Genomic DNA, 144179 nt, shown 5'->3' with positions numbered 1-144179 from the left:
GAAGAGACTTTTGTGAGAAGTGTACTCCCTCTCGCTCTCACTTTATCAGTCATGGCAGATGTCACACTGATCTGAGTGATAAATGTTGCCATGCCACCCACTCGAAAGGATGACATGGTAGAGGAGTAATTTCTCAGAAAGAGCTCTTACTATGAGGAAGTTGGAGAGGACGCTCAAAGATGTATACAACATATATCATATTATATGGATTGGCCTGAAATGGTTCTACATTTCTCAGGAATGTACAGGTTTGTAAGGATTTTATCCATGGACCATGTTTAGTAACAGATAACTTTGTCATGAGACCAGGAACTATCTGTACATGTCACAGCCACAGATTACAGAGATAATATATAATGTGAGGAATGGATCAGAGACCGAACCATCTGTTTACATTTACATTTTAGTCATTTAGCAGACCCTCTTATCCAGAGCGACTTACAGTAGAGTGCATACATTTTATTACATTTTTTTTTTTACATACTGAGACAAGGATATCCCTACCGGCCAAACCCTCCCTAACCCGGACGACGCTATGCCAATTGTGCGTAGCCCCACGGACCTCCCGTTTGCGGCCGGCTGCGACAGAGCCTGGGCGCGAACCCAGAGACTCTGGTGGCGCAGCTAGCACTGCGATGCAGTGCCCTAGACCACTGCGCCACCCGGTTTCTATCAGGTTTATCAGTATCACTGACCTGATGTTTCAGTGTAAATGCATTTCCCTTTTATGTCCCTAACAGTGCCGCAGGTTATCTATATTTTTGTAGCCTTTGAATCTTGATTTTAGATGTCTAGGCCTATATAATTTAGCGTGTTGTATGTTAGATTCAGACAGTGGTGTAAAGTACTTAAGTAAGAATACTTTACAGTACTCTATACTTTACTTTACTATTGGTATTTTTGACAACTTCTACTTTTGCTCCACTACGTTCCGAAATAAATAATGTACTTCTTACTCCATACATTTTCCCTGACACCCAAAAGTACTTGTTACATTTCTAATGCTCAGGCAGGACAGCAAATGGTCAAATTAAAATGTACTTTTACTCAAGTATGACAATGTAATACTTTTTACACAACTATACTTAAGTACATTTAAAACCTGTTACTTTTAGACTTTTTCTCAAGTAGTATTTTACTGGGTGACTTTCACTTTTACTATGTTTTCTATTAAGGAATCTTTACTTTCACTCAAGTATGACCATTGAATAGAATACATTAGTTGCTGGGGTTAATGCAACATGGCAAGATACAGGATCTAGAGGAAAAACACGAGTAGGGTTTGGGTTCTGGGAGACAACTTCACGCAGCCAAGTGTGAAAAAATGAGCCTTTCAAGTGTTCTGATTGGATAACATGGCCTGTGTCTCCAACTGGCTGCCCTAAATAGAACTCATGAAGCGGGCCACTTGATTCAATTACAGTGGATGATGATTCACTGGTCTGTGCCAATCTCACATTTTTAGAGGCTGCAGGCAGTATTCAAGGCAGACCCAACTAGATTATATTAGCATACAATCACTTTCACCATCTTTGACTCATGTGTCTGTCCATGTTGCATTTATACATCATCAATCACATCACAAAGGTCAATCTTCATACTGTCATACAGTTTATCCAACATGCTCTTTGAAAACTACAGACCAGGACATTTTTTCTATTGAAAGTACAGGTGATTACCACAGTGCAAGCAGGAATCAGTGATTAAAAGGTAGAAACGTCACTGATTTTCTTTTTAAAACACTCCAAAGATAGAAGTTCCTACAATGAGAAAGTACTGTAGAGCGATAGGTCGGCAAGCGCTCCAGCTCAACTGTGAGGCTGGGTTAGGCCCTTTAACGACGAGCAAATTGTCCATCCCTAGAAAACACTTTTGTCCACTTTGGTTGTTCACACATCTTTTGACTAAACTGCTGTAGGTAAATAATGAAAGTGTACAAGATAGCACCTCTAAGGAATTGCCTTTATTATTGATCGTGACTTTTTCTGCTTTGTCTGAGTGACCCACTATTTTTTATTTTTTTATTTCACCTTTATTTCACCAGGTAGGCTAGTTGAGAACAAGTTCTCATTTGCAACTGCGACCTGGCCAAGATAAAGTGTGTGAACAGACAACAACACAGAGTTACACATGGAGTAAACAATAAACAAGTCAATAACATGGTAGAAAAAAGAGAATCTATATACAATGTGTGCAAAAGGCATGAGGTAGGCAATAAATCGAATAATTACAATTTAGCAGATTAACACTGGAGTGATAAATCATCAGATGATCATGTGCAAGAAGAGATACTGGTGTGCAAAAGAGCAGAAAAGTAAATAAATAAAAGCAGTATGGGGGTGAGGTAGGTAAATTGGGTGGGTAGTTTACAGATGGACTATGTACAGCTGCAGCGATCGGTTAGCTGCTCGGATAGCAGATTTTTTAAGTTGTTGAGGGAGATAAAAGTCTCCAACTTCAGAGATTTTTGCAATTCGTTCCAGTCGCAGGCAGCAGAGAACTGGAAGGAAAGGCGTCCAAATGAGGTTTTGGCTTTAGGGATGATCAGTGAGATACACCTGCTGGAGCGCGTGCTACGGGTGGGTGTAGCCATCGTGACCAGTGAACTGAGATAAGGCGGCACTTTACCTAGCATAGCCTTGTAGATGACCTGGAGCCAGTGGGTCTGACGACGAACATGTAGCGAGGGCCAGCCGACTAGGGCATACAGGTCGCAGTGGTGGGTCGTATAAGGTGCTTTAGTAACAAAACGGATGGCACTGTGATAAACTGCATCCAGTTTGCTGAGTAGAGTATTGGAAGCTATTTTGTAGATGACATCGCTGAAGTCGAGGATCGGTAGGATAGTCAGTTTTACTAGGGTAAGTTTGGCGGCGTGAGTGAAGGAGGCTTTGTTGCGGAATAGAAAGCCGACTCTAGATTTGATTTTGGATTGGAGATGTTTGATATGAGTCTGGAAGGAGAGTTTGCAGTCTAGCCAGACACCTAGGTACTTATAGATGTCCACATATTCTAGGTCGGAACCGTCCAGGGTGGTGATGCTAGTCGTGGTGCAGGCAGCGAACGGTTGAAAAGCATGCATTTGGTTTTACTAGCGTTTAAGAGCAGTTGGAGGCCACGGAAGGAGTGTTGTATGGCATTGAAGCTCGTTTGGAGGTTAGATAGCACAGTGTCCAGGGAAGGGCCGGAAGTATACAGAATGGTGTCGTCTGCGTAGAGGTGGATCAGGGAATCGCCCGCAGCAAGAGCAACATCATTGATGTATACAGAGAAAAGAGTCGGCCCGAGAATTGAACCCTGTGGTACCCCCATAGAGACTGCCAGAGGACCGGACAGCATGCCCTCCGATTTGACACACTGAACTCTGTCTGCAAAGTAGTTGGTGAACCAGGCAAGGCAGTCATTAGAAAAACCGAGGCTATTGAGTCTGCCGATAAGAATATGGTGATTGACAGAGTCGAAAGCCTTGGCCAGGTCGATGAAGACGGCTGCACAGTAATGTCTTTTATCGATGGCGGTTATGATATCGTTTAGTACCTTGAGCGTGGCTGAGGTGCACCCGTGACCGGCTCGAAACCGGATTGCACAGCGGAGAAGGTACGGTGGGATTCGAGATGGTCAGTGATCTGTTTGTTGACTTGGCTTTCGAAAGACCTTAGCTAGGCAGGGCAGGATGGATATAGGTCTGTAACAGTTTGGGGGGGCTGTTGGCCAAGGTTGGAGTCGCCAGGAGGAAGGCATGGCCAGCCATTGAGAAATGTTTGTTGAAGTTTTCGATTATCACGGACGTGTCAGTGGTGACCGTGTTACCTAGCCTCAGTGCAGTGGGCAGCTGGGAGGAGGTGCTCTTGTTTTCCATGGACTTTACAGTATCCCAGAACTTTTTGGAGTTAGAGCTACAGGATGCAAATTTCTGCTTGAAAAAGCTGGCCTTTGCTTTCTTGACTGACTGCGTGTATTGGTTCCTGACTTCCCTGAACAGTTGCATATCGCGGGGGCTTTTCGATGCTATTGCAGTTCGCCACAGGATGTTTTTGTGCTGGTCGAGGGCGGTCAGGTCTGGAGTGAACCAAGGGTTATATCTGTTCTTGGTTCTGCATTTTTTGAACGGAGCATGCTTGTCTAATATGGTGAGGAAGTAACTTTTAAAGAATGACCAGGCATCCTCAACTGACGGGATGAGGTCAATATCCTTCCAGGGTACCCGGGCCAGGTCGATTAGAAAGGCCTGCTCGCAGAAGTGTTTTAGGGAGCGTTTGACAGTGATGAGGGGTGGTCGTTTGACCGCGGACCCGTGGCGGATACAGGCAATGAGGCAGTGATCGCTGAGATCTTGATTGAAGACAGCGGAGGTGTATTTGGAGGGCAAGTTGGTCAGGATAATGTCTATTAGGGTGCCCATGTTTACGGATTTAGGGTTGTACCTGGTGGGTTCCTTGATGATTTGTGTGAGATTGAGGGCATCAAGCTTAGATTGTAGGACTGCCGGGGTGTTAAGCATATCCCAGTTTAGGTCACCTAACAGGACAAGTTGTTCAACACTGGCAAGTGGCAACATTGAGTTAACTAGTTGCTTCATTATGAAATCTCTGCATTGATAAATTGATGTAGGTCATGCCAGGCAAGGGAACATCCAGACCTTAACTTAATTGTCACGTCAAAGTTTGCTGCTTATTTACAAGGCCACTGTTCGTTGTGATCACCTATACACTCTTTTGATATTCTAAGCGCAGAGTGATTCTTTCAAACTCAGTTGGTCACAGAGATAACACTTAAAGCTAGAAAGGGTGTATTAAATCACTGCTCCACTGTGGTGAATTATTCAAGACGGTGGATTTATGTGACTTCTGAACAACAATAAATATGTTTCCCCAAGTTGGGTCTGTGAGAGTGCATGGACAAACTTGCTATTATTTCACCTCACAGTTATCCTGTTTGGGCTGCAAGCCCGACGTCGGAACGAAAATGACAACAGCTGCAGGGCGCGAAATTCAAAATCTATTTTTTAAAAATATTTAACTTTCACAGATTAACAAGTCCAATACAGCATTTGAAAGATAAACATCTTGTCAATCCAGCCAACATGTCCGATTTTTTAAATGTTTTACAGAGAAAACACCACATATATTTATGTTAGCTCACCACCAAATACAAAAGTGGACAGACACGTATGATTATGATTATGATGTATGAATTATGATTCAAGTAGCATGCACAAGCCAACCGAAATAACCTAAAACCAACCTAAAGAACCCAGAAAAAACTACCTCAGATGACAGTCATATAACATGTTACACAATAAATCTATGTTTTGTTCATAAAATGTGCATATTTTAGCTATAAATCAGTTTTACATTGATGCTACCATAAATGCTATCCCATAGCTACAGTCTGAAATCAGACGGGAGTAGCCAGAGAAAATACAGACATCAACGTCAACTACTAATTACACCTCATAAAACATTTCAGAAAAACATATGGTGGATAGCTAATGAAAGACAGATATCGCGTGAATAGAGCCAATATTTCCGATTTTTGAAGTGTTTTACAGCAAAAACACAATATATCGTTATATTAGCTAACAACATAAGCTAGCATAAGGCAGCATTGATTCTAGTCAAGCGCTAGCCTAGCACAGTTAGCACAGTTAGCATAGAACAGTTCGACAGATATATGAAAAAGCATCCCAAATTGGGTCCTTATCTTTGTTGATATTCCATCAGAATGTTGTAACGGGGTCCAATGTCCAGTACAGTCTTTAGTTGGGTTCCAGAACGAAATATTTCCCTCTTTGGTTAGCAAGCACCACGGCTGTGCGGCGCTAATCTTTCTGTCTTCAAAAAATTCTTCCAAAACATCACGTCTAAAGTCCAGAATAAATTGCAATAATATAATTAAAGTATATTGAAAAAACATACTTTAGGATGATTTTGTGACATGTATCAAATAATATCGAAGTCAGAGATCATATTCACCTTTATCGACCTTCTTCCAGTAGCCGAGTCCAAATTCTGCCTGTCGCCCGGAATTTTTTTTTAACTGCGCAGGTCTCACAAGAAGGTGTGGTATTCAGTCCATGGACGAGATATTCGACTCCTTTCAATTCTCACTTCCGCATTACACCCTGATGAAGGCGTATGACGTGTTTCTACGGTCCTAAGTGTAATGACCTTTTATAGACAAGGTCTTAAAGAGACACATCGCATTTTGGAAATCTCAATTCGGCTGGGAAAATGGCTGTAAAAATAGTTCTGTTCGACTTAGAGAAATAATTCAAACCTTTTTAGAAACTATAGACTGTTATCTATCCAACAGTAGTAAATATATGCATATTGTAAAATCAAAAATTTCTTAAGAGGCCGTTTGAAAATGTGCACATATTTTCCAGTTTTTTCAATATTCACCCTGCAGCCTGAAGAAGATAACTGAGTGAGTACAGGTAGAAAACACTTTCCCCAGTGATTAATTCTGAAATATGCATTTGTCTAGAAAGGGAACTAACTTTTAAGCTTATTTTCTGTGGTCTGTCTTAAAGGATCAGTGCAGTTGTTTTTATCTCAATATCAAATCCTTTGTGGGTAACAATTAAGTAACTGACTGTAATATTTTTCCATTAAAATGGTCGAAAAGAATCAAAGAAGTGCATTAACCATAGTTAATCACCGGAGTGAAGGGGCACAATGGTGTCACGTTCCTGACCTGTTTTCTCTTGTTTTGTATTTATTTAGTATGGTCAGGGCGTGAGTTGGGTGGGTTATCTATGTGTTGTTTTCTATGTTGGGGTTTTGTGCGTTCGGCCTGGTATGATTCTCAGTCAGAGGCAGCTGTCAATCGTTGTCCCTGATTGAGAATCATGCTTAGGCAGCCGGGGTTCACGTGTGTGTTTGTGGGTGTTTGTCTTTTGTGTTCGTATTCGTGCCACACGGGACTGTTTTCGGTTGGATTCTATTTGTTAATTTGTTTCATTGTAGTGTTCGGTTATTTTATAATAAATTATGGACACTTTCCCCTCTGCATCTTGGTCCGATCCCTACACCTCCTCTTCAGACGAAGAGGAGGAAATCTGCCGTTACAAATGGGAGGTATATGTAACCTGAAAACTAGCTGTTTATTGGCAGTTAGGTTTGGAACTCTCTTTGTTATTGGTCTATTAACTTATACAGCCCGGTGATGTCATCAGGCAAGCCAAAAGTCCACCCATGCAAAATCTGCTGATTAGAAGGACAAGATGACACCGGAGAACAAGGCTGACGTTTTACGTATTCCTAACCAATTGTGTTTTTGTTTGTTCTTTGCGTTGTTTGTAACAAATGTTTTTACTTATTTTATACATAATGTTGCTGCTACCGTCTCTTATGACCGAAAATAACTTCTGGACATCAGAACTGCGATTACTCACCACGGACTGGCAGAATCCTTTTTTTCCTTTAACGAGTCCCACGAGTCCAACGTGAATTATATACTGCTTTCCTGGGAACAGGCCCAGATCCCCGTAATTTGCCTGAAGAGAAGGTGGAAAAAGGGGCCAGAGGGTGGGCTGCCTTCTGAAAACTCGCAGGTGATCGAATAAACCCCACTTCCTTCCAATCTGCTAGCAATCGTGCAATCTTTGGAAAATAAAATCTATGAGAAGATTAAACTACCAATGGGACATTCAAAACTGTAATATCTTATGCTGCACGGAATCGTGGCTGAACGACGACTTTATCAACATACAACTGGCTGGTTATACGCTGCATTGGCAGGATTGAACAGCGGCGTCTGGTAAGACAAGGGGCGGCGGACTATGTATTTTTGTAAATAACAGCTAGTGCACGATATCTAAGGAAGTCTCAAGGTTTTGCTCGCCTGAGGTAGAGTATCTCATGATAAGCTGCAGAACACACTATCTACCTAGAGAGTTTTCATCTGTATTTTTCATAGCTGTCTACCTACCACCACAGACTGATGCCAATTTGGTCCTGGACTTCCTGACGAGCCGCCCCCCAGGTGGTGAAGGTAGGAATCAACATCTCCACTTCGCTGACCCTCAACACTGGGGCTCCACAAAGGTGCGTGCTTAGCCCTCTCCTGTACTCTCTGTTCACCCATGACTGCGTGGCCATGCACACCTCCAACTCAATCATCAAGTTTGCGTATGACACAACAGCAGTGGGCTTGATTACCAACAACGACGAGAAATCCTACAGGGAGGAGGTGAGGGCACTCAGAGTGTGGTGTCAGGAGCAACCCCCTATCCACATCGAAGGGACAGCAGTGGAGAAGGTGGAAAGTTTCCAGTTCCTTGGCATACACATCACAGACAAATTTAAATGGTCCACCCACACAGACAATGATACAGTCCAAACTCAGGAGGCTAAAGAAATTTGTCTTGTTCCTGAAAACCCTGACAAACCTTTACAGACGCGCAATCGAGAGCATCCTGTCTGGCTGTATCACAGCCTGGTACAGAAACCGCACCGCCTGCAACCACAAGGCTCTCCAGAGGGTGGTGTGGTCTGCACAATGCATCACCGGGGGCAAACTACCTGCCCTCCTGGACACCTACAGCACCCGTAGTCACAGGAAGGCCAAAAATATCATCAAGGACAACAACCACTGCCTGTTCACACCGCTAACATCCAGATGGCGAGGTCACTACAGGTGCATCAAAGCTAGTCCCGAGAGATTGAAAAAGCAGCTTCTATATCAAGACCCATTAGACTGCTAAACAGCAATCACTAACTCAGAGAGGCTGCTGCCTACATTGAGACCAAATCACTGGCCACTTTAAGAAATGGATCACTAGTCACTTTAAACAATGCAACTTTAAATAATGCCCCGTTAATAATGTTTACATATCTTAAATTACTCATAGCACATGTATATACTGTATTTTATACCGTCTACTGCACCTTGCCTATGCCGCTCGGCCAGCTCTCATCCATATACTTGTATGTATATATTCTCATTCACCCTTTTAGAAATGTGTGTATTAGGTAGTTGTTGGGGAATTGTTAGATTACTTTTAGATACTTTTGGATATTACTGCACTGTCGGAACTAGAAGCACAAGCATTTCGCTACACTCGCATTAACATCTACTAAACATTAGTACGTGACCAAAAAACTCTGGACCACCTTTACTCCACACACAGAGATGCATACAGAGATGCATCCCTCGCCTTCCATTTGGCAAATCTGACCATAATTATATCCTCCTGATTCCTGCTTAGAAGCAAAAATGAAAGCAGGAAGCACCAGTGACTCGATCAATAAAATGTGGTCAGATTGAGCAGATGCTAAGCTACAGGACTGTTTTGCTAGCACAGACTGGAATATGTTCCGGGATTCCTCTGATGGCATTGAGCAGTACACCAAATCAGTCATTGGCTTCATCAATAAATGCATCGATGATGTCGTTACCACAGTGACCGTATGTACATCCACTACTGGTCAAGTTTTAGAACACCTACTCATTCAAGGATTTTTCTTAATTTTTTTGTATTTTATACATTGTGTAAAAATAGTGAAGACATCAAAACTATGAAATAACACATATGGAATCATGTAGTTACCAAAAACACTATAGTGCTCTCAAACATCATCAATAAGCTAAGGACCCTGGGACTAAACACCTCCCTCTGCAACTGGATCCTGGACTTCCTGACCCCAGGTGGTAAGGGTAGATAACAACACATCCGCAACACTGATCCTCAACACAGGGGCCCCTTATGGATACATGCTCAGTCCCCTCCTGTAATCCCTGTTCACTCATGACTGTACGGCCAGGCACGACTCCAACACCATCATTAAGTTTGCCGATGACACAACAGTGGTAGGCCTGATCACCAACAATGACGAGACAGCCTATAGGGAGGAGGTCAGCGACCTGGCTGTGTGGTGCCAGGACAACAACCCCTCGCTCAATGTGATCAAGACAAAGGAGATGATTGTTGCCTGCAGGAAAAAGAGGACCGAGCACGCCTCCATTCTCATCGACAGGGCTGTAGTGGAGCAGGTTGAGAGCTTCAAGTTCCTTGGTGTCCACATCAACAACAAACTAGAATGGTCCAAGAACACCAAGACAGTCGTAAAGAGGGCACGGCAAAACCTATTCCCCCAGGAGAAAGAAAATATTTGGCATGGGTCCTCAGAACCTCAAAAGTTTCTGCAGCTGCACCATCGAGTGCATCCTGTCTGGTTGCATCACTGACTGGTATGGCAACTGCTTGGCCTCCGACCGCAAGGCAGAGGGCAAGGCAGAGGTAGTGTGTGCGGCCCAGTACATCATGGGGCCAAGTTTCCTGCCATCCAGGACCTCTATACCAGGCGTTGTCAGAGGAAGGCCCTAAAAATTATTGAAGACTCCAGCCACCCTAGTCATAGACTGTTCTCTCTACTACTGCACGGCAAGTGGTACCAGAGTGCCAAGTCTAGGTCCAAGAGGCTTCTAAACAGCTTCTACCCCCAAGCCATAAGACTCCTGAACATCTTTTACATCGCTGCTACTCTCTGTTGTTATCATCTATGTATAGTCACTTTAATAACTCTACCTACATGTACATGTTACCTCTACAAACCGGTGCCCCCGCACATTGACTCTGTACCGGTACACCACTGTATATATTCTCGCTACTGTTATTTTACTGCTGCTCTTTAAATACCTGTTACTTTTATTTCTTATTCAGATTTTTTTTTAAACTGCATTGGTGGTTAGGGCCCCCTAAATAAGCATTTCACTGTAAGGTTGTATTCTGTTGTATTCTGCGCGTGTGACTTATAACATTTGATTTCATTTGTGTAGCTTGTATTTTCAACACGCAACTAAGAAAGAAAATGAATAAAGATTGTACCATACATCGCAACGATATCTCTTGCAGGTTATTGTTGTGTCATTACACAGCATGGCATTGAATAACAACTGGATGAAAAAGGGAGCCATTCATATCCTATTGAAAAGCAACGAATCTACTCAGAATACAATGACTACTGTGTTGAACAATGATCAATGATCAATGTTGTATGTTATATTATTGGCCGTGTCTGAAATCTGGCTTGCATACTACCTACTTACAGTATTAAACTGCATACTGTGTACTTATCGTACTACATACTTTTTAGAAACTAGTGTTTAGTAAAAACGAAAGCAGTAACCAACAAATATCAGCATACTGGGTCCATCCTACTGAGAATGCGTCATATAATGCACAACTAAGTTGATTCCCCCCATTCATTCATTTTGGTACAGTGCGTCCAAACACACAAGGTTCTCGAAAGATTATTCTCTTCCTCATTAGTCTATACCGAATTCTACTAGATGAAAACCTGAAATGAGTACGATATCTTGGCATTTAAAACATACTACATTTCAAATACTATAAAACATATTTTTCTCCGCATAGCCATTGCCTTTTGTGAGTGGTCTACAAACAGATGATTAATTCAACACTGTATACGTGACATATGCATCGTATCAGATTTCACCATGCATTTTTTATACACCAGAATAAAATGGCAAGACGATTCCTCTTCCTATCTGGACACGAGGGAGCCTGTGGTCCATTAAATCTGATCCTTTAAAAGTGATATTTGCTTTCATAGTGGAAGACCAACAAGAGAAGATGAGTGCAGAATAAGTCCACCTCCTTCTATCTCTGTTTATTTTTCCAAGTGTGCACAGCAATTCGTGGACAAGGCTGCAGAAGGAGCAGCATGGGGCAGTTGAAAGGAAGCCTTCCCTTGGTAGACATCTTCCGATTATACGCTTGTTTTGATTTTTATGCCCCTAGAGCTCATTCCTCTCTCTCTCTTTGCCAAAGGCCTGGCTACATGATGAAACGTATTTCAATCATGGCACACTAATTGTTGAAATTGCGTGGCGAGGTCCTCCCTCCGAAGCTTGACAGCCTCATAAAAAGGATCCCATTTCAAACGATGAAGCTGTTGTTAGGCAGCATACGTTACAGCGGGAATTTAACAGATTGCTGTTAAATGACCATGGCAAAACAATCCGTTTTGGACACATTTCCACCGCCTACAAAATCACAATTTCACTCTTGACAATAACATATTTGTAAACTAGTATCTTGCCATGGATTCTTCTGTCTTACAAAAAAGATATGTGGACATCCTACAGTAGCTACAATTTCGACCGTCGACGATAGCCAGCCAGCCCCTGCAGGTAAAAGCAAATGGCTCTACTTCATTGTGTTTCAAAACTGCTTAAGTTCCCAAGTGCATAGCCCTTCATCCCTCTTTTTCTATCCCTTCTTGCTCTGGGGCTGTAGATTATGTATATTTTATTTCAGTTAAGATTAAAGGCAAATGGCAATAGAGCCCAAGGGACTTCAGGGTGTTAGGATTGCATGGTCAAGACCATTCCTATACTCAAGTGTGTTCCTATCTAAAACACTCAACCTCAAGTGGAGAAAAAAAATGACACTGGACAATAACTTACTGCAACAATGACGTCAGTTAAATACTGTTCTTCTGATACGTGTTTGATTAAGGACATGTACGATGGACATGTATAACATATCACCTACCTGTTACATAACTAATAACTATTATATCACTTCTTATGGGTCATAAACTTTACTTACACTACCGTCATGTCATTTCAATACAGTCAGTTTTTCCCTATGCAATTACCCAAAGCTCATTTTGCTGTTTTCTTTCATGACATTGAGACATGAACACGTGGCACAGAATGTGACAAACACAGTAGGTAAATATGTTTCACTTCTAAACGTTGTCTTTGTCTCAGGCTCTTAGTATTCCAGTCGTGATTGCCTTGGCATCACTGGTGAATCTTTCGAGCGTGGCCATTGATCACCTCGCGGTAGTTCCACCTGGGCACCTCTCCATTTGTCTCCTGTCCCCTGCTGCTGATCCCCTGAGCCCAGGAGGGATATGCTGCTCTGCTCTACCCCTGGCCTGCTAGCCTGCTGCTGTGCTTCATGACATCTCTGTCTGCCTCTCATCACTTACCCCTACACCCCTCACCCATGGTCATGCACCCACCACGAAAGGCAGAGTGGGTGTGATGGCTAGTGGTGTTAGCACCCTGATCTTCTTCTCAAAGAGATTATTTGAATGCACAAGTAGGTGTGCTGTGTTACATAGGGCAGTAACCGTGTCCAGACTATAAATTATTAAATATCCTTATGCACAGGTTTCAAATGCAAAGCCTGAGACCATCGCAAAGGTAGGCAATAGTGGGTGAGATTACGGAGTGTTTTCTTAGCCTCAGCAGAATAGGCTTCAAACATGGTTGATGGTTCCCTATAGATGTAATTCATATAGGACACCAGCGCCTAGGTTTCAATACCAGACATAGTGAATCAAAACTGTGACCCATGGTCAACCCACTGGTTCCCTTTACATTGGAGAACTTAAATCGATAGATGAGCCCAAGATTACTCAGCCACAGGGCCCCATTGGTAGGGTGAGGAGTGGGAAGAGGACATGTACATTTAAAAGGAGAATTGGTGATTCTGATCACTGATGGATTATGGTATTGGTAGAATGGTTGGATTACTTTAACAATAACAGTAATCACAAGATACATTACATGACCAAAAGTATGCGGACACCTGCTTGTCGAATATTTCATTCCAAAATCATGGGCATTAATATGAAGTTGGTCCCCCCTTTGCTGTTAGAACAGCCTCCACTCTTCTGGGAAGGCTTTTAGGCCTGGCTCGCAGTCAGCGTTCCAATTCATCCCAAAGGTGATCAATAGGGTTAAGGTCAGGGCTCTGTGCAGGCCAGTCAAGTTCTTCCACACCGATTTCAACAAACCATTTCTGTATGGACCTCGCTTTGTGCACGGGGCATTGTCATGCTGAAACAGGAAAGGGCCTTCCCCAAACTGTTGCCACAAAATTGTGAGCACAAAATTGTCTAGAATGTCATTGAAAGCTGTAGCGTTAAGATTTCCCTTCGCTGGAACTAAGGGGTCTATCCCGAACCATGTGCGGCTGCTCGGCCATGGAAACCCATTTCATGAAGCTCCCGACAAACATTTATTGTGCTGACATTGCTTCCAGAAGCAGTTTGGAACTAAGTAGTGAGTGTTGCAACGAACAATTTTTTGGAGTCGCAATTCAACGGCTCAGACACGAGACGTATGTGGCAGGGACTACAGACAATCACGGACAACCAAAGGAAAACCAGCCACGTCGCCGAGAACCGATGTCTTACTTCCGGACAGGCTAAACCCATTCTTTGCACGCTTTGAGGATAAAACAATGCCACCGACGGGACCCTCTACCACGGACTGTGGGCTCTCCCTCTCCGTGGCCGACGAGAGTAAAACATTTAAACGTGTCAACCCAAGCGGTATCCCTAGCTGCGTCCTCAGAGCATGCGCAGACCAGCTGGCCGGTGTGTGTTTAGGGGCATATTCAATCTCTCCCTATCCCAGTCTGCTGTCCCCACATGCTTCAAGATGGCCAGCATTGTTCCTGTACCCAAGAAAGTAAAGGTAACTGAACTTAATGACTATCTCCCGTAGCACTCACCTCGGTCATCATGAAGTGCTTTGAGAGACTAGTCAAGGATCATATCACCTCTACCTTACCTGCCAACCTAGACCCACTTCAATTTGTTTACCGCCCAATAGATCCACAGACGATGCAATCGCCATCACTCTGCACACTGCCCTATCCCATCTGGACTAAAGGAATACCTATGTAACAATACTGTTTATTGACTATAGCTCAGCATTCAACATATGCTAATACCCTCCAAGCTCATCATTAAGCTCGAGGCCCTGGGTCTTGGACTTCCTGCCGGGCTGCCCCCAGGTGGTGAAGGTAGGAAACATCACCTCCACTCCACTGATCCTCAACACTGGGGCCCCACAAGGGTGCGTGCTCAGCCCCCTCCTGTACTCCCTGTTCACCCATGACTGCATGGCCAAGCACGCCTCCAACTCAATCATCATGTTTGCAGACGACAAAACAATAGTAGGCTTGATTACCATCGATGCGGAGACAGCCTACAGGGAGGAGGTGAGGGCTCTGGGAGTGTGGTACCTGGAAAACAACCTCTCACCTAACATCAACAAAACAAAGGAGATGATGGTGGACTTCAGGGAACAGCAGAGGGAGCAACCCCCTATCTACATCGATGGGACCGCAGTTGAGAAGATGGAAAGCTTCCAGTTCCTTGGTGTACACATCACGGACAAACTGAAATGGACCACCCACACAGACAGTGTGGTGAAGAAGGCGCAACATAGCCTCTTCAACCTCAGGAGGCTAAAGAAATTTGGCTTGTCACTGAAAACCCTCACAAACTTTTACAGATGGACAATTGAAAGCATCCTGTTAGGCTGTATCACAGCCTGTTACTGCGACTGCACCACCCGCAACAGCAAGGCTCTCCAGAGGGTGGTGCGGTCTGCCCAGCGCATTACCGGAGGCAAACTATTTGCCCTCCATGACACCTACAGCACCGAATGTCACAGGAAGGCCAAACACATCATCAAGGACATCAACCACCCGAGCCACTGCCTGTTCACCCCACTATAATCCAGAAGGCCAGGTCAGTACAGGTGCATCAAAGCTGGAACCGAGAGACTGAAAAACAGCTTCTATCTCAAGGCCATCAGACTGTTACACAGCCATCACTAGCACATTAGAGGTTGCTGCCTATAGGCATAGACAAGAAATCTCTGTTCACTTTAAGGAATGGTACACTAGTAACTTCAATAATGTTTACATGTCTGCCATTACTCATCTCATATGTATATACTGTATTCTATACTATTCTACGTTATCTTAGTCACTTAATAATGTTTACATATCTTGCATTACTCATCTCAAATGTATATACTGTATATACTCTATACTAATCTACTGTATCTTAGTCCGTTCCGCTCTGACATCGCTCATCCATATGTATATGGTCTTAATTCATTCCTACTTTGATTTGTATGTATTGGGTATATGTTGTGTAAGTAGTTAGATATTACTTGTTAAATATTACCGCACTGTCGGAGCTAGAAGCACAAGCATTTTACTACACCCGCAATAACATCTGCTAATCACGTGTATGTGACCAATAAAATTTTATTTGAATTTGACTTGAAAAACAGCCCCAGACCATTATTCCTCCTCACACCAAACTTTACAGTTGGCACTATGGATTGGGGCAGGTAGCATTCTCCTGGCATCCGCCAAACCCAGATTTGTCCGTAGGACTGCCAGATGGTGAAGTGTGATTCATCACTCCAGAGAACGCGTGTCCACTGCTCCAGTGTCCAAGGGCGGTGAGCTTGACACCAATCCAGCTGACGCTTGGCATTGCGCATGGTGATCTTAGGCTTGTGTGAGGCTGCTCGGCCATGGAAACCAATTTATGAATCTCCCGACGAACAGTTCTTGTGCTGATGTTGGAGGCAGTTTGGAACTAAACTCAGAAAAAAAAGAAACGTCCTCTCACTGTCAACTGCATTTATTTTCAGCAAACTTAACATGTGTAAATATTTGTATGAACATAACAAGATTCAACAATTGAGACATAAACTGAACAAGTCGCACAGACATATGACGAACAAAAATGTAATAATGTGTCCCTGAACAAAAGGGGGTCAAAATCAAAAGTAACAGTCAGTATCTGGTGTGGCCACCAGCTGCATTAAGTACTGCAGTGCATCCTCCTCCTCATGGACTGTACCATACTTGCCAGTTCTTGCTGTGAGATGTTACCCCACTCTTCCACCAAAGCGCCTGCAAATTCCTGGACATTTATGGGGGGAATGGCCCTAGCCCTCACCCTCTGATCCAACAGGTCCCAGGCGTGCTCAATGGGATTGAGATCCAGGCTCTTCGCTGGCCAAGGCAGGACACTGACATTCCTGTCTTGCAGGAAATCACGCACAGAACGAGCAGTATGGCTGGTGCCATTGTCATGCTGGAGGGTCATGTCAGGATGAGCCTGCAGGAAGGGTACCACATGAGGGAGGAGGATGTCTTCCCTGTAACGCACAGCATTGAGATTGCCTGCAATGACAAGCTCAGTCCGATGATGCTGTGACACACCGCCCCAGATCATGACAGACCATCCACATCCAAATCGATCCCGCAACAGAGTACAGGCCTCGGTGTAACGCTCATTCCTTTGACGATATACGTGAATCCAACCATCACCCCTGTTGAGACAAAACCGTGACTCGTCAGTGAAGAGCCATTTTTGCCAGTCCTGTCTGATCCAGCGACGGTGGGTTTGTGCCCATAGGAGACGTTGACGCCGGTGATGTTTGGTGAGGCCTAAAAGCCCTCTGTCCAGCTTCTCTCAGTCTGAGCACTGATGGAGGGATTGTGTGTTTCTGGTGTAACTCGGGCAGTTGTTGTTGCCATCCTGTACCTGTCCAGCAGGTGTGATGTTCGGATGTACCAATCCTGTGCAGGTGTTGTTACAGGTGGTCTGCCACTGCGAGGATGATCAGTTGTCCGTCATGTCTCCCTGTAGCGCTGTCTTAGGCATCTCACAGTACGGACATTGCAATTTATTTCTCTGGCCACATCAGTCCTCATGCCTCCTTGCAGCATGCCTAAGGCACGTTCATGCAGATGAGCAGGGACCCCGAACATCTTTCTTTTGGTGTTTTTCAGAGTCAGTAGAAAGACCTCTTTAGTGTCCTAAGTTTTCATAACTTTGACCTAATTGCCTACTGTCTGTAAGCTGTTAGTGTCTTCACGACCGTTCCACAGGAGCATGTTCATTAATTGTTTATGGTTCATTGAACAAGCATGGGAAACAGTGTTTAAACCCTTTACAATAAAGATCTGTGAAGTTATTTGGATTTTTACGAATTATCTTTGAAAGACAGGGTCCTGAAAAAGGGATGTTTCATTTTTTGCTGAGTTTAGGTAATGAGTGTTGCAACTGAGGATGAACAATCTTTTTTACATGCTACGCCGGGGCAGCTCTAGCAGGGCAGAAATTTGACGAACTGACTTGTTGGAAAGGTGGCATCCTATGACAGTGCCACGTTGAAAGTCACTGAGCTTTTCAGTAAGGCCATTTTACTGCCAATGTTTGGCTATTAAGATTGCATGGCTTTGTGCTCAATTTTATATACCTGTCAGCAACAGGTGTGGCTGAAATAGCCAAATCCACTGATTTGAAGCGGTGTCCATATACTTTGGAAATATATAGTGCATATCGACCAGACCAAAACATTCTTGATTAAGCCATTATGATCAAAATTCATCTGATGTGAGTCTACTGTAGATTTCAATGGAGAACACTTTATTATCAACCATCATATTCATAACACTATACACTTTTGACTTAAAATTTGATTTCTGAAAGCTTGAGTAATGCATCTGGGATAAAGTAACTAAACATGATTGTTTCTAATTAACATGTTGTTTGGTAGTGAATGGCCCCACAGTGTTGCCTCAAAATCTGCCAGACACAGATGGTGATAAAGATGAAAAATTATGAGGAGAGAGATGTTTAGAGAACATAATATGCTATGTGTTTGTGTGTCTCTCTGTCTATCTCTCTCTCGCTGTGTGTGTGTGTGTGTACAGTGCCTTGAAAAAGTATTCATCCCCCTTGACGTTTTTCCTATTTTGTTACATTACAAACTGTAATTTAAATAGATTTTTATTGGATTTCATGTAATGGACATACACAAAATAGTCCAAATTGGTGAAGTGAAATGAAAAAAATTACACATAATTAGTTTAAGTAAGTCCACCTGTGTGCAATCTAAGTGTCACATGATCTGTCACATGATCTCAGTATATATACACCTGTTTTGAAAGGCCAGAGTCTGCTACACCACTGAGCAAGGGGCACCATGAAGACCAAGGAGCACTCGAAACAGGTCAGGGACAAAGTTGTGGAGAAGTACAGATCAGGGTTGGGTTATAAAGAAAATATCAGAAACTTTGAACATCACACGGAGCACCATTAAATTTAAACCATTAAATCCATTATTAAAAAATTTATAGAATATGGCACCACAACAAACCTGTCAAGAGAGGGCCAACCACCAAAACTCATGGACCAGGCAAGGAGGGCATTAATCAGAGAGGCAACAAAGAGACCAAAGATAACCCTGAAGGAGCTGCAAATCTCCACAGTGGAGATTGGAGTATCTGTCCATAGGACCACTTTAAGCCGTACACTCCACAGAGCTGGGCTTTACAGAAGAGTGGACAGAAAAAAAGCCATTGCTTAAAGAAAAAAATAAGCAAACACGTTTGTTGTTCGCCCAAAGGCATGTCGGAGACTCCCCAGAAGGTACTCTGGTCAGTTGAGACTAAAATTGAGCTTTTTGGCCATCAAGGAAAATGGAAAATGCTACGTCTGGCGCGAACCCAACACTTCTCATCACCCCGAGAATACCACAAGTGAAGCATGGTGGTGGCAGCATCATGCTGTGGGGATATTTTTCATCGGCAGGGACTGGGAAACTGGTCAGAATTGAAGGAATGATGGATGGTGCTAAAAACACGGAAATTCTTGAGGGAAACCTGTTTTAGTCTTCCAGAGATTTGAGACAGGGACTGAGGTTCACCTTCCAGCAGGACAATGAGACTAAGCATACTGCTAAAGCAACACTCAAGTGGTTTAAGGGGAAACATTTAAATGTCTTGGAATGGCCTAGAATCTGTGGTATGTCTTAAAGATTGCTGTACACCAGCGGAACCCATCCAACTTGAAGCGGAGCAGTTTTGCCTTGAAGAATGGCCAGAAATCCCAGTGGCTAGATGTGCCAAGCTTATACAGACATACCCCAAGAGACTGAGGCTTAAATTGCTGCAAAAGGTGGCTCTACAAAGTATTGACTTTGGGGGGGGTGAAAAGTTAAGCACGCTCAAGTTGTTTGTTTCACAATGAAACATATTTTGCATCTTCAAAGTGGTAGGCATGTTGTGTAAATCAAATTTTACAAACCCCCAAAAAATCCATTGTAATTCCAGTTTGTAAGGCAACAAAATAGGAAAAATGCCAAGGGGGGTGAATACTTTCGCAAGCCACTATATGTGTGTATGTGTGTGTGCTTGGGGGAGGGGTATCATCGACCAAGTAGCTCGTAATTGTAAAATGTTAGAAAAAAAGCAGTTTTGTTCCTACATTCAAAACCTTTCGGTCTGTTTGGTTTCAAAATATTCTTCCTGTTTAGTTCATGTGTTGCATGAATCTGTCTCTTCTTTTAACTGTGTGGCAAAGACAGAGACAACAATCCGAATAATTCTGCAGCCCGTTGGGAATTTATAGTTGTTTGTCTATTAGAGGAGTCTTTAGAGGAGTGAGAAAATCATCCTTGTCTTCTGCAGCTAGGAAGGAGATCAGCTGGTGCTAACCCCACTCTGAGGGTAAGTGCTCCAGCTTGACAGAATCAGATCAGACGTTTTCAAGTGACTTTCTGGATATACCTGACTGTCACTATTTATTTTACTCAAATTGATGTGCCACCGTAGCTTATCCAGAAGTATCCTCTCACTTTCAGACGCATGACAAATAGTCCCTGGTGAGTGACGAATACCTTGTTGTAGGATTGCCAGGCTTCTGTTGGATACGTCTTCGGCTTCCTGTTTCCTGTCTGTAACCCGTTTCATCATGCTGGCAGACAGTGGCACTCCCAATACAAGATGCCAGGAAAGCCATATCAACCCAAAAGACTCAACTTAAGCTGACAGTTATCATTCAGTCTCCTGCTAGTTGAGTTATTCATTGGCTCTGGATGGATTTCTATACCGATAATATGACGTAGAAAAAAGTAGTGTACCTCAGGTACACATGTACAAAATACAGCACAGTATATATTACATTCATCATGTCACTTGAGTAAATATACGTTCAATGATATTATGGAGAGAGGGCGGGAGAGCTCCCATCAGCCATGACATGTTGATGCTCGATAGTGGGAGAGTTGTTTCTTTTAACAACAAATACAACATGTGAAAGGAAAGCTGTGACATATCTGGTGACAGGTCGCAAAAAAGCTTTTTCCTGGTGAAGAGGTGGGGACTTCACACTGGACAGGGTGCCTGTGGTCTCATCGGAGGACACCCCACCTCCCCCTTCCACTCAGCTGCCTAGGGGGAAAAAAACAGATGAGGAGACGAGGAGAGATGTGACATCGAAACAAGCAGTGCTATTCCTGAAAGTTAGGGCCATGGTGAACTGCTGCATAACAGACTCTTAGATGCGAGGGAGCAGCACTGAAATGGGCAGCCTGAAAGGTTGGCTGTACTCTACACTACCTCTGATTCAGCCGTCAAATGTGCAATTGTCACAAGCTGTGAAATAAAATTCTCCTTGAATGCATCAAAATAACAGGCTCTAAGGCAACAGAATGTGAAATCTGTGCAAGGAGGCCAAGTATTTCTTTAAACTTCTGATAAAGGTTTTACTATGGTAATCAACAGTCATATCACCCCTGTCACAGCTACCATCTGGATCACCTCAGCTCACCACTCTAAACCAGCCGAACCCATTACTATCTTCCCCTCTATTTTTCTTCCCTCCAGTTTCCATGCTGGTTTGGAGATGCTGCCTGTCTGGAGCTGTTTTCGCTGTGTCCTGAAAGCCTGTCAGGGGAAGACTCCAGCTTCCATGGCATTAAAGCATCAAAGGAGGCCGTCTGATGTTTCCGAGAACAGAGGAAGTCATCATACACAATGGGCCAACACAGGCCCAACACTCAGTCCCAAACCCATCCAATTAATCATGTATAATTCAGTTTGTATCTCCTAGCATACTCACATAATGGGACGAGTGATAAAACATTTCCCTATTTCTCTTACCGTATTTATACTGCTGGAAAAAATACCACACATACATTTGAAATGTGCTTACAATACTGTACATACAATTGTTATTATAAAGCGCCTGTGCCTTTATCCCACTAAATTCCTCTGTGTTTGAGAGTGAAAGAGGGCTTTAGATCCAGATATTACATTTGAAGAGTTTCTTAAGTGCTCTTTGTGTGTGTGCGTGTGCGTGTGTGTGTGTCTGCCCTGAAAGACCTGACTGTTTATGTAATATGACATTCTCGTAAGAATACATGATTGGGCCTCTAGGTTGCAGGGTGAAAACATTGCAAAAGGTGTTGAGAGATGCTGCATCTTGCATCCTTTTATCCCTAGACATCCCTAGTAGTTTGTGGTATCGGACGATGCAATACATGTTCCTTCACACAAATGGGTTTGTGATATGTGAACTGTAATCTATGAGAGAGAGAGAGCATCAAGGACAAACACATGAGCCGAGCAAATCACTAACCTAAGACTTATGATGGCTTGAATGTATTTTGACAGACCTTCACGTGTTTTAGTGATGCTTGTTCTTACTGTGGGATTTAACCAGAACAGCCATGCTGCCCACTCACATTAAGCCACTTCATAGTGTAATGAAGAGTGTGGTCGGTCTTTGAATGTGAATGGGGGCCACGCATGCACGTGACATATCCTTAGCAGCTGTGTGCCCAGCAAGCGCACACTAGAGAAGTGCCCTGTGCCTTCGTCGGCGTCAGATGCAATTGAATAATTTAAAGCAATTAACGCTGGCAAAGGCCGAGGTATGCAGCGTCCATCTTCCACTGAGTGTACTGCTGTTTGTGTCACAGGAGAATCTCTGTTATCCCAGCGCTCGCAGCTGGCCGCGAGGCAACGAATGAGTAATATTAGAGCCCACGTTACCAGGCTCAGTAAATTGATGCTGGCAAGGGGCCTGTGTTTATCAGAGCCACCATGATAACAGACATGCCTCACATGTATCTGTTTGTTTCAGCATACAAACATACTTTGCATACTAGCATACTTTGCATGCTCTAAAAACAGGGTTGCGGGCGATTGTGGCACGCAGGTGGTTTTGTGAGCAAATTGTATTTATTTTTGAGCCTTTTCATTGTTGGACATACTGTGAAAGACACCAGGAAATCGGCTCCAAGTGATTTAAATTGAGGAAATCTGTTCCCAAGAATGCACACGCGTAATAGAGAGACACGTGATCGTATACAAATGTAAGCAAGATATTAAATGATGTTTTAGTCAAATATATCTGTTTGGGTTTCTTGCAGTCAATTTTCAGTCTACAAATTATTTGTAATTATGTTCCGGCCCCCCGATCATCCTCTCAAGAAAAGAAATCTAATTGATGATTCTTGGCCTAAAACAACCTCTCTATCCATGTTACTATACAATTGCTTACCATGTTGTGGATTTGACAAATAGGCCTAATCCAACTACAATATAGACTACAATCAGAATCTCAAATGAATGAATCCTCTAATTATCATATGGGTTATCCTTATTCATAAAGCGGACACTGTGAAACAAACATGTATACTGGTGTACCATACGTCTCTTATACCTAACAGTGTCTTCTGATGTCTAGTCCTTGAATGGGAATATTACCCTACCTAAACTACCTAAACAACACAATTGTGTGTTATCTACTGGGATTTGAGTCTATTGTGTATTTCATTGTTTTGTTCTCAACTAGCTATCTTCACTCACTATGACTTGGGCAGGGAATTGTTATGGTAGCCCTGAAAGTTCAAACCTTACCAGACTGAAGTAGAACACTAATCATCTCTGCCAGCCTATTTCACACACTGACATTCTCTCATTTGTTATGAGCCATCCATTCACTTCAAAGTGCTGTGGGCCACAAGTGGTGTTTTGCCTTTTCCTCTTAAATAAGAATGAGGGAGGCTTAGTTAGGGGGCTGGAGGAGAGAAAAAAATAATCCCGTCAATAGCCTTGTCTCTAACATGAAATAAAAGGCCAACCTTATGCACAATTTGTTTAGTCTGTCTTGTAAATGTCCACTGGAAATACAACCTCCCCGTCTGATACCAATCTCCTAGACTGGTGTCCTGCTGTCTGAGACATAGCTTAGCAATTTATATTATCTGTTAGGCATAGCCAATATGAAATATGACTCACTCTCTAACCCTCTCATGCTTTGGGATTGGGTGACATCATCACCTGCCAGAGTAGCGTCCGTTTAGATTTCGAATTGATTTCAAAATGTCATTATGAAGAAGGTGTCTGTGTCACATCAATCTCAAAGATGGTGGTTATACTGGTGGTTGTATCAGGAGCACTTATGGTGGTAGTTGTAGTAAAAGTCAATGTAATGGTAGCCACAACAAGATGGTAGCCATACTGTAGTAGACTATCAGGTTGCAATAGTTTTTTGTAATGCTATCTGTTTCTCTGTTCTATCCCTAAAATACAATGTCCTTATAATAGCAAGAAGCCCTCAGTTCCTGCCCCACTAACAAGATCCCTATGCCTGGTGTGTAGACAGTCAGAATTATTACAGAGACATCCATTTACCAAAGCATAGCAGAAGAGGGGGGCAAATGGAAAAGGATCATTTGAATTTGATTAAGACCAGAGAGCCATGGATAAGTGAATGGGACTTCAGAGCTTCGTGTTTGTAGCTGTGGTATCTCCCAGAAGATAGACCCTATGATCAGATTTGTTCCTACAGGATAGGGCCCCAGGCAAACCAGGCTTTAATATTTGGACCAGGCAGCAACTCTGATTGAGAATCTGCTGCTTCACCTAAACCCAGATGGTAGGAATCATCATAATTGTTATATGTACTGATGCTGTCTTCAGCCTTTTTGAGACAGTGGGAATGTCATTCCTGCCAGTGTGTACAGACAGCAGGCTGAATAAGTCAGTGTATATTGTAAACAGCTCTGCATTTAAGGTTTTATGCTATATAGTCATGACAGTTTGGGGGATTGAAAAGTGCTAAATTAACCTTAATCAGCAGATTTCAGGATCAGAACTCCTCCCTCTTCCGCTGGTGTAGCCCATTTCTGTCTCCCCTCATTGGACTTCCTGTCAACATTTGCACAATAATTCTTAAATCAAATCAAATCAAATCAAATTGTATTTGTCACATACACATGGTTAAAAGCTCTCTTAAAAAATAGCAGTTATTTTTCTACATCTAATTTCTTCAAATTGCTTGTATACCTTTGTTATAAGGGTAGTGTTCAGAATACAATGGACTTGCTGCATGCATGCATTGCAGGAGCCTGAAAATGTTGTTTTTGTGTCACTTAACCATGTGCATCTCAAGTCACCTGTCAATCCAGTAAAACAGAATTAAACACAAAGGCCAGTTAACAAGGTCCTGGGCCTTGATAGATTGGAATGATTTGAGTGTCCCTGAAAGTAATTCACATATCCAATTGTTTTGTTTTGGAACCTGATTAAAGGAAAACTAAACTGCAGCCTCAGGGTAGCAAAACATTTGAGGCACATATGTGGTTAACACATTTTAGAACATAAACCCAAACCCCCTTGGAGTCAAATGCAAAAAGTTCTCAAATGTGACAAACAATCTACGACAAGAAAATCTCTGAGCTCTTCCTCTCTGTCTCTGGTATGATCTTCTGTGTGAAGAAATCATCTACTTGACCCTTCCCCGGCGGTGAAGGCTGATAGAAGCCCTCCATAGAGCACAGTGGAGACAGAGCCCTTTCTCTCTGCAATGCCATTAGAGTCAACTTGCCTCAAACAAACAGGCAGACATCTGTGACATTAGTGTCCTCTCTCCACTCAGATGACCACAGTCCCTGGGGCACTGTGTATCTCTGGACCTGCCATTGGACATATTGAAAGGGGTTGAACATATTTATTTTTGAAAGGGCTCTTCAGAGACTTCCTTTTTGTGCTGTAGCTACAAGCCAGAAGGACACAGTGGCTTTCTCACTCACTGCTGCAAGATGTGAAATACTGTAGAACCTACATTATATCACACTACTTGCCAGATTTTTCTAGATATAAGTTGCCATATAGCATGTTTGGCATATTCAGACTTATAATTTGTAATCATTGGCAACATTAACATTATTTGGGTTTGTTTAGAACAGGGATGGGCAACTAGCGGGCCGCGGGCTGAATGATCCCCTTTTGTAGGCCTGCGGATCAATTTCCAAATTTGGATCTCAGAATCGTAGAATACACAAGGCGCAGTTTTGAAATGTGGTTGTGCATCAGCAGTTTTTCTCTTGTTATGTCAGTCACTGACAGTCACTCAATTAGCCCATGTCAACAAATTTTGGGGGAATGGTCAATTAGTCTAGCAGCCAGCTATCTTAACTTGTAGTAATCATGGTCCAATTACCCAATGGGCGGGCCCCATTGATTTTGTTAGTCACTCAGGTATTATATTGAAAACTGAAAACATTTCTCTCCACCCTATGGCAACAACATTTCGCTTAGGCTAGGGCCTGCTCTGACTGCATGTGTTGGTATGGATGTGGGTATGCAAGATAGTGCGGCCCCCGCATAATTTTTGGTGGCCCCCACCCCCATCAAAGTTGCCCATCCCTGGTATAGAATCTTAATGCACATTTTCTAGTGGAAAGCCATGCACAATTCAAAGCCCCACTTACACACATCTGTTGTAGCAATAATTGCCTGTGAGCAATCAAAAGTCGACTTCTGAGTCTTTGACCCCTAATTATAGTGATTAAGTGATTAGGGAAGCAGGTGACCAGAAGAGATCAAGATGCTCTTTCAAAAAATGCACACTGATCAAACAACAAACTTGGCAGCAACATAAACACAACCAACTCGAGCACAGATGAAACAACTACAGTATTCTCACGACACATGAACAGTCACACACACCAGTGAACAATTACACAGTTGAAGCTTTGATACACTGTTCGAATTTCCGGTCTGTTTCACTCCACATATGCCATTTTGCTGGAGCATGGCATTCATTTATACCATACTGTCACGATCGTGTGGATGATTGACGGACCAAAACGCAGCTTTAGGAAAATAAGCCATCTCCTTTTATTGGTGAAGAAGGCAAACGAAACAAACACACTTATGAACTAAACAAAACAAGAAAACGATCGTGAAGCTAAACAACGATGTGCACACACTGGCTACAAACGTATCACATAGACAACTACTCACAACAAATGAAAGCCTATGGCTACCCTAAATAAGGCTCCCAATCAGAGACAACCGAAATCAGCTGTCTCTAATTGGGAACTCATTCCGGTAACCATAGACTCTCCTAGACAACTAAACATACATAGACAACGCTAGACACATGTACTCAACACAAACCCATATACTACACCCAACAACCCCTTTACCATAGAAACACCCAAAACCAACAAAACACAAACATTCCCCATGTCACACCCTGACCTAACTAAAATAATAAAGAAAACAAAGAATACTAAGGCCAGGGCGTGACATAACCCCCCCCTTAAGGTGCGAACTCCGGGCGCACCATTAACCAGTCTAGGGGAGGGTCTGGGTGGGCTTCCATCCACGGTGGCGGCTCCGGCTCTGGTCGTGGTCCCCACAGTCCCTAACCGCCTCCTTAGCTTCCTCCAAAAGACCCCCCTCCACATTAACCCCACTGCATTAAGGGGCAGTTCCGGACTAAGGGGCAGCTCCGGACTAAGGGGCAGTACCAGGGTAAGGGGCAGTACCAGGGTCAGGGGCAGCTCCGAACTAAGGGGCAGTACCAGGGTAAGGGACAGCACCAGGATAAGGGGCAGCACCAGGCTGAGGGACTGCAGCTCCGGACTGAGGGACTGCAGCTCCGGACTGAGGGACGGCCCATGGCTGGCTGACGGATCTGGCTGCTCATGGCTAGCTGACGGATCTGGCTGCTCATGGCTGGCTGACGGATCTGGCTGCTCATGGCTGGCTGACGGATCTGGCTGCTCATGGCTGGCTGACGGATCTGGCTGCTCATGGCTGGCTGACGGATCTGGCTGCTCATGGCTGGCTGACGGATCTGGCTGCTCATGGCTGGCTGACGGATCTGGCTGCTCATGGCTGGCTGACGGATCTGGCTGCTCATGGCTGGCTGACGGATCTGGCTGCTCATGGCTGGCTGACGGATCTGGCTGCTCATGGCTGGCTGACGGATCTGGCTGCTCATGGCTGGCTGACGGATCTGGCTGCTCATGGCTGGCTGACGGATCTGGCTGCTCATGGCTAGCTGACGGATCTGGCTGCTCATGGCTAGCTGACGGATCTGGCTGCTCATGGCTATCTGACAGCTCTGGCAGATCCTGTCTGGTTGGCGGCTCTGGCAGATCCTGTCTGGTTGGCGGCTCTGGCAGATCCTGTCTGGTTGGCGGCTCTGGCAGATCCTGTCTGGTTGGCGGCTCTGGCAGATCCTGTCTGGTTGGCGGCTCTGGCAGATCCTGTCTGGTTGGCGGCTCTGGCAGATCCTGTCTGGTTGGCGGCTCTGGCAGATCCTGTCTGGTTGGCGGCTCTGGCAGATCCTGTCTGGCGGGCGGCTCTAGCGGCTCCTGTCTGGCGGGCGACTCTAGCGGCTCCTGTCTGGTGGGCGACTCTAGCGGCTCCTGTCTGGCGGGCGACTCTAGCGGCTCCTGTCTGGCGGGCAACTCTAGCGGCTCCTGTCTGGCGGACGGCTCTGTAGGCTCATGGCAGACGGGCGGCTTTGCAGGCTCATGGCAGACGGGCGGCTTTGCAGGCTCATGGCAGACGGATGGCTCAGACGGCGCTGGTGAGACGGATGGCTCAGATGGCGCTGGGGAGACGGCTGGCTCAGATGGCGCTGGGGAGACGGCTGGCTCAGATGGCGCTTGGCAGACGGGCAGTTCAGGCATCGCTGTGCAGACGGCAGACTCCTGCCGGCTGAGGCGCACTGTAGGCCTGGTGCGTGGTGCCGGGACTGGTGGCACCGGGCTGGGGACACGCATCTCAGGGCTAGTGCGGGGAGCAGCAACAGGACGCACAGGACTCTGGGGACACACAGGAGGCTTGGTGCGTGGTTTAGGCACTGGTGGTAAAGGGCTGGAGACACGCACCATATGGCTAGTGCGTGGAGGAGGCACTGGTGGTACTGGGTTGGGGCGGGGAGATGGCGCCGGAAATACCGGACCGTGCAGGCGTACTGGCTCCCTTGAGCGCCGAGCCTGCCCAACCTTACCTGGTTGTATGCTCCCCGTCGCCTGACCAGTGCGGGGAGGTGGAATAACCCGCACCGGCCTATGTAGGCGAACCGAGGACACCATGCGTAAGGCTGGTGCCATGTACGCCGGCCCGAGGAGACGCACTGGTGACCAGATGCGTTGGGCCGGCTTCATGACATACGGCTCAACGCTCAGTCTAGCCCGGCCGATACGTGGAGCTGAAATGTACCGAACCGGGCTATGCACGCGTACAGGAGACACCGTGCGCTCTACTGCGTAACACGGTGTCTGCCCGTACTCTCGCTCTCCAAGGTAAGTACAGGGAGTAGGCGCAGGTTTCCTACCTGACTTCGCCACACTCCCTTTAAGGCCCCCCCCAAGAAATTTTTGGGTAGTACTCACGGGCTTCCAGCCTTGTCTCCGTGCTGCCTCCTCATATCGCCTCCTCTCGGCTTTAGCTGCCTCCAGCTCTTCACGAGGAAGGCGATATTCTCCCGGTTGTGCCCACGGCCCCTTACCATCCAGTATCTCCTCCCATGTCCACGAATCCTGTGTAGGTGGGTCCTGTTGCCGCTTTCCATGCCGCTTGGTCCTGTATTGGTGAGTAGTTCTGTCGCGATCGTGTGGATGATTGACGGACCAAAACGCAGCTTTAGGAAAATAAGCCATCTCCTTTTATTGGTGAAGAAGGCAAATGAAACAAACACACTTATGAACTAAACAAAACAAGAAAACGATCGTGAAGCTAAACAACGATGTGCACACACTGGCTACAAACGTATCACATAGACAACTACTCACAACAAATGAAAGCCTATGGCTACCCTAAATAAGGCTCCCAATCAGAGACAACCGAAATCAGCTGTCTCTAATTGGGAACTCATTCCGGTAACCATAGACTCTCCTAGACAACTAAACATACATAGACAACGCTAGACACATGCACTCAACACAAACCCATATACTACACCCAACAACCCCTTTACCATAGAAACACCCAAAACCAACAAAACACAAACATTCCCCATGTCACACCCTGACCTAACTAAAATAATAAAGAAAACAAAGAATACTAAGGCCAGGGCGTGACACATACAGTGCCTTCGGAAAGAATTCAGACCTCTTCACTTTTCACATTTAGTTAGGTTAAAGCATTATTATAAAATGGATTAAATAAATAAAATCCTCAACAATCTACACCATAATGACAAAGTGAAAACAGGTTTATATACATTTTTGCAAATGTATAAAAAAATATATATATTTACATAATTTACAGTTGAAGTCGGAAGTTTACATACACCTTAGCCAAATACATTTCAACTCAGTTTCACATTTCCTGACATTTAATCCTAGTAAAAATTCCTTGTCTTAGGTCAGTTAGGATCACCACTTTCTTTTAAGAATGTGAAATGTCAGAATAATATTAGCGAGAATTATTTATTTCAGCTTGTATTTCTTTCATCACATTCCCAGTGGGTCAGAAGTTTATATACACTCAATTAGTATTTGGTAGCAATGCCTTTAAATTGTTAAACTTGGGTCAAACGTTTTGGGTAGCCTTCCACAAGCCTCCCACAATAAGTTGGGTGAATTTTGTCCCATACCTCCTGACAGAGCTGGTGTAACTGAGTCAGGATTGTAGGCCTCCTTGTTCGCACACACTTTTTCAGTTCTGCCCACAAATTTTCTATGGGATTGAGGTCAGGGCTTTGTGATGGCCGCTCCAATACCTTGACTTTGTTGTCCTTAAGCCATTTTGCCACAACTTTGGAAGTATGCTTAGGGTGATTGTCCATTTGGAAGACCCATTTGCGACCAAGCTTTAACTTCCTGACTGATGTCTTGAGATGTTGCTTCCATATAACCACATAATTTTCCTCCCTCATGATGCAATCTATTTTGTTAAATGCACCAGTCCGTCCAGCAGCAATGCACCCCCACAACATGATGCTGCCACCCCCGTGCTTCACGGTTGGAATGGTGTTCTTTGGCTTGCAAGACTTCCCCTTTATCCTCCAAACATAACGATTGTCATCATGGCCAATCAGTTGTATTTTTGTTTCATCAGACCAGAGGACATTTCTCCAAAAAGTACAATCTTTGTCCCCATGTGCAGTTGCAAACCGAAGTCTGGCTTTTTTTATGGCGGTTTTGGAGCAGTGGCTTCTTGCTTGCTGAGTGGCCTTTCAGGTTATGTCGATATAGGACTCGTTTTACTGTGGATATAGATACTTTTGTACCTGTTTCCTCCAGCATCTTCACAAGGTCCTTTGCTGTTGTTCTGGGATTGATTTGCACTTTTCGCACCAAAGTACATTCATCTCTAGGAGACAGAACGCATCTCCTTCCTGAGCGGTATGATGGCTGCGTGGTCCTATTCTGTTTATACTTGCGTACTATTGATTGTACTGATGAGCGTGGTACCTTCGGGCATTTGAAAATTGCTCCCAAGCATGAACCAGAGTTGTGGAGGTCTCCAATTCTTTTTCTGAGGTCTTGGCTGATTTCTTTTGATTTTCCCATGATGTCAAGCAAAGAGGCACTGAGTTTGAAGGTAGGCCTTGAAATACATCCACAGGTAAACCTCCAATTGACTGAAATGATGTCAATTAGCCTATCAGAAGCTTCTAAAGCCATGACATAATTTTCTGCAATTTTCCAAGTGTATGTATACTTCTGACCCACTGGAATTGTGATATATTGAATTATAAGTGAAATAATATGTCTGTAAACAATTGTTGGAAAAATTACTTGTGTCATGCACAAAGTAGATGTCCTAACAAATTGCCAAAACTATAGTTTGTTAATAAGACATTTGAGGAATGGTTAAAAAACGAGTTTTAACGACTCCAACCTAAGTCTATGTAAACTTCTGACTTCCACTGTACATGGGTCCAACAGTTGACAGTGTATGTCATAGCAAAAACCAAGCCATGAGGTCGAAGGAATTGTCCGTAGAGCTTCAAGACAGGAATGTGTTGAGGCACAGATCTGGAAAGGGTACCAAAAAATGTCTTTAGCATTGAAAGTTCCCAAGAACACAGTGGCCTCCATCATTCCTAAATGGAAGAAGTTTGGAACCACAAAGACTCTTCCTGGAGCTTGCCGCCCGGCCAAACTGAGCAATTGAGGGAGAAGGGCCTTTGTCAGGGAGGTGACCAAGAATCCAATGGTCACTCTGACAGAGCTTTAGAGTTCCTCTGTGGAGATGGGAGAACCTTCCAGAAGGACAACCATCTCTGCAGCACTCTACCAATCAGGCGTTTATGGTAGAGTGGCCAGATGGAAGCCACTCCTCAGTAAAATGCACATGACAGCCCGCTTGGAGTTTGCCAAAAGGCACCTAAAGACTCTCAGACCGTGAGAAACAAGATCCTCTGGTCTGATGAAACCAAGAGTGAACTCTTTGGCTTGAATGCCAAGCATCCCTTCTGGAGCGAACCTGGCACCATCCTTATGGTGAAGCATGGTGGTGGTAGCTGTGGGGATGTTTTTCAGCGACAGGGACTGAGCGACTAGTCAGGACTGAGGCAAAGATGAACGGAACAAAGTACAGAGATCCTTGGTGAAAATCTGCTCCAGAGCGCTCAATACCTCAGACTGGAGTGAAGGTTCACCTTCCAACAGGACAATGACCCTAAGCACACAGCCAAGACAATGCAGGAGTGTCTTTCGGGACAAGTCTCTGAATGTCCTTGAGTGGCCCAGCCAGAGCCCAGACTTGAACCTGATCAAACATCTCTGGAGAGACCTGAAAATAGCTGTGCAGCAAAGCTCCCCATCCAACCTGACAGAGCTTGAGAGGTTCTGCAGAGAAGAATGGGAGAAACTCACCAAATACAGGTGTTCCAAGCTTATAGCGTCATACCCAAGAAGACTCGAGGCTGTAGTCGCTGCCAAAGGTACTTCAACACAGCACTGAGTAAAGCATCTGAATACTTATGTAAATGTGAAATTTCAGTTTTTCAAAAATTTCGAAAATCCTGATTTTGCTTTGTCTTTATGGGGTATTGTATTTTAGAATAAGGCTGTGACCTAAAAAAATGTGGAAAAAGTCAAGGGGTCTGAATTCATTCTGAAGGCACTGTATGTCTTTAGCTGCCACCATTAAAAGCGTAGCTCAGTGACATGCTTTTTCCACTAATGCCGCCGGCAGTGGAAGTTAAGAGCATTATGCAGGTGTTACAAATATCACAAAGGAGAACTGAGAAGGAGCAATGGGATAAAATATATGAGATTTCCTTCTCTGTTTGAATGATGCACATAAAAAATCATTACGTACTCTAACCCTAAATATAGAACATCAGTCCTTTCAAACTTAGTCAGTGACTAAAGGGGTGTGTTGGGTGAGACAGAGGGATATGACTAACACTTCTTGGAGACTGTTTCTCAAGTCTAATCCATGAAATGGCTATCCCTCAAAATGTGGTTACAAATAAAAGCAAAATAAAGTTTGTCATCCGCCAAATAGTGTTCCTCAAATTATTTTAGTACGACCCAGTGAAGCAAACTTCCTGTATCTGGCTCATAGCTCCCAGGCAATGATATTCATCTATGAATTTTTAAATGATTGTCCTGCTTATGTGCACTGAAGTAAGGTGAGTTTGGCAATTGTCCACATTTCGAAATCTGTTGCAGTTCTTTTGTATTATTTTGTAGTTTTATTCCCTTCTTAGCTAATAGGAAGGGTTAAACCATATGTATTTTTTTATCTATTCCACCATTCTTGATAAGTGAGGGAAATATTTAATGCATAACAATAAATTGCAAATTTATTTCCAAGCAAATGTTATCTGGAATTAATTCATTTTTTTTTTGTTTCTGGTTGACGAAATCCTACGACATCTATATTAACATGCAGTGCAGAGTGGAGTGTGGTCCCTGTTCATGAGCTATTTAATCTCTTTGGGCTTGACATTTGAAAGCTTCCATCCCCACCTCGTCCCTATCACACCAAAGAGAAGTGATATGTGCAAATCCAGCATTGTTGTTGCACAGGCTCATGTCTCATGTCTCAAATCACCCTAAACCATTATCTACTCTTAATGCCATTCCACATTACAGCACAAACACCTCTTATAAATTCCTTATGCAAAAAAAAATATTGTGTAGAGGTCAAGTGGGAAGAATTCTCTGAATAGCCTTGCTTAATTTGAAATGAAGAGAATTCAGATTATTCTGCAAAACTGATACAGAATTCTGAGTCATTAGATGGGTGTAAATTCATTTTTTATTTATCCTTTATTTAACTAGGTAAGTCAGTTAAGAACAAATTCTTATTTACAATGACGGCGTACCCCGGACGACGCTGGGCCAATTGTGCGCGGCCTATGGAACTCCCAATCACGGCTGGATTTGATTCAGCCTGGATTCAAACCAGGGACTGTAGCATTGCCTCTTGCACTGAGATGCAGTGCCTTAGACTGCTGCACCACTTGGGAGTCGCGTTCATTCCAGGGGGCCTGGAGCACAGGTGTCTAAAAAGCATTTTCTGGGTAAAAAACCCCAACAAGTCTCATGATTAACTCTTTAGCTGGTATTAATCCAGGGCCATGTATTGTTACTGGTGAGAAGCTCTGGCCCCTTGTTGGCAGCAAAGACAAGCTTCAGAGTAAGCCAGCTGTCAGGAGACAGTCCACTACGTTGGGATTTCAGTGTACTCAACCAACAGACAAGGATCTGTTATGGTTAACTAAGAATAATTAAAGGCAGTAAAATAAAGAAAAAGGAAACGATGGTCATACCCCATAAAACCCCTTCAAATCCCTAAACAAGAGCCCATTTCAACGCTGTAGGGAATCCATTGTGAAAAGTCTTGAGAAATCGCAGTGTAAATATTTATAGAGACCTTAATGATGCATGGGGCTTGGACACTGTCTCCAGTGAGGTTTGTATTAAACAGAGCTGCAGAGGTCATGATGGGTGTGTCAGATTACTTGGCCACATTGAATATGAAAGAGAAAGACAAAGGCTGCTGTCTGCCTGGAGTAGGATTTCTTCTTGTAACAATGTGGAGGATTTATCGTGTTGCAATATGTGTGGCACATTATTGTGAGTGTGACGGATGGGGTGGGGTGAGGGGCAAAGCCAGGGCCTAATGTGGTCCAGTCCAGGGTCCCCAACTGGGCAGGATAACGTCTCTGCCTCTCTAGCTAAACACAGGGCCAGTTATTGACAGATATGGCTCAGGTGGTGTTTGGGCTGATTAAGATGGCTTCCAGCAGAGGGAGAAAATGATTCTCCAAGGTTGTAATACGTTGAAAAAAACAGGGAATGATCGTTTCTTTGTTTTACTTAGCATATCAACGACTGAAAGCTCCTTTAGTCACTTCTTACATAACTACTAAAGTGGCACATTTTAAACAGATAGGATTTATATAGCACTTTGCCAAGGGGGAACTGACCTCATCCACTATATAATGTAAAAGACTCCTGGGTGATGTAACTGCGACTGTCCATTTTGTGGCAGGAAGCCCACCACCACCTATCAGGCATCTGTGAAGATATGAATAAATATGGGAATTAATGAATGTGACCTTGGGAAATAGTGATAAAACTCTTGGTGGGAGAGGGTTGGAACCGCTTTCCGTATGGTTTCGTTGTGGTGAAGCTGCACGTCTAGGTCTGGATTTCATCAACCTAAATAAGATCTGTCACTGACTAAAACAAATCATGTGTGTAGCTCTGTTTGTCCCTTGTGTAGAGATGCTTCAAAACTTTGTTTACTGAAGTGGGGGAATGTTTGTCTCTTATCATGGGGTTCAGAGAGAGGTGAGAATGCAAACGATTCTGGTTTTATAATAGTCTGCATGTGTTAATACACAAGAGTGCAGTATCGATAGACAGCTTACTGACATATCCAACATTTTTTTTACAGTGTGCATATCATATGAGCCAAGTCGTAATAATTAATAAATAACAAATACAGTACTGCATGTATTTCAGTGACCGTCCATCCTTTGTCAATAGATGGAGGTTATGTTTGGGCTATCACACCACAGGAGATCAGATTAGCAGGCCACACATGTCAAAAGGAGGAGGAGATAATAGATAGATGGGAGATAGACTGGAATGGGTTTCCCTCTAAAAGGTCCATCTAAGGGTCCTGCCCACTGCCCCTGATCCAGCAGGCAGATCCCTGCAAGGCTCTATCCTATGTACTGGATATCACCAACGCAGCAGCCCCCGCCGCCCGCCTGGCCCACACCCTCTGTTTAGTCTGTGAGATTCTCATTTCTGTCCAGCAGCTTGTTTCCTTTCCATTAGCTGGCGCGGCACAGGCCCACGTTGATTCAATTACATCCGCTGTACGTGCCAATGGCTCCCCTGCTCCCCAGCATTGCACCGCCAGCATCCATCGCCGCTGCCTTATCACGCCAACTGTCCACAGCACCGCTGAGTATCCCCATTCAAATTTAGGATCTGTCACCTATAAGAATAAAGAGAAGCGAGGACAAGACACAAAGGCACTCTAACAACCAATACTTTCTTTTTATTCAAGTTTAACATTGACGCTGCCCTAGTCATTATGATCAAACATGATTCTTCTTTCAAGGAGTGTCAGTAGTTATACTCAATTAAACATCAGATTAAATCAAATATTTTTTGTGTATGTGGACTTTTTTGAATACAAAATGAGTCTACTTTTAATTTTAAGGATGCTAGCATTAACTGGCAGGGTAGCCTAGTGGTTAGAGCGTTGGACTAGTAACCGAAAGGTTGCAAGATTTAATCCCCGAGCTGACAAGGTAAAAAATCTGTCGTTCTACGCCTGAACAAGGTAGTTAACCCACTGTTCCCAGGCCGTCATTGAAAATAAGAATTTGTTCTTAACTGACTTGCCTAGTTAAATAAAGGTACAAATAAATAAATGTGAAAAAAACATTCATATGTTCAGAAATGCAATGTCTTTCTTCCAATGACAATATCTAAGAAGAGCCCATCGATTTAACAACTCAGACACAAATTAGCCTAAATTTGATCAAAAGAGACTGACATCATCAGAGCAAGAACATCATAGACACCAACATGATCAGCCCTCAGCTCTGCTTTTAATGTTTGCATTTAATTATTCATATACCCTTTATATTGTACACTCCTTCACAGAGAAACTGTTTCAAAGTCTAGCATTTATTGGTGTTCCCGTGGAGAGGCATTGCTCTGTGAATAATTGTTTAATAACTTCAAAATGAACAAAGCGGTCATAACCAAGAACAACAGTTTTTTTTCTGGCCATGTGACCTAACCAGGAAAAACTCAAATGGCCTTAGTTACAAAATAATGTGAGAAGAAAGTCATATTGGTTGGCTTTTTAATAAACCAAATTCTGCTCATCTTCTTTGCCTACTCTACTCTGCCTGTGAAATCCCTCTTTTTTCTTTAGCAATTACATCCTGGTGTGATTAGGTCAATGATGCAGTACAGTTTGTGTTTTTACTGTCTCTAAGCACAGTGGGGTACCCTGACTTGTCCATCACCTCTCTCTCTCTCTCTCTCTCTCTCTCTCTCTCTCTCTCTCTCTCTCTCTCTCTCTCTCTCTCTCTCTCTCTCTCTCTCTCTCTCTCTCTCTCTCTCTCTCTCTCTCTCTCTCTCTCTCTCTCTCTCTCTCTCTCTCTCTCTTTCTCTTTCTCTTTCTCTCTCTCTTTCTCTCTCTCTTTCTCTCTTTCTCTCTCTCTTTCTCTTTCTCTTTCTCTTTCTCTTTCTCTTTCTCTCTCTCTTTCTCTCTCTCTTTCTCTCTCTCTCTCTCTCTCTCTCTCTGCGAGGAAAAACAGTCCGTGCTCCAATGCCCACCGACTGATAAGGTGTCAGATATCTTGCTCTCCATGATGGGAGCTGCTCTGTTTTTGTTTAATCTGAAGTCGCGCAGCATCAAAACATTAGAATCATCCTTTTTAACATGCTCCGTGCGCTGCCTGTACATGCCTCAGATTTTGCAGCAGAAATCAATCTTTTTGGGTGGAGACTTTTAAATAGGATCAGACAGAACTAAACACCATATTTACATCATACAAAAGGCCACGTGGTGTAGCTATATTCTTCAGAAGCTTTATTCATTGCCGTAATACATAGCTATTTTCTTCAGAATTCGGATTGTAGGCCGATTTGGTTCGACATTTTGATTCCTGATCTCTAAGAGTCACAAAGATGGTTAGCCTACATAAGCCATTCACTACTCCTCAAGGAATCATACTAATGTATCAACGCATGACTGAAAATAAAGGACATGTTTTGTCATACAGCATATGTGTTAGTGCAAAGTTATTTGCCCCCATACCTTATTTGTTGACATTATAATTGGTTCTATATATAGAGCATTGTCTGATGTGTATTATTTTACTTAGATCACTGGCCCAGTTCCCACCAGACTCAAAAGAGAAACAAAATGGTGGTTCACAACACAGCCAATAAAAGGAGAGAAGGAAGGTGTTGTTCTCACCCAATGACTAATTTGTGCTTTTAGAGAACTGATTAAAACCTGCCACACTTGCTGATTGCTATGCCATCCACCAGTGTCACCTCAGACATGGTATCTGTTTTTCCTTCCCTCTCCCTGCTTTAGCCTGCTAAATGTGGCTGTGTGAACAGTGAATCCATTACCCCAGCGACAGCCACATTCAATTATTAGACGGACTAATAATCTGACGGAATTGATCGTTCACTATATTCCCAGCCAAATGGCCAATGCAGGAAGAATCATGTTTGGTATTCTTTGTTGTAGGATAGGAATAGGACTCTGTGGCTGAAAATGAGCTTTCACCGCCCAGAGTGGAGGGGCCACTGTTTCATTTGTAATCAGAGAAAATGGAAGACTGATAATCAAGCATATTGTTTGATTAGGATATGTTTATTACATTGTATGTCCAATGTAGAATTTTTTTATCTGAGTCTTTGCTTTACATGATTGGTCAATATATGCATGCAGAAAACATATTTGTTACTATGGAAGTCCATTCCCGCCACCAATGGGAGCCCAGAGTTTTTCCTGATCTGGTAGGCTAAACTAACCAGGTAAAACTCCGGATCCTAGTCGTAGGGTATGACAAAGTAATAAATCAGCTGTAAAACTGTGTTATGTGGGCTATGATGGGACCAGATTTTTTCTAATCAGGTCACAAGTTTTTTTTTTAAACGGGGTGGCTACAGTTCCGGATTATCTGGAAACCTGATTTTCTTGATCAAAACCTGAGATTTCTTGATCCGCGATGAACGCCTTTGTCTGCTGTAGCCTACAATCTTCATGTTGTACACAAAGGACTTGATCGACATGTTCCAACTACTGCATTCCATGCCTCAGCAGGTCATTAAGCATAAGCTTGATTTCGTGTTCTTTTTTTCAGGAGGCGAGTTAGGCTACATGCATCTTTTTACATGTTGTACATAAAAGACATGATCAACATGTTCGTACAAACTCGCAGATACTGTAGTTTTTTTCCCCAATACAAAACTCAAGTGGGGAGTTACACTCAAGTGTACAAAACGTTAGGAACACCTGCTCTTCCATGATATAGACTGATCAGGTGAATCCAGGTGAAATGTATGATCCCTTATTGATTTCACTTGCTAAATCCACTTCAGTCATCCATGCTTCACGGTAGGAACCACACATGCAGAGATCATCCGTTCACCTACTCTGCGTCTCACAAAGTACACGGCGGTTGGATCCAATAATCTCACATTTGGATTCATCAGACCAAGGACAGATTTCCTCCGGTCTAATGTCCATTGCTCGTGTTTGTTGGCTCAAGCAAGTCTCTTCTTCTTATTGGTGTCCTTTAGTAGTGTTTTTTTTTGCAGCAATTCGACCACGAAGGCCTGATTCACACAGTCTCCTCTGAACAGTTGATTCTTAGATGTGTCTGTTACTTGAACTCTGTGAATAATTTATTTGGGTTGCAATTTCTGAGGCTGGTAACTCTAATGAACTTTTCCTCTGTAGCAGAGTCTGGGTCTTCCTTTCCTGTGACGGTCCTCCTGAGAGCCAGTTTCATCAGAGTGCTTGATGGTTTTTGCGACTGCACTTGAAGAAACTTTCAAAGTTCTTGAAATGTTCCGTATTGACTGACCTTAATGTCTTAAAGTAAAGTAATGAAAGCCTTGGTTTCATGCATGTTAACATAAGAAGCCTTCTCCCTAATTTGTTTTATTCACTGGTTTAGCACACTCTGCCAACCCGGATGTCTTAGCCTTGTCTGAATCCTGGCTTTGGAAGACCACCTAAATCCCTGAAATTTCCATCCCTAATTGTAACATTTTCCGCCATGATAGAACTGCCAAAGGGGGAAGAGCTGCAATCTACTACAGAGATAGCCTGCAGAGTTCTGTCTTACTATCCAGGTCTGTACCCAAACAATTCAAGCTTCTACTCTTAAAAATCCACCTTTCCAGAAACAAGTCTATCACCATTGCCGCTTGCTAGAGACCACCCTCTGCCCCCAGCTGTGCCCTGGACACCATATGTGAATTGATTGCCCCCCATCTATCTTCACAGCTTGTGCTGCTAGGTGACCTAAACTGGGACATGCTTAACACCCCGGCCATCTTACAATCTAAGTTTGATGCCCTCAATCTCACACAAATTATCAATGAATCTACCAGGTACAACCCCAAATCCGTAAACACGGGCACCCTCCTAGATATCATCCTAACCAACTTGCCTTCCAAATATACCTCTGCTGTTTTCAACCAAGAACTCAGCGATCACTGCCTCATTGCCTGCATTCGTAATGGGTTTGCGGTCAAACAACCACCCCCCATCACTGTCAAACGCTCCCTAAAACACTTCAGTGAGCAGGCCTTTCTAATCAACCTGGTATCGTCCAGGTATCCTGGAATGATATTGGCCTCATCCCGTCAGTAGAGGATGCCTGGTTATTCTTTAAAAGTGCCTTCCTCACCATCTTAAAAAAGCATGCTCCATTCAAAAAATGTAGAACCAGGAACAGATATATCCCTTGGTTCAGTCCAGACCTGACTGCCCTTGACCAGCACAAAAACATCCTGTGGCGTACTGCATTAGCATCGAATAGCCCTGTGATATGCTCCTTTTCAGGGAAGTTAGGAACCAATATACATAGGCAGTTAGGAAAGCTAAGGCTAGCTTTTTCAAACAGAAATGTGCATCCTGTAGCACAAACTCAAAAAAGTTCTGGGACACTGTAAAGTCCATGGAGAATAAGAGCACCTCCTCCCAGCTTCTCACTACACTGAGGCTAGGAAACACCGTCACCACCGATAAATCCACTATAATTGAGAATTTCAATAAGCATTTTTCTACAGCTGGCCATGCTTTCCACCTGCAACCCCTATTACTAGCCTGTTCAACCTCTCTTTCTTATTGCCTGAGATTCCCAAAGATTGGAATGCTGCCATGATCATCCCCCTCTTCAAAGGGAGAGACACTCTAGACCCAAACTGCTACAGACCTACATATATCCTACCCTGCCTTTCAAAGGTCCTCGAAAGCCAAGTTAACAAACAGATTACCGACCATTTCGAATTCCACCGTACCTTCTCTGCTATGCAATCTGGTTTCAGAGCTGGTCATGAGTCCACCTCAGCCACGCTCAAGGTCCTAAACGATATCATAACCACCATCGATAAGAGACATTACTGTGCAGCCGTATTCATCGACCTGGCCAAGGCTTTCGACTCTGTCAATAACCACATTCTTATCGGCAGACTAAACAGCCTTGGTTTTTCAAATGACTGCCTTGCCTGGTTCACCAACTACTTCTCTGATAGAGTTCAGTGTGTCAAATCGGAGGGCCTGTTGTCTGGACCTCTGGCAGTCTCTATGGTGGTGCCACAGGGTTCAATTCTCGGGCCGACTCTCTTCTCTGTATACATCAATGATATTGCTCTTGCTGCTGGTGATTCTCTAATCCACCTCTACGCAGACGACACCATTCTGTATACTTCTGGCCCTTCTTGGACTTCTGGCCCTCCAGACGAGCTTCAATGCCATACAACTCTCCTTCCGTTGCCTCCAACCGCTCTTAAATTCAAGTAAAACTAAATGCATGCTCTTCAACCGATCGCTGTCCGCACCTGCCCGCCCGTCCAGCATCACTACTCTGGACGGTTCTGATTGAGAATGTGGACAACTACAAATACCTAGGTGTCTGGTTAGACTGTAAACTCTCCTACCAGACTCACATTAAGCATCTCCAATCCAAAGTTTAATCTAGAATCTGCTTCCTATTTCACAACAAAGCATCCTTCACTCATGCTGCCACACATACCCTCGTAAAACTGACCATCCTACCGATCCTCGACTTCGAAGATGTTATTTACAAAATAGCCTTCAATACTGAAGCTGGAGACTCATATCTCCCTCACTAGCTTTACGCACGAGCTGTCAGAGCAGCTCATAGATCACTGTACCTGTACATAGCCCATCTGTAAATAGTCCACGCAACTACCTCATCCCCATACTGTATTTATTTATTTATCGTGCTCCTTTGCACCCCAGTATCTCTACTTGCACAATCATCTTCTGCACATCATTCACTCCAGTGTTTAATTGGTATATTGTAATTACTTCGCCACCATGGCCTATTTATTGCCTTACCTCCCTTATCTTACCTCATTTGCACCCACTGTATATAGACTTTTTTATACTGCATTATTTACTGTATGTTTGTTTATTCCATGTGTAACTCTGTGTTGTTGTATGTGTCAAACTGCTTTACTTTATTCTTAGCCAGGTCACAGTTGTAAATGAGAACTTGTTCTCAACTAGCCTACCTGCTTATTTGAGCTGTTCTTACCATAATATGGACTTGGTCTTTTACCAAATAGGGCTATCTTTTGTATACCACCCATACCTTGTCACTAAACAACCGATTGGCTCAAACGCATTAAGAAGGAAAGATATTCCACAAATGAACTTTTAGCAAGGCACACATGTTCATTGACTTGCATTCCAGGTGACAACTGTAACCTTTATTTAACTAAGCAAGTCAGTTAAGAACAAATTCTTATTTACAATGACTGCAAACTCCGGCCAAAACTGGACGACACTTGGCCAATTGTGCGCCACCCTATGGGACTCCCAATCACGGCCGGTTGTGATACAGCCTGGATGAAGTTGGTTGAGAGAATGCCAAGAGTGTGCAAAGCTGTCATCAAGGCAAAGGGTGGCTAATTTCAAGAATCTCAAACATAAGATCTATTTTGATTTGTTTAACACTTTTTTGGTTGCTACATGATTTCATATGTGTTATTTCATAGTTTTGATGTCTTCACTATAATTCTACAATGTAGAAAAAAGTAAATATAAAGAAAAACCTTGGAATGAGTAGGTGTGTCCAATCTTTTGACTGGTACTGTATACCAAATTAGATCACATTCACATTTTTGCTTAACACAAATAAATAGGCCTATTTTAGGCTATAAATATATAGCTTAACCTATAAATGCATGACGTTACCGCCTCATTTCCCCTGCCCAGAGGGGATCAGAGTGCATAGGCTTCTTTAGGCTACCTGCAGCTGTGGTTGTAATCAGTAGGCTACACGAGTTGACAAGTCATGACGAAAGTCAGTCTAAAGAGCTATACTTTGAGCCTCTTTTCAACGCTTTTGTGTCAATATTTGTATTACACCGAATCAAAGGTGTTGAGACAAATGCAAGCTCCCCACACGTTTGCCGACAGCCCAGCTGTGCTAATCTCAACGTGGATAGATGGAAATCACAACATAATGCTACAAATGAAGAAACATATCATATATGTACGGTGCATTCAGAAAGTATGCAGACCCCTTGATTTTTTCCACATTTTGTTACGTTACATCCTTATTCTAAAATGTATTAAATTATTTTGTTTCCTCATCAATCTACACACAATACATAATGACAAAGTAAAAACTGTTTTTTAGAAATATCACAAGTATTCAGACCCTTTACTCAGTACTTTATTGAAGCACCTTTATGCAGCGATTACAGCCTCAAGTCGTCTTGGGTGTGACGCTACAAGCTTGGCACTCCTGTACTTGAGGAGTTTATCCTATTCTTCTCTGCAGATCCTCTCAAGCTCTGTCAGGTTGGATGGGGAGCGTTGCTGCACAGGGGGGATCAACTCCATATTAATGCCCATGATTTTGGAATGAGATGTTCGTCAAGCAAGTGTACACATACTAATATATATATATATATATATATTAGTACTAATAGTACATACTAAAACTATATATTAGTATGTGGATACTTGCTCTGTGCAATCCAGTCAATCTCTTTCACACCTGTCACGTTCCTGACCTGTTTTCCTTTGTTTTGTATTCATTTTAGTTGGTCAGGGCGTGAGTTGGGTGGGTTTGTCTATGTTTGTATTTCTATGTGGGGTTTTGTGTTCGGCCTAGTATGATTCTCAATTAGAGACAGGTGTGTATTGTTTGTCTCTAATTGAGAGTCATACAAAGGCAGCCAGGGTTTCACTGGTGTTTTGTGGGTGTTTGTTCCTGTGTCCTTACAGGACAGTTGAAGGTTAGTCACGTTTGTTGTTTTGTAGTTTGTAGTGTCTTGTTTGCTGTGTTCATTAAAAGATGGCTTATTTCCCTCAATCCGCATCTTGGTCCTATCCATGCTCCTCCTCGTCTAAGGGGGAAAACAACAATGACTGCCTTTACAGAAACACCCACCACAACAGGACCAAGCGGATTGAGGAGAGAGAACAAGAACTAAAGCAATGGAGAGAAGAGGAATGGAGTTGGGAGCAAATTTTCAATGGAGAAGGACCCTGGGCTAAGGTGGGAGAGAATCGCCGCTCTCGGGAGGAGAAGAAGGCAGCCACAGCCCAGGTATGAGGGTACGCAGCCACAGCGCAGGTATGAGGGTACGCGGCTAGCACGGAAGCCCGAGAGGCTCACCCAAAAATTTCTTGGGGGGGGCTAAAGGGGAGTGTGGCGAAGCCGGGTTGGATACCTGAGCCAACTCCCCGGGCTTGCCGTGGAGTAAGAGGGCGTCGTACTGGTCAGACACCGTGTTATGCGGTGAAGCGCACGGTGTCCCCAGTACGCGTGCTTAGCCCAGTGCGGGCTATTCCACCTTGCCGCACTGGGAGGGCTAGGTTGGGCATCGAGCCGGATGCCATGAAGCCGGCCCAACGTATCTGGCCTCCAGTACGTCTCCTCGGGCCGGCGTACATGGCACCAGCCTTACAGGTGGTGTCCCCGGTTCGCCTGCATAGCCCAGTGCGGGCTATTCCACCTCGCCGCACTGGCAGGGCTACGGGGTCCATTCAACCTGGTAAGGTTGGGGAGGCTCGGTGCTCAAGAGCACGTGTCCTCCTTCACGGTCCGGTATATCCGGCGCCACCTTCCCACCCCAGCTCAGTACCACCAGTGCCTACACCACGCACCAGGCTTCCAGTGCATCTCCAGAGCCCTGTTCCTCTTCCACGTACTCTCCCTATGGTGCGTGTCTCCAGCCCGGTGCCTTCAGTTCCGGCACCACGCACCAAGCCTCCTGTGCGTCTCCAGAGCCCTGGACGCACTGTTCCTTCTCCCCGCACTCGCCCTGAGGTGCGTGCCCTCAGCCCGGTACCTCCAGTTCCGGTACCACGCACCAGGCCTAGAGTGCGCCACGAGAGTCCAGTGTGCCCTGTTCCTGTTCCCCGCACTCGCCCTGAGGTGCGTGCCCTCAGCCCGGTACCTCCAGTTCCGGTACCACGCACCAGGCCTATAGTGCGTCTCAGCCGGCCAGAGTCTGCCGTCTGCCCAGCGGTGCCTGAACGGCCCGTCTGCCCAGCTCCGTCTGAGCCATCTGTCTGCCCAGCGCCGTCTGAGCCATCTGTCTGCCCAGCGCCGTCTGACCCATCTGTCTGCCCAGCGCCGTCTGAGCCATCTGTCTGCCCAGCGCCGTCTGAGCCATCTGTCTGCCCAGCGCCGTCTGAGCCATCTGTCTGCCCAGCGCCGTCTGAGCCATCTGTCTGCCCAGCGCCGTCTGAGCCATCTGTCTGCCCAGCGCCGTCTGAGCCATCTGTCTGCCCAGCGCCGTCTGAGCCATCTGTCTGCCCAGCGCCATCTGAGTCTTCCGTCTGCCACGAGCCATTAGAGCCGCCCGTCTGTCCCGAGCCAGTAGAGCCGTCCGTCAGTCAGGAGCCGCTAGAGCCGTCCGTCAGTCAGGAGCTGCCAGAGACGCCCGCCAGTCAGGAGCTGCCAGAGACGCCCGCCAGTCAGGAGCTGCCAGAGACGCCCGCCAGTCAGGAGCTGCCAGAGACGCCCGCCAGTCAGGAGCTGCCAGAGACGCCCGCCAGTCAGGAGCTGCCAGAGACGCCCGCCAGTCAGGAGCTGCCAGAGACGTCCGACAGTCCGGAGCTGCCCTACAGTCCGGAGCTGCCCTACAGTCCGGAGCTGCCGTACAGTCCGGAGCTGCCCTACAGTCCGGAGCTGCCCTACAGTCCGGAGCTGCCACTCAGCCCGGACCTGCCGGAGTCCCTCAGCCAGGACCTGCCGGAGTCCCTCAGCCAGGACCTGCCGGAGTCCCTCAGCCAGGACCTGCCGCCCCTTATCCCGGTGCTGGTCCTTATCCCGGTGCTGCCCCTTGTCCCGGTGCTGCCCCTTGTCCCGGTGCTGCCCCTTGTCCCGGTGCTGCCCCTTGTCCCGGTGCTGCCCCTTGTCCCGGTGCTGCTCCTTGTCCCGGTGCTGCCCCTTATCCCGGTGTTGCCCCTTGTCCCGGTGCTGCCACTTGTCCCGGTACTGCCCCTTGTCCCGGTGCTGCCCCTTATCCCGGTGCTGCCCCTTATCCCGGTGCTGCCCCTTCATTTAGGTGGGGTTAGTGGGAGGGTGGTCATTGGGAGGGGGATAAAGAAGCGGGGATTGATTATGGTGGGGTGGGGACCTCGTCCACCGCCAGAGCCGCCACCGTGGACAGACGCCCACCCAGACCCTCCCCTAGACTTTGTGCTGGTGCGCCCGGAGTTCGCACCTTAAGGGGGGGGTTCTGTCACGTTCCTGACCTGTTTTCCTTTGTTTTGTATTCATTTTAGTTGGTCAGGGCGTGAGTTGGGTGGGTTTGTCTATGTTTGTATTTCTATGTGGGGTTTTGTGTTCGGCCTAGTATGATTCTCAATTAGAGACAGGTGTGTATTGTTTGTCTCTAATTGAGAGTCATACAAAGGCAGCCAGGGTTTCACTGGTGTTTTGTGGGTGTTTGTTCCTGTGTCCTCACAGGACAGTTGAAGGTTAGTCACGTTTGTTGTTTTGTAGTTTGTAGTGTCTTGTTTGCTGTTTTTTCATTAAAAGATGGCTTATTTCCCTCAATCCGCATCTTGGTCCTATCCATGCTCCTTCTCGTCTAAGGGGGAGAACAACATTGACTGCCTTTACAACACCGATCTCGACAAACCATTTCTGTATGGACCTCGCTTTGTGCAAGGGGGCATTATCAAGCTGAAACAGAATAGCGCATTCCCCAAACTGTTGCCTCAAAGTTGGAAGAACAGAATCATCCTAGAATGTCGTTGTACAGTCGTGGACAAAAGTTTTGAGAATGACACAAATATTATTTTCCACAAAGTTTGCTGCTTCAGTGTCTTTAGATATTTTTGTCAGATATTACTATGGAATACTGAAGTATAATTACAAGCATTTCATAAATGTCAAAGGCTTTTATTGACAATTACATGAAGTTGATGCAAAGAGTCAATATTTGCAGTGTTGACCCTTCTTTTTCAAGACCTCTGCAATCCGCCCTGGCATGCTGTCAATTAACTTCTGGGCCACATCCTGACTGATGGCAGCCCATTATTGCATAATCAATGCTTGGAGTTTGTCAGAATTTGTGGGTTTTTGTTTGTCCACCCACCTCTTGAGATTTGACCACAAGTTCTCAATGGGATTTTGGTCTGGGGAGTTTCCTGGCCATGGACCCAAAATATCGATGTTTTGTTCCCCGGGCCACTTAGTTATCACTTTTGCCTTATGGCAAGGTTTTCCATCATGCTGGAAAAGGCAATGTTCGTCACCGAACTGTTCCTGGATGGTTGGGAGAAGATGCTCTCGGAGGATGTGTTGGTACCATTCTTTATTCATGGCTGTGTTCTTAGGTAAAATTGTGAGTGAGCCCACTCCCTTGGCTGAGAAGCAACCCCACACATGAATGGTCTCAGGATGCTTTACTGTTGGCATGACACAGGACTGATGGTAGCGCTCACCTTGTCTTCTCCGGACAAGCTTTTTTTCCGGATGCCCCAAACAATCAGAAAGGGGATTCATCAGAGAAAATGACCTTACCCCAGTCCTCAGCAATCCAAGCCCTGTACCTTTTGCAGAATATCAGTCTGTCCCTGATGTTTTTCCTGAAGGGAAGTGGCTTCTTTGCTGCCCTTCTTGACACCAGGCCATCCTCCAAAAGTCTTTGTCTCACTGTGCATGCATATGCACTCACATCTGCCTGCTGCCATTCCTGAGCAAGCTCTGTACTGGTGGTGCCCTGATCCCGCAGCTGAATCAACTTTAGGAGATGGTCCTGCCGCTTGCTGGACTTTCTTGGGTGCCCTGAAGCCTTCTTCACAACAATTGAACCACTCTCCTTGAAGTTCTTGATGATCCAATAAATGGTTGATTTAGGTGCAATCTTACTGGCAGCAATAGGTTTGCCTGTGAAGCCCGTTTTGTGCGAAGCAATGATGACGGCACATGTTTCCTTGCAGGTAACCATGTTTGACAGAGGAAGAACAATGATTCCAAGCACCACCCTCCTTTTGAAGCTTCCAGTCTGTTATTCAAACTCAATCAGCATGACAGAGTGATCTCCAGCCTTGTCCTCGTCATCACTCACACCTGTGTTAACGAGAGAATCACTGACATTATGTCAACTGGTCCTTTTGTGGCAGGGCTGAAATGCAGTGGAAATGTTTTTTGGAGATTCAGTTAATTTGCATGGCAAAGAGGGACTTTGCAATTAATTGCAATTCATCTGATCACTCTTCATAACATTCTGGAGTATATGCAAATTGCCATCATACAAACTGAGGCAGCAGACTTTGTGAAAATTAATATTTGTGTCATTCTCAAAACTTTTGGCCACGACTTTATGCTGTAGCATTAAGATTTCCCTTCAGTGGAACTAAGGAGCCAAACTATGAAAAACTGCCCCAGACCATTATTCCTCCTCTAACAAACTTTACAGTTGACACTATGCATTCTGGCAGGTAACGTTCGGACTGCCAGATTGTGAAGCGTGATTCATCACTCCAGAGAACGAGTTTCCACTGCCGCAGAGTCCAATGACGGCGAGCTTTACTCCGTTTCAGCCAACACTTGGCATTGCACATGGTGATCTTAGGCTTGTATGTGGCTGCTCAGCCATGGAAACCCAAATCCGTTGAGTGTTGCAACTGAGGACAGACGATCTTCAGCACTCGGCGGTCCCATTCTGTGAGCTTGTGTGGCATATCACTTCGCGGCTGAGCCATTGTTGCTTCTAGACATTTCCACTTCACAATAACAGCACTTACAGTTGACCAGGGCAGCTCGAACAGGGCATACATTTGACGAACTGACTTGTTGGAAAGGTGGCATCCTATGATGGTGCCACGTTGAAAGTCACTTAGTATTAATATGTATACATTTTTTATTTTACAGGGGGTGCTGCACAACCCTCAGCACCTCTACTTCCCACAGCTATGCCAGTAGCTATTTGCAACACAATTAAAGTCATTCTAACCACTTTCAGTCATAGGCCTATTGTGGTTGGAGATATGCACAGCTTCATTCACCTTGTTTTGGTGGTAGCCCAGACCTTGGCCAACTTTCAGACAAGCATTGGTTTATGAAAGATAGTCAGCACTTAGTGTACATGGTACGCTAATTATTATACATTTTGCAGTAAATAAAGTAATATATTACTCACTTTACCAATGTTTCTACCAGTTGTTACAATGTTTCCAGCGGGGGTTTAATTTCTCCCTTTTTGTTATTCTGAGAATATAAATGTATGCGCTCTTCATTATTTCTGCTTTGATGTATACACAATTTGTTCTATGCTGATTCATCTAGGAATGTCATGCCATGGTTATGAGTGTAATAGGTCTACTGTGATGTCTTTCGTGTCACTATTTCAAAATTGTATTTTATTTTTCTTATATTAGCTTTTTAACTTTGCATTGTTGTAAAAGGACCCAGCATTTCACTGTTAGTCTACACCTGTTGTCTCCGAAGCATGTGACAAATACAATTTGATTTCATTTGATTTTAGAGAGTTACATGTTACATCACCTCTCTTGAGAAGTGAGTCGGTATGACCGAATCCAGTTACAAGGGTTGTCAACTGGCAGCCTATTTATGACAGTCTGTTTCAGACCTTAGGGTTAGAGTTAGGAGGAAGACAGCAATTTTTTTACAAATATTTGCTGGATCCATTTGTGTATACAGTATTCAATTTGACTGCTAAACACAGATCACCTGGATTTAAATAAAACACCTGACTTCACCTGAAAGACTTGTCCAGCGCATACATACCACCTCTCTTGGCCGTGAGACACCACGTTAGCTACCTTACCACAGCTCCCAATGTTTCTATGCAGTTATAAAGCTAATACTAAAATGGTATCTGCTTACAGTTTTATTAACTAATAGAAACGTAATGTTATGTGCTACCATAAGCTACAGCTGTAGGTTTTCCTTAAAAAATGTTTGATTTCCCTACAGCCTAATTAAACAGTGGCTCAACCATTGCAACATAGGCCGTAGTACAGTAGGCTGTTAAGGTTAGTAGGGGTAATAATGAAGGGAAGCTAACCTGTAATTGGAAGCAAAACTGTTTTGCATTGTAACTATTTCATTTTATTCATCCGGAAAGTTTTTATTTTCATTTCATGTACATTTATTTTGAAGATGAGTTTTCTCTCCATCTCCCTTGAGTGTTCTCGGTTCCCAGGGAGGGCTTTACTTCCATCCGCCTGTTTTGATTGGACGAAGATTTCTTAACCTAGTGTAACCATTCTCGCTGTTCTCTTGCACTGTTTGGGTCTGGAAACTTGCGACAGATGCGAAACTGCTTCCATCTGGTATCGCAAGGAAGTGGAAAAGAGGGGTGAATCTACTTAGGCGCCCTCGGCAAGACATCCTGCTTGCATTGCTACTAAGATCTGCGAGCTTCATTTCGTTTCACTAGAAAGCTGGAGAGGACGTGCGTTCCTAAGCGGCTGCACCGGATTGTTCGTTGGGGATGCTACGGTTTTATTCCTTTTCTCTTGATACTATACTCACCCTAGGCGTCTAGTTCCACTGTCTTCTCAAATGGTCCACGGTATTTCTCTTATCCAGCGGAACTCACTAGAGGAGAGGCGCTTGGACCAGGAGTGATAACGCAAGGACGGGTCGAGTTGGATGTTCATAGCCATAAAGAAGTGGTCATAGTCTGGAGCTGCTAATGGGACAAGCAGTGGACTGACAACATTGAGTCTGGTTTCACTCCAAGCAAGGTAAGGGATTTAGCCCATAGTTTTCGCGCTATCCATGTATTTTAGTACAGTTGTGTTGTGGAATTTCTGGAGTCATTTCAACTGGAAATTGTGATAGTCCTGCGATTGGACCGAAATTGCTTTTCCAAATTATAAAACCTACCCCTCAGATGCGACATTTTTATACATTTAATACGTAATCTGAGTGGACTGTGTCCATTGTATGTCCGGCACTTTAAATGCAGTAAATTAGGATTATAGGCGATTTATTTTGGGGAGTATTTTGATTTTCATCAGGACTGTAAACATCGCCTATGTCGAATTATCTCATGTCGTTCACTTTTTCATATATCCTCCGTTTCTAATCGGAAACCTGTCGGTCCAATGACACATTGACTATTCACGGCTAGTTTGACACCGGTACATATTTGCGCCCCACAAATCCATTTTCAGGTTTTTGTGACGAATAGCGTACACGGTAACTTTCTCTGGAAGTGTAGGGTATACGGGGATACATTTCCTATCAAGAGTTTGTAGTTAAATAGCTAATTAACCTGAATTGGATGGATAGCTAAATATAATTTATATTCTATTCATTGTAATGCGGGACGATATTCCACTTTCTCTCCTGCCTCCATTCATAATACGGTTTTTGTTTTTCGTAATTTATTAAGTTATATTTTAAAGTCAGTTGAATTTCTTCAATTGGGTATTTTTTGTATTTATTGCCATTTGATAGCAGTCGTTTGAATCTTTAGTTCAGCCTACTTCTGAGTCACAGTTTTACAGTGATAACAGGTTGGTGTATCATTTACAACTGAATACAAACTGAATGGGGCAAAAACTATTTTCCCCTTGTTGCGTCTCTAACCAAGGCGATATAGCCTAGTGCACATTTTTGTTGCATTGATCGTGGACATCTTATTAGGCTTAACTACTCAGCAATTCATGTGAAATGTGAATTTCCGAATTCACAGGCATTCTAAAATATGTTCAATATGTTTTATTCATAGGGAGAAGGTAGCCTAAAGAAAACAACGTTTGTAGCTGGTCCATTGCATCGACTGAATGTATTCACAGAACCCTCAGTATTCATGTCCACAGCTCAAGATTGCTGCTTTCAAGATGAAAATAATCTCCCCTCCACCCGCTACCCCTCTATACCCCCACCGCACTGTTGCTCAGCGAAATGTCTGCTCTGCTTCCCTTCATGTGCTCCTGTAGGAACCATACTAATTTAACGTTCTCCTTATTGAACATTCTTTTACCGATCTTATTGATCTGTGTTACGCCCTAACAAGGAATTGAAAAGAAAGAACGCACATCGTAGGGTTTATAATTTCATTCATTGTATTTAATGGTGATTTTACCCCTCAAACAAATTCCCAATGCATAATTTGATGAAACAATAATGAATTAATTCAAAATGAAAGTGTAATAATATGCTTGATGGTGAAATCTTTTGAGCAGCACAACCAGAAGTGAACGAGTCACATCAGAGGAGGCTTAGCTCCAATCACAACTCAGAGGCAATGGTGTGTGACATGACTGCTGAAAATAGTTGAGATATACATAGAACCAAAGAATCGCATAGATTGCTTCATCGCTTATTCTATAGCCTATTTCAAATTCACTAAAACGTTTTAAAATCAGTTTTGAACAACAACAACAACAAAAAAAAAAAACATTTCAAAATCATAGTTAGCCTACCTGTTAACTGTACAATTCTCTGAATGATCGGTTTAGTTTCTGACTGACCAGACTTAAATAGTTGAATGACAAAACTGAATAGACCTCTATAACTACAGGTACAGGCAACAGTCTTCAAACCTCCAGAAGAAGAAAATAAATGTTTTCAAGGAATCAATAGAGGGTGCTGTTGTTCTGTGGACAGCTGGCCCGGTTTGCTTACAGTACCTCGGCACTAGTCTCTGAGGGCCACTCAAAAAGATGGAGCGCCATTGCCGGTGTTGCCCATGGTCCCAGGGGACGGTGAATTCAATCTAACAGAGGCTCTGGCTAATGCTGTGGCACTTTGTCAGGATTAACATCTTTCTAGTCAGTGGCTTCTGTTACCTTCGGTGTCACGTTACCACCTTGGAGTTCTGGGGAGGGGAGAAAAATGAGGCACCGGTTTCCTGCTCTGCTCCACGCCGTGCTATTCCAATTCCACATTACTGTGGGTCGATAGAGGAAGAGACTCCATCATTTTCAACAAATAAAGGCATTTGTTATTTTGACTGCCAACTGGAGCTTTTCAATGAGTTATTTTTCTACTTGGGAAAAAAAAGGAAAGACTCAAAAGCTTGCCCTTTTTAAAATGTAGACTCCATGCACAGCCATCAGCTAAATAGAAATAAACAGCTCTCAGTTTGCCAACCTTGAGCTGAAAAAATATTTGAATATTGTCATATATTTTGGAAGTAAAGCACAAAGTCTTGTTTGGCCATGTGTCTTTTAGTATGGATTCTAATCACAAGGTAGTCTACAAATTACTTGACATGACAATATGACAATTTTTAAACACACAGTACCTGGATAATTATTAGTGGATGTCACCTAGACCATGTACCTCCTGGGGGTGCATGGCAACCTAATTACAACATCAAGTTATCTGAATATGTGACACTTCTTCTTCACCCTGCTTCCCCGTTACTGTTCAATAGTATGCTAATACTGGACGTCTGTGTCCCTCCATCAGCAGCTAGTAGGGTGACAGAATGGATTGAATCATTATCCTCATGTCGTGGGACCTAGATTAGGGTACCCCACCATTTCACAATCCAAGACAGTAGATATCCGGTGTCTACTGCGCTTCTTTTCATTCCCTGTGCGTTTCTGTTGTTTACATGTCATTCAGGTCATGTGACAGACATTAAGGTCAGGCGACGTGGCTCTTAGGCAGTCGTGAGATGCCCACGCCATCTATCGCACAAGCAACGGGACATGAAAGCAAGGTATTACAGCATTGCTGGTTGAACATTAGCCTTGGCCTTTTTTTAGATGGATATTTACGGTGACTTTGAGGACGAATTAAGATGGTAATAGTCAAGTAATAGAATAACCACCAAGTCTCATTTAATGAAGCATTCTGGACAAAAATAATCTTGAATAGTGTTTATATCTATTTTCGTTAACTAATTCCAGCACTGATAGTGGGTGGACAAATTAGAGATTGAATTAATAGTTACAGAATTATGCAGTACTAATATTGCTTGACACTGATGAAAGTAGGACCGTGGCTAAGTTTATTCAAAGCTGCCCTTGTCGTTGCACTCCGCATATTGCTGGGTAAATCACTATGTGGGCACACAGAACACTCACTTACCCTCAAGAGCATCATTGATAACGATTTCATGTTCAAGCGATATTAACATGACTTATTTCTACTTATGTACAAACTTGTTGTGTTGCTGAATAAGACAATCATAACACATGTAGGAATGTCCAAGTAAATGACATGCCTTTTCTTCAGTCTGAAAACGACACCTTTATACAAGAGAAACAGGAGCACTTGGGCTGGTAGACTTGACCCTGAGTGTGTAAAGATACTTACTACAAGACCAGAACACCATGTTCCTTCCATGCCACCTTTAGTGTACAACATTGTAATCTGAAAGGACTCTTCGTAAGGCCATATTAAGTATTTTGTTTCTATCTTCACCCTTAAGTGCAAGGCTATGTGTGAGTCAATGTCTATTTCAAGGGTGTCAACATGGAGGCCATATAGCCACCTTCTCCTTGGGGTGCCTTTTCATGACAGTAACTTGTGTAGAAATATGTTTTGCTTTCTAACATTGTATTTTAATGCAATGCTTCTGATTAACATACTGGAGGAGTTCTAATTAAGCAATAAGGCCCGAGGAGGTGGGGTATATGGCCAATATACCACGGCTAAGCGCTGTTCTTAGGCACGACGCAACGCAGAGTGCCTGGACACAGCCCTTAGCCGTGGTATATTGGCCATATATCACAAACCCCCGAGGAGCCTTATTGCTATTATAAACTGGTTACCAAATCAAATCACATTTTATTGGTCACATACACATGGTTAGCAGATGTTAATGCGAGTGTAGCGAAATGCTTGTGCTTCTAGTTCCGACTACGCAGTAAAATCTAACAAGTAATCTAACACATTCACAACAACTACCTTATATACACAAGTAAAGGGATGGATAAGAATATGTACAAATAAATATATGGATGAGCGATGGCGTGCGGCATAGGCAAGATGCCGTAGTTGGTGTAGAATACCGTATATACATATGAGATGAGTAATGTAGGATATGTAAACATGATCACATAAACAAGTGATAACTCTATGTAAACATTATTAAAGTGGCGTCATTTAAAGTGACTAGTGATACCTTTATTAAGTCCGTAATTAGATAATTTACTGCTCTAACGTAATTAGAGCAGTAAAACTAACTTTTTGTCATACCAGCCAATCAGAATTCAGGGCTCAAACCACCCAGTTTATAATACTCTCTAGAGCTTGTGTATAGAAGGGTAGCTTTGAAAGTGCACGGGTCATACCTTATTGCTGGTGATCAACTCTCAAGCTGTGCACAAGCTGTGTGTATGATATGAGCATCAGCATCTATGTGAGTGTGGATATGTGGACACATGCTCAAACTGTGTCCATATGCGTGTCAAAAGCACGCGCTTAACATACTGAAGGCCAACATGCCAAAAGCTGCATGTAAGCTTAACTGATTATGGGGTTGATTTAGGTAAGGCCTCATTTACACTAGCAGTTTTGCAGTCTGAATGATCCACTCATTAAAACAGGCCTCTCAGGAACATTCTAATGCCTTTATTAGCCTTCCTCTTTCCTGGAGGGGACATGTTGGCTGAACTGGATTTAATGTATGGCAGCAGCATGCATAGTCTTTCTCTGATGTACCGTTCACACTTTGATCAAATGGCATATTATCATATTGCTTTTCTTTAAGCTTGATGCTTGTCATAATGTGCTAACAAATGTCCCCTCATAACTTCTGTGTCTATACATTTTTGGATCACATGCACTTGGGAAAAGGAGGTAAAAGTGACACAGAATTCGACAATTCCATAATTTTTTGAGAATGGCAAGTTTTGCGCTGTACATTTGCTCTGAGTATCTTTTGTGAACTGGAAAGCTTTTTGTCATGAGAGGTTTTGGCTGAATTTCACCCTGACTTTCGAAAACCTAATAACAGACTTTCCAATTACATTTGCATTCTTGTCATTTAGAAGACTATTTTATCCAGAGCGACTTACAGTTAGTGCATTCATCTTAATAGACATAGTGGAGACAGTATCTATCTTTAACATCCGATCGGTTGGCAGGCTAAGGCTACTAACATATAACTCTATTGCAATCAGCTTTTGCTGCACAACATATCTGCATTCTTGCAACATTATTTGAAGCTTCATCTATTTTCCCTCTTTCATGTAAGGACACAATTAATGTGAATTCAGGGCAGGCTCTTTGTTGCATAAGAATGAGCCTGCTCATGGAGAAACTGTAATGGGATATACAATGCATTTGGGAAGTATTCAGACCCCTTGACTTTTTCCAAGATTTGTTACGTTACAGCCTTATTCTAAAATGGATTCAATTGTTGTTTCCCTCATGAATCTACACACAATACCCCATAAGGACAAAGCAAAAACTGGTTTTAAGAAATGTTTGAATTAATATATAAAAAATAAAAAAAATGAAATATCACATTTACATAAGTATTCAGACCCTTAACTCAGCACTTTGTTGAAGCACCTTTGGCAGTGATTACAGCCTCGAGTCTTGGGTATGACGCTACAAGGTTGGCACACCTGTATTTGGGGAGTTTCTCCCATTCTTCTCTGCAGATCCTTTCAAACTCTGTCAGGTTGGATGGGTAGCGTCGCTGCACAGCAGGCAACATCCACACTGAGCTAAAGGGCAGAGCAGCCGCTTTCAAGGAGCGGGACTCTAACCCGGAAGCTTATAAGAAATCCCACTATGCCCTCCGACGAACCATCAAACAGCCAAAGCGTCAATACAGGACTACGATCGAATCGTACTACACCGGCTCGGATGCTCGTCGGATGTGGCAGGGCTTGCAAACTATTTCAGACTACGAAGGGTAGTACAGTCGAGAGCTGCCTAGTGACACAAGCCTACCAGATGAGCAAAATTACTTCTATGCTCGCTTCGAGGCAAGTAACACTGAAACATGCATGAGAGCATGAGCTGTTCCAGAAGACTGTGTGTTCACACCTATAAACAGTAAAGGTCGACCGATTAATTGGAATGGCCGATTAATTAGGGCCGATTTCAAGTTTTCATAACAATTGGAAATCGATATTTTTGGACACCGATTTGGCCAGTTATTATTATTTATTTTTTTCACCTTTATTTAATCTTTATTTAACTAGGCAAGTCAGTTAAGAAGACATTCTTATTTTCAATGACGGCGTAGGAACGGTGGGTTAACTGCCTCGTTCAGGGGCAGAACGACAGATTTTTACCTTGTCAGCTCGGGGGATTCAATCTTGCAACCTTACAGTTAACTAGTTCAACGCTCTAACCACCTGATTACATTGCACTCCACGAGGAGCCTGCCTGTTATGCGAATGCAATAGAAGCCAAGGTAAGTGGCTAGCTAGCATTAAACTTATCTTATAAAAAACAATCAATCAATCAATCATAATCACTAGTTAACTACACATGGTTAATGATATTACTAGTTTATCTAGCGTGTCCTGCGTTGCATATAATCGATGCGGTGCGTATCGTTGCTCCAATGTGTACCTAACCATAAACATCAATGCCTTTCATAAAATGTAATACACAGAGGTATATATTTTTAAACCTGCATATTTAGCTAAAATAAATCCAGGTTAGCAGGCAATATTAACAAGGTGAAATTGTGTCACTTCTCTTGCATTCATTGCACGCAGAGTCAGTGTATATGCAACAGTTTGGGCCGCCTAATTTGCCAGAATTTTATGTAATTATGACATAACATTGAAGGTTGTGCAATGTAACAGGAATATTTAGACTTATGGATGCCACCCTTTAGATAAAATACGGAACGGTTCCGTATTTCACTGAAAGAATAAACGTCTTATTTTCGAGATGATAGTTTCCGGATTCGACCATATTAATGACCTAAGGCTCGTATTTCTGTGTGTTATTATGTTATAACTAAGTCTATGTTTATATAGAGCAGTCTGACTGAGCGGTGGTAAGCAGCAGCAGGCTCGTAAGCATTCATTCAAACAGCACTTTCCTGCATTTTGCCAGCAGCTCTTCGCTGTGCTTCAAGCCTATCAACTCCCGAGATTAGGCTGGTGTAATGTGAAATGGCTAGCTAGTTAGCGGGGTGCGCGCTAATAGCGTTTCAAACGTCGCTCGCTCTGAGACTTGGAGTAGTTATTCCCCTTGCTCTGCATGGGTAATGCTGCTTCGAGGGGGGCTGTTGTCGTTGTGTTCCTGGTTCGAGCCCAGGTAGGAGCGAGGAGAGGGATGGAAGCTATATTGTTACACTGGCAATACTAAAGTGCCTATAAGAACATTCAATAGTCAAAGGTTAATGAAATACAAATGGTATAGAGAGAAATAGTCCTATAATTCCTATAATAACTACAACCTAAAACTTCTTACCTGGGAATATTGAAGACTCATGTTAAAGGAACCACCAGCTTTCATATGTTCTCATGTTCTGAGCAAGGAACTTAAACGTTAGCTTTCTTACATGGCACATATTGCACTTTTACTTTCTTCTCCAACACTTTGTTTTTGCATTATTTAAACCAAATTCAACATTTCATTATTTATTTGAGGCTAAATTGATTTCATTGATGTATTATATTAAGTTAAAATAAGTGTTCATTCACTATTGTTGTAATTGTCATTATTACAAATAAATTAAAAAATTGTCAGATTAATCGGTATCGGCCTTTTTTGGTCCTCCAATAATCGGTATCGGTATCAGTATAAAAATTCATAATCGGTCGATCTCTACTAAACAGGTCAACATTCACAAGGCTGCAGGGCCAGATGGATTACCAGGACGTGTACTGTGAGCGTGCGCTGACCAACTGGCAAGTTGTCACGCCCTGACCATAGTTTGCTTTGTATGTTTATATGTTTTGTTTGGTCAGGGTGTGATCTGAGTGGGCATTCTATGTTGTATGTCTAGTTTGTCTGTTTCTGTGTTTGGCCTGATATGGTTCTCAATCAGAGGCAGGTGTTAGTCGTTGTCTCTGATTGGGAACCATATTTAGGTAGCCTGTTTTGTCATTGTGGGTTGTGGGTGATTGTCTAAGTGTAGTGTTTTGTGTCAGCACTATTATTCATTAGCTTCACGTTTGTCGTTTATTGTTTTGTATAGTTTTGTTAAGTGTTCTCTGTGTTTATTAAATTCAAGATGAACACTTACCACGCTGCATATTGGTCCTCCGATACTTCAAACTTCTCCTCCTCATACGAGGAGGACGACGAGCGTGACAGAATCACCCACCACAACCTGACCAAGCAGCGTGGTATCGGGCAGCAGCGAGTTCTGGACTCCTGGACATGGGAGGAGATTTTGAATGGTAAAGGACCCTGGGCACAGGCTGGGGAATATCGCCGCCCCAAGGCAGAGCTGGAGGCAGCGAAATCTGAGCAGCGGCGATATGAGGAGGCAGCACAGCAGCGCAACAGGTACGAGAGGCAGCCCCCCATTTTTTTCTGGGGGGGGGCACACGGGGAGTGTGGCAGAGTCAGGTTGGAGACCTGAGCTCACTCCTCGTGCTTATTATAAGCAGCGCGTTACTGGTCAGGCACCATGTTATGCGGTTAAGCGCACGGTGTTGCCAGTACGTGCCCATAGCCCGGTGCGCTATAGGGCAGCCCCCCGAAAGTGTCATGCGAGTGTGGGCATCCAGCCAGGGCGTATAGTGCCTGCTCAGTGTGTATGGTCTCCGGTACGCCGTTTCGGTCCAGGGTATCCTGCGCCGGCTCTGCGTGCTGTGTCTCCGGAGTGCTGGGAGGGTGCAGTGCGTCCTACGCCTGCGCTCCGCTCGTGCCGGGCGAATGTGGGAGTGGAGCCCAAGGGAGAGGTGCGCGTAGTAGGCACTAGATCTCCAGTGCTCACCCACAGCCCGGTTCAACCTGTGCCTGCACTCTGGAGGGTCCGGGCTAGAGTAGTTATCCACCCTGGGGGAGTGGTGCCAAGGCTGCGCACCAGAGCTCCAGTGCTCCCCCACAGCCCGGTCCTTCCAGTGCCTCCTCCAAACACCAGGGTCCTGTGGCAGCCCCACGCACCAGGCTGACTCTCCGTCTCCTCCCTACAGGTGCGCCTGTCTGTCCAGCGCCGCCAGAGTCTCCTGTCTGTCCAGCGCCGCCTGAGCCGTCCGTCTGTCCAGCGCCATCTGAGCCGCCCGTCTGTCCAGCGCCGTCTGAGCCGCCCGTCTGTCCAGTTCCGTCTGAGCCGCCCGTCTGTCCAGCTCCGTCTGAGCCGCCCGTCTGTCCAGCGCCGTCTGAGCCGCCTGTCTTTCCAGCGCCGTCTGAGCCGCCCGTCTGTCCAGCGCCGTCTGAGCCGCCCGTCTGTCCTGAGCCGCTAGAGCCGCCCGTCTGTCCTGAGCCGCTAGAGCCGTCCGTCAGTCCAGCGCCGTCTGAGCCGCTAGAGCCGCCCGTCTGTACCGAGCCGCTAGAGCCGTCCTTCCGCCAGGAGCCGCTAGAGCCATCTGTCAGTCAGGAGCCGCCAGAGCCATCTGTCAGTCAGGAGCCGCCAGATGGCTCATGTCAGGCTCAAAAAGCCTCAAATTTGCCATGGATGGCCACCAATTTTTCAACCCCTGTATTGGTCAGCCTGTTGCGTGCTTTGGTATGTGTGTTCCCAAACAAGGACCAGTTGCACTCTGAGTCGGCTGATGTTGGTGGGATTTGGAGGATGATGGAGGCAACAGGGGAAAGAGCCTCAGATCCACAGTCCCTTCCACTAGGTGGCTGATGAGATATGTTGGCATGACTGCCATATCCCATCTCCATCCCAAAGCCTTTTCTTGGAAGTGTACTTCGCCAGACTGCCAAGAACCATGGCCTCATCCAGGCCAAGGTGGCGAGACACGGTAGTGATGACACCATAGGCCTTGTTGATCTCTGCACCAGACAGGATACGTGTATGGGCTTCAGGCAGAAGTCTTCACACTTTTTGATGTATTTCAGAACTGCAGTTTCCTCTGCTTGGTGCAACAGTGAAGTGGGCAGGGCAGTACGGATTTCTTCTCTTACATCTGCAAGCCGAGTCTGAACATCAGACAGGATGGCATTGTCTCCCTCAATCCGCGCAATGGCTACTGCTATAGGTTTCAGTCGTTTCAGGCTGCTTACCACTCTCTCCCAAAATACATCATCCAGGAGGATCCTGTTGATGGGGCTGTCCATATTGGCAGACTGTGATATGGCCATTTCTTGGAGAGACTCCTTTCCCTCTAGGAGACTGTCAAACATGATAAAACACCACCCCAATGGGTGTTGCTGGGCAGCTTCAATGGGGTGCTTTTATTCTTCTCACTTTGCTTGGTGAGGTAGGTTGCTGCTATAACTTGATGACGCTTCACATATGTAACCATTTCCTTAGCTCTCTTGTAGAGTGTATCCATTGATTTCAGTGCCATGATGTCCTTGAGGAGCAGATTCAATGCATGAGCAGCACAGCCAATGGGTATGATGTGAGAGTAGGACTCCTCCACTTTAGACCAAGCACCCTTCATGTTCACAGCATTGTCTGTCGCCAGTGCAAATATCTTCAGTGGTCCAAGGTCATTGATGACTGCCTTCAGATCATTCGACCACCCATCAGAGATGATTGCAATACAGTCGGCTTTCTCTATGATTTGCTTGACCTTTACTTGAACTCTGTTGAACTCGGCATCCAGCAAATAAGTAGATGAAGCACATCTGGTTGGAGGGGTGTATGTTGGGTGAAGAACATTCAGAAATCTTTTCCAATACACATTGCCTGTGAGCATCAGAGGTAAACCAGTTGCATACACAGCTCGAGCAAGACATTCATCAGCATTTCTCAGACTACATTCCTCCATTGAGTCAAAAAAACGTCTGATTCCAGGAGGAACATGAGCTGTTGCTATTGAATAGGTGTCTGATTCATGATTTTCACCTATAATAGAAAAAGAGCGACTTTTGTCAGATGTTGCTTGTTGTGAGCACTGAGGAACTTTATGCACTTGGCCAGATGATTCTGCATTTTTTTTGCATTCTTCACATATGATTTGGCACAGTATTTGCAAATGTATACATTTTTTCTTTTTTCTTTTTTTAGCTGCAGTGAAATGTCTCCACAGATCAGATAGTGCCTGTGGCATTTTCCAGTAAAGATGAGAAAAAAATGAGTAAAAAAAACAACAATAAATACATTTCCATGTACAGATAAATAGTTAAGCGGTTAGATTAAACAACTCCTTTGTAAGATACATGTTTTAAAATGAAACATGAATGGAAACAGGTGAATTAACACTCCTCAGTTAGCAGGCTCAAGCAAGCTAAAACCCAAATGGTAGCAAAAACGAATTAGCAGAAATTTTTATCAAGTTATAAATTATTTAAATGCACTTTGCTGTAGGCTACTATTTACTAGTTAACAAAAAATAATGTACATTATGTCCTATAAAATATATTCAGCCCACCCAGTATTGTAATCAATCCTTACCAGAATGCATGTAGTCCTTGGCTCGGACAGTGTAGTAGTGTGGGCTCAGTAGCATCTCATTAGTGTGCACAAGATCTTGAGAATCAGCTGGAAGAGTGCACTGCACATGTGATGGAAGAATGCACTGTGCATGCAGAGGGTTGCAATTCCATTGAATTGGGGATAGTTTAACCAAAATATGCCACACGACCAGAATTGCCTTATGTGTATCCCACAAAAAAGGTTCACTGTTATAAGCTATCTTTTTTGATGAATGTAAGTAAAATTCACCAAATTTCCGGTCTTAACTTTGCAACTCCACTGTCATGTGCCTTTTACTGAGGAGTGGCTTCCATCTGGCCACTCTACCATATAGGCCTGATTGGTGTAGTGCTGCAAAGATTGTTGTATTTCTGGAAGGTTCTCCCATCTCTGGAAGGTTCTCCCATCTCTGGAACTCTGGAGCTCTATCAGAGTGACCATCCACCAAATACTCAGTTTGGGAGGGTGGCCAGCTCTAGGAAGAGTCTTGGTGGTTCCAAACTTCTTACATTTAAGAATGATGGAGGCCACTGTGTTCTTGAGACCTTCAATACTGCAGAAATGTTTTGGTACCCTTCCCCAGATCTGTGCCTCGACACAATCTTGTCTCGGAGCTCTATGGACAATTCCTTCGACCTCATGGCTTGGTTTTTGCTCTTACATGCACTGTCAACTGTGGGACCTTATATAGACAGTTGTGTGCCTTTCCAAATCAAGTCCAATCAAATGAATTTACAGTAGGTGGACTCCAATCAAGTTGTAGAAACATCTCAAGAATGATCAATGGAAACAGGATGCACCTGAGTTCAATTTTGAGTCTCATAGCAAAGGGGCTGAATACTTCTGTATATAAGGTATTTCTTTTTTTTCTTTTTTTTCATGTGCAAAAACATCTAAAAGCCTTTTTCATTATTGGGTATTGTGTGCAGATCGATGAGGATTTTTTTTATTTAATCAATTTTAGAATAGGCTGTAACGTAACAAAATGTGGAAAAAGGGAAGGAGTCTGAATACTTTCCGAAAGCACTGTATGTACATATCTGTACCACAGCTGAAGTCACTACCACTATTTTTTGTCTTCCAAGAAAAAACAATAGGCATTGACAATATTCTCTGATATATTATGCTTGCATCCCACCACTAGTCCATGAATAAAAACATCTAAGGTATGAATGTATGCAACACGTCCTGTATTTTCAGTTCAGACTTGATTCCCAAATCTATTTTCTCATGGAATAATGGAAAGAAACTGCTTCAATAAGAGCCATGGCCAAGCTGACCTTTAAAAATAAAACACAGTCCATACAGGATTTAGCTTCAATACACTGTATGGTAATATGGCTGAGTTCTCTCCCAGGCCTTAGGATACCTTCTTACTTACTTTCCTGAGAGCAGAGGTGACTATCATAGCTTTTCCATTTCAAAGATTATAAAAGTGTATATGCTGTTTGTTGGGTATAGTTGGTTTGTTTTTCACTGACAACTGACAGTCACTGCATGGCGCTTTTCTGCACTGTTGCTCCAATTCATTAGCAGACGTGTCATGCATAATTGTGATAGGACTTTGCACTTGACATCTAATGCCATTGTACTGTAGGTTAAATAAGCAAGGGCGCTGAGGGGAGCGAGGGAAGGGCCAAATAAATGATCTAGCTGAACAATGGTGTTTTTGACATTTTTAATAAGATACTATTACACAGAGGATTCCATTCATTCAGCACAGCTATGTAGTATGTCATTACGGTGTGGGTTTACTATGGAAATGCTGACAGCTAAAAATATACAGAAAACACTGTTGCATTGACCTAAGACCGAAGTATAAATGCAGACCCCTGGTTGAAAACAATAATCTTAAGGATCTCGGCGGTGCACCTTGTAATCAACCTCAACACTTACTTTCCTTTTTAGCCTTGTAAGGGGTGGAGGAGGAATTGATTAGCAATGACAGGCTCCATTACACCCACTCTACATCTGCAATAACCCTAATTGCTGGTGGCCCCTACACCAGCCCAGTCAACTACAGAAAGCACCTAAACAAAAAGAGGACAAAGGGGAAAGTGTTTCTGTTTAAAGGAACCACTAAGATGGAATACACAGTCACTAACTGTGCAGCCCATCCTCCCCCGTACTCTAATGCTAAGATAACATATTTTTGATTTATAAATCACCCGTAGTCTGCAATCAGAGTGCTAAGTGCACCGGGTTCATTCGTTATTTGCTGGCATATGGTGACACATTTGCATAATCAGCTAATGCTTACTCTAGCTTTCTTTCTTTTATCCTTTGCTCTGCCTATTGGCAGTGTGAGATTCAGGGCAATTTAACTTTGCAGAGATGTGCACTCATCGTGATATGATCTAATTATAAGTCTTGGAGGATTATGAATGAATGAATGAAACCGAACTGAGAATCACAACCTGCTTGTTGTTCAAATTTTTGTTGATGTGTAGCTATGTGAAAGTTGTGTCTGTAGATATGAAAAGAGACCATGTTAATCACGGATGCACATTCCATCTTTGAATGTGTATCGGTTGCTTCAGCAGCCTGTGAAATTAGCTGAATTTAGCAAAGTAACAGAGAATGGCAGGTGGAAATAACAGTGTTTCACCGTGTCTGGTTCTTTTGCATTCGTTTGTATGTCATTTTGAATGAGATGCTGACGTATATTTGGAAAAGTCCTCCCATACTGTCTGAAGACACTTTGAAAAGGGTCTTATTTGCACCAACTGTTTGGGCTACTCCGTGGGAGGTACTGTAGCTAGGATTGATAATGGGTTTCTCTGGGGAAAGCAGGGTTTTGATAGTAACATTGGAAACGCAATACAACGTATGAAATTGGATTGGAAGCTTGATAGATCGAGACTGTAAGAGGCAACACATATTTCAATAGGCCTTTTCATTTTCACTGTCCTTATTTTCTTCATTGTGTCTGTTTATTAGGTACACCCATTGTACCGGGCTGGACCACCCTTTGCCTCCAGAATTGGCATTCCACAAGGTGTCGGAAACGTTTCGCAGGGATGTTGGTCCATGCTGACGTGATGGCATCACGCAGTTGCTGCAGATTTGATGGCGGTACATTCATGCTGCAAACAGCCCGTTCCATCTCATCCCAAAGATACTCTATTGGGTCGAGGTCTGGGTCCTGCGCGTGCCCACTGGAGCCTCTTCTTCTTGTTTTAAAGCTGATAGGAGTGAAACGTGGTGTGGTCGTCAGCTGCAATAGTCCATCCGTGACAAGGACCGACGAGTTGTGCGTTTCCAGATGCCCTTCTGCACATCACTGTTGTACTGTGCTATTATTGGTCTGTTTGTAGCCCGCTTGCACATTTCTTGCCATTCTTCTACGACCTCTCTCATCAACGAGCTGTTTTCGCCCACTGGACTGCCGCTGCCTGGATGTTTTTAGTTTGTCGCACCATTCTCTGTAAATCCTAGACACTGTCTTGCATGAAAAACCCAGGAGGGCGGTTGTTTCTGAGATACTGGATCCTTGCACGCCTGGCACCGACGATCATACCACTCTCAAAGTCACTTAGGTCACTCATTTTGCCCATTCCAATTTTCAAATCGAAGAGTAACTGAATGCCTCGATGCCTGTCTGCCTGCTTTATACTGTATAGCAAGCCGCGGCCACGTGACTCACTGTCTGTAGGAGAGATCCATTTTCGTGAACGGGGTGGTGTACCTAATAAAGTCTCCGGTGAGTGTATATTGTTGCGGTGCTGCTTGTAATTAAGTGAAGGCCAAAAGCTGTGTCCGGCTTCTTCTCCCCTCAGAGTAGGGACTGTAAATGTCACACTGTCTGTAATAAAGGATTGTGAAACTTCTCCCTATTTATCTCAGGCTGCCTGGCCTTTCTTAGTGTTGTCCACCTGCTACCTCACTGCTACCTCTCTGCAAACTTCAGTCAGACTTCTAGAGATTTCTTTATAACTGTTAGTTTAAAACCTTTCTTCAGAGAAAAATGTAAAGTCTTGCAATTATATTGTAGGTAATTGAAAGCAGTTTGGCAATCTTTCCATGGCCTTTGTTTCTTGGGATGAGTTTTACAGCAGGGCAGCCATTATTACTACATGGGTTAAGTGGCTGACATTGTGGGTGGCCCAGGGGTAGGTGTCCATTAAAGGGATACTTTGGGATTTTGGCCGTCTACTTCCCCAGAGTCAAATAAACTCCTGGATACCATTTTTATTTCTCTGCTTCCAGTATGAAGAAAGTTAAAGATACTGTAGTTTTGCGAGCCAATGCTAACTAGGATTAGCACAATGACTGGAAGTCTATGGTATCTACTAGCATGCTTGGAGTTACCATAGACTTCCAGTCATTGCACTAGTTAGCAACTTCCTTCAAACTGCACGCATAAACATAAAAATGGTTCATCTTACTCTGGGGGAGTACAGAACCAGTCAAAAGTTTGGACACACCTACCCATTCAAGGGTTTTTCTGAATTTGTTACTCTTTTCTACATTGTAGAATAATAGTGAAGACACCAAAACTAGGAAATAACACATATGGAATCATGTAGTAACCAAAAAAGGGTTAAACAAATCAAAATATATTTTATATTCTTCAAAGTAGCCACCATTTGTCCTGATGACAGCTTTGGACACGCTTGGCATTTTCTCATCCAGCTTCACCTGGAATGCTTTTCCAACAGTCTTGAAGGAGTTCCCACACATGCTGAGCACTTGTTGTTTGTTTTTCCTTCCCTCTTCATCTCAGGCCTCCCCCTCCTCTCAGAGCTTAGCAGCAGCCCTATCAGCCTCTTCTGTCTGAGCTGAGGCTCCTTCACTTGGTATTATCCCTCATCAGTCTGTTAGCACCCCACCAGTCAGCCAGGCTCTCCTCTCAGCACCTTTCACCAAAAAATGTAATAAAAAAATACTGGATTTAATGTGTCCGTGTGATGTAGGCCTGTCTTCCTTGGGGAATCCAAGATCACTTTGACCAGGCGTCATCTTATCAGTCACAGCTGGAGAACAGTAGACAAAACAGAGCCCTAAGGCCTCCATGCTATAACTGGGATATATGTGGTCTTAAAAGCTTTGGAAATGTATACTAATACTTTCAATTCTGCCTTCAGACAATTCCATGGAGTGTGAATAATCAGGGTCTGCTCCCAGTTGTCTCAGTCCTTTGGTCACCCTCTGCCTCAGAAGGGGTCACAATGTCAGCAGAAGGTTACACAAAGGGATCAGCTCGACAAGTTGAAATAAAAGGCTCTAACCAGAGGCCAATTAGGAATTGTCTGGAGAATGTAATATAGTGTTACTGATATAAAAGAAAAAAACCGAAGTAAACCTTGGACTAGCTGCATATGTTCCAAGAGTGAGCATGTATTTCAGAGGAAAGGGAGTTGGTGAGACAAAGGTTTTTGAATTCATCGGAAAGTTTCCACACATGTAAGGGGAAGTGCAGTCAGCACATACTGTAGCAGCTGCTAGGGCATTATACGCCTTAGCATACTGGGGTGAAACAAGGAGACCAGATGCACTCATTGTCTGTTGACTCATTGAAAACCTTTATGTGGTCTTTGGCATTCACAGCTTTGTTCCAGCGATCTTCTGAGCTTCAGAATTATCCATGGAACGAAATCGGTCTCATATGAATTATGAAAAAAAAATATCCCCCGCGGATGATCATCAGTAGTTTGTTTACTTCTTGTGGAAGAAGGATGCAGGCTATGTACTCTGGTATAATGTGGTCTTCGCTTCCATCCTGGATGCATTAAAATTGTATAGGTATACCAATTATTTTCTCCCGTTTCTCTTTTTTTTTTTTTTTTGTCATTATAATAGGAAATGGAGTATCATTGATTACATTTGTTTATTTAATTTTGCACATCTGATGTTCTAATTTCCTCCAGGGGAAATTGTACGGGAATGAAGAGGGAAGAGGGAAGAGGCTGTATGCATGTGAATCCCATTGCGATGGAGCATCTGGTGGCCCACTCAAATGTTTTTTCTGCTTTTGACGTGCAGATTCTAACCACACAAACCAGTCAAACACAGTGACACACAAAGGCTAGAGGAAAAAATCTTGCCACCACATGTTTTCATACTGATGCTGTGGCACTTTTTGATCAGCGTATTTTTCTGCACTCAGTCGTGTGGTCTTGAAGACGCTTTTATTTCTTTTTTTAACCATTAGACCAGCGAATCTGTGAATAATTGATTTAGTTCTGCTTCTAGTAGCTTTGCTAATGGGGAATTATTTGGTCACAAAGGCATACATTTGTAAGTGAGGCTGATAAACCTTTGGTGCGGAAAAGGAGTGTTTTGTCTGACACAGGAATTCTCTTGTCCACTGTTTTGGTTGTCAAGTGTTCAGGGAAGGCAGGATGTGTACAAGGGCCACAATGGCCCTTTCATACATGCATCTCAGATGCTGGGATATTCAGTCCTGCCTCTTTTCACAGTGCCTTAATCTCTTTATCAGCTCGCAACAATGAAAGATTGAGGCCCTCCTTCTCTTCTCCTGAGCCAGACCCCTTGATTCAGCACACTGGAAAGGGGACTGGTCAATACTGACTACACTCTTCCCCTGGACAGCAGCACACTCAGCACTGTCTGAAAGAGTTTGAAGTATGTTGTCACTTTCCATTTGACTCCATGGGTAATATGGCAGACAATGCTAAAACTGAAAGAGGGAAAAAAGAGAGACAAGAAAGAAAAAAAAAGTTTTCCTCTTGCATCTATAATGTATTGTTCGCTTGGGTTGTTTCAAACTGTCAGGGTAGCTTTGCATCAGTGCACCCATTCACTACTCTGGAATTGGCACCTATTAGACCCCACCAGCTCCTCCACTGTGTCTGCAGGGAAGCCATTTTGATTTCTGTCCCAGGGCTGTTTGTCAGCCTCCAATGAGATGGCTTTTCAGTGACTGGAGGCCCCTCTGGGTCATTTCTCTTTCTGTGTGTTTGGAAAGTGCATTAAAGTATTTTAGGCCCCGCTGATTGGTATGAGGCCAAGTTTCAGCTAATTTCCTACCTCTGTTAACTCCCTCATATCTACAGATATCTTTATAACTGTTAGTTTAAAACTTTTCTTCTGAGAATAATGTAAAGTCTTGAGATTATATTGTAGGTAATTGAAAGCAGTTTGGCAATCTTTCCATGGCCTTTGTTTCTTGGGATGAGTTTTACAGCAGGGCAGAAATTATTACTACATGGGTTAAGTGGCTGACATTGTGGGTGGCCCAGGGGTAGGTATCCATTAAAGGGATACTTTGGGATTTTGGCCGTCTACTTCCCCAGAGTCAGATGAACTCATGGATACCATTTTTATGTCTCTGCATCCAGTATGAAGGAAGTTAGAGGTAGTTTTGCAAGCCAATGCTAACTAGCATTAGCACAATGACTGGAAGTCTATGGTATCTACTAGCATGCTTGGAGTTACCATAGACTTCCAGTCATTGCACTAACACTAGTTAACAATTTCCTTCAAACTGCACGCAGAAACATAAAACATGGTATCCACGAGTTCGTCTTACTTATTCAAGGGTTTTTCTTTATTATTACTATTTTCTACAATGTACAATAATAGTGAAGACATCAAAACTATGAAATAACACACATGGAATCATGTAGTAAGCAAAAACGTGTTAAACATATATTCGATTTTAGATTCTTCAAAGTAGCCAACTTTTTCTTGATGACAGCTTTGCACGTGCTTTTCCAACAGTCTTGAAGGAGTTCCCACATATGCTGAGCACTTGTTAGCGATTTTCCTTCACTCTGCGGTCCAACTCATCCCAAACCATCTCAATTTGGTTGACGTCGGGTGATTGTGGAGGCCAGGTCATCGGATGCTACACTCCATCACTCTCCTTCTTCGTCAAATAGCCCTTACACAGCCTGGAGGTGTGTTGAGTCATTTTCCTGTTGAAAAGCAAATGACATTCCCACCAAGCGCAAACATGGGATGGTGTATCGCTGCAGAATTCTGTGGTAGCCATGCTGCTTAATTGTGCCTTGACTTCTAAATAAATCACAGATAGTGTCACCAGCAAAGCACCCCAAACCATCACACCTCCTCCTGCATGCTTCACAGTGGGAACCATGCATGCAGAGATCATCCGTTCACCTACTCTGCGTTTCACAAGGACACAGCGGTTGGAATCAAAAATCTAAAATTTGGACATATCAGACTAAAGGACAGATTTCAACCGGTCTAATGTACATTGCTCGTGTTTCTTGGCCCAAGCAAGTCTCTTCTTCTTATTGGTGTCCTTTAGTAGTGGTTTCTTTGCAGCAATTAAACCATGAAGGCCTGATTGACGCATGTCTCAATTGAACAGTTGCTGTTGATATGTGTCTGTTACTTGAACTCTGTGAAGAATTTATTTGGCCTGCAATTTCAGAGGCTGTTAACTCCAATGAACGTATCCTCTGCAGCAGAGGTAACTCTGGTTCTGAGAGCCAGATTCATCATAGCGCTGGATGGTTTTTGCGACTGCACTTACAAAGTTCTTGAAATGTTCCGTGACTGACCTTCATGTCTTAAAGTAATGATGGACTGTCATTTCCCTTTGCTTATTTGAACTGTTCTTGCCATAATATATACTTGGTCTTTTACCAAATAGGGCTATCTTCTGTATACCACCCCTACCTTGTCACAACACAACTGATTGGCTCAAACGCATAAAGAAGGAAAGAAATTCCACAAATTAACTTGTTAGTGTGCCAAGCTGTCATCAAGGCAAAAGGTGGCTACTGTGAAGAATCTCATATATAACATATATATTGATTTGTTTAATACTTTTTTGGTTACTACACGATTCCATATGTGCTATCTCATATTTGATATCTTTACTGTTATTCTACAATGTAGAAAATAGAAGAAATAAAGAATAACCCTGGAATGAGAAGGTGTGTCCAAACTTTTGACTGGTACTGTAGATAAAGGGCTTCATTGCCAAAATCCTGAAATATCCATTCAAGGAAATATATTTTTTCCCATTCTAATTGAGGCCGTTGAGTTTGAGCAGAACAACCAGTGGAGGACCAGGTATGGCATGACCTTCTCAATGGAAACGACTGTGGGCTAAAAGATGCTTGTCACTCCCGCAAGGACATGGGGGCTGTAATCTCCAGCAGGGCTGTCATTAACATGACACTCAGATGGGTGTAGTAAACGAGGGCCTGATCGTAATGGAGGACAAGAGTGGGAGATGGGAAGGCATGTCTCTTGATGTGCCTTCTACCAGAACACCAGGCCCCATACCATATTAAACTCTGTCACCCCCAACACTCCCACCAATACACACAAGGGAGCAAACAAGCCCCAGTTTCTATTTCCTATAATGTAAAACGGTAGTATTTTCATGTGCAGCCCAAAATGCTCATTCCCGTTAGTGCTTAGCCCTCCTTTCCCAACAATCAAACCATTCTCCTTTTATTTACTTTACACTGGGAGGAAACCTACTTTTCTTTTGAAGACCAGATGCATTATTGCAGGCCTGACAGCTGCTTCCATTTGAACTACTCTCCTTAGTTACAGCAGAGCTCTGGTTTATTCAATGGCTTCCTAAGTGATGACTATGCAATACACTGTAAACTTAAGACTTCATCTTAGGCTTTATTTAACCAGGCAAGTCAGTTAAGAACAAATTCTTATTTACAATGAGAGCCTACCCCGGCCAAACTCGGACTACGCTGGGCCAATTGTGCGCCGCCCTATGGGACTCCCAATCACGGCCAGATGTGATACAGCCTGAATTCGAACTAGGGACTGTAGTGTTGCCTCGTGCACTGAAATGCAGTGCCTTAGACCGCTGCGCCACTCAGGAGCCCAAAGAGTGGCTCCTTTGAAGAATCTAAAATCTAAAATATATTTTGATTTGTTTAATACTTTTTTGATTACTACATGATTCCATGTGTTGTTTCGTAGTTTTGATGTCTTCACTATTATTCTACAACGTAGAAAATAGTAAAGATAAGGAAAAACCCTTGAATGAGTAGGTGTGTCCAAACTTTTGACTGGTACTTATGTTACAGCGCTTAGATTTCATGGATGAATATTGTATGTTGAAGTGGAACCTAATGATCTGTTTCTGTCTTCTGTCCTTTTTAAATAGGATTGATTGGCTATATATAGGTCGAATGTGATACTCTGCCTATAACCAGCCTGAGTAGGCCTATAACTCCATTCCTATTCTATTCAGAGTTTAGAGAATTTTATCGAATTGGAAATGAGTTGCAGCTGTGGCATACTGCATGCTTTTTACTAAAACAGTACGTGCTAAAACAGTATGCGACAATGAGTACATAGAATACAATTTAAGTATGTAGCACACTAGTATGGATCTTCAGACACAGCCAGTGTCTTCTGTTGTGTTGAGAGAGGTGCAGCAGCCTTGGTCTCAGCACATCCACCTGAATAAAGCATTTAAAAAACAATTTGCCAATGCGGCTTTGAAAGAGGGGGCGCTTGCATGCCTCACAGTTAGATTTGTGTTTGGCGGAAACGCTGACGTTTCTTGTACCCTCGTCCTTGGTGCCTTTATCTGCTCCCATCTCCTGCTCAGGGCTTGGCAGGTTGCCATAGAAATAGCTAAAGGGCAGAGTCAGACACAATTCGATAAAAAATGTAAAGGCTCACCTGTTAGGCCCATAAATATGCCAGGTGTATAGTAGCTCATACTGATGGCTATATATTTTTAAATCCATGAAAAATGTGGGTGTAAATGATCAGGGGTTATGTTGAGGTGGGCATACAGATTTACTTCCTTTTCCCGTTCACAAGCCACTAAACAGTACAGCACTTGGACTACCACTGGCACTTAATATGAGCAATTACATGCCTGACTAGAATTTGAGATCTCAGTTTTGGGGATTTAGTTGAGTCTCCTGGGTGTTTGTACGGGTTGATAAGTGGACCTCTGATACTGTGTGTGGCTACATTAGGGACTGAAGCTGGAGCTGCACTTGGCAGTAAAGACAGGCAGATGTGGCCATTTATCACCAGCCTTCGCTCTGCAAGCAAAGCAGCACCTGGGGGCCTGTGCAGGAGGGTGAAAGACTGAGGTAAAGGAAGAAAGAGAGACGGGAGGAAGAGGGAGAGACAGAGAGATCGAGGGTCAGACAGGAATGTGCATGTCTGCCGAAGCCATTAGAAAGTGAAGCTGCTCGGCCTCGACTGAGATTTCTGAATGGATTTGCACAGATATGACATTGATACTAAACTGACCTCGTTTTTTTCTCCTGCACCTTTCAATCCTGTCTGGCGGGCTATTCACAGGTGTTTTTCAAAAGAGCCATTGTAAAAATGCATATACTTCATCTTACTCTAACTTAGCTGATACACGAGCATACATGCATCCAGTGAGACTTGCTGGGTTCAGTTGGTATCTGGGTTTAGCGAGCCCCTGCTTTGATAATGTGGCAAATAAAGTTGACCAGTGCCACTCAAAGCCCATTTTCCCCAAGCGTCAGTGTTCAGAATGTAGCAACCTTAGCCGGTTAGCCCCCCCTACCCACCTTATTCTGAAATGGCTTTTCAGTGACAAAGTGGAGCTGCAACAGAAAGGAACTTGACAAAACCTATGACATAAACCATACATAGTGCAGCTCCATCATCAATGCCAAATCAGCCTGAATAGTTCATTTAGTATAAATGTTTTTCAGAATAATCGCACATGGTTTCAGGGAAACAATAACAGATTAGGACTGGCCAGTGGCAGTTCTCGAAGTCGAGGGATTGACTTGAAAAAAACAAGATTGAGGAGAAAAAAAAGAATGGATGGAAAGTTTAGTCACTGTGGGAGTATGGTTGAGACTGGGACTTTCCAATATTGCTATGCAGACAGGGCACCACATTGTGTTTCTGTCTGTCTGTCTGTCTGTCTGTCTAAGAGAGAGTCAGAGACTGTGTGTATCTTAGGTCTAAGATAACTGCATACTTGATTGTCTTGACCCTTATTTTAAGGTCAGACTTTACATTGATTCCAAGTGGTTACGAAGTGGAATTGCATTGAAACAAATGGAGTGTTTTTTTCTCTAATTAATTATTGTTAGAATAAACATGGTGAGAGCGGCTCTGTGCTGTTTGGGTGCAAACATTTGTGCAAACATCTCTTATAAACATTTGGAATCTGTGTCTGTGCCCATAGAGGTCCTATAATTCCATTCACATTTGCAACTCATCACCAGTATATATACACCTGTTCTGAAACACTACTAAGCAAGGGGCACCACCAAGAAAGCTGCACCATGAAGACCAAGGAGCTCTCCAAACAGGTCAGGGACAAAGTTGTGGAGAAGTACAGATCAGAGTTGGGTTATAAAATAAATATGAGAAACTTTTAACATCCCACGGATCACTATTAAATCCATTATAAAACATTTTTTAAAGAATATGGCACCACAACAAACCTGCCAAGAGAGGGTTTCATCTATTTATAGATGTTGACGAACTACCAGTACTGTACCAGTAATGTGGAAGTTGGACGTGAATGAATTTGCAAAAGCAAATTGAATTAATTAATCAATGCCAATGATTAATCCTACCTGGGTAGGCTATCTGGGTATTCAACTTTAATTAACATGAGATGTGGCTTCATCTAGGTTAATATGATAAGTGTAAAAGTGTCTCATTTGATTGGAAGAAGATTAAATTATGTTCAACAATTTAATTTATTAAATTGAATGAGACGATAATCCATACAATCTCCGTTGATTGGATATCATAAGTATAAACAGTAGACCAAATGTTGGGAACATTCAACACTGTGGTACACTTCTCCCTAAGGCCGAAGCCACATGGGATTTCCGCTGGGGCGGGGCTTCTGTCAGTACTGGATTACTGAATGGGTTTTGAAAAACCCAAATTTTACTGATTGATCAATTTAATGATAAATCAAACCTGTATAGGCAATTTGTGAATTAAACTTTAATTAACCTGAGAAGTTGCTTCATCTAGATTAGTTTGGAAAAAGTTTGCAATGTCTTACTTAGAGAACTCAACAATTTGGATATTATTTAAAATATCTATTTCAGCATGTAAATGGACAGATTTACACTTATTAGTTCAATTGGATAAGACATTGATATTTGTCTGGATATCATAAGTAATGACTTCAGTGTGACCTGAATAATTCTTCATGAACGAATATACTGGGCACACTTCAGCGGTCACTGATTTCACACGCTGAAATAAAACGGAACTACCCAGGGCGGAACTTTTGTTCCGCGAGGCGGAGGAATTTCAACGTGGCACCAGAAAGAAAAAAAATGGCTATTTTCCCTTGTTAGCTTTAACACTCTAATGCAATCTAACCCTACTTTGTGCCTGAAAATGCAGCACGTAGGATTCCCTTGGTAAGGGAAAGGTTTTACTTATAACGTATTATGTTCAAACCCTTTTCGGCGTCTTTTGACGATGTTTTAACCGGAACACGCGGCAAACACGAAATGCACCGTGGTCTCCTCGCGTGGAATCACGAGAGAGAGAGAGATAATTATCGCTGGTCGAGCTATATCTCCTGAATTTCAATCGGCTGGCTCTTTGTCCTCGATCGAGAAATTAATAATGACCTCGCCTAACCACGTATGAAACGCTCCAGGCAGAAATAGCCCCGCGTTTGGCCAAACGCTCAATTTCTCAGATTTCTATAATTAGCTTTCTCAGCCTCATACAAGAAATGTATTCGCTTACGTTATCCACTGACTACGTCAGAGAACAACACAGCGGCGGGGGAATCTTCAGCACACACACCCAATGCTAATCTTTATCACTCCAAAAATGTGTATAATAAACTTGGTATATTATGTAATCTGCTTTTCAATTTTATACAGGCTGAATAAAAAATAAAAACCTCATTCTATCTTAGATTCCACGCAGGGGGCTCCAATATGTTTATATTAACCCAGACGTGTGGCCTAGTTCCATAAATGTTCAAATCCTTTCCAGATCATCGAACAATGTTAAATTCTTAGATTACAGAGTAATTACAGAGTATACTCTTGGCTAACAAGTTGAATCAGCAATACAAAATTGGGTTTAATTATTTATTTACTAAATACCTAACTAATCACACAGAATCACACATACACAATTAAATCATAAATTGATCACAAATTGCCGTCATAAAGGAAAACGTCCCTAGCGGGCGGAATCGATATGACAGCTTGTTACACAAAGAAAAGGGGCGGGATTTTAGTGAAAGAGCGGGAGACTGGAACATAGGCGAGCTGTGCTATTGTAAATACAGTATCTTATGCATTCTAAATTACCGCCCATTTGAAAAAGGAAAATGCAATAAATATTTACTCTGAGCTGCACTTCAGTAGGTTGGTGGTAGATGGAAGACCGTATCGCCAACCCAAGTCCTCTGTCTTTTGAAGAATGTCTCTGGTGGTCACTGGATATGTGGTAACGTCGTTGAGTAGACGGGATACTCTGACTGTCCTTCCTAACCTGCGTTTGTAGCAGCTGTTGCTAACTCAACGGCTAGGAGGTATCACTTCTGTAGTGAATACGAGTTCAAAGTTCATACCATTTACAACCAAAGTCCATGCTGATGTTGGCTTAGTTCTGTAGTTATTATCTGAACCATTCTGACATCGGAACTTCATCCTGATGTACCCGGAACAGGAAGTTATATTTTTGTCAAAGGCTTTTATAGTGGAGGGAGAGGGGTGTGTCTGAAAAGTTTGTAACCCATGTCTCTTCACAGGGGCGGGTCCCTGGTTGAGCAGAAGCCCAAACTTATGAAAACCCAAATCTCTCATTCGGAAGGTAAAATTACATTTCATCTCTTCACAAATCATTTCATATTCAAACATTTGAATTAAACAACAATTCCATGTGAATACGATACCTCTGACTTTTAGACTTTCCACAGTAGAGTTTATGTCATTCTATCATTGATGAGAATGTGTCAGAGGGCAACCGAACTGACATAATATACCTTAAGTACCACCGCATATGTTCAGTTGGTCGGATTACCAGAATATAGTTCATTTCCCCCCAACTTCTGATTTTCCCAGAATCTCTATGTTAACAAAGGGGTTTTCTTATGTCACATCAGTTATAGTAGGGAGAGGGAAAAAGGGGGAAAGAGGTATTTATGACTGTCATAAACCTACCCCCTGGCCAACGTCATGACACTACCGATCATCGACTTCGGCGATGTCATTTACAAAATAGCTTCCAATACTCTACTCAGCAAACTGGATGCAGTCTATCACAGTGCTCTAGTCGGCTGGCCCTCGCTACATATTCGCCGCCAGACCCACTGGCTCCAGGTAATCTATAAATATATGCTAGGTAAAGCTCCGCCTTATCTCAGCTCACTGGTCACGATAACAACACCCACTTGTAGCACGCGCTCCAGCAGGTATATTTCACTGGTCATCCCCAAAGCCAAGTCCTCTTTTGGCCGCCTTTCCTTCCAGTTCTCTGCTGCCAATGACTGGAACGAATTGCAAAAATCGCTGAAGCTGGAGACTTATATTTCCCTCACTAACTTTAAACATCAGCTATCTGGGCAGCTAACCGATCGCTGCAGCTGTAAATAGCCCACCCAATCTACCTACCTCATCCCCATATTGTTTTTATTTACTTTTCTGCTCTTTTGCACACCAGTATTTCTACTTGCACATCATCATCTCCTCATCTATCACTCCAGTGATAATTTTCGAAACTGTAAATACTTCTTTACTATGGCCTATTTATTGCCTTACCTCCTCACGCCATTTGCACACACTGTATATAGACATTATTTTGCCTTAATATCAAACTTGTATGCCATCTGTAAATATGAATAAAATGGTTAAATTACATGGTTAAATGGTTAAATTACAAGCCTAGTTGGTTTAGCTATTAGCTATTGTGTTATTGACTGTACGCTTGTTTATTCCATGTGTATCTCTGTTTTGTTGTTTGTGTCGCACTGCTTTGCTTTATCTTGGCCAGGTCGCAGTTGTAAATGAGAACTTGTTCTCAACTAGCTGACCTGGTTAAATAAAGGTGAAATAAAAAATAAATAAAAAATACAAACCCACGAAAAATACACTTTAATTCCAGGTTGTAAAGCAACAAAATAGGAAAAATGCCAAAGGGGTGAATACTTTCGCAAGCCACTGTACATCATGGTTGGACGCGTCTCCTGTCTGATGCCATACATGGTTGCCCTTAGTTTGACGTAATCCAGACTGGTGTTTTCTCCATCTCCTTAAAACTTCTTATGGCTGCAAGCCCGACGTCGGTACACTTATGACAACAGCCAGCTCAAGTGCAGGGCGCGAAATTCAAAATATATATTTTTTTAATATTTAACCTTCACACATTAACAAGTCCAATACAGCAAATGAAAGGTACACATCTTGTGAATCCAGCCAACATGCTCGATTTTTTAAATGTTTTACAGCGAAAACAGCACGTATATTTATGTTAGCTCACCACCAAATACAAAAAAAGGACAGACATTTTTCACAGCACAGATAGCATGCACAAAGCCAACCTAACTAACCAAGAACCAACCAAACTAACCAACAAACAACTTCATCAGATGACAGTCATAACATGTTATACAATAAATCTATGTTTTGTTTGAAAAATTTGCATATTTCAGGTATAAATCATAGTTTACATTGCAGCTACAATCAGAAATTGCACCGAAAGCAGACAGAATAATTACAGACACCAACGTCAAATACCTAATTACTCATCATAAAACATTTCTGAAAAATACATAGTGTACAGCAAATGAAAGACAGGCATCTTGTGATTCCAGCCAATATTTCCGATTTATTAAGTGTTTTACAGCAAAAACACAATATATCGTTATATTAGCTTACTGCAATGGCTAACACACAACAGCATTGATTCCAAGTAATCGGTAGCGATAGCACAGCTCGACAGATATATGAAATAGCATCCCAAATTGGGTCCTTATCTTTGTTGATCTTCCATCAGAATGTTGTAAAGGGGTCCATTGTCCAGCCCAAACAGGTTAACTTAACATTAGGTTTATGCAGTTTTACTACGCAAAATGTTTTTTTAAAGCCGCGTTTATATGATTACCTAGACATACTGATCAGCTCCAATAGACAGCCGCATGCTATATGGCAGACCAATCCAAACTCATCTCGGCATGTCCAGCCCACTCATTATCTCAGCCAATGATGGCTACGATTATTTAGCTAATCCAACTAGGCTTGTAATTTAACCATTCAACCATGTAATTTAACTTTTACTGCCTCTGAAACCCGGATCCGGGATCCCCCATCCCCCCCCACCCCCCCCACACTGATTAGCATCGCTAGCATAGCGTCACATTTAAATAGTAGCATCTAAATATCATTAAATCACAAGTCCAAGACACCTAATGAAAGATACAGATCTTGTGAATCAAGTCACCATTTCAGATTTTTAAAATGTTTTACAGGGAAGACAAAATATGTAAATCTATTAGCTAACCATGTTAGCAAAAGACACCCTTTTTCTTTGTCCACCATTTTTTCTCAACACCAGTAGCTATCACCAATTCGGCTAAACTAAGATATTGATAGCCACTAACCAAGAAAAAAGCTCATCAGATGACAGTCTGATAACATATTTATGGTATAGGATAGGTTTTGTTAGAAAAATGTGCATATTTCAGGTATAAATCATAGTTTGCCATTGCAGCCAGCATCACAAATCTCACCAAAGCTCCTAGAATTACTACAGACAGCAACGTGTATTACCAATTTACTCATCATAAAACATTTCTTAAAAATACACAGCACATAGCAATGGAAAGACACAGATCTTGTGAATTCAGACAACATTTCAGATTTTCTAAGTGTTTTACGGCGAAAACACAATGAATCGTTATATTAGCATACCACATATGCAAACGTTACCAGAGCATTGATTCTAGCCAAAGAGAGCGATAACTCAACATCGCCAAAATATATTAATTTTTTCACTAACCTTCTCAGAATTCTTCAGATGACACTCCTGTAACATCATATTACACAATGCATATAGAGTTTGATCGAAAATGTGCATATTTAGCGGCACAAATCGTGCTTACACAATGGAAATAGTGTTCAACTACTCAAGCAATCTGGCCGGCGCCATTTTGAAAATACAAATATTTTTATCAAAAACGATTCATAAACTTGACTAAAAAAATACAGGTTGGACATGAAATGAAAGATGTATTAGTTATTAATGCAACCGCAGAGTTAGATTTTTAAAATTAACGTTACTAGACATACAGTGTGCGTTACTGCCAGACTAGTGACGCAATAACGGCGTCACTAATCCCCATGATTGAGTTTACATTTTTCCACATAAAAACGGAATAACATCATAAATAGCTCTTACTTTTCGACGAGCTTCCATCAGAATCTTGCCATGGTGGTTCTTTGTCCAAAAGAATCGTTGCTTGGTTGTAAAACGTTGCATTCAACTTCTGATACAGCAGCTAACACTAGCTATCCATAGCTATTTTGCCATAACGTGTCCAAATCCTCAAGGCGCAATACTGAGGAAATTCCGAAAAATAGCAATATACTCGCATAATCTGATATAACTCGGTTTAAAATAGCTTCGTTATGATGCTTCTAACACCTATGTCTAATTAAATTACAGATGGATACATCTAACGTTTAAAATTGAGCGTTTGAAAATGGCATCCTGAGGTCCCTCTCTGCGCAATGCTCAGCGTGGAAAGGAAGGCTCCTGTCGCTCCTTGGCGTTTTATAACCTCTGAGAGCCACGCAGCAAGCCCATTCCACTTCTCATTGGTTACTGACATCCAGGGGAAGGCGGGTGCAGTTCATGTCGTTCCATAGGATATACAGCGACTTTCAAAACTGATCTGAAATCAGAGCTTCGCTCTCAGACCATCGCAGTACCTGTCATGGATTTCGCTGTAGAAAGAGTTCTGGGTCACCCACAGACAAAATTCCAACGTCTATAGAAACTAGAAAGTGTTTTCTATCCAATAGAATTAATAATATGCATATTGTACGATCAAGAATTGAGCACGAGGCAGTTTAATTTGGTGACACTCAGAAATAAAAAATGCTAATTGCGCCACCTATTGGCAAAAGGTTAACCATTTTATTCATATTTACAGATGGCATACAAGTTTTATATTAAGGCAAATGAAAGTTCACATGTTCGAGAAGGCATTTCTGTCAGAACACGCATTTTGATAAAGTAATATGCCTAGTTTCCTGAATCGGGTCACATTTCTGTTCACACATGCCTACGCATATAGGGCATTCATTCAGATTTAGGAAATTACGCCTTTCTTACGCACACCTTTCCAACGCACTTTTCAGTAGTTGGTATTCAGACTTAATTTATGAAGGTGCGTAACGGGCTTTGCAGGCATGGTTCCCTTGCACACACTGAATAAATGTAATTCAACAGGTTAAAACCCTTCCTCTAGCAGATTTTCTCGTGGAGTTTTCATTCAATAGGGTTTTCAGTACATTTATTTTAAGCCATCCCTTTAAATAATGTGTACACTTAAGTTTGAATTTTGTCGACAGACTCACAAGAGTATATCGAGAGAACGGTTTCAGAATATTAGGGATCAATGAAAGAAAGCCATCTAAATATATGTCTCCGTTTCAGCACCTGTTGGTATATTTGAAAATACTCTGCTTTTATAGATTATTTAGGTTTAGGAAAGTATTTATGAATCATAAAAAACAGGTTTTGAGAGCCTTTACGCATGAAAGAAAGAAAACGGTGGTTTGTGTAACGGCATTCCTCCTCCTCTTCATCTTCGGAAGAGGAGGAGTATTTAGGGAACCAAGGCGCAGCGAAGTTTGAACACATATTTATTTAACAAAGACACGAACTTGTATAAACTAACAAAACAACAAAACGGTGTAGACAGACCTATACGACGAACTTACATAAAACAAGAAGAACGCACGAATAGGACAATTAGACTACACAAACCGAACAAACCGTAACAGTCCTGTATGGTGCAAACAATTACACAGACACGGAAGACAATCACCCACAACGAACACTGTGACAACGCCTACCTAAATATGACTCTTAATTAGAGGAACGCCAAACACCTGCCTCTAATTAAGAGCCATACCAGGCAACCCAAAACCAACACAGAAACAGAAAACATAGAATGCCCACCCAACCTCACGTCCTGACCAACTAACACACATAACAAACTAACATAAATAGGTCAGGAACGTGACAGTTTGATTAATTCTGAACATTGCCACATTTAGTTATTTAACCCATTGTGATGTTGGAAGATTAGTGTTTATAGAATTATAATAGGGAGAATAGTGTACAATAGTAGGATATACCTTGGTCTATTGCCCGCACTAACCATGGAACTGTGTGATGACACAGCCAAGTATTGCGCCATGTGTCGGGTTCAAACTGTTACGGCTTGGTCTGCGATCCGCTCCATAGCGATTTAATTAGCATACTTGTCTTTTTTTTACACGATCAAATGTTACTAATGATCCTCTGTAACAACCACATGGCTGTGACATCGTTTACAGAGGAAGCAAATGAAGGTAAACAAAACAACGTAATTAAATGGAATGCTAATGTAGGCTATACCAACTGAAGGGAACTAATGGTCAATTGGCAGTTGAATCTGTTAGGCCTATTCCAGCAAGTTAAAAGGCGATACAATTGAAATTCTGCATAATGGAATTTCATTACGTTTATTATGAGAAGTTGATAGATTGATATGCTTCAGTTTACCTGTACATATGACTGGTTTCACATTTGTCTGTAGCGTATATTAAATCAAACATACATGTACAATATATATATACAAATCCTTTATCCGAACAGATGAGTCAATAGCTCTTTTTTCCCCCACTTGGAACCGGTAGGGTCGCTCAACCTTATTCATGGTTTCCTTTCACGTAAAGGTGGTGGAATTACTATGAAATGAAGTCAAGGTCAGAATACAGCATATCTGTGTACACACCTCTGCCACCCCTTAAGTTATTTGATCTCCACACGATCAAAACGAATAGCAGGTGAATAGCACACCTGAATAGCACATCATGGTCAGAATTCGCATAGAGACAAAAGTGCATAAAAAGGGAATTACGGTATGTTCCATTTATGCCCGCTTCACTCGGGTCGGAATCAGGCCCATAATTTACAGGTACAGTAACTGCCAAAAGGGAAACGCTGACATAAAGTGTCTTAAAGCGACACCATTCTTCCACAACAAATTCCATTATTTGGTGTTTTGTTGATGGTGGTGGTGGAAAACGCTGTCTCAAGCGCCACTTTAGAATCTCCCATAAGTATTCATTTGGGTTGAGATCTAGCGGCATATGGCATATGGTTTACATCATTTTCATGCTCATCCAACCATTCACTCGTGCCCTGTGGATGTGGCGTTATTATCCTATCGGGGCATAGCCATGGTAGCCAAAATAATGGCCTGCCCAGCATTTTTATACATGACTCTAATCGTGATGGGATGTTGATTGCTTAATTTACTCAGGAACCACACCTGTGTGGATATAATTTGTATCCCTCATTTGCGCAAGTGCTGCTATTATTTACTTGTAGGTAAATAATGAAGCTCAAACGTAAATGAGGGTCTACACAGCTGGCATATATTTTGTACTGGTAATAATACAAACTTGTCCCCTTACTGAAGCAATTATGACATTTTCCAGATAGGTAATGCATTGTGTTCACTTCAGAAGTTATCCAATTTAACTTATCCTATTGTGTTGCAAGAAAAAGTTAATATGCAACCATTAAGCATCTGAAGCTGGAGAGCGGAGCACATTGAATGGAAATGATTGAATGATGCATTATTTAAATAGTGAGGAGTCGAGCTGGCTGGCTCAAACCATTTTCATTATGGTATGAATTATTTCACATTGTAGTCTGTGCAATAATCAAGGGCCATGGTGAAAGAGTGAGTGATAGAGAGGGAGAATGTATGCGAGCGAGTTATTGAGACTGAAAAGGAAGAGAGAGGGGACAGAGCGTGAGGGAGGTCGAGTCTGAAAGCGAGGAGCTTATTTCACACTGGATCTAGCTCACCGGAACTAATCAGCCATGATGGAGTTGTAGGCAGAACGCACAGAAATCCTCATAACGTTGAAAATGACAGATTTAGTCATTAGTGGCAGAGCGGAGCATACAGTGGGAAACCTGCATCTCCTGGTCCCCTCAGTGAGTGGGCGTGTGTGAGGGGAGGAGAGCAGCCAGCATTGATGAACGTGCCCCAACTGGGTCCGATTATGCAGCGTAGAGGCATAGAGGGAGAGAGGGAGGTGGGGGGAGGGAGGGGTGGTTGGAGGAGAGAGTCCTTTAGCATCCTTGCCACTGCTGCAGCCAAGTTCGTCCGCACCAATGACTCTTAACACCTGTAAATAAGCCCCTGCCAAAGGCTTATTTATCAAATGATTCGAGGTTATCGATTTCTCCCACCCCATGTAACAGAGTTTGCGGGGAGTTTTCACTGTGCGGGCAAATTGTGAATGTCCAATCGGAGGGAATGAATCAGTGGCATAGAGAGTGAGCCGAGCTATGTTTAGTATTCACCAAAGTAGGCCTGAGCCTCTTTTAATTTGGCAAGCGACAGCGGGTGTATGTCAGCACCTCCCACCTCACCTCTGGCCAGTGTGCTGTGAAGTAATGGCTGTTTAAATGGAGAAGGCGACTCTAATAAAAAGAGCATTTATTTTCCGGAGCTTCTCCCACTCTGACTCATGTCACTTGATATTCATTGGAGGCTGTCTCGGCGCGGCTAGCTCAGGGCTTACTCTTATCAAGATAACCATTCAGTGGCCCAGCTCTTTTGACTACTCCAGGAAATAAAAAAGAGATACGATAGGTTACTTACCAATGACAACAAAAAAAGCAAAGAAGAGAAATTGCACTTCCTTATCATTAGAAGAGGAAGATGCCTTATCCTTTAGGACTGATAGTTCCAGCCTGGCATTAGAAACAGGCTCCTTACAAGTGGAGAGAATGGTGGAAATATTCATTCAAATCATGCGAGCTCATATTGACTATTGAAATGGTGTAAGGCCAAGTTCAGGAATTTAGAGTTTGGCAGATTACCCAAGGGCTTATCTCATTAAATGCAGTTGCTTTATCTTAAATAGGGCGAGTTCTTCAAACGTCCTCCACTACACTAATGATCTATTATGTATTGCATGGCTATTCAATTCTATGCTATTTTTATCAGAAGGAATCTCCTCCCCTGAGAGAGCTGCAGTATCATAAACGAACAAATACCCATGTTTAAATAGCATTTGATCATTTTCACAGCATATACTTTACTCCTATGCAGTTTGAAGATGTATGGAGATAGATTGATGCGATCTAATATCTGGCATTGCAAAGTCCTATTAGTCAGCACTGGTGACAGACTAAATCACTTGCTTTGAGTTGTGAAGTAAAATAGTATGGTGAAAGACGGACTTAAATTATTTGATGTTTATTTTTTCCTCCCGGGTGAAACATAGATTTTTGAATCGGACACCCATGCGGCTGAGGCTAAATGTACGTTAAAAGCATATTGAATTTCCCTCAATTGCAGGTTTTCTACATAGGTAATACGATGCGGTGGCAGCATCTCCTTCAGAATGAATCCCCAGTCAAGTAGGCAAAGTGGAGGGATTTAATTTGGGCACAAGTAGGGTGAGCGTCAGCAGAGGAGGTCAGCGACCTCTATCTGGATAAATAAAGGACGGTCGGTGGCAAAAGCTCATAATCTGGCAAATACATATTCAACAGCTTATCCATAAACATCCTCCACAAGAGGTGAGCACTGCTCTGAATATCAACATGCAGGGGAAAAGATTCAGGCTCGGGGAATGAGCGCTTTTCCCCTTAACTCTCCAGGCCTACTTTATGTCCCCTCCTCCCTACTCCCACTCCAACCTCTCTCTACTTCAAATGTATTAGCTGTGCAATTCCACTCTGGCTCTCCTGCTGTCATTACACACACAGACTCACTCACCTTGGCTAGGTAATCTTCTCTTCAACCATGGAAAAATGCTGAGTATCTTTGATAAGGGGAAGGGGAAGGTCGAATAAATGTCACCGAAACTCATTACGAGGGTGTGCTCCTATTGTATAATTCATACAAAATGCTAAATGAAAAGCTGCCGGGGTGTTGCTAAAGGCTAGGTGATTCAGCTCCCTTTCCCTCCATCTCACATATTTAATGTTTCGAAAGGACAGGTAAAGAAAATATAGTTGCTGAATAGAGTGACAGCTGAGTTGACTTGAATAATGTAATTTGTCGTTATCTACAGCTCAATGGATGAGTCAAATAGGGCGCCACACAAAGGGTGGTCTGTTATCGAAGCCTAGTGGCTCTGAAAGGAAGAGTGGGTGAATGATGCTTGTCCAAGCTGGTGTTCTGATAGGCTTTTCTCTCCAATGACCTTCTTTTTGTTCCCTGGCTAGGATGGCATTGATGTTTTCTTTGGTATTAAGCCGATCCACTCTGAATACTTGGATTTCATCCAAGCTGTTTTTGAGCCACCATATTCTTCGTCCAGCGATGTGTAATAGAAAATGTAAACTGTTGTTTATTTTTTATTTTGCATTAGACAAACCCTCTGGCCTTCCTCTACTCGATAGTCCTGTCAGATGGCTAGGTGGGTTGTTGTCCTCGGTTCACTAAATCAATGTGTCATGGATAATGCTAGTCTCTTCTGAGGAGATTTCCTCTCATTCCGTTCAATTACCTTTTGCACTTGCTGTGTATGGTGGCACGTGTTGTTTGTGGATACTTATTCATTCAATTTGTTCTCCCACGTTTCATTTGAAGTAGGGGGAGGGGGGGGGGGGGATCAAGCCCATACAGGGCTGTCAGTGACATCGCCCTGCACACATCTCCAGGGGATTGCAGTGTTTCTTTAAGGTGGTTCTTTTTGTGTTACTTTGCATTTATATTGACTTTGGCAATCTGTTATTTTTCTATATATCTATATTTTATGTCTAAATTTACATTTTGCTTGCAGAACACATCGTGTGGGCAGGTGTTCTTGTAAAGCAGGTGTCAAACTCAATACACATAAGGCTGAGTGTCTGCGGGTTTTCGCTTCTCCTTTCGTACTTGATGATTTAAGGTCACTAATTAGTAGGGAACTCCCCTCACCTGGTTGTCTAGGTCTTAATTGAAAGGAAAAACCAAAAAGCAGCAGACCCTATAGGCCCTCCACGGAATGAGTTTGACAAAGCAATAAGTTGCAAAATATCTGCTTATGTTCAACAAGACATCATTAGTCTTTTCTATGAGCTTCTCTTACAGTGGTTTTACCAAAGGAACTGGTTTGAATATGATATTGGGAAAAATGCGAGAAGTTGGAGGACATTTCAGAATAGCCTATGATTTATATGTGAGTAATCCAGGAATGTGTCCTCAATCCGCCTGACTAACCAGTGTCTGTCTGTAGCCTCGCTACTTCTATAGCCTCGCTACTGTATATAGCCTGTCTTTTTACTGTTGTTTTATTTCTTTACCCAGCTATTGTTCACTTAATACCTTTTTTGCACTTTAGGTTAGAGCCTGTAAGTAAGCATTTCACTGTAAGGTCTACACTTTGATTTGATTTGAGATATGCTCAGTGGTGTTATGTGTGTGTGTGCGTGTGTGACTAGAATGACTAACATCAAATGTAGGGGAAGTGGGAAACGGTTATCTGCGATAAATACTGGCCTTAGTGCCCCGGGAGGAAGTTGTGTCCTTCATGCAGCTCTGCCTGGCATTGTTTGACACAGTCATCTTAATTCGACTTGCAGAACAGATGAACTCAGTCTTGCTGGCATTTTTTCGTGTCATTTTGGCCCTGTTCAGCTATGTTGGTCGTGTGTGTGTAATTGACTTCGAAACATTGGCATCGTTGCCACCTGTCAATTCCACACAGCTGTGGCCTGCAAAATCCTCCCGAAAGCTGGTATAATTCGAGCTGCTTATGCTCTGCTTCTGCCTGAACGCCCTCTCATTGATTCTGCTCATGCAGCCATGCATCATTGGTAAGAGCAGAGTAGAGTATAGGTTGGGTCCACAAGCACTGCTCCTGTTCTCACAGTATCAGAGTTTAGGTTGAATACCAAGGCCTGAAAAGATGCTGCTGTTTCAACATCATTCTAGGGACATAGCTCTCAATTGAATGTGTGTGCCCTCCTATGTTCTACAGTAGCAGTCACCTATAACAGATCTGACCACAAACAAATCTTATTTTAAGAATATCTTGTTCCGTCTTATAATAATTGCTCTCTCAGCCTTATAGACTGCTAGTTTTCTAGTAATCCCTATCTCACAGTAGAGGATTTGTATAATCACAGACCAGGATGAGTTGACCTCAGGAGGTCTCAGTGGCACAAACATATAGAGACATACACCTACTTTCACTGTTTGTGTGAATGTTTTTCCAAAAGGAGCCCATACCACACCATCCATGACCATCTGTCGTGGCTTTGTGTTGTCAGAGTGAATCAGATACCAGAGATTCACTAGCAATATTATTCTTATGTTGAGGAGGATCAGTATGATGGTGTGCTGATCGTCGTGATGAAAGTATTCACACCCCTTGACTTTTTCAGTTCATGAGTAAAAATGTGCTTAACAAGTCACATGCCGTTTCATGGACTCACTCTGTGTGTAATAATATTGTTTAACATTATTTTTTAAATACTACCATCTATGTAATTACAGAGTTTAACGGATGTGATAGGAGAAAACTGAGGATGGATCAACAACATTGTAGTTACTCCACAATACTAACCTAATTGACAGTGAAAAGAAGGAAGCCTGGACAGAATAAACATTTTCCAAATCCTGCATCCTGTTTGCAATAAGGCACTAAAGCGAAACTGCAAAAAATGTGGTAACTCAATTTTATGTCTTGAATACGAAGCGTTATGTTTGGGTAAAATCCAAGACAACACATTACTGAGGACCACTCTTCATATTTTCAAGCATGGTGGTGGCTGCATCATGTTATGGGCAAGAACTAGGGAGTTTTTTAGGACAAAAATAAATGGAATAGAGCTAAGCACAGCAAAATCCTAGAGGAATACCTGATTCTGTCTGCTTTCCAACAGACATTGGGAGACAAATTCACCTTTCAGCAGGACAATAACCTAAATCACAAGGCCAAATATTCACTGGAGTTGCTTACCAAGACGGCATTGAATGTTCCTGAGTGGCCTAGTTACAGTTTTGACTTAAATCTGCTTGAAAATCTATGGCAAGACTTGAAAATGGCTGTCTAGCAATGATCAACAACCAATTTGACAGAGCTTGAAGAATTGGTACCAGTGCTTGTAGGCAGACCATGATCATCGCAGGGTCTCAAAGAATGACTGAGATGTGACTTTTACATTAAAAAAAAAAGTTCCTCAGATGGAGGTGCTTAGCTGATAGAATTGTACTGCATTTCAATGTGGAAGCTTTTCTGTGGTCTCTAAACACCTCCATCTGCAATTGGATCCTGTACTTCCTGACAGGCCACCCCCAGGTGGTTAGGGTAGGTAGCAACACATCTGCCACACCATTCCTCAACACTGGAGCTCCCCAGGTGTGTGTGCTCAGTCCCGTCCTGTACTCCCTGTTCACCCACGACTGCATGGCCAGGCATGACTCAAACACCATCATTAAGTTTGCAGACGACACAACAGTGGTAGGCCTGATCACCGACAACGGCGAGACAGCCTATAGGGAGGAGGTCAGAGACCTGGCCGGGTGGTGCCAGAATAACAACCTATCCCTCAACGTAACCAAGACTAAGGAGATGATTGTGGACTACAAGAAAAGGAGGACTGAGCACGCCCTCATTCTCATCGACAGGGCTGTAGTGGAGCAGGTTGAGAACTTAAAGTTCCTTGGTGTCCACATCAACAACAAACTGGAATGTTACTACAAGACAGTCGTGAAGAGGGCACGACGAAGCCTATTCCCCCTCAGGAAACTAAAACGATTTGGCATGGGTCCTGAGATCCTCAAAAGGTTCTACAGCTGCAACATCGAGAGCATCCTGACTGGTTGCATCACTGCCTGTTACGGCAAATGTTCGGCCTCTGACCGCAAGGCACTACAGAGGGTAGTGTGTACGGCCCAGTACATCACTGGGGCTAAGCTGCCTGCCATCTAGGACCTCTACACCAGGCGGTATCAGAGGAAGGCCCTACAAATTGTCAAAGACCCCAGCCACCCCAGTCATAGACTGTTCTTTCTACTAGCACATGGCAAGCGGTACCAGAGTGCCAAGTCTAGGACAAAAAGACTTCTCAACCCCCAAGCCATAAGACTCCTGAACAGATGATCAAATGGCTACCCGGACTATTTGCATTGTGTGCTCCCCTCAACCCCCCAACCCCTCTTTTACGCTGCTGCTACTCTCTGTTTATCATATATGCATAGTCACTTTAACTGTACATTCGTGTACATACTACCTCATTTGGCCCGAACAACCAGTGCTCCCGCACATTGGCTAACCAGGCTATCTGCATTGTGTGCCGCCACCCACCACCCAGCAACCCCTCTTTTACGCTGCTGCAACTCTCTGTTCATCATATATGCATAGTCACTTTAACCATATCTACATGTACATACTACCTCAATCAGCCTGACTAACCGGTGTCTGTCTGTAGCCTCGCTACTTTTATTGCCTCGCTACTGTATATAGCCTTTTATACTGTTGTTTTATTTCTTTACTTACCTATTGTTCACCTAATACCTTTTTTGCACTATTGGTTAGAGCCTGTAAGTAAGCATTTCACTGTAAGGTCTACACCTGTTACAGCGCACGTGACAAATAAACTTTAATTTGATGAGCGTGAATGTCTATGGACATACTACAGTACACCTAAGAGATTGAACAGTTTCTGATTGATGTTGTGTGTAATGCTGATGATGTTGTCATCAAGGGGGAAATGAAACCCATTCTGGATTTGATAGTTCTGTGTGTCATTGTGTGGAAATAGTCTGACTTTGCAGCGTTTTAAAAGACAGAGCAAGAAACTATGATTGCTGTAGGGTGAAGTCAGTGTTGTGTAACAGTTCCTTGGGAAGAAAAAAAAAAGATATATACTCAAATCCTTTCATTATGGCCTTGCAGCTTGATGCAATTCATTTCATTGGTACAGTATGTACAATAAGAATTCCTCCCTCACTGCTGTCTCTTACATAAATAGTATATGCCAGTTTTACAAAATTACAGTGACAAAAGGCAAGTATGTGAAGGAAAGATGTTTTAATCTGTAAGAATGTATAAACAAGACTTTCTGGTATTCAACCTGATATAATGTAATGTAGACTGTTGGAGCATTCAGTTACTGTACACTCAATCACAGGACAGCTTTTATTAAACAGCTTCATTTTGTGTATTTTAGAGAGAAGCAGTTCATGATAACTCATTACGGAGAATCAAAACCTAGAGGATTTCAATGGTAATAGAATGACGCTGAGGCTCTGCTTTTTCACTTTAAAAGTATGCCAAACAAAACCCAAAACCCGATTGCATAGTTTTTAAAAAAGCATACAGCTCTATGCACAATAACAATTTTTTTAAATTTCCATAGAACATTTTACAAAAATAGATTTACTCGAACAGTGCAGATGTAAGGTTTGGCAACAGAATGACGGTAGTATCTTCATCAGTTTTGTACGTGACTATGTTTTCCTAATTAAGTAACTTCTCCAAATTAAGATTCAAAGATGTCTGCAGAAAGAATGGGGTGTCAGCTATGATATGATACCTTGAGTTTGAAAAAATCTATTTTGGTTATCGAACTACAGTAAGTGAAGTGGATTAACACCCGGTAACAGAATGACGGTACTATACAGAAATGAACAATTATGAATGGCATTATCTTCATGGTGATGCATCCTGAAAGGTACACAAAGGTAGAACATTTGTACTGTATATCCTCCTTGCATGTTTGGGTATTATTCTTAGCTCCACCCCCAAACAAGACCACAGAGAGAGGGACGGGTTGTCCCGACTGTTTTCACACTCTTGCTTTGACCACCACGTGACAGAAAGATAAATACATCATTTATAAGCTGAACACAACAGTATGCCACTGGAAGGGAGGACAGTAGCAGGTGACCCAACTGTTGTTTGTGACTACTATGAATTCCCGTTGTAGCCAATTCACTTGCAGTCATTCTGTTACCGTTTTTTTAGGTAACAGAATGACATGTTTTAATCACTTAATAAATCAGAGAAAGGGACGTTTTCAGCTTTCAGAAATTGTGTACAGATCCTTGCGACCTTGGGGCCGTGCATTGTCATGCTGAAACATGAGGTGATGGCGGTAGATGCTTCTAAATCTGCGTTGCTTGCTGTTTGGGGTTTTATGCTGGGTTTCTGTACAGCACTTTGTGACATCGGCTGACGTAAAAAGGGCTTTATAAATAAATGTGATTATTGATTATAAATATATTTGATTGAATGGCACGACAATGGGCCTCATGACCTCGTTACGGTATCGCTGTGCATTCGAATTGCCGTCGATGAAAATGCAATTGTGTTCGTTGTCCATAGCTTATGCCTACACATACCATAACCCTACCGCCACCATGGGGCACTCTGTTCACAACGTTGACATCAGCAAACTGCTCGCCCACACAACAAAATACACGTGGTCTGCAGTTGTGAGGATGGTTGGACGTACTGCTAAATTCTCTAAAACGACTTTGGAGGCGGCTTATGGTAGAGAAATGAACATTCATTCCTGCAGTCAGCGTGCCAATTGCACGCTCCCTCAAAACATGAGTCATCTGTGGCATTGTGTTGTGTGACAAAACTGCACATTTTAGGCCTTTTATTGACCCCAGCACAAGGTGCACCTGTGGAATGATCATGCTGTTTAATCAGCTTCTTGATATGCCACACCTGTCAGGTGGATAGATTATCTTGGCAAAGGAGAAATGTTCACTAACAGGGATGTAAACAAATTTGTGCAGAACATTTGAGATAAATAAAATAAAATAACAATTTCTGGGATCTTTTGTTTTTGCTCATGAAACATGGGACCAACACTTGTTGCGTTTTATATTTTTGTTCAGTGTATATATGTCTTAATAAAAAAAAAAAATAGACTCTTTGCTTTCATTTGACACCAAATCACTTTGTATTGTATGTGATTGTATGTGCTCCTGTGAACTTTACATGTTAGTCCTCATGGGGCTTATTACACGGAAATGCCCATGTCTGAAAAAGAGAGTGATTTGACCTTATTAAAATATACAGCTTTGTGGATTCTCTGCAGTGCTGTACCATGTTTGAGGGTCCACTTATTAATGTTCCAGATTTGTTATGGACATCATGACCATTTCATGGGGTTGGTTGACTGATGCTATGTGATTCTCCTGTCATATGGAATCCATGCTACATCGATAAATAGAAAGCATGTCAGCCACAGAATAAACATTGTTTGATTATAACTGACTTGTATTATGTGGAAATATGTGGAAACTGTGCTTTATAACATCCATTGGTGCTTTGAAATCAAAAAGCGTGTAAATTGTCTCTGACACCCACTACTCAGATAGCCGAATAGAATTATTCAAAGTCACTTTTTCCACACTGAATAGAATCACAGGAGACATGTTGCCGCCCACCCCCTCTGTGAGCAACACTAATTTGAGAAACACATGTATTATATATTTTTTTACATATTTATTTAAAATAATGTATGATTTAGAAATATTTATGAGATGTGGTTATTATGATTGTGTCCCTGGGTGACCTTATGTCGGAGAGTACCCGAGTCTCTAATCCTAGAAAAGTCCTGCAATGTGAGAAAAAGACAGCCAGCATGGCGGCTGTTTTAACTACAAGGCAAGGCAGCAGGATGTCAACATCTCCAGCAGACGGCCTCCCCTCTTAGCTCTACACCCTGACCCCTGTCCTAAAGCCAGATCCATCAGAGATATAGGGGCTTTTATTTCAGCCTTAACTCCTTTGAATATGCAGATTATTTCTATTCTTCGCAGACACATTTAACTGAAGGGTGGAGCATCAGCTCTGTGCACATCCCAGACAGGGACAAAAGCGCTTAGAGTCAGGGTTTTCAGCTGCAGATTACCGGTTTACCCATAGCCCCGCTACACAATGACTAGATGTATTGTCTTGTTGCCATGGTAGGAGACTGATTTTCTTTTAGTTTTTAGTTTGTCGCTATAAGTAGATGAACAGCCTCCCTCTGTCTGAAGACCTGGTTCTGACTGGCGTTGCTAAATCCGTCTCCTTGTTTGTGGAGGATTTGCTGCGATCTTTCCTGTGCCACTGCTGTGTTTTATACCCACTAACACTATTGATTGTTACCAGGAGGTTTGAACAAATGTAGGGTGGAAAAGTGACAAATCAATGATGGTGCAGTTTAAAGTAGCAGCCAGATATTTATTTCACTCTGCAAATTAATTGAATTAGCTAAACATGGAGTGACATGATGTAATCACTATTCCTTATCTCTTTTTTTCATGAAGTGCTACAATTCATTCGGAGTTCCCGTATTTCTTGGCACGTGGGGCATTGCAATGCTTGCAACAATTCATCATCTACATCCAAACCTGACAGCAAGGTCAAACGGTGGAATTATGCCTCGATACTCTGATCGACTGGGCATCAAGGCCACCTGGAAAAATTGGAATTGTGTCTGGGTGCCCAAATCAAACCCAAATGTCCCACAAATGTTTGCCAGGCTCCAGTGACACAGCTCAAAGGGAAAAAAAGATGAACTCACTTCCTGTGGGATTACCATGGTTTATAAATCCCAAAGGAATCAAACTCAGATACAGAAAACAAATGTAAGCCCTGGAAGATTAACAATCTAAATTCTCTACTTGCAAGAATGAAAAAGAGGATTTCCCTTCTTCCTTTGATATCTGTCATATTAATAATTTATTAATTTCTGCAATTTATGGGATAAAGCTAGCCCTGTGTATCAGAGCCTAGACAGCTCCGGTCAAAGCGAGCCAGGGCTACATTTCTTTTTTGTCTCCTCCCTTGTGCGGTACCTGAAATGGCGGTTTGTGTGTAGGCCTGTCCCCCCCCCCCCCCCCTTCCTTTCCCTGCAGAAAAAATAGCACTTTATATAAAGGGAAAAGGATAAAGCCATGGCCAAGATACCGATACAGTAATGCTGCATTAAATGTTGGATTAAACCCAGAGAATACCTAGCCTAGAACTCTGAAGCTCTGGGAGACAGACCTGATGATAATGCTATATCGCCTTCCACCTCACAACACTGCCAAAGGTCACTGCTGTCAGGCAGCAGAGACATGAGATTTTTTTTCCCATGGCCAAATCCTTTCGAGACAGGGGTTAAGGGTGCATACAGATCATCGTCATTGCTGTGTTATCAATGTGTCCATTCATGCTTTGTTTTTTTTTTAGCACACTGTACTGTGTAATATACAGTATTCACTTTTCCTCCATGTGTCGTATTCAAAAGCAGAGCATGTTTGTTGATTTAGGGCCAGGACATTGTGCTGATCCTGAGATGATGAGAGGCCCTTATCCATTATTGGTCTATAGTTTAAATACCCCCTTTTCATATCACTGCTCTGAACTGACACAATTATCTTTTGAGGATCTTGATGGAGTTGAACATCTCTGTCAATATCTCATTTTAAATGAGCAGATTTCCTGCCGGTGCTCAATCTTCACAGGATCTTTAGAGACAGGTCACAACACACCATCGTTCATTTTCTCTCCAATTAGTCCCCACAATCATGTGCTATGAGAGGAGAGGGTGATGGGTAATTTCCTCACCGGTGACTCCCACCGGCTTGAGTTGGATATAATTGACTTTGGAATGTGACTCATTAACATGCGTCTGTGGAATAGATGATCTACGGGGTTTTTATTCACAAATAGACATATCAGTCCCAGGCGTAAAGTATATTGCTAATTAATGGTGGCTGGGCTGAACCGCCAAGACCCTGTAAGATTGATAACAAGTGGGATCACATTTCCTGTCTTCTATCTTCCTTCCCTTGTTTATTTCCCCTGTTGGCCACTCTGTTGTGTTTAAGAGTTATTATCCTCTTGCTTTGCTCATTTTTAATCACTTTCACTGAATCAGAAGAAAGGACTAAGCCTATCAACTGTTGTTGCCATACTAATGTTTCTTAAGGCAGATATGGTCAGTTTAGTCAGCAGTGTACGGTTGTGGTAGGACTTGGACAGCAGTCCCATCTCTGTTTAGACAGGTGTGGTTGTGCATTGGGGGTGAAAAATCGATACAGTAACATATCGCAATATTATTTTAATATGATATTATATCAATATTTGACTCCAAGTATCGAATTTGTAAAATTAAAGAAAGGTAGAGTTACCCAAAGCTAGTCGGCTGTACATGCGCCAAAACTCTGGCTTGTTCTCCATCTTCTTTTTAAGTAGTGAGCCAACATCTTTTCGGGAACTTTTGTTTACCTGACTGATCAAAACTCGTTTTCTCATGCTCTCTCTTGTCTCTCTGCAGCAGACATATAGTGAGCAATATGTTTGTAACATTAAAATCGCAATACATATATAGAATTGTGAGAATCGCAATACATATCATATCGGCACCTGATAATATCATATTCTGAGGTCCCTGGCAATTCCCAGCCCTAATTTTTATGGGTTTTTAATGGTATAACATCTGGTAAATAGCCTACACATTTGACGCCAAAATTCATGTTATTTGTGAATATTTGTGAAAACCCGTCAAGAGTGAATTTCTCTTCAGAATGATGACATGAAGAATCCCATCCATAATGTACTCGTAAATGACCCCCCGGTACAGCCAGAAGAGGACTGGTTCCTATCTAGGTTTCTTCCTAGGTTCTTGCCTTCTAGGGAGTTTTTCCTAGACACTGCTTCGGCATCTGCATTGCTTGCTCTTTGGGATTTTAGGCTGGGTATCTGTAAAGCACTTTCCCACCGGGCACAGACTTCAGTTCAACGTCTAGTTTGGATTTCCATTCGGTTGAGTTGTCAACTAACGTGAATTCAATGTGAAATCACCATGTCATTGGATTTAGGTAAAGGGTTGGTTGAGAAAAAAGAAAAAATTCCCCCTGTTGATGACTTTTTTCAAATCCGATCAGTTTTCCACATGAATTCAAAATCCTCACAAAGATTTGTTTTGGTTGAAATGACGTGGAAACAACGTTGATTCAACCAGTTTGTGTCCAGTGGGTTGTGACCACTGCTGATGTAAAAAGCCAACGAGGTCAGTGTATTTTATGGGTCAACTGAGCTCTGATCTGGAAACTAGTGGTATGTATTCAATTTGAAATCTCTTTCTGTGTATTGACATTGTTGTCTTCCTCATCGATAAGGGGAACTGCGAAGCACTGAAGTGGCCCCTGACATTCTGTGTGCTTTCCCTTTGATTTCTCTTTGCTCATCTTGTTCACTTTGCTCTCTCTCTCTCTCTCTCTCTCTCTCTTCCTTTCTCTCTCTCGCTCATCACCTTGACGTCTTCTGTGTTTGTTTAACAACCATGGAGACTATTTCAGGTCTGCTGCTCTTGCCCATGAAAGAAATCAGTTCAGTGGCTATGAAATTGTGAGTTTAGTAATGTTATTTATTTTTTTCGTCAGCGGTAGCTAGATGGTTTGTAAGATTCTCTATGGATTTTACTGATACAATCTGCTGATACATAACCCACAGTGTAGACTATCTTCTATATCATTATTCAACCCGGCAGATCCATTACCACTGACGAGTTAATTCCTTTTAGCAATGGCTAAACTGACTTATTATGCCGGCTATGACATTAAAACTATACTTTTGATATCATGGATGGTCAGTCCTTGCATCCATAGCTCTGTCAATGCATAATGATTGGTTACATTTTTCAAGCCACCGTCCCTCAGCTTTTTCCCCCCCCAAAAAAAAGTTGCGGGGAGGTGCTTTGTTATTGTTTCAAATGCGGATGACCTCTTTAATGGGAGATGAGCTTTTCTCTCGTTATAGAAAATCAAAATAGGAAAGCTGTCAATCAATTTGTTCAGCAAGGGAATACATTTCACAGAAGATCATCTTTAAAAAAAAATCAGATTAGTGAAGTTCAAGTATGACAATTTTTAAAAGTAACGTCTGTTAATACAGCCTGTCTGGTGAAAAGGTCGTCTCCCTCCAAAAATATGTTGGTATTTTTTCCCTTCTGTGCATACACTCTGTGTATTTTTGGTCTCCATTTTCCTTCTGGGCATTTCAACACAGAATTAACTAACACAACCCACAGACACTCTATTGCAGTGCCTCACTTTGCTCCTTCCTCCTCGTGTGTCATCTTCCACCCATAATGGTTGGGATCTGGGGCTGTTTGTCTCCTGTCCCCTTTTCCCTTTGCCTCAAATCAATTCCAGACACTGCAGTTTCCTGCTCCCTAGATCAGGCTGGCTGGCTGGACTGGGCCGTCTGAAACTCCAGCCACTCCTTCATTTCCAGGAATAGGAGAAGGCTGGGGAGTTTGGGGCTTTGGAAACCGACTGTTCCACTGTTCCACAGTTTGAGTGTAGCTGTAAAAATACATTATGCTGGCAATTCCTCTTTTTGTGACTAAAATACTAGCATCTCGTTGCTAGATGAAAGGGAAAAGACTGGATTTTCTTAATAAACCTCACACATTTTAATTATGGTTAAAGTGTCTTGTGGGTGATTGAATAGCTGAAGAGATGCAGATGCAGTCTTCAATTATTTTTGTTCTTCTTTTTCATTACATTCTTGGATACACAGCAACGTGGCATAGCAATTAGACTTGCATAATAACCGAAGACATAATGATTATGTTATGGATGTGACACAAAAAGAGAAACCCTGGTTCTTACTAATTGGAGGCACCACCATAGCATACATTGCCTCCTGACGTCTGCTTGGTTGTCAGTAGCAGAGATCCTTTGTAAAGGTTTTGAGTACATGCCATTTAGTTTCACATTCAGTGGAAAGATTTCAGATCGGTGCTTGCAATTACAGTCTATGTTGCTATTTCCGATTCCAATGACTTGCTTCTTTTTTGTTTCTTACATTTTATTCTCAGCCGTTTAGAAATTATAATTTTGAGCTGAATAGTTCCTCAGCATTTTCTTAATGATACAAACTCTTTGGTTAATGGTATTGTTGTACAATTGCAACATTAATTCAGTTTTGCTGACTGTAGTAAATGTTAATGAACAAGATGCGTAGCTTCTGTTTGCATCTTACAATTTTAGTCATTTGCAAAGAGAGTCTTTCTCTGCATTTATTCATTTTAAGTGGAAGATACATTTAATAAATTACAGAGGTTGGGGATACTGGTATGACTAACTTACCTTTAGAAACTCCTAGATAGGCCTATTATTAATGCTGTATGCGTTCATAGACACAATACAGTGTACTCGTGTCCTCTGAGTGAGGATGCCTAGTGATACGGATTACTAGTCTATGAACAAGCTGATGTGGGTACTTGTAGTTCATAATTCCTCCTTAACTTTATGTAGTGGGTTAAGAGAGATCAGATACCCCCTACTCCACCAGATACACACATGAACACACATAGTCAGAAGCTGATGTGAAGCGGAACAATCATGTTTGTCTCGCTGAACCTAATCCTTCCCTTTGTGGTTTGTCTGCGACTGCCCTTTGTTCAGGCTGTGTGTGCACTGCTCTGTCTCAGCTGTATCTTCTTGTCCTTCTCTTACTCTCCATCTCGCTTTCCTTCCAGTTTGAGTGACAGGTGCATCCTACCTTCACACTGCCCTATCAAAACCCTTCCCACCCACACTCCTGTAGCCAGGTATGCAGAAGAGGCATTGTGGTTGACTGGTGCAGGGCTTCTAACCTTCAGATATGTCAAGGTAACTTAACCTGAGTGCTGAGCCTTGTTTGCCACAGTAAAATGATACTCAGTCATAAACCTTTCCAACTCCAAGGGCATGCACTGCCTTCCTGAGCACACCAGAGAGGAAAGAAGCCTAGGGCTGAGCTGAAATATCATCACTTTGAGTGCAGCTCCTCTGTGATACATACCTCCTCCGCCATTTCCATCTCCATCCCACAGCCAGCCGTCTCGGTAACGAGACTCCTACCATCGCTTCAAGCTCAGCTGCATCCTCTGCATCCTCTCCCTCGCTCTTTTTTTTCGGTTGCTTTCCCTTACTCTCACAGTGCAAATTACTGGCTGCTATCCATGGAATCAGTCGTTTTCCTCAGCTCTTGACATCCCTCTGAGCAACGGCATCGGCAGCAACATGAACAACAGCATGCAAAGCCTGTAGCAGCAGTAACAGTATCTTCTGTACATGCACTCTTTCTTCACCTGTAGCTGTGGCGGCACATTGTGGCTGATGGCATTAGCATATTATTCATGACTCTGTCTGCTCAGAGAGAAAAAAAAGTGGGTGCATCACTCACCTGTTAGAATACTAATGACCTCTTTGGCTCTGAAGTGCAGAAAGCCAGACTGGGATATTTTGTTTGTGATCCACCTATACCGATTAGTCTGTGTAATTGAATGGCAATTAAGAGTCAGGTTACGCCCTGGGAGCACAATCGTTTGTTTCTTTTCTCTATTTTGTCGCGTTTAAAAGCCACAGTAACCAGAAACCAAAGACCACTTTTCCTCCTTGCAGTGCGGCTTCAAAGCCTCTTTCCATGCCGTCGTATTGAGTAGAAAATCGTTTTTATTCCCAGTTGTTTATCCTCTCTTATGTCTTCTTTTAAAGAGTTAAGTCTGTCAAGGCCATGCATGTTATATCTTTGCAGATATACTAGCAGGTCTTTATTGTGAGGCATTGATTTACAGAAGCCGTATCGTATACAAAAGGTAAACACAGGACAGTATATTCAAAGTCCCTGAACAATGTTAATAAACTTGTCAGCAGGGCCGGCTCCAGGTATATGCAATACAAGTGGTTGCTTAGGGCCCCCGGCCGCTAGGGACTCAGTCGGCGTCTCAACTTACTGTTGAACACAAAAGGTGCCATTTTTCAAAATGTGATTGTGCTTCAGCAGTTTTTCTCTTGTTATGTCAGTCACTGACAGTCACTAAATTAGCATGTCAGCTAACAATTTTTAGCTTGGTAAGTTAGTCTAGCCATCTAACTAAACTTGTAGTTATCTTGTATGAATAGGACCCGGGAATGCAGGGCAGGTTCCCAGGGGCCCTGATTGCCAGGGGGCCCCCACTGATTTTGTTAGTCACTCTCACTCAGCTATTATTAACATGGCATACATTTTGGCCAAAAATGTTCTCTACACTCCATGGCAAAATGGGTAGAATTGCAAAATGTTTGCTCCCCCCATGGCAAAATGGGTAGAATTGCAGAAAGCTTGCTTTAAAACAAACAAACAAAAATCTCTCTAAAACGAATGCGAGAATAGCAGAGAACCTCCTGATCTCAGAGTCCTCTGTGGTAGTAGTGTTGGAGCAATTACCCATCAGAGTGAGACGCAGCATGGTGGAGCTCTGAGGACTACACAAGACTACAGTCCTGATCACTTGACCCTGATCGGCTTCTTTCAACGCTGTAAGAATGAGGTGGTGACGGTGGTGTTATTTCTCTCTTTTTTTTATCCAAACAAAGATTTATATGTGTGCAAGGGGTAAAATTCGGAGAAAGCCCGATTTCTAGGAATAGAACCACCACTCAGGCAGATACAGGGGTCATGCTCCAAAATACTGCATTGTTAAAGGAAAACATTCAGCGCCTATGGTGTAAAATACAGACTGTAGTGCGCCTGGTTTCTCCATGAAAGTGGCGTATTACAGAGCATGTGGAGGGCTTAGAAGGGTGGTTTATTTTCATTATGATATGGTCTGTCTAGCAATCTGCCGTGATAATATGGCCACTTTGTGTTGAGTGAAAACATGGTTTTATCGGTATAACCTGTACAGTGCCATGCTTGTATCTTGAAAGGAGGAACTTGAATGAAAATACATTCAGCTATATATTTAATGATCTTTGTTATTGTTGTCATTTAAATTATTTTATTCCATGTAGATTAGGTCATTATACGGAGAAATCATTCAATATTGCATTCAAGCAGTGCGAAGGTATGTCACACATGCCATTCTTAGAGCAGAAATACCTCCACTCTTTTACATCCCCGCAAGCTGCACAGTCAACCAAGCACTAAACCCTCCTCCACTGCTCCAGTAAGTGCATCAAAGCTGGTCACGAAATGAGAAGGCCAGGATGCAGGCAGCACATGGAGAATTAATTCCAAAGCTGCTGCATCCCTCGCAGCAACCCCATTTGTAACGCTAGACTGTAGTCTCTACCTCACTCTTTCTCCCTCGCTTTTTCTCTCTCTTCTTTCTCTCCTCACCCTCTCTCTGTATTTCTCTATTTCCCTCTATCCCTCACTCGTTCTTTTTTCTCTTTTTTTCTCTGTCACTCTCTCTCTCTCTCTCTCTCTTTCTCTCTCTGTCTTTCTCTCTGTCTTTCTCTCTCTCTCTCTCTCTCTCTCTATTGCAAAAAACATTCCAACTGGACAGTTTTTTCTCCATCGCTTCATTCAGACTCAATCATGGACACTCTTACTGACAGTTGTAGCTGCTTTGTGGGATGTATTGTTGTCTCTCCCTCCTTGCCTTTGCGCTGTTGTCTGTGCATAATCATGTTTGTAGCATATTTTGTGCTGCTGCCATGTTGTGTTGCTACCATGCTGTCTTGTCATGTGTTGCTGCCATGCTGTGTTGTTGTCTTAGGTCTCTTTTTATGTAGTGTTGTGGTGTCTGCCATGGAAATCCCAACCAAATGAGAGAGACTCTGACATTCAATTAACATATTTTCTTTATTCGATAAGAATTGCAGTATGGAGGGGGATCACATAAAGTGCAATGTTAAGAGCCCAATGAAGAAGAGTTGGGTCTCAGTTTATATAAGAAAATTATAGCCCCCATTTTGGGTGGTGTGACAAACAAACAGAACAATAGCCATGAGGATGTACTGGTTGGTGACCTTAAAGGACTATGGAACTGAGAAACTGAGGTTGGCCTGAGGTGAAGTTGTGTCAAGATATGTTGCGCCATTTCTCAATGCTCACTGTCTCCACACGGTTTCCAAAAGAAACCAAAACTATTTGTCCTGCTCGTCTGTTACAGCTTAGTTCAGTCTACTGCTAAAAATGGAATAACAGCACTGTCTGTAAGTCCAAAAACAAGAGTCAGTCATGTAGACAAAGAGGAAGTGTTCTAGCAGAGGGAGAAAGTCTCATCAGTACATCATATGACTTTAGTTAAATGCATAGACACACTGGATACACTTTATTACAGCAAGTTTTGCCACCATATGTCTCTTTTTTGTCGTGATGTGTGTTTTGTCCCATATTTTTATTTTTTACTCCCAGCCCCCGTCCCCGCAGGAGTCCTTTTGCCTTTTGGTAGGCTGTCATTGTAAATAATAATGTGTTCTTAACTGACTTGCCTAGTTAAATAAAGGATAAATAAAATAATTAAATAAACATTTCCCATGCCCAGACAGCATAGGCTACTCATTGTATAACAACAACAGCCAATAAATAAGCTGTTTGCACACACTATTCACACAAATCTGTACATGTGCACACAATAGACATACTTTGTGCACCGACACACACACACACCATACGGTCATAAACACTTGTGAAAACAGGCGGGCGGAGCCTCCAGGGTCGTGGAAGACAGGGGCATATATCACATCTACTCAGACATTAATCACCTTTATTGCTTTAGACCGACAAAATCTTGTACGTGCGACTGGACTTTACAGAATTAAACTGGCACTAGAGAATACGAGAGAGGGAGGGAGAGGGAGGGAGAGAGAGGGAGCGTATCTTTGCTTTTCTTGTACAATGTTAATGGTAGGTAAGCTGAACCCCTCTGCACGGAGGGGTCAGATTTGAGCACAGTTCCATACTCTGTCTGCTGTTTAAAAAAATATTAATAATTCTGCTTCCGATTTTTTTTTTAAACGATAGCTCCAATAACCATTGGGGAGCGATTGCACTCCTTACTTAAAAAATTCTAATAATAATTGTACAAGGAAGAACACATCTCCCAGCTATAAAAACAAAATCCCAACCCCCACATGCACCTTCAGAGGCTGAAGAAATGCTTTACTTATTTAGGACATCATTTAGGTTCTTATCATAACCCTAATGAGGCCCTGCATTGAAAGAACCAATAACATTTGATTTGTATGCACTACTTAATGATATTTCCTTTGAGGACTATGCTTACTGGTTAGAGTTCAATTATGTAAGTGCCCCACTGAGCTGATAAGTGCTTTTTGGGGTTCCCCTCAATCAAATGGTGTGGGATCGTATGCCTTTTAGAGTCTACAGCACCACAATGAGATATTGAAGACACTTGCTTGGTGTTAAAAAGACTGCACTGAAAGAGAGGGAGTATTTATCTGCCCAGTGCCTCTCTCCTGATCTTCTCTTTTCATGGCTGTGATAGTGTGAAGTTACTGGCTGCTTTTAGAATAGCGGAGACTTGGAGAAAGACTTGAGGGATTGTTTTAATTGTCCCTCACTGTCAGGTCACTCAATTTCTCCTCAGACATCCCCTCTCCACCACTGTCCATGGCTGGGCTTGAACAGTAGAAATAGAGCCGGAGTCACACACTACAATTAAGGCCAAGGATATTTGTAGCCGGCAATTTCGTTTCTTCTGCAGCACAAGCAATTTTTTTCCATTTATCCGATAATTATGTTCTCAAAGTCTCAGTAATAATTTTGCACTTACAAGCAGCTGTGGCATTATCTTACCCCTCATTTAGTAACATGAAATGTAACCATTATTTATTTATTCAAGAGGAACATGATACACTTCCACTTATATTGCGCAGATTAGTGTTTTTCCTCGTGAAACTTGTTCTGGAGGCAGCTCTGCAGAATGGTCACTAGCTGGCACAGCCACAAAGTCATAACATCTGATAAACCTAACCTTAATGTCACATATACTCCCTCTCCGGCCTCTAGGTCATCAGGCTGCTGATTATCCCACGCACCTGTCACTATCGTCAAGCACACCTGCGCCTCATGACACTCACCTGGACTCCATCACCTCCTTGATTTTCTTCCCTATATCTGTCACTCCCCTTGGTTCTTTCCTCAGGTGTTATTGACTGTTTTCATGTCGGTGCGTTGTTTGTGTTTCGTGTTTATTTATTAAAACACTCCCTCCCTGAACTTGCTTCCTGACTATCAGCGCACTCGTTACAGAATAACACCTCACATAAGGAAAGCATCAGGGAGTGTTTTTTTTTGTGTCAGTGTAAATGACGTCAGGTCCGGGAGCCGCTACAGGCTCTCATGCCTCAACCAGATCGCCAGGCTCTCATGCCTCAGCCAGATCGCCAGGCTCTCATGCCTCAGCCAGATCGCCAGGCTCTCATGCCTCAGCCAGTCTGTCAGATTCCCGCGCCCCAGCCTGCTCGAGAGGTTCCCGCGCCTCAGCCAGCATGACAGGTTCACGCGCTTCAGCAGGGGTGACCGGTCCGCTCCTGATCCCCTGGTTTGTCACTTTTGTTGGCATCCTGCGGCTAGAGCCACGCATCGGAGAGGAGGTACGGAGGGGTTACTGTCACGTATACTCCCTCTCCGGGCCTCTCGGTCATCAGGCTGCTTATTATCCCACACACCTGTCACCATCGTCAAGCGCACCAGTTCCTCATGACACTCACCTGGACTCCATCATCTCCTTGATTTTCTTCACTATATCTGTCACTCCCCTTAGTTCTTTCCTCAGGTGTTTTGACTCTGTTTTCATGTCGGTGCGTTGTCTGTGTTTCGTGTTCATTTATTTATTAAAACACTCCCTGTACTTGCTTCCCGACTTTCAGCACATTCGTTACACTTAACCCTAACCTTAACCACACTGCTAACCCTAACCTTAAATTAAGACCAAATAGCAAATGTTTTGTTTTCATAAATGTTTACAATATAGCCAATTTTCACTTAGCAGCTTGTCCATCTTGCGGCAATCACTCAGTTCTGCCTCTAGGGCTAGACCCATGACAGTAAACCCGCATATATTAGTGTCTGCAGCTATGGCCTATCCGCCCCTTTACAATATTTACAAGGTGCTATAGAGTGTTGATATACACTGAGTATACAAACATTAAGAACGCCTGCTCTTTCCATGACATAGACTAACCAGGTGAAAGCTGTGATCCCCTGTTGATGTCACTTGTTAAATCCACTTCAATCAGTGTAGATGAAGGGGAGGAGACAGGTTAAAGAAGTATTTGTAAGCCTTGAGACAACTGAGACATGGATTGTGTATGTATAATATTGAGAGGGTGAATGGGCAAGACAAAAGGTAGGTGCCAGGCGCCCTGTTTGTGTCAAGAACTGGAACGCTGCTGGGTTTTTCACGCTCAACTGTTTCCCGTGTGTATCAAGAATGGTCCACCACCAAAAGGACATCCAGCCAACTTGACACAACTGTGGGAAGCATTGAAGTCAACATGGCCAGCATCTCTGTGAAATGCTTTTGACACCTTGTAGAGTCCATGTCCCGATGAATTGAGGCTGTTCTGAGGGCAAAAGAGGGATGGGGATGGAGGAGGGTGCAACTCAATATTAGGAAGGTGTTCCTGATGTTTGGTATATTCAGTGTATTTTTCCATATTCATAAATTCTCCGATTTCTCTCCCACCATTCCACAGTAGTGCTGCATTGAAACATCTAGCTGTCTAGCCATCCACTGGAATACTTAATACATGACTCACAACCACTGTATTACAGTAACAGATGAGACATTTTGCTTGACTTTGGACCAGACTACTTATTCAGCACATCCGTCTTAGCCAAGACGGATGAATGCCTGTGATTCCCGAGGCATTTAAATGGGAAACACTTCCCTCGAGATGATGGGGCATCGGAGGCAGTAAAACCACTCCTACACACACAGTTGGCTGACATTTTGGTGGCCAGTCAATAACGAAAAAAAGCATAAAATGTCTTCTTTTTCCCGGAGTAGCTGCCAATTTACAACCGAGACACTGGAAAGCATGAAGCGTTATCAGGCGTTCATTATGAGGACTGACAGTGGAGAGGTCCAACTGAGTTAGGGTGCCCATTTCCCTACATCACTGGTGGATGCGCTTTATTTGGACTTTATTTATGAGCTCTGCCACACAAGCTGGAGATTTGTTCTATTTCTTCTCTTCTCTACCTCTCTCTCTTCCCTGCTGGACCGTGTGTTTAACCGGTTCCAGTGAGAGGCAGCTTTAAGCAGTGTGTTTAAGCATTATTGTTGTGGTTGGGCTCCCAGCTAGCATCGTTGCTGAAGTTGAAGGTTCTTCGTGGCTCAGTGGATAGGAAAATCTCCCGCAGGTCCATTTGTTCCCCTGTCCATCCATGAGCAGCCAAGCAGGAAGGGATGAAAGCCAATCATGGGACTGACAACAACACAGCATCTGGTTAATTGTCAGATGTGTAACATAACCTATTGGCATGTGATTAAGCTTTGTTTGCAGTTATGACTGTGCAAATCGACTGTTAGACTATTCTGTTTTTAGCTCCGTTGTCGCTTTGTTGACCATCAGTGCATGGTCAGTGAATGAAAAGGAAGTGATGCATTTTGTACCAAATTAGAATTTTGAAGGAGACTATTTCACTTTTGCTCTACTCACCTAATGTAATACTACAAGGGACAAGACATGGGCAACACTTCAATCAGAGAACACCAGTGGCTTGATGTCTAATTAAATAAGAGCAAATGAGTTTACAACCTCTGTCACTTAATTAGAGCAAGATACAGAGGCACAAAATGAATTAATATGTCGAGATTTAGAGAGGAGTCAATTAAAACTTTGGTTGGAGTGTGGGCTGACGATAACTACTCTTGTACAGAACTGTTTGGTCCCCTGTGACTGACTCTGTGTATTTTTGTTTCATTTCAGGGCCTACGTTGGGAGGAGAAGAAGGAGGAAGAGAGAGAAGGGGGTTGTGATGAGTAACTGCATAAAGCAAAACCAAAGGATCCGGTGAGGTTTAGGGTCCAAGTCCCCAGGCTAGCAAGTGAGTGGAGTGAAGCCACCATCCAGGAAGGACCTCAGAGGAAGGTTTTCACAGGATTATCTCTGGATTGTGCCTCTCAGGGGACACAGGAACACGTGCACACGTGCAGCAAGGCCCAAAGGAAGGCGGAGTAGCACTGGTCGGCAGGCAGCAGGCAGCAGGATGTGGGAGGGACTGGGACTGCAGGTGTTCCTGATGTGCCTGGGCGCCGTGCTGTGCAGCGCTGTGGCTGCCTCAGCACCCCTGGAGCACAGCCACCGCCGCCGCCTCTCCCTACACAGGCACCGGGAGAGGACGGGCAAAGAGGGACAGGTCCTACACCGTTCCAAGAGAGGCTGGGTCTGGAACCAGTTCTTTGTCATTGAGGAGTACACAGGGCCAGACCCAGTGTTAGTGGGCAGGGTAAGGTCACCGTTTTAAATTCTTCATCATCACCTTCCTACCTCTCCTCTCTTTTCTCTCCCTTTCTTTCCCCCTCTCTATCTGTTGATCGCTGAATTAAAGTCACAGGGGGTTTTCATTACCAGTGGAGACCTTGCAATATCCTCAATTTGTTACACAAAGCAATCAGTGGCCCACTTGATTAAAGATTATAAATTAGATTTCCTTTTTAATATCAAAGCATCCCCCAAAGACATTGACATCTGGGAAACAGGCGATTTTAGGGGTCCACAGAAATGACGATTACAAATGGGGACCTAAATTTGCCTCTAATTTCGGCAGTGACAGAGATGGTACCTTGTTATTATTGGGATGGGATATCAATCATGGCATTAATCAACAACAAAAACAACATGCATGCAGAACAGGCTTCTATGAAGAATATTTCATGGAATATAATGAAAAGTTGGTAGATATTGCAAAATACATTAAAATACAATTCATATATGCGTTTGTGGGAATATAGTTATGCGTGTTTTGAATTGCAGAAATGAACCAATCAACAAAGTGACTAACTATCTGATAATGTGACAGACCACTAATTGTAATGTTGCTGTGTTGGACCTAATGTTTATCATCAGAGTAAATATAGATTGATTCTCTATGTTGAAACATATTGGTTTCAAGGCAGTTTTCTCTAAGCTATGCATTTAAATGTAATCACATTTACATGATTGCCTGGGCTGAATGTGCTTCTCATTATCCATGTTCCTCCTAGTGATCACACTACATGTTGGAACGTAGTATTTTTGAAATGGTTTTTAACATATTTTTCCGAAGTAATTTTGCTGACCTTTTTCTTTCCATTTGTTTCCAGCTCCACTCAGACGTTGACGCTGGAGATGGCAATTGCAAGTACATTCTCTCAGGGGAGGGTGCAGGCACCATTTTTGTCATTGATGACAAGACAGGCAACATCCATGCCACCAAGACCCTGGACAGGGAAGAGCAGGCCCAGTACACCCTCACAGCCCAGGCTGTGGACAGGGCCACCAACAAGCCTCTGGAACCTCCGTCTGAGTTCATAGTCAAGGTCCAGGACATCAATGACAACCCACCTGAGTTCCTACATGGGCCATACTATGCCAGGGTGCCTGAAATGTCCAACGTCGGTGAGTTTGGCTGGGGAATGGACCGTGAAGGATTCTCTACCCTCTGTCTAATTCTCCCTTCCTCAGACTGTTTGCCAGTGAACAGCTTGTTTCCCATGCATTATTCAAAATTACTGTAATCTGACCGGGGGAGGCAAAGTTGGAAGCGTTGCTGTTGTTGTTGCGGCTTTGCAATTTCCCTCTTCCTTGTGAATGTTTTTGTGTGAGTGTGTGTGTGTGTGGGGGGGGGTCACACCATGTAATACAACATCCTTAATGCTGGCCTGTCACAGAGTAACAATCTATTTCCCTGCGATTCCACCAGCTGACAACCCAAATGGTGCTTCTGGGGCTCAGACTCGGCAGTCTAGACCAGCCCAGCTTCAAATATGTTCAGAAACCACTGTGATGGCAAATTAATTTCAAATACTGGTGAAACAGCTAGGCTTTGTGTGAATCTCAAAACCATGAGCACTTAAGGGCATTATAACCATGGGAGGGATGCTGACTGCACCACATTTTCGGTTAAGAATAAGCCATTTCTAGAATGGCAAACACTTCCAGCATCAGGTATATAGCAGGAATTTCATGTTAGAAACATAAGTATTGGCTCAAGCTAAATGCCATAATGATTTTCTTATTGCCGGTCTACTATTATGTTGGGTAAATGGGGTTGAAAATAATAACATCTGCTGTTCTTTTGTCGTCCAGGTACCTCAGTGATGCAGGTAACAGCCACAGATGCTGATGATCCCACCTACGGGAATAGTGCCAGACTGGTGTACAGCATTCTCCAGGGCCAGCCCTACTTCTCAGTGGAACCACAAACAGGTACCCAACCTCTCTGTCCCACCTTGTTTCATATTCATCCAGATAGCATAATATTTTATATACAGTATATATATATATATATATATATATAAGTGGCTTGCGAATGTATTCACCCCCCTTGGCATTTTTCCTATTTTGTTGCCTTACAACCTGGAATTAAAATAGATTTTGGGGGGGATTCGTATCATTTGATTTACACAACATGTCTACCACTTTGAAGATGCAAAATATTTTTTATTGTGAAACAAACAAGAAATAAGCGTGCATAGCTATTCACCCCCCCAAAATTAATACTTTGTAGAGACACCTTTTGCACCAATTACAGCTGCATGTCTCTTGGGTTATGTCTCTATAAGCTTGGCACATCTAGCCACTGGGATTTTTGCCCCTTTTTCAAGGCAAAACTGCTCCAGCCCCTTCAAGTTGGATGGCTTCCGCTGGTCTACAGCAATCTTTAAGTCATACCACAGATTCTCAATTGTATTGAGGTCTGGGCTTTGACTAGGCCATTCCAAGACTTGTAAATGTTTCCCCTTAACTTCTCTAGGGTAGGGGGCAGCATTTTCACATTTGGATGAAAAGCATACCAAAATTCAACTGCCAGTTACTCATCCCCAGGAGATGATATATCATTAGTAGATTTGGATATAAAACACTCTGAAGTTTCTAAAACTGTTTGAATCATGTCTCTGAGTATAACAGAACTTATTTAGCAGGCGAAACCCCGAGGACAAACCATTCAGATTTTTTATTGTTGTTGAGGACACTGTCTTTTCAATGAGTTTTCATTGAAATCTGGGAAACCAGATTTCTAAGCGAATTGCTTGCAGTTCCTACGGCTTCCACAGGATGTCAACAGTCTTAAGGAATAGGTTGAGGTTATTCCTTTGTGTAATGAAGAAATACGGCCATCTTGAAGTCGAGGCACTCCAGGTGTCCTGGACATGCACTTCAATCAAACAGAAGGCATGCTACATATCGTTTTAATCCTGTATTGAACACATATCCTCCCGTCTTAAATTTTATCGATTATTCAACGTTAAAAAACACCTAAAGTTGTATTACAAAAGTAGTTTGACATTTTTTGGCAAAGTTTACAGGTAACCTTTGTGTCACGCCCTGACCAGAGTTTGTTTTGTAGGTTTTATGTTTTGGTTGGTCAGGGTGTGATCTGTGTGGGCATTCTATGTTGTTTGTCTGGTTTGTCTATTTCTGTGTTTGGCCTGATATGGTTCTCAATCAGAGACAGGTGTTTTGCGTTGTCTCTGATTGGGAACCATATTTAGGTAGCTTGTTTTGTATTGTGGGTTGTGGGTTATTGTCTATGTGTAGTGTTTGTGTCAGCACTAGTTTTCATTAGCTTCACGTTTATTGTTTTGTATAGTTTGTCAAGTGTTCTTCATTTTCGTCTTCATTAAATATTGAAGAATGTATTCATTTCACGCTGCGCCTTGGTCCTCCTATCTTCAACGTTACGACGATCGTGACAGAATAACCCACCATCAAAGGACCAAGCAGCGTGAAAGAGAGGAACAGCGCTTTGTGGAACAATGGACTTGGGAGGAGATATTAGATGGAAAGGGACCCGGGGTACAGCCGGGTGAATATTGCCACCCCAAGGCAGAGCTGGAGGCAGCCATGCTTACCGTGAGGAGCCGAGGATGGAACCGGAGCCAGTCGGGGTGGATTTGGAGGTGAGCAGGGCGAGTGAAGCAGAGACTGTGAAGGATTTAATGGGGAAATTGGAGGAGAGAGAAATGAGGGATTTGCTGGTTTGGTGCATGAGGCACAACATCCGCCCGACGGAGCGTGTCGGGGATTTGATGTCACCTGAGTCAGCTCTCCATACTGGTCCTGAGGTGCGTGCTAGCCGTCTGGTGAAGACTGTGCCAGCCCCACGCACCAGGCCTCCTGTGCGCCTCCCTAGCCCTGCACGTCCTGTGCCAGCTCAGCGCACCAGCTCTCCTGTGGCAGCCCCATGCACCAGCTCTCCTGTGGCAGCCCCATGCACCAGCTCTCTGGTGCCGGCGCCACGTACCAGGCCTCCAGTTCCAGCACCCCGCACTCGCCTTGAGGTGTGTGTCATCAGCCCAGTACCAACAGTGCCAACACCACGCACCAGGCTTCCTGTGCGTCTCCAGAGCCCTGTACGCCCTGTTTCTCCTCCCCGCACTCGCCCGGAGGTGCGTGTCCCCAGCCCAGTACCACCAGTTCCGGCACCACGCACCAGGCTTATAGTGCGCCTCCACAGCCCAGTACATCCTGTTCCTTCTCCCCGCACTAGCCTTGAGGTGCGTGTCCCCAGTCCGGTACCACCAGTTCCGGCACCACGCACCAGGCCTACAGTGCGCCTTGGCAAGCCTGAGCTGCCCGTCTGCCCAGCGCCGTCTGAGCTGCCCGTCTGTCCAGCGCCGCCTGAGCTGCCCGTCTGTCCAGCGCCACCTGAGCTGCCCGTCTGTCCAGCGCCGCCTGAGCTGCCCGTCTGTCCAGCGCCACCTGAGCTACCCGTCTGTCCAGCGCCACCTGAGCTGCCCGTCTGTCCAGCGCCGCCTGAGCTGCCCGTCTGTCCAGCGCCACCTGAGACTCCCGTCTGTCCTGAGCCGTCAGAGCCGCCCGTCTGTCCAGCGCCGCCTGAGCCGTCCGTCGGTCAGGAGCCGCCAGAGCCGCCCGCCGGTCAGGAGCCGCCAGAGCCGCCCGCCGGTCAGGAGCCGCCAGAGCCGCCCGCCGGTCAGGAGCCGCCAGAGCCGCCCGCCGGTCAGGAGCCGCCAGAGCCGCCCGCCGGTCAGGAGCCGCCAGAGCCGCCCGGCGGTCAGGAGCCGCCAGAGCCGCCCGCCGGGTCAGGAGCCGCCAGAGCCGCCCGCCGGTCAGGAGCCGCCAGAGACGCCCGCCGGTCAGGAGCCGCCAGAGCCGCCCGCCGGTCAGGAGCCGCCAGAGCCGCCCGCCGGTCAGGAGCCGCCAGAGCCGCCCGCCGGTCAGGAGCCGCCAGAGCCGCCCGCCGGTCAGGAGCCGCCAGAGCCGCCCGCCTGTCAAGAGCCGCCCTTCAGTCATGAGCTACCCCTCAGTCATGAGCTACCCCTTAGTCATGAGCACCCCTTAGTCATGAGCTACCCCTCAGTCATGAGCTACCCCTCAGTCATGAGCTGCCCTTCAGTCATGAGCTGCCCTTCAGTCCGGAGCTGCCCCTCAGTCCGAAGCTGCCCCTCAGTCTGAAGCTGCCCCTCAGTCCGGAGGCGCCCCTCAGTGGAGTGGGGTCATTTAGGAGGGTCGTCGTTCCTAGGAGGCCACGGAAGCGGGGATTGACTATGGTGGAGTGGGGGCCACGTCCAGCACCAGAGCCGCCACCGCGGATAGATGCCCACCCAGACCCTCCCCTATAGGTTCAGGTTTTTTAGTTTTCATTAGCTTCACGTTCGTCGTTTATTGTTTTGTATAGTTTGTCAAGTGTTCTTCATTTTCATCTTCATTAAATATTGAAGAATATATTCATTTCACGCTGTGCCTTGGTCCTCCTCTCTTCAACGTTACGACAATCGTGACACTTTGAGGTATTTTGTCGTCACGTTTGAGCAAGTTGGAACCAGTGTTTTTCTGGATCAAACGCGCCAAATAAATTGACATTTTGGATATATCGACGGAATTAATTGAACAAAAGGACCATTTGTGATGTTTATGGGACATATTGGAGTGCCAACAACAGAAGCTCGTCAAAGGTAAGGCATGAATTATATTTTTATTTCGGCGTTTTGTGTCGCGCCTGCTGGGTTGAAATGTTTTCTCTCTTTTGTTTACTATAAGTGCTATGCTCAGATAATAGCATCGTATGATTTCGCTGAAAAGCCTATTTGAATTCTCACATGTTAGCTGGATTCACAATCAGTGTAGCTTTAATTTGGTATCTTTCATATGTGATTTAATGAAAGTTTGATTTTATAGTAATTTTCATAGTAAATCATTTTAATTTGGCGCTCTGCATTTTCTCAGGATTTTTGCCAAGTGATACAGTAGCGTATTGCCTAAACTCCGATTTTTGGATATAAATATGAACTTTACCGAACAAAAAATACAGTATATTGCACATACTGTATGTAGTCTTTTTCTACTCTATTATTGACTGTGTTAGTCTACTCCATGTGTAACTCTGTGTTGTTGTATGTGTCGAACTGCTTTGCTTCATCTTGGCCAGGTCGCAATTGTAAATGAGAACTTGTTCTAAACTAGCCTACCTGGTTAAATAAAGGTGAAATAAAAGTTTAAATAAATACAATTTAGGGGCTTCATAGCAAAGGGGGTGAATACAAATGCACTCACCACCTTTCAGTTTTTTTTTTTTTTTAAGTAATTTTTTTCACTTCACCAATTTGGGCTATTTTGTGTATGTCCATTACATAATTCAAAAGGCACTCGCACATCTGAGAAATCTTATTTGCTGGTGCATGGCAACAATTGAACAAGATGGAGGAAAAAGGAAACCGCACACTGCTCTTGATAGTGTCACCGATATTTAATAAGCTTGCTTATCGGCCTCACGGCCTTCATCAGAGCTTTTGTGATAAAAAAAAAAATTGCAACCTTATGTAGACCTGGCCCCACCCACATCCGTTCTACACATCGAAGGGGGTTGGAGGCAGTGTATGTCCATTACATGAAATCCAAATAAAAATCCATTTAAATGACAGGTTGTAATGCAACAAAATAGGAAAAACGCCAGGGGGATGAATACTTTTGAAGGCACTATATATATATATATATATATATATGTATATATTATGTCTTATATCAAAACTGTTATGTATTTAAATGTATCTTATGATAATCTGTCAATTCTCACATGTTGAATCCGTGCCAAGTAAGGAGCGTTGAGGATTAGTCCTGTCGTACTTTGGGATTTCTCCAAGGCAAAATCTGAGTGTACCTGTCCTTTGCCAAACAGAATTAACTCACGGCCAGATTAGGCAAGCAATATCCTGGTTGAACTCTAAGCATCCTGGGAGCCAAAGTACCCCCAGCCAAACAGGGAGATCTCAGAGCGAGAGAGAGATCGGAGAGAGAAAATCCTGCTAATAAACCAAAGCTGGATATTTCACTGGATCCTGTCCAATGCTCACATTTATAATTTGTTTTTGGCTTATCTGCATTTCATGCACAGGCTCATCTAAATATCACCAGAGAACAACCATCCTCATCATATTCTCCTGTGATGTGAGAAGTGCCAGTTTCCTCACAGAAAAATAATGAAATTAACAACTGGCTTAAAAAACAGTTCCTCACTGCTGTTCTGAGCAGTGTTCTGCAGTTTCTACTGAAATAAGCCACTTATTTTTCCCTTTTACATATCACACTAATTACCCCAATATTAGAAAAGGAGCCTGATGAATGAGATGGCGATGGCACTTGTCACAATGTGATCTCACGTGTCAGTGATGACCCATCATGCCCTGCTCCTCCCAGTGGGCCTTGCATAGTAGTAGGCTTCTGAAAGGCCACAGGCAGGTAGGTCCCTCTTGAATTAAAGCCATTTTCCTCCTCTCCTGTCCCCAGGGATAATCCGGACTGCTCTGCCCAGCATGGACAGGGAAGCGCGGCAGGAATATGACGTCGTCATACAAGCCAAGGACATGGGGGGACACATGGGGGGATTGTCAGGGACAACAGAAGTTAAAATCACCTTGACGGACGTCAACGACAACCCACCGAAGTTCCCTCAGAGTAAGTGAAGAGTCCTGTCTCACTTTTTCTATGTTTTTTATTTTATTTTATTTTTTACATTTTCTGTTCTCTAAAGCTAACTTAGACCCTGAGATGGTCTTTCTTCCCGTTGTCACTGTCCCTCTCTGCTGAGGTAAGAGCAGCATCATCCACAGGGGACAGGTCTGCTTTGAGCCGGTCTAGCCCTCTCCGAGCTCCTCAAGCCTCAACACTTCAAAATATGGATGGCTGATGGCCCCAGAGGCCATGCAACACGCAGTTTGTACAGGGTATAGATGTTAAAGGGGGAATATTACAACTTAATTATTAAACAGTTTCATTGAGCTCATAGGAGCTGTGATGACAGCAAGTATCTTAAGCGCAATAAAGAGTTGTGAAATATTAACTGCGTTAATGTCAGTATTTCTGTTCGACAGAGAGGGGGAATGGAGGGGAATTCTTGTAGCTCTAAACCGCGAGCTAAACACAGATTTACGTCTCATATAGTAGAAATGGTCCACATCAATATCCCCCTACTTCTTGAGAGCAGAGCCTGAAGATTTGCCCCAGAGAGCTCCCAATCTTTCCCCTACTATCAGCACTGAGGCTCGGATGTATCCCTGCTAACAGTGGCTCTTGGATGGAAAATTAGCTATATATTTGGGGTAAACTAGTCCTGGGTGCGGTGAGAAACTTCTAAAACTGAGTCAGTGGGCTGACTCAACCACGTGCAATAATGTCAACTCTTTCCCAGATGATGAAAACTGGAACATTGTTCAATAAGTAATGAGATACTTTTTGAGATAACATACACATCAGTATTGTCACATTTTCCAGCCTGATATTATGTTAATATTTATTTCCAGCTCTCATGGTCAGAGCCAGTTTTAAACTGGGTGGATTCAGTAACTTTCTCATGAAAAGATCCCATATTTTTTTTATGTAGTCTGATTGAAGTAGCAGCCCTTTATATGATTAGGCCTTTTTTAAAAGGCTCCTTCCCATGTCAGAGTTATTTTTAAATGCAGCTGAAGCGTTTGGCTCTGAACACTTCAATAGGAGGAGCAGACAGGGCGGAGAGGGCATATGGCCCTACTGCTCTGCCTCGGCCATGGGCAGGTGTATGCACCCCTGTTGACACACACACTCACACACATGCAAATACAAACACACAACACTGTCTGCTCATGGGCTGTGGCCCTCAGGTGCTGGCCAGCTGAATCTCCACAGGTATCTTTTGTGTTCCATTTATATCTCTCTCTCACTCTCTCTCTCTCTGTCTCTTTAATTATGTGTAAATGCGGAACAGGTAAAGATACAATGTCTTTCAAAGATGGACCACGCCATTAATTCATTTCAACAGTAAAACGCTGTAGAATGAACAGTAAAATACCATAAATGTGTTTTACAGCATTAAAAGCGAATGGAAACACTAGGCTTTAGAACACCAGCTAACTGTAAAACGCCATATTGGTATTGTTGCGTCATCGGTAGGAGAGTTTAGGAATTTGTGAATTTACTGAGACCAAGACCTCAGCGTACATTAATGAGCATACTTTGCTGGTGTCAAACCATATATGAAAACATGATACACATTTTGAAAGCTGAGAAACAGCCCTTTCAACTGATATGACATGTGATAGCACCACATCAATCAACTGGCAATCAGTCAAGAAAAAACACCTGTGAAAATGTGTATCTTATATGCTTTTTTCCCCAAACAACTGCCATTGAAAACAGAGAAAACCTTAGAGCATATATAGTGTTCTTTATTTTGTAAGGATTGATCATCTGAAATCGGAATAATACCTTTTACAGTGAATGAGTTACAGCCTTTTTAGTGAACAAAGGTATTTTTCAAGAATTCTATGGAATGTTCCATGACCAGACACTTTCTTATCTGGATAGTATTTTAAACACGTACAGTGAGCTCCAAAAGTATTGGCACAGTGAAAATGTTTTCGTTATTTTGACTCTGTACTCCAGCACTTTGTATTTTGACTGGTCCACTGTGACAAAGCTCTTAAAAGAAAAGGCTTATACCAAACAAATGTCAGTCCTAATAAGTGTTATGAACAAAACATTTTCCCTGTCTCAATACTTTTGGAGCTCACTGTATATGCACCAAAATGCATTACAAATGGCATTTAGTCTTACATTTGATAAGGAAAGACATACACAAGTGATATAATATGAATTAAAACAACTTTATTGAAAGAATACGGTTAGGGGAATACATTGTCTCAATCAAACCTGAAAACAAAGTGCAAGTTGCATCATGCTATCATAACCATAACAGTATATAGAAGATTACTCTCAGGGGTATTGTCATCAAAATTGAACTGGAATTATAAATTATTACAAGAATAAGGCATATAATAACACTAATTGGCTTTTAAAACTTAAATTTCTTCTTACATACGTTACACAAGCCTATAGCCTAATACAGGAAGAGTCAGAATTAAAGGCATGCAAGAGAAGGGATCGACCAGTGACAGTCTGAGCTACTGGGTGAAGACTAGGAGCCTCTTTACTAGTACCTAGCTATGTATAGTCGGTGCATGTATCTTGCTACAGTTGAAGTCGGAAGTTAACATACACTTAGGTTGGAGTCAATTAAACTCGTTTTTCAACCACTCCACAAATTTCTTGTTAACAAACTATAGTTTTGGGAAGTCGGTTAGGACATCTACTTTGTGCATGACACAAGTAATTGTTCCAACAATTGTTTACAGACAGATTATTTCACTTATAATTCACTGTATCACAATTCCAGTGGGTCAGAAGTTTACATACACTAAGTTGACTGTGCCTTCAAACAGCTTGGAAAACTCCAGAAAAGGATGTCATGGCTTTAGAAGCTTCTGATAGGCTAATTGACATAATTTGAGTCAATTGGATGTGTACCTGTGGATGTATTTCAAGGCCCACCTTCAAACTCAGTGCCTCTTTGCTTGACATCATGGGAAAATCAAAAGAAATCAGCCAAGACCTCAGAAAAAAAATGTGTAGACCTCCACAAGTTTGGTTCATCCTTGGGAGAAATTTCCAAACGCCTGAAGGTACTACGTTCATCTGTACAAACAATAGTACGCAAGTATAAACACCATGGGACCACGCAGCCGTCATACTGCTCAGGAAGGAGACGCGTTCTGTCTCCTAGAGATGAACGTTCTTTGGTGCGAAAAGTGCAAATCAATTCCAAAACAACAGCAAAGGACCTTGTGAAGATGCTGGAGGAAACAGGTACAAAAGTATCTATATCCACAGTAAAACGAGTCCTATATCGACATAACCTGAAAGGCCGCTCAGCAAGGAAGAAGCCACTGCTCCAAAACTGCCATAGTCAGTTTGCAACTGCACATGGGGACAAAGATCGTACTTTTTGGAGAAATATCCTCTGGTCTGATGAAACAAAAATAGAAGTGTTTGGCCATAATGACCATCGTTATGTTTGGAGGAAAAAGGGGGAGATTTGCAAGCCAAAGAACACCATCCCAACCGTGAAGCACGAGGGTGGCAGCATCATGTTGTGGGGGTGCTTTGCTGCAGGAGGGACTGGTGCACTTCACAAAATAGATGGCATCGTGAGGTAGAAAATTATGTGGATATATTGAAGCAACATCTCAAGACATCAGTTAGGAAGTTAAAGTTTGGTTGCAAATGGGTCTTCCAAATGGACAATGACACCAAGCATACTTCCAAAGTTGTGACAAAATGGCTTAAGGTCAACAAAGTCAAGGTATTGGAGTGGCCATCACAAAGCCCTGACATCCATCCTATAAAAAATGTGTGGGCAGAACTGAAAAAGCATGTGCGAACAAGGAGGCCTACAAACCTGACTCAGTTACACCAGCTTTGTCAGGAGGAATGGGCCAAAATTCACCCAACTTATTGTTGGATGCTTGTGGAAGGCTACCTGATACGTTTGACCCAAGTAAAACAATTTAAAGGCAATGCTACCAAATACTAATTGAGTGTATGTAATCTTCTGACCCACTGGGAATGTGATGAAAGAAATAAAAGCTGAAATAAATCATTCTCTCTACTATTACTCTGACATTTCACATTCTTAAAATAAAGTGGTGATCCTAACTGACCTAAGACAGGGAATTTTTACTAGGAATAAATGTTGGGAACTGAGTTTAAATGCATTTGGCTAAGGTGTATGTAAACTTCCGACTTCAACTGTATATCCAGCTGCTACCACAGTGACACGGATAGGCAGGGGCTTATTTAAAACGAGATGACATGAATGTAGTGAAAAGTTTAGTGAATGCTATTCTGTACCTCGGAGTAAGTTAAACCAGGCATCGACTACAAGTGTGAATGATATTTTCTTAGTTGTAACAGTCTCTATTGTTTCTCCCCACAGGTGTATACTCCATGTCAGTTTCAGAGGACAAGGTTTCGGGTGAGGAGGTGGGCCGTCTGAAGGCTAAAGATCCAGATCTGGGCGAGAATGGACTTGTGTCATATCGTTTCATCGAGGGCGATGGGATGACTGTGTTTGAGATTTCCACCGACACTGACACTCGTGAGGGTGTTATCAAATTGAGAAAGGTGAGAAGGGAGTGAAGGCGATATACTATTCCACAAACATTGTGGAGGAATGAAGGGAATGTGTGAGACAGTGTATAGGGTCGTCTGCATTGAATCACCTTTTTTGCTACTGCCCTTTCACTAACATTCTGAGGACTAAAATGCTAGCCTCAATACTTGACATTACTTGACACACCTGTGTGTGTCTGTGCGTGTTTGAATGTGTAAACCTGGCTATATGCAATTTATGTGTGGTAGAGAGAGAACGAGAGGGAGAAAGAGAGTGTGAGACTGAAGCACACACTGAGCAGTGGCAAGAGAGAGAGAGAGTGATTTTTCACCGTTCCACTCTGTGATTGCAATGACACCGCTTCAGTTTCTTATTACGAGCATTGACTTTCATGGCTGGTTCTCTGGGAGAGGAATCTCATCTAGGCAGTCTGACTGTGGGTCGGCTGCTAGCGTGGAGCTGCAGCTCTGCTGTGCTCTAGGGCTGGGATTATGCCGACATTTACCAACCTGGGGAGGTCAGCCTTGCACTGCACTGCACCGTGCCTGGGCTGCCTCTAGGTTCTCACTGGCACCACTACGCCTGGAGCTGCCTGCCTGCCATGGTTAGGCTTAGCCGGGCCTTCAGAGGGGAGAGAGAGAGGCGCTGCTTCCCTCCCTAGTCCCTACGCAGCAGCAGCAGCCTAGACGGAGCATTGCCACCTGGTGGTGCTTTATTATTTAAAATCCCTCAACTGTCTTTCACAGCACAAGCTCCCTCACACTCAGATCAGCAGCAATCTCACTCACGGTCCTCTCTACTCCTCTCCAAAAATAACACAACTCAGAGAGGAAGGCCTTTGCATTCTCAAGGGTTTACACAAGCTGGGTAATTTTGTCAGTTCTGTGGAGTGTGAGTACCAGTGTGTCGTCTACGTGCTGAACAATGGCACTGTTCTATTAATCATGGCTGAGGATTATACCAGGTAAGCCACGACAGCGGCCATTGAAATGTGGGAAACGAGCATGCAAACAACTTCCTCTATGGCCGCATGAACCCAAGTGGGATCAGACTTCGCTGCTCAGTGCATACCCCCCTCATTTCCATAACAGAGGAGGTGCAGCAATAATGAGTCTTATGAACGCCGGATAATAGAAATTGTAGCTGGGGAAAGTGGAAGAATTGAATCAGGGGAAATAATGATTTGACGCTGAGTAGAGAGGGTGGTGGTGGTGGTTGTAATTCTTAACAATGTTTGGCTATCTGAAATTCCAGGACCCAGGTCCCCAAACGAGACCATTCTGTCTGCTGATTAGGCTGGGTGTGGTGTGTGTGGAGGTGGGGGAGGGGGGGACAATACAGCGTGCCGACAACAATCAGTTTGATGCAGCCCTGCTCTTCTCAATAACAAAATGACTCCACAATACACCTCTTGGGAAATCATCACCTTTTGCTCTTCAAAGCATGTTGAAAATTAAAGTTGAAATTACTGACGGAATTGCCAGAGTTTTAATCAAGTATTCTGTTTCAACTGCGGGCTAACAGGCGCAGGCTGAATGCTAAGAGGAAGCCTGGCATTATTGTGAATATTATCTACTGCTGATTAGTTTCAGCAGAAAATTATTAGGTGCCTAAATAAAAGAACAGAGAGAGATAGGGAGACGGGGGGGGGGGGGGGGGGGGGGGGGTTGAGAGGAGAGAGAGATAGATAAAGGGGGGAGGAAAAGGGGGAGACAGAGAGCAAGGGGACCACAGCTTCAGGAGACAACGTCAGCGAGGAACATTCACCGACCTGTTAAAAGGAAAGAACTGGGTCATGGCTGTTCCTGCCACTGACAGCTTCATTAAAGACATGCAAAAAAATACTGAAGGATGAACAAAAAAACTGAGCTAGGAAAACAACTTCACATCAATCACCACACAGGCAGAGAGAGAGATAAAGTGTGTGTTTGTTTGTGTGTGTGTGTGCATCCTGGTATGGCGCCCCCCCCCAACTCCGGTCGGTACTTTAAAGTCTCACTTAGTAATTTGTGCGAGTGATGTGAGACAGGGTAATAAGAAAACAGGCAGATGTGTGAGGCAGGGTGTGGAGGGATAAGGGTTGTTCACACTAAATGGCCATTAACTATATTTGAGCATAATTGATTTGGGAGTGTCTTTCCATTTTCTTGCAATTAAATGAACTGGTGGTGATTTGAGGCTATGACTTAGATACACCATTAAACTGAAACAAGGGTCATCTTAGGTACAAGGACTGAGCAAAGAATGTCTTGGTTTTGTCTCATGCTGACGTTGACCACAACCACAGTCTTATTTTGCAACAGCGCCCTCTAGTTAGCATCTCAACTCCATACTGACATTTGATTTGACCCTCTTAACAAAAAGGCATCCAAATAGGTTCTTTGCCTGTCCTGGTAGGAGAACCTTTTTGGTTCCAGGCAGAACCCTTTTGCAGAAGAAAGGGTTCTACATAGAACCTAAAAGGGTTCTACCTGTAACCAAAATGGTTCTACCTGCAACCAAAAAGGGTTCTTTGAAGGGTTCTCCTATGGGGACAACCGAAGAACCCTCTAAGGTTCTAGATAGCAGTGTACAGCTACAGTAAATCATTTTTATGATGCAGTAATTGTATTATAGAAAGAATTACATTGACAACCTTCTCATTTTTGTCCCAAGATATTAATTATGATATAGTTTGAATGTATTATTGCTAAATCCACTCTGCTCCCTCTTTCCAGCCTGTGGACTTTGAGACTAAGAGGGCATACACCCTGAGAGTAGAGGCATCCAATACACATGTGGACCCCCGCTTCATCGCCTGGGGACCCTACAAAGACACAGCCACGGTTAAGGTTATGGTGGAGGACGCAGACGAGCCGCCTGCTTTCATGGAAACTAGCTACAGCTTCGAGGTGGAGGAGAATGCCCCTGATGGGACCGTGGTAGGCCGTGTACACGCTAAAGATACAGACGTGGCTAACAACCCTGTCAGGTAGGCTACTTGGAACACTCTCTGTCACTCTCTCGGTTACTCATTTGTGTTTGTTTCTAGCGCCGCTGTCAACCCCACCCAGTCCCATAGTGTTATAATGCATCCGTTCTGTTTTAAATTGCTCATTTTACGTTGATACGTAGATGATTTCAGTTTCAAAGGCCTCATCTCGTCAACATAAAATATTGCAGGGCCCTAGTCAATCAGGAAACAAAATAAATAGCCTATATTATTTCCTGCTCTGCGGGAGCAAATATTAAAATAAACATCCCGTTTCTTTGTTGTAACTATAAATATTGTTCCATTGAATACATCCATCCAAATAATGCAAACATGCATTCCTACAGCACAAGAAGAATTGGGCTTTTGTTTTATCTAAGGAACCAGGCCCTAATTGAATACGTGTTTACTTATCATTACTGTTCACTGCAGGTACATGATTCCACGCTACACGGACGTGGAGCAGTTCTTCAGTGTCGGCCCGGAGGATGGCATCATCAAGACCACCAGACCGCTGGACCGGGAGACACTACCCTGGCACAACATCTCTGTCAGCGCCACTGAGATTGGTACGCCACCCTCCATTATCCACCTCGGGTTTCAAATTAGAGAGTAGCTGGAAAGACCAGAGACGTCATGCCTCCCAATCCAGGAAGTGTTGTGTTCCCACCCGGCTCGTATGTGGTAGAGTCGCCACCCTTCAAGATGTTTTTAAGAGAAGATTACCAAAAGGGCCTTTCAAAAACTGAAATGAGTAGCTAGAGACTACTGCAAAACATCCACATCCCCCAAATCAGAAATAAACATCTCTAAATTGCTGTTCTCTGTCTGTGTGATTCTACTCCAGATGATTATGTCTGGTTTTGAAGTATATCTGTCTCAAATATTTCCATCTCTCCTATCAGGGATAATTTGATGCATCAAAAATGTGCCTGGAACTTTAGAGATCAAGCAGTTCTGTTGTATTTTGCACGACACTCGTCTGACAGCATCATTTCCAAGCATTCAACAACCTACATCAGTTCATATACAATAAATAGGGTCATACTGTGCTGTCTTCTCATTGTGTTTGCAGTGGGAGCTGGTTTTGTTTTTCTAGCCAGGCAAATCCCACGCAGGCGCACTGAATCACTAACGTGTTTGTTATTCATTTTTGTCATTCTGCACAGGGGGACATCACCAAGATACAAAAGTACGTGTCAACATCAAAGTCAAAGACGTGAATGACAACGCCCCTGAGTTTGCCACACAGAACGAAATCCTCGTGTGTGAAAATGCCTCCCCTGGCAAAGTAAGTCTAATCATTCACAATGTACAGTGGGGCAAAAAAGTATTTAGTCAGCCACCAATTGTGCAAGTTCTCCCACTGAAAAAGAGGAGAGAGGCCTGTAATTTTAATCATAGGTACACTTCAACTATGACAGACAAAATGAGAAAAAAAAATGCAGAAAATCACATTGTAGGATTTTTAATGAATTTATTTGCAAATTATGGTGGAAAATAAGTATTTGGTCACCTACAAACAAGCAAGATTTCTGGCTCTCACAGACCTGTAACTTCTTCTTTAAGAGGCTCCTCTGTCCTCCACTCGTTACCTGTATTAATGGCACCTGTTTGAACTTGTTATCAGTATAAAAGACACCTGTCCACAACCTCAAACAGTCACACTCCAAACTCCACTATGGCCAAGACCAAAGAGCTGTCAAAGGACACCAGAAACAAAATTGTAGACCTGCACCAGTCTGGGAAGACTGAATCTGCAATAGGTAAGCAGCTTGGTTTGAAGAAATCAACTGTGGGAGCAATTATTAGGAAATGGAAGACATACAAGACCACTGATAATCTCCCTCGATCTGGGGCTCCACGCAAGATCGCACCCCGTGGGGTCAAAATGATCACAGAACGGTGAGCAAAAATCCAGGAACCACACGGGGGGACCTAGTGAATGACCTGCAGAGAGCTGGGACCAAAGTAACAAAGCCTACCATCAGTAACACACTACGCCGCCAGGGACTCAAATCCTGCAGTGCCAGACGTGTCCCCCTGCTTAAGCCAGTACATGTCCAGGCCCGTCGGAAGTTTGCTAGAGAGCATTTGGATGATCCAGAAGAAGATTGGGAGAATGTCAACTCGTCGTGTTTGGAGGACATGCTGAATGCTGAGTTGCATCCAAAGAGTGGCTTCGTAAGAAGCATTTCAAGGTCCTGGAGTGGCCTAGCCAGTCTCCAGATCTCAACCCCATAGAAAATCTTTGGAGGGAGTTGAAAGTCCGTGTTGCCCAGCAACAGCCCCAAAACATCACTGCTCTAGAGGAGATCTGCATGGAGGAAGGGGCCAAAATACCAGCAACAGTGTGTGAAAACCTTGTGAAGACTTACAGAAAACGTTTGACCTCTGTCATTGCCAACAAAGGGTATATAACAAAGTATTGAGAAACTTTTGTTATTGACCAAATACTTATTTCCACCATAATTTGCTAATAAATTCATTAAAAATCCTACAATGTGATTTTCTGGATTTTTTTTTCTCATTTTGTCTGCCATAGTTGAAGTGTACCTATGATGAAAATTACAGGCCTCTCTCATCTTTTTAAGTGGGAGAACTTGCACAATTGGTGGCTGACTAAATACTTTTTTGCCCCACTGTATATTGTACTTTTTCCCAAGTCACATTTAGAAAAGACAGATCTTTATGCATACTAGTAACCACCATGTGCAAGAATATATTTTATCTTATAGTGAATATGTTGAATATGTTCAGCGTTTTGGTGAACTTGGTCTGTACTAACTCCTGTGTGTGTTGTTCAACTCAGCTCATAGAGACAGTCAGTGCGGTGGACAAGGATGAGATGGCCCACCGACAGTACTTCCACTTCAGCATCGCCCCAGAGGCTGTCAACAACCACAACTTCTCCCTGAAAGACAACAGAGGTGGGTGGGCTCAAACATTCTATTTCCATCAATGAGAAGAGTGACTTCTGTTTGGACACATTTACTGTCTTTATAGTGGCTAGTCGGCACTCCAGTACTCCAGTCAGTAAGATAGAACACCACGTTTTTTTTCCCCTTCTTTATATCAAATCAGGTTTTTCTACATCCAGATGGCCTTTGCACTGTGTATGCATCGGAAGTGATTCAGCAGATCTTTGTCGACTGAAGTTTGATTTGAAGCTAGATCCCATAGAGCTCCTCCTTTATTAATCACCTACTGGTGTCTCTCTGGCGTCCTAGCCTCTACATCAGTGAACTGCTGCATGTAGGACACTGAGCCTGTTGGATCAGTTTGCGGAGCTTGTGATTGCATTAGTTATCCCTACATCACACTCTGTCTGATCAGCCAGGGGTGGAGAAGTGAGAGAGAGCGAGAGAGAGCACCTTTCCTTCTGCCTGCCGTGTTTGGGGGCCTGCCTGGCTGGTGACTCATCCCAGCTGTCCTTAAGCTCAAAGCCACTTCCAGTCTGCCAGTCACAGTTATGGAGCGGCTGGTTAGGCGAGCTGGTCAGAAAGAGTACATGTTACATTCCATTTCAACAGATGAGGCACAGTGGTATTTATCCCCAGAGGATGCCATCTCTCATCAGAGGAGAATTACTCATCATGGGAATAGCATTCATCAACCTTGTTGATAAACTCTCGGATTAAAGATAATGAGAAGCAAAAGTTAATCACAGAGTGTTGACTCCATAAAAATGCTTGATTAGACTTGCTTATATCCATAGAGATTGCTCAGGACCATGTGACAACGCTATTGTAATGACTACGATGGAGACGTTCAACAGCTGCTGCGAGTAGTTCAGTCAGCAATGCCATCTTTGAACAAGCAATTACATGACACTTCTCTTAATGACATGCATTCATCAATATTTTCTTATATAAACTGAAGCTCTTTTTTTCATCGCCAGCCATTGCTTTAATACTCTTCCCGACCGCGCCGTGACCACAAGCCACTTCCAAGCATATCTGCTTCTGTGATGGAGGAGAATGAATGAGGGGGAATGAATGTGTTAATTGCAGTTTAATGGGATATTTTTTTTTATCCCCAGATAAAGTCATATCAGAGTCAAGCAGTGCTGCAGTGACTATAGAGCAGCCAGCATGGCGAGGGCTAGCTCTCTACCCATTTGATCTGCTTAATTTTTACATTTTTTTTTTTGACCTTTTATTTAACTTGGCAAGTCAGTAAAGAACAAATTCTTATTTACAATGACCGTCTACCAAAAGGCCTCCTGAGGGGATGGGGGCCTGGGACTAAGAATAAATACTATATAAATATAGGACAAAACACACATCACAACAAGAGAGACAACACAACACTACATAAAGAGAGACCTAAGACATAGCAAGGCAGCAACACATGACAACACAACACGGTACCAGCACAAAACACGGTACAAACATTATTGGGCACAGACAACGGCCCAAAGGGCAAGAAGGTAGAGACAACAATACATCACGCAAAGCCGCCACAACTGTCTGTAAGAGTGTCTTTGAATGAAGAGATTGAGATAAAACTGTCCAGTTTGAGTGTTTGTTGCAGCTCGTTCCAGTCGCTAGCTGCAGCAAACTGAAAGAGGAGCAACCCAGGGATGTGTGTGCTTTGGGGACCTTTAACAGAATGTGACTGTCAGAAAAGGTGTTGTATGTGGAAGATGAGGGCTGCAGTAGATATCTCAGATAGGGGGGAGTGAGGCCTAAGAAGGTTTTATAAATAAGCATCAACCAGTGGGTCTTGCGACGGGTATACAGAGATGACCAGTTTACAGAGGAGTATAGAGTGCAGTGATGTGTCCTATAAGGAGCTTTGGTGGTAAATCTGATGGCCGAATGGTAAAGAACATCTAGCCACTGAAGAGCACCCTTACCTGCCGATCTATAAATTATGTCTCCGTACTCTAGCATGGGTAGGATGGTCATCTGAATCAGGGTTAGTTTGGCATCTGGGATGAAAGAGGAGCGATTACGATAGAGGAAACTAAGTCTAGATTTAACTTTAGCCTGCAGCTTTGATATGTGCTGAGAGAAGGACAGTGCACCATCTAGCCATACTCCCATGTACTTGTATGAGGTGACTACCTCAAGCTCTAAACCCTCAGAGGTAGTAATAACACCTGGCGGAAGAATGGCATTCTTCTTACCAAACCAGATTACCTTTGTTTTGGAGGTGTCCAGAACAAGGTTAAGGGTAGAGAAAGCTTGTTGGACACTAAGAAAGCTTTGTTGTAGCGCATTTAACACAAAATCCGGGGGAGAGTCAAAATTAGTGCTTTTCAACAGTATTTTCAAAAAGCCCACAATGTGAGCAGAAAAGATTACAGCCGCTCTGATTTGTTGGGTTTATCTGGAGCCAAAGCCTCCTTTCAAATGGACAGCTTTCCAACCTACGTTTATCAATGGATTTTCTCTGGATTTTCAGAGTTTGCGGTGTCTGTCTGAGACAGCAGGGGCTATTTCGTTTTTTCTTGCACTCTCATAACTGCAGATGTAAGAACACTTAATAAGTATACTTTTATATGGAAAATGTTCCTAGTGTTCAGCGCTTCTTTCAGCCATATTACCTTGTTCATGTAGGATATTTTAAGTTCTCATGGCTCATGGCTCTTTAGACTGTGTTCTACTTCAACCCTTAAGAGACACTCTACCAAGGCAATGATAACCTATGAGGTCGACCTATAATGAATAGCGCAGGATTCATAGAGCCCATTCACCCTTCCATTCTGTATGCACAATAGTTTTTGTCATGAGAAACCTTTTCTGAAAAAGCTGTAGTGGGTTGAGGACACCGCTGTGAGAGAGGGAGGGAAAATGACTAAGCCACAAGCACCTAAATGAACTCACTCCATCTCGGTTCTGAGAGCGACCTTGCACTGAGTTAGGAGAGTGCACTTGGCATCCTTCCACCCTCACCCAGCCCCAAGTAAAACCAATAGAGCTTTGATTGCACTTCCAAAAGCTAATAAATGTTCACAATATTACAATAATGTAATATCTGGAAATTCACAGCTCATTGCTTTTCCTCCCCGCGGCTATACGTCTGCCTTATGAACTCGTTGGCTAAGTAAAACTCTTCGGTTATAACTGTGATCGTGTTAGGCAGTTTGTACGTTCTGTACCTGGAATACAGTGCTTTGCAAAAGTATTCTTCCCCTTTGGTGTTTTTCCTATTTTGTTGCATTACAACCTGTAATTTAAATAGATTTTTATTTGGATTTCATGTAACAGACAGACAAAGTAGTCCAAATTGGTGAAGGGAAATTTAAAAAATATCTTGTTTCAAAAAATTCAAAAAAATAAAAGTTGTGCGTGCATATGTCTTCACCCCCTTTGCTATGACGCCCCTAAATAAGATCTGGTGCAACCAATTACCTTCAGAAGCCACATAATTAGTTAAATAAAGTCCACCTGTGTGCAATCTAAGTGTCACATGATCTGTCACATGATCTCTGTATATATACAACTGTTCTGAAAGGCGCCAGAGTCTGCAACACAACTAAACAAGGGGCACCACCAAGCAAGCAGCATCATGAAGAGCAATGAGCTCTCCAAACAGGTCAGGGACAACGTTTTGGAGAAGTACAGATCAGGGTTCGGTTATAAAAAAAATATCTGAAACTTTGAACATCCCATAGAGCACCATTAAATCCATTAAGGATTAATTCAATCCACATTGAAAGAATATGGCACCACAACAAACCTGCCAAGAGAGGGCCGCCCACCAAAACTCACGGACCAGGCAAAGGAGGGCATTAATCAGAGAGGCAACAAAGAGACCAAAGATAACCCTGAAGGAACTGCAAAGCTCCACAGCGGAGATTGGAGTATCTGTCCATAGAACCACTTTAAGCCGTACACTCCACAGAGCTGGGCTTTACGGAAGAGTGGACATAAAAAAGCCATTGCTTAAAGAAAAAAATAAGCAAATACGTTTGGTGTTCGCCAAAAGGCATGTGGGAGACTCCCCAAACATATGGAAGAAGGTACTTTGGTCAGATGAGACAAAAATGTAGCATTTTGGACATCAAGGAAACACTATGTCTGGCGCAAACCCAATACCTCTCAACACCCCGAGAATACCATCCCCACAGTGAAGCATGGTGGTGGCAGCATCATGCTGTAAGGATGTTTTTCATCAGCAGGGACTGGGGAACTGGTCAGAATTGAAGGAATGATGGATGATGCTAAATACAGGGAAATTTATGAGGGAACCTGTTTCAGTCTTCCAGAGATTTGAGACTGGGATGGAGGTTCACCTTCCAGCAGGACAATGACCCTAAGCATACTGCTAAAGCAACACAAGAGTGATTTAAGGGGAAAGATTTAAATGTCTTGGAATGGCCTAGTCAAATCCCAGACCTCAATCCAATTGAGAATCTGTGGTATGACTTAAAGATTGCTGTACACCAGTGTAACCCATCCAACTTGAAGGAGCTGAAGCAGTTTTGCCTTGAAGAATGGGAAAAAATTGCAATGGCTAGATGTGCCAAGCTTATAGAGACATACCCCAAGAGACTTGCAGCTGTAATTGCTACAAAAGGTGGCTCTACAAAGTTTTAACTTTGAGGGGGTGAATAATTATGCACGCTCAAGTTTTCCTATTTCTTGTTTGTTTCACAATAAAACATATTTTGCATCTTCAAAGTGGTAGACATGTTGTGTAAATCAAGTGATACAAACCCCGCCAAAATATACATTTTAATTCCAGGTTATAAGGCAACGAAATAGGAAAAATGCCAAGAGGGGAGAATACTTTCGCAAGCCACTGTATCCCCCCCCCAAGAGGAGACATTTTAAAGGACCCTCTTTTCTCTGTACTTATTCTACTTCTGCTCTCCTCTTGTTCACCACAGACAGCACAGCCAGCGTATATGTGACCCGGAGGGGCTTCAGCCGGATGACCCAGGATGTCTACTTCCTTCCCATCGAGATCAACGACAACGGCGTCCCTCCCATGAGCAGCACCAACACGCTGACCATCCGAGTGTGCAGCTGTGACAGTAAGGACACCATCCTGTCCTGCAACGTGGAGCCTTACATCCTGCCTGCAGGCCTCAGCACCGGAGCTCTCATCGCCATACTTGCCTGTATCGTCATTCTCCTGGGTGAGCATCAGCACTAAAGAAAACAGCAACTTGCATTCAATCTGTTGTTGATCTAATATTTAACTCATGTTTGATATTTTATACCATCTTGAGTGGTGCTTATCCTTAACGTTTTCAGAATAGTTTTAAGTATTTATGGGCAGATGCTTGACAGAGTATTAATAGTGTGCGTTTTGACTATGTACACAGGCTCAATTGATTATTTAACTTGCAATTAACACTGTTTAACAATGTTGACAGATTCAAACCACCTGTATTCAACATACTGTATATTTTTGCACTTCTAATCCAAATTATGTGCAGCTGTGATTTATTTTCCACATCTGTCAAAGCGTGGCTAATTAGGGAATTTGATATGCTAAAGGTATTTAAAAGAGCTGTAAGAGCTAGAGGTTCTGCATGGTTGGCTGATCTGATATGTTTCTCATGGCAGCGATCGTGGTGCTGTTTGTGGCACTGCGTCGTCAGAAGAAGGAGCCACTCATCGTCTTCGAGGAGGAAGACATCCGTGAGAACATCATCACCTATGATGATGAAGGCGGTGGAGAGGAGGACACAGAGGCCTTCGACATTGCTACACTACAGAACCCTGACGGTGCCAACGGCTTCCTACCCCGTAAGGACATCAAGCCTGAGTTCCAGTACCCGATGAGGCCTGGCGGGCGCCCCGTGGCCAACAGTGTGGACGTGGATGATTTTATCAAGACCCGCATTAACGACGCGGACAGCGACCCTACGGCCCCGCCTTATGACTCCATCCAGATCTATGGCTACGAGGGCCGAGGCTCCATCGCTGGATCCCTCAGCTCCCTGGAATCGGTGACCACAGATTCAGACCTAGACTACGACTACCTCGAAAGCTGGGGCCCGCGCTTCAAGAAGCTGGCCGACCTTTACGGCACCAAAGACTCCGCCGATGACAACTCTTAACGTTCACCCATTACCCCGACCATCTCCTTGCGCCCTTTCTCCAACCCTCCACTGACTTTGTGTGGTGCTTGAAGTTTACTATAAGTATACCACAAGCATTTTTATTTATAGTAAACTTTGTTATTTGTACGTGTAAAGTATACTTGCAGTATACTAGATACCTGTTGGGGATGTTTGGCAAGGAAGGACAGATGGTATTGAGGAGGTGGAGACAAGAGCGAGAGAGAAAGAATGATAAAAAAATGAAAAACTAAACAAAAACTAAAAATCACCTCTGTGGGATGTACTGGTATGTATGAAAAATGAAGACATGCTTAATGTTTGTGGTGAGAGATCAAATAACACTTGGTATTTCACTTTTTTAGTCATTTTGTAGGTTACTACGGTTTGGGGTTGGAATGTGGGTCACAGAGAGACATGTAATTGTTGATACTGTGAATGAGCTCACAAAGGAGAAGAGAAAATTGTTGCCTTATATCAATGAAAAACCTATGAGAAAACAGTAACAGCAAACTGAGACTGGTCGCTCCTGTAGCACCTCCCTCTTCCTGAGGAAGATGGATTCAACAAAAACAGAGACAGTGTTTTTTTTCTCACAAATCCAGAGAAAAATCCCCCCTTTCAGTCCAATTTCACCAATGATCAATCACAAGGAAAGACCTGTGAGCTCAAATCGCCTTAAGTAATGGACTTTCTTGCATCACGGTGCATTTTTTGCAACTTAAAGTATATCCTAAAGCAAGCTGAAGTCCATATAACGTATGTACAGTAGAATGTGCAAATATGTCTCTTGAGGATCAAACTTGCGCCTATTGGTTCTTGTAAATCCATTTTTTTTAATGATGTTATTATGATTACTATGATTTTTTTTGTTCTCTTCATTTTTTATTTGATTTGTTTGGCGTATGTTTTTCTCCCTCGTTGAGAAAATAGCAATCTGTTCTGTCGTAGTGAATAATGCCTAATTTCTATGTCGAATTTCTGGTACCTATTTGTAAAATGTTCTTATTTTAGTACACATGCAAATATCAGTATTTCAACATGTAATGTTACAGCATCACCCTTATATTTTATGAACATTGTACTGTTGCTTTATTATGTGCTTCTATCTAAGAAGCGAGAAAAACTTTGAAATAAATGCTTTTTATAAAATTATTGATGACGTTAATAAATCTTTAAGAGCAAAAGGGCAATCTGTTCTTTCCCTAGAGGTGATCTCTGTTATGATATAGAACGGTGTCTACTGGGTGATATTGGGAGGACTTAGAGCAATAAAGGAGGTCAATATACAGTCGCAAACGGTGCCACAGAACAACCAGTGACACCATGAACATGCACACACACTGCCCCCACACACACTGCACATTAATGTACAGAGCTTTTCACTGGTATGGACCCAGCAGTCAGTGTTCACATTGACCATTTCCTGAGATGAACGTATCTCTCCCAGGGTTGCTCCATAGCGAACTTATTCAACCTCTCCAAGGGATGCTTCCCAGCTAAAGGTCAATGTGCACTTTAACACTAAAAAAAGCCAGGACCTAGATGGACCCCACTTTGAGACATTTTGACAGCAACATTCTAACAGTCTAATAAGTACATTTCATATACAGTGCCTTCAAAGTATTCACACCCTTTCACTTTTTCCACATTTTGTTGTGTTAGTCTAAATTTAAACTGTATTACATTTAGATTATTTGTCACTGGCCTACACACAATACCCCATAATGTCAAAGTGGAATTATGTTTTTTGAAATGTTTACAAATTGATTAAAAATGAAAAGCCGAAATGTCTTGAGTCAGTAACTATTCAACCCCTTTGTTATGGCAAGCCTAAATAAGTTTAGGGTTAAAAAAAATGCTTTTAATCACATAATGAGTGACGGACTCACTCTGTGTGCAATAGTGTTTAACAAGTTTTTTTTGAGTGACTATCTCATATCTGTACCTCACACATACAAGTATATGTAAGGTCCCTCAGTCGAGCAGTGAATTTCAAACACAGGTTCAACCACAAAGACCAGGGAGGTTTTCCAATGCCTCGGGAAAAAAGGGTGTCTATCGGTAGAAAAAAAGCAGACACTGAATATCCCTTTGAGCATGGCGAAGTTATTCATTACACTTTGGGTGGTGTATCACTAAAAGTTTTAATGGTAGCGATAGGTCAAAACTAAGGATGGATCAACAACATTGTAGCTACTCCACAATAATAATCTAATTGACAGAGTGAAAAGAAGGAAACCTGTACAGAATAAAAAATATTCCAAAACATGCATCCTGTTTACAAGGCACGAAAATAAAATGTGTCAAAGAAATGAACTTCATGTCCTGAATACAAAGTGTTATGTTTGGGGCAAATCCAGCACAACACATCACTGAGTACCACTCTTCATATTTTCAAGCATGGTGGTGGCTGCATCATGTTATGGGTATGCTTGTCAACGGCAAGGATGAGGGAGTTTTTTATGATAAAAATAAATGGAATAGAGCTAAGCAAAGGCAAAATCCTAGAGGAAAACCTGGTTCTGTCTGCTTTCCAACAGACACTGGGAGACAAATTAACCTTTCAGCAGAACAATAACCGAAAACACAAGGCCAAATATACAATGGAGTTGCTTACCAAGACGACATAGAATGTCTCTGAGTGGCCTAGTTACAGTTTTGACTTAAATCGTCTTGAAAATATATGGCAAGACTTGAAAATGGCTGTCTAGCAATGTGCAACAACCAACTTGAAAGAGCTTAAAGAATTTTTTCAATAATAATCTGCAAATATTGTAATGTCCAGGTGTGCAAAGCTCTTAGAAACAAATCCAGAAAGACTAATCGCTGTCAAAGGTGTTTCTAACATGTATTAACTTAGGAGGTTGGAAACATATTAAAGCAAAATATATTAGTGTTATATTTTTTATATTTGTTTTACCAATGTTATAATGTTTCATAGATTGTTGACAAAAAAGGACAATTAAATAAACGTTTATCCCACTTTGTAACACAACAAAATGTGTAAAAAGTCAAGGGGTGTGAATACTTTCTGAAAGCACTGTGTAACACAAATAATCATTTGTTTGTGTTTATGAAGGTCTGGGGTAACATTAGAATACACTTTTTTTTTCAAAAAACACTAGCAATTTCATTACCATGTGTATGTGGAGCACATGGAACAGCGGTTATTCTTGGAAATTATATTTTGTTGTGATTATTACTGTTAGAGGTCGGTTCGGTTTCGGTTAGATTATATATATATAAAAAAAAAAAAGGTTTGTGATTTCGGTTCAGATAATTATTTTTAAACATTAAATGCATTATGAAATAATGACATTAAAATGATTTTAGAGCTTTTTATTGGAAATTCCAAAGCCAAAAATAGTGAACATTCAATTGCCACAACATGAAAGATATTCCATTGTCTCCCTAGGTATACATCCACATTAGGTATACATCAATAAAATATAGTAAATGACTATGAAATAATACACATTTTCAGTGTTTATGTTACTTATTTTTTATATGATTACTTTTTATTTTTCATTCCTTTAGTCATCATATTTAGCTAGGCTAGTCTGCTTAAGCATGCTGTAGAGTTGTCAGACAAAATCATTTGACTAATTATGGTCATTGTAGTTAATTACCTTGTTCCAGCGCTGAACTACAGTACCAGTAAAAAGTTTGGACACACCTAATCATTCAAGGGCTTTTCATTATTTTTTACTATTTTCTACATTGTAGAATAATAGTGAAGACATCAAAACTATGAAAAAACACATATGGAATCATATAGTAACCAAACAAAGTGTTAAACAAATCAAAATATATTATATATTTGAGATTCTTCAAATTAGCCACCCTTTGCCTCGATGACAGCTTTGCACACTTTTGGCATTCTCTCAACCAGCTTCATGCGGTAGTCACTTGGAATGCTTTTCAAATAACAGGTGTGCCTTGTCAAAAGTTAATTTGTGGAATTTCTTTCCTTGTTAATGCATTTGAGCCAATCAGTTGTGTTGTGACAAGGTAGGGGTGGTATAAAGAAGATAACCCTAGTTGGTAAAAGACCTAGTCCATATTATGGCAAGAACAGTTCAAATAAGCAAAGAGAAATGACAGTCCATCATTACATTAAGAAATGAAGGTCAGTCAATTCTGTCAAAACTTTGAAAACATTTCAAGAGCAGTCACAAAAACCATCAAGCGCTATGATGAAACTGGCTCTCATGAGGACCACCACAGGAAAGGAAGACTCAGAGTTACCTCTGCTGCAGAGGATAAGTTAGATTTACCAGCCTCAGAAATTGCAGCCCAAATAAATGCTTCGAAGAGTTCAAATAACAGACACATCTCAACATCAACTGTTCAGAGGATACTGCGTGAATCAGGCCTTCATGGTCGAATTGCTGCAAATAAACCACTACTAAAGGACACCAATAAGAAAAAGAGATTTGCTTGTGCCAAGAAACACGAGCAATGGACATTATACCGGTGGAAAAGTTTCCTTTGGTGTGATGAATCCAAATGTGAGATATTTGGTTCCAACCGCCGTGTTGTTGTGAGACGCAGAGTAGGTGAACGGATGATTTCTGCATGTGTGGTTCCCACACATGAAGCATGGCGGAGGAGGTATGATGGTGAGGGGTGCATTGCTGGTGATACTGCCTGTGATCTATTTAGAATTCAAAGCACACTTAACCAGCATGGTTACCACAGCATTCTGCATCAATATGCCATCCCATCTGGGTTGTGCTTAGTGGGACTATCATTTGTTTTTCAATGGGACAATGACCCAAAACACACCTCCAGGCTGTGTAAGGGCTATTTTACCAAGAAGGAGAGTGATGGAGTGCTGCATCAGATGACCTGGCCTCCACAATCACCCGACCTCAACCCAATTGAGATGGTTTTGATTTGTTTAACACTTTTTGGTTTACTACCTGATTCCATGTGTTATTTCATAGTGTTGATGTCTTCACTATTATTCTACAATGTATAAAATAGTAAAAATAAAGAAAAACCCTTGAATGAGTAGGTGTGTCCAAACCTTTGACTGGTACCGTATGTGTCTTGAATAGACTTATTTAGGAAAGGTCAAGGACGGAGGGGGCATGACTAAAAATGGCAGAGATACTTCCATTTTAAATTCATGTGCAGTCAAAATGACTGCCTCTGCATATGTAGTGTTAAAAAAACAATGACAAAGAGAGAGGGAATAAAATGTTACTTCCCTCCACCTGAATGAGGCTTACAACCAATTTCCCCTGGGAGGTAACTGGAATTAAACAGAAACTCAACCTCCTCTAAAACCCCCGAACCCTCCCCTACCTGAGTCTCAAACTCCTACTCCTCCCCTACCTGAGTCTCAAACTCCTACTCCTCCCCTACCTGAGTCTGGCGGGAGCCTGGGAATCAGCCTCTGATGGAGGGGCAACACACTGAGAAACACTCAGTTACTCTAACGGGGACCTTGCTAAAGTGAGTGAGAAAAGTGCTGTGTGAGCCTGTTGACCTTGGAATTACTGTAGTTATAAACTCTAAGGTGTGTACTTCAATATCATGGTTGTTTGGGATAAATATATATATTTCCCCAGTGTTAGCATTGCCATTGGGCTTTGCATTATAATCTTAAAGCTACAATATGTAACTTTATGGGCGACCTGAGTTATATATCTGTCATTCTCTTTGACGACAGGTCTAAGAAGCTGTCGATTTGTTCTATGTGCGCTATTTCTATGCTTCCCGTTCTTAAGTTTCGTTTTTGTGCGTTTTACTTTTGCTTTTGTACACCAGCTTAAAATACAATATTTATGGTAATGGAAAATATATTTCACAGCGGTTTAGATGGTACAATGATTCTCTACACAATGACTGCTTGTTTTGTCACATAAACTGAATTCAGGCAAACTATTGGCAGAGCGATACCTGCACATTGCAACTTTAAGTGTGCAAGATTACCTTTGACCCATTTCCCTTTTAGAGCAAAAACAAGGCCAGCATATCAAGCTGTATCAAGAATGCAGACAGCAGCAGAGCAAATTTAATCAGGGTGATATTGCTTTTGTCATGTTGGCTTTAAACCTTAACCACAGTCATCTTGTCAGAGTGGATGATAACATGAGAGTAATCTCAAATGTACAACCGCCATGAGACAGCACCCCTGGTTAACTGATCGGCAATATCTTCAATGAAATTACAATTTGTCTACTTGGCCCTCGGATGAATGTCAATCACTTTCTTGTCTTTATTATCCTTATAATGTGTTAGCCTTTCACGAAAGAGACTGATTAACCCTTGTTTTTTAAAATGCAGATGACAGTGTGTCCTCAGTGTTTCAGGACGTCAACCCTGTTTAAATCCGAAGAGTAACGCCCCATATCTGTTCAGGATGCAATGCTGTTGGACCTGAGAAATAACACGTTTAGAAGAAAGACTACAGGTCAGCATGCTGTACCAAGGTTACCTGACATTACAGGTAGATACAACTACTATTAAGCATAATATGTACGTATATGTCTGGATAAATATAGATATCACCATGGGGCCTATAAGCTTCATTTGATGTATGAGCAAGAGGTGTATGGATCAGGTGTCAGAGTGTATGGATGTGAGGAAGGCAGAGTAGGCAGCTGGTCTTACTCACCGTTACCTGTGACAGGTCTGTGGGTGGCCCTGCCAACAGTCTGCCACCTCTCCCATCTCTCTAGGCTGAGGAGAGCCCCTAGCTGAACTCTCTTTCCATTAGCCAGGCCACTGAGGTGATTATCCTGCAACCTCAAGGCCACGGAGGGCCTCTCTAATTCCTCTCTCAGGGATTGGGCGGCTGCTTTGACCTCCCTCACTCCTCCACAAGACAGAGAGGGAGGAGATGATGCACTCCAGCAGGCTTCAGGGTTGTCTCTTATCTCTGGAATCCATAAAAAAGTGTCAGATTCTTCCTCAGGAACCATGAATCAATAGTTCCTTTCTGACACCGGTGCTGCAGACATTAAGTGTTGGTCCCAAACACCACCTGAGGCTGGAGGAATGGGAGAGAAAGGGAGTTTGGAAATTAGCCATCTCTTGTTGTTTGTGGGGTGTGCGTGCGTGCCTCTGCGTGTGTGAATTCTCAATTGAAAGCAGTGGAGGTGAATGTGAAAACACCTCTCTTTGTCAGTACAGTATGTAATTGTATGTTTGAAACATCCAAATGTGTGTCAAGAACCACTGAGTTTTGGGAATTAGAGACAACTTCTAACTCTGTACTGCAGGGGTCAGGGGACAGCCCTCTGTGCAGTCCCATAATTGACCTTTTATATCCAGTCATATATGGGAGATTGTAGACAAGAGCGCGAGGGACTCCTTGTTTTACAGACTACAAATGCAACCTGTTTGTCTCATCTTTATAGTTGTCCCTGGCTGCAGATCAGAGTAATAAATTATGCACAACCAACATGACAGCAACATGAAATCTGACCAAGGCAAATGACTCAGTCTGTGTGTAATTGCTCACAGATAATTATGCATTGTACCGTAGCTGAGTAACCTCAGACTTGGAACATAACACTGACTGTCAGCTGATTGTTTTTTCTACTCTGTGTTGATTTGGTGTTCCATGCCATTACATGGTGCCACAATCACATGTTATTTTTGTGTGAAACCCCTCTGTACATTCAACGGAATACTTTTCAACATAATACCTTGCAGTTAGAGGGGAAGAGGACATGGCCGCCGACTAGTGCAGCAAACTATAAGCAACCACAACAGACTAGAGAATGGAAGCTGGCAAATATTTGATAAAAGTGTATAAATATGACATGTAGCTATATCGTCCCCCCCCCCCCCCCCCCCCCCCCCCCCCAAATTAGGCCATGTTAGGCCATGTAGCAACATTTTGAATTTCCAGCTTGCTTGTTAGCTAGGTTATGTAGCCAGCTAGCTGCCAACGTTGAAAATGGACAAACTAAATACATTTGCATTTACATTCAGTACTTTTTCAAGATGTTATTTTTTAGTCTTTATTAAAACTACTCCTGGGTAGGGGGCACTATTTTCCCCTCTGCATGAAAAGCGTGCCCAAAGTAAACTGCCTGCTACTCAGGCCCAGAAGCTCCTCAGGCCCAGGATATGCATATAATTGGTAGATTTGGATAGAAAACACTCAAGTTTCCAAAACTGTTAAAATAATGTATGTGAGTATAACAGAACTGATTTGGCAGGCGAAAACCTGAGAAAAATCCATTCAGGAAGTAGGATTTTTCTATTTTTGTAGTTTTCTATTCAATGCCATTACAGTACCATTGACTTAGGACTCAAATTGCAGTTCCTATGCCTTCCACTAGATGTCAACAGTCTTTAGAAATTGTTTCAGGCTTGTATTCTGAAAAATGAGGGAGTAAGACCAGTCTGAATGAGTGGACCCTACATTGTCACAGAGCTTTTTCATGTGCAATCCCGAGAGCGTGCCTTTCTTGTTTACCTTTTATATAGACGATGTTATTGTCTGGTTGAAATATTATGGATTATTTAGGCTAAAAACAACCTGAGGATTGAATATAAACATCGTTTGACATGTTTCTATGAACTTTACGGATACAATTTTGATTTTTGTCTGCCTGTTGTGACTGCGTTTGAGTCTGTGGATTACTGAAGAAAACGCGCAAACAAAACAGAGGTTTTTGGATATAAAGAGAGACTTTATCGAACAAAACAAACATTTATTGAGTAAATTAATGTCTTCTGAGTGCAGATCATCAAAGGTAAGTGATTAATTTTATCTCTATTTCTGACTTGTGTAACTCTTCTACTTGGCTGGTTACTGTTTGTAATGATTTGTCTGCTGGGCGATGTTCTCAAATAATCACATGGTATGCTTTCGCCGTAAAGCCTTTTTGAAATCTGACACTGTGGTTGGATTCACAAGAAGTCAATCTTTAAACCTATGTATAACACGTGTATGTTTTCTGAATTTTTATAATCAGTATTTCTGTTTTTGAATTTGGCGCTCTGCAATTTCACTGGATGTTGGTCAGGTGGGACGCTACTGTCCCACGTCCCTAGAGGTTTTAGGTCTGTCTGAAAAAATTTGCTGGGGCAGGCAGATATCATGGTTTATACAGCATTTTCTGAATGATATAGGCCATGTCATAGGGAGATTCTAAATTGGTTTTGCTCAACTCCTCGTGTCCTCTTCTCCCTTTGAAAAAGGTTGAAGGTAATCGAGGAGAGGAGGCGAAGGAGAGGAAATGTGGAAACCAACGCTCTTGTATGAAATGATTCTCTCCTTCTCCACATCAAAATATATCTGTAAAGTGGTTAAAAGAAATGTAGCTGGTTGTGCCAGATTTTAAAGATAAAATGGAAGTAGAATGTCGTTTTTAAACATGTGCATGGTTTTTGCTCTCTCCTACATATGGTGACCATTTATCTATTTCTGGGTCTTGTAGGATACCACAATGGAGGAGTTGAAGAGAGGAAGGTTGTGTCTAGTTAGAGTCGAGTCGGGGACAACTGTAGCATTTTAGCTAGCCCTAACCCTTTTCCTAATTCTCCTAACCTGATACGTTAATTCGCCTCACCTGATACGTTAATTCTCCTAATCTGACACGTTAAGTATCCTAACCTGATACGTGCCACACATACTTTCTACATAGTGCACCTGCTCAGTATGATTCAAAGGAGTTGAGGCCAGAGGAAACCAAGGGTTGCAACATATACTGCAACATATACTGCAAATACTATACTACTACGGTAGGGACAGATTTAACCGAACTCCATGGCATCTTAGATGACACAACTGCTTCTTAGGCACCCTATCTAAAGGTATCTGCCAAAATAAAGGAAACACTTGAGTAAATAAGGGTTACAAAGTATATTGAAAGCAAGTGTTTTCACACAGGTGTGGTTCCTAAGTTAATTCAGCAATTAACATCTCATTATGCTTAGGGGTCATGTATAGAAATGCCCAGTTTCCCATTATTTGGCTACCATGGCTAGAAGAGGAGAACTCAGAGACTTTGAAAGAGGGGACTCAAAGAAGCATTGTGAGTTTAAAGGGCAAGGGTGTGTATGTGTGTGCACATGCGCGTGTGTGTGTGTGTGTGTGTGTGTATGTGTGCGTCTCAGTCACTAGTTCTAATCCCAATTGAACACTTATGTGAGATTCTGGACCGCCGCCTGAGACAGCATTTTATACCACCATCAACAAAACACCAAACGATGGAATGTCTCATGGAAGAATGGCGTCGCATCCCTCCAATAGAGTTCCAGACACTTGTCGAATCTATGATAGGCACATTGAAGCTGTTGTGGTGACCCTATGTTTTGTCAGTTAGATGTAAATACTGGCCAAAACACACTGGAACTCAAGAGCAAAGAAATGTTACAGTTCAGCAAAAGGGATCTGCACAGGCCACACATCAGGGTGATGGGTTCGGATTTATAACCTCTAAATATTGTTACTCATCAGTTATACTAGAGACATGAGGAGTGCCATAGTCTGGTTTATACACCAGAAGTTAATGGGTGTCTGTAGGAAGAATGTATATTGTGGGGTCAAGGAAGGTTGGGTAGGAGCCAGGTGGCTTTGGGAGGTGCTGAGGAGAGGCAATCACATGATTGCAGTCACTGATAATGGTGGAGA

General features: G+C 43.0%; 1 protein-coding gene across 2 annotated transcripts; it reads left to right on the top strand.

The window, feature by feature from the left end:
- The first annotated feature begins 50849 nt into the window (after nt 1-50849).
- LOC129834323 (cadherin-11-like) lies at nt 50850-134725 on the top strand. 2 transcript variants are annotated; one of them, XM_055899205.1, is made up of 13 exons: nt 50850-51340; nt 77708-77769; nt 108857-109376; nt 110233-110527; nt 111218-111337; nt 116876-117043; nt 121398-121585; nt 124292-124545; nt 124978-125114; nt 125715-125836; nt 127358-127475; nt 132389-132640; nt 133074-134725. In XM_055899205.1, exons 3-13 carry the CDS (start codon nt 109137-109139, stop codon nt 133568-133570), a joined length of 2391 nt encoding a protein of 796 aa, XP_055755180.1. In that variant the 5' UTR covers nt 50850-51340; nt 77708-77769; nt 108857-109136; the 3' UTR covers nt 133571-134725. The 2 variants fall into 2 exon arrangements, with proteins under 2 accessions (XP_055755180.1, XP_055755179.1); XM_055899204.1 differs by lacking the exon at nt 77708-77769.
- The last annotated feature ends 9454 nt before the right edge of the window (nt 134726-144179 follow it).

The sequence above is a fragment of the Salvelinus fontinalis genome, chromosome 35, assembly GCF_029448725.1.
Source record: "Salvelinus fontinalis isolate EN_2023a chromosome 35, ASM2944872v1, whole genome shotgun sequence".
Taxonomy (NCBI): Eukaryota; Metazoa; Chordata; class Actinopteri; order Salmoniformes; family Salmonidae; genus Salvelinus; species Salvelinus fontinalis.
Note: the sequence above shows the minus strand (reverse complement) of the source record. Positions and strands in the feature narration are given on the sequence as shown.

Excerpts from the sequence above, each read along its gene's own strand:
- LOC129834323 (XM_055899204.1), top strand. The coding sequence starts at position 109,137 with ATGTGGGAGGGACTGGGACTGCAGGTGTTCCTGATGTGCCTGGGCGCC. Across the intron at positions 125,837-127,357 it reads AAAATGCCTCCCCTGGCAAA|CTCATAGAGACAGTCAGTGC; the intron begins GTAAGTCTAATC and ends TGTTCAACTCAG. Across the intron at positions 132,641-133,073 it reads CTGTATCGTCATTCTCCTGG|CGATCGTGGTGCTGTTTGTG; the intron begins GTGAGCATCAGC and ends TTCTCATGGCAG.